The following is a 121,436-nucleotide window of genomic DNA, read 5'->3' as shown; positions in this document are numbered from 1 at the left end:
CTGTTACACTGTTACATACTTTACCATTGCGCTCTCGCTGTTCTATAGCAAGCGGTTGCATTTGGAGGGCACCTTTGCCTCTGAACACAGCAATGAGCAAAATGTATCAGCTCTGCAGCGCCATCTAGTGACAACAAAGTCTGGTTTTCTTGCTGATTTTGTCTGACTTTTATGTGGTTAGAAGCCAATCAGCAAAAATTGTGGTTCAGTGTCATGCTTAGAGCTGGTTCCAGCTGAAGCACATCTCTTTCCAGCTACCAAGTGCCATCAGAGGACAGGAAAGTACAACCAGCAGCTCCTCCTTAGTAGCCAGACCAAGTTCTAGTGAAGATATATTGAACTTCCCATTGAGTGAGAAACTGGGCAGCCAGATCAGCTTTGTCTAAGACTGGTTGCCAGATTAGGCTTTGACATTAGCCTGTCATTGGCTGGTATGGCTTTTCACGGATCAAGTATTTGCTGCTTGCTTGATCTCTCCCCTCCGCGCAGAAGCAGCAAAACTAGCTGTGTATGCCATTCCCTCCACTCATACTAGGTTCCTTTTACTTGGGGGTTCTTCCTTCTTTTTTGGTTACATGGTTGATGGCCAAACTCCCCAGAAGAAGGATTTTCACCTTTCTCTGGCCACACCCAGACTGATTACCTACAACCAGAGGAACAACAGAAACACCTTACATCCCATTCAGCTGGTCCAAAGGTGTTCCCCAATTTTATACCCTTCGGTATTTTTCTTCCACTACACCACAAGTCCCCCCCCGCCCTTATTCCTTTATCCCTGCCCTGTCTTTGTGGCTTGCTGTAGCTAATTTCCCAGAGACAAAGCCACTGACCAGAAGCGACCATCAGAGCAAGTTAGTCACAGTAAGTGATATATGTGTATTTGTACACATGCTGTGTGTTTTGAGTTCGCTGAGCTATAGATTTCCTTGTTGCGTGGTTTGGCTCACTTTTTTGAGTCATCTGTTACTTTGTGTGAATTCTCGACTATGGATATGATGATTAGCTTTTTAACTCTCAGTCTTTCCAATCTGTGAAATGGATCAATTGGATTCTGGAAGGTGCTCTAAACGCTTAACTATAAGTTGTGTATATATAATACATATGCTAGAGTGCTCTTGCCTGCCTTTTTTGTTTGTGCTTGCGGCAGAATAGGGAAGCGGAATGGGGTAGATTTGTCTGCATTGGCCTGTAACTGTGTATGACTCTTTTGATTGTGAGCACATGAAACAGCTGTGATCCTTAGAGGAATAGAGCAATTTCTTGCCAGATTTTGTGCTTTCCAAGGGTTGGCAATGCTGGCCTTGCTCCCTCCAGCCTCCAACTGCCATTGCTAAGACTAGTGAAGGCAGGGCTTTTTTTCTGGGAAAAGAGGTGGTGGAACTCAGTGGGTTGCCCTCAGAGAAAATCATCTCATGGCCGGTGGCCCCGCCCCCTGATCTCCAGATAGAGGGGAGTTTAGATTGCCAATCTAAACTCCCCTCTGTCTGGAGATCAGGGGGCGGAGCCACCGGCCATGTGACCATTTTCAAGAGGTTCCAGAACTCCGTCCCACCGCATTCCTGCTGAAAAAAAGCCCTGAGTGAAGGAAAAGGGGCAACAGCCAGGGACTCTCTATGCCTGAGTTCTACTCCAGAGAAGAGCTCATCTGCTTTGTGTGTTTTTGTGAAATGGACCAATGTCAATCCCTTTAAAAGGCTGTATATATATACACCAGATATGCACAGGCAATCGATAAAACAAAACGAATACCGATTTGTATGGTTAGAGGAGGATAAAATCTCTTGTTTTGGATGGCATTGCCTTGAATGGCTTTTGTGGCATTGTAAAACAGAGAAGAAGTAAACAAAGCATTCATTTTATTGACATATTACACAATGGTTTCTTTTTTTTTACTAATAAATAGGTAACTAAACTTTTTTTGTTTTTGTTTTTAGGGAGCAGAGCTCATTTAATACATCTCTGTACTATCTGATAGTCAGGGCTTTTTTTCTGGGAAAAGAGGTGGTGGAACTCAGTGGTGGAACTCAAGACCTCACAATGACGTCACTTTGGGTCAGCTGGAACAAGGGGGGAGTTTTTTAAAGTTTAAATTGCCCTCGGCAAAAATGGTCACATGGCTGGCGGCCCCGCCCCCTGATCTCCAGACAGAGGGGAGTTTAGATTGCCCTCTGCACCGCTCAGCAGCGCGGAGGGCCATCTAAGCTCCCCTCTGTCTGGAGGTCAGGGGGCGGGGCCGCCAGCCATGTGACCATTTTCAAGAGGTTCCGGAACTCCGTTCCCCCACGTTCCCGCTGAAAAAAAGCCCTGCTTATAGTAACCTGAGGGGCAGACATTGTAGCTTGTTAGGCAGTTTGAGCTAAATGTTTTATTTCTGCAATATATATAATACATACACTCCAGCAAAAACAAGTACCGCTTCAGATAGGCCCTGGATATGCTCTACCCAGGACAAGAAGGGGAACTGAGCCCGTTCTTTGCCCATGTGTCCACACTCAGATCAAGCACACAGGACTTTGTGTGTGGCTAAACACTCACTTAAATCAGTCAAACTGAAGTGTATGATCAAATGTTTTTAAGTTGCACTGACTTCAGCGAGATGCAAGAGCAACTGAGGCTGTGTAGGGACAAAACATTTTCAGGCTATTGTAGTACAATAGCACTTTTTTTTCTGTCCTGCTGTAATCTATGTTCAAACAAGCTTTCTATGCACTTCAGTCTGTACCCAGGAAAACTGGACACCTCCCAGAAGAAATGTAGGAAAATGACACAAGTGTTGGAGGGACTGGTTTGTGCACATTCACCACCAAGATGAAAGATGACTGTTTAAGCACATAAAAAGTATACGTAGTACTTTTAAGAACACAGCTTCGGGTACTTCTTAAAATATTGCCCTGCAATTTCGAAACAACTTTACTTTTTTAAAGTTTAGAGTGTATCCACTCCGCCTATAGAATTAAAATCTTAGGGGTTATATATAAGAGAGCAGAAACAACATATACCACGAAAGAGCAGAAATGGTATATACCATGAAACAAGAATCTGCTTTTTAAAGTCTGTCTGATCATCCAGCTGCTAAAGCAGAACCAAAGGTACGATAGTAGTAAAGTAGAAATTGTTCCAAAAATGTTACATGTGTATTCTGTACACAGCCTCACAGCTTCTCAGTCAGGACTAATGCTTGTCTTGTAGCTTACAAGTAAGACTTAATACATCTATGGGATATTGCTATGTTCCAGTTTTTCTACTATGTGCAGTACATGCCATAAAAAGCATATCTTTCAAATATATAAAAAATTATATGCATACAAATACATTCTTCATTGTGTACAATTCCTCTTAAAATACAGAATATTCTTATCTTGTAATAAAGATATTAAAATAAATACTCTAGAGACATTTCAGTTAAACTGAAAAATGGAAGCATATAAAAGAAGATCTCATCACAAAAGTCTTTTATCCTTTTGCAACAGGAACTACAATTTCTAAAAAGGAACTGTGCTGGCACCAATACCTGTCGTTACTCTTAATCTTGAGTAATTCTTAGGCTGGCTTCTCTCCTATTCCTAATCTGTTCTCTACCTATATGTTGGGGCATATGACCAAGTCAGGTAGGATTTCATCTGAAATGTCAAAGATTTCACTATCTACTTTAACTGCCTCGAAGTGACGGAGGTGAGCCAGATGTCCTCACATTATGATGTACAAGTTCTGAACCTTGAACTCTTGGAACAGGTTATTGTGCTGCCCGATCCCATTGATGGGCATGAATCATTGTGAAAATGTTGCTCTTCTTAACTTCAGCCTCTTTCCAGTGAGTAATGTAAGCCCTGATCAGCATTCTAACCTGAGCATACACGTGCTTAAATTCCGATGATTTCAGGCCTAGCAGGACATGTGGCCATGTATAAAGCTTATTCTTTTAAACCTGTGCATAAAAGAAATGGAAATATTGCGGGGGAGGGGGCGGTTCACGTCAATGTTCCTTCCTATTTGCTTGCATGTTCATGTTCTCAAATGTTTAAAATCTATTGAAATGTATCTGCTTCAGCTGTTGCTATTTTTCCAAACAAGCATACATACTACTTGGAGTTTATAACAAAGTTTCACACATCCGTTTCCCACTAAACAGACCCATTTGCGCTACTGCCTTTATAACGGCTTAACTTTTATTTCGCATCAGTGTTTCTCTCTCTCTCTCTGTCTCTCTAGAACACCAAGGAAGATCACCTAATTAAAAACTTCAGTGCCCAGAATTTCCCAGGGCTGGTAGCTGTGGGCAAAACCATGTTCTGTAACATGGAAAATAAATGTCCAAGCTGTTTGACATAGGTAAGATATTTATAATTTGTGCAGCAATAAACACAGTTCATGACCTATTCATGCCTGCTTTTAGCTCAATAAACAGGCTTGAAATCAATGTGTTCAATTAGAGGGACACAGATTTAATTTTAAGAGACTGATAATGCCATCCTAAGAAGACTTTCCTGGGAATAAGTCCCACTGAGTAGACTGCAGTAAGATTCCGAGTAGCCCTGCTTAGGACTGCACTTTGAGAGTAGGTTCAGATATATTCATTGTGTTGTGGATATGGAAATTCTAAAACAGATTTTTAAAATCACCTGTCTTTCTCCACTTTGATTTCGATCTTCCTACTAATATGTGTGAGTGAACAGCAGAAAATAATTTCTGTAGAAGTCAGGTTAAGCATGCTAATCCTGGTAACCAATTTGACCCTTGGAGTGAAGCTTCTTACACTGAGTAATTTCTTACTCAATATATCTGTTAGAATAATTCTTATTCTTACATTGATATATAGAATAATTTAAATTCTTGTTCTGTGCCTGTTTTTGCACTTTTTAGAAGCATTTTTCAGTGTTGCTCTTTTCCAGTGTTCCTCAGAAAGCTAAAACTCTAATGGCACAGCTCATTCATTCATCTTCACAACCGAGTCTCTTGCACTTCTTCTTCAGTCTCTTCTTGCAGGGCAGAGATTTTAGGTCTGGACCGACGCTTGCTTGAGTTTCTGGGGTGTATTGGGAATAACCTGGCTCGGTCCCAGTGGCTGATGGCTTGCCTAAAGGAATTCTTCTCACTTAGTAGCTTCTGGATGGATTCATACTGCCTGACTTTGTTGTCTTCTATCACCTAGTAAAAAAAGATAGCTACATTAGACTTTTCAAGAGAAGCTCTGCTTGTGAATAACAATATAATTGTGGCGCATGTTGTTAGGGAACTACTACCATTTTAATGAATGCAAACTGTTGTATTGTTTACAGCACTTTGTATTCCACTTTTTGTCCAATGACATTTAAAATGAAATGTGTTACGTTTATTTTTGTTCAAGACCAAACTGGCTTCACTCCTCTGTCATTGTCAGATTATTTCTACGGCCCTGGTACATTATTATTTTTTTGATCATTTGTTTTTATTTTAATGATTTTCAGATCCATGAAATACATAGTGTCAGGGTCTAGGTATCACCTGCCATACAACAACAACATTTGATTTATATACCGCCCTTCAGGATGACTTAACACCCACTCAGAGCAGTTTACAAAATATGTTGTTATTATCCCCACAACAAAACACCCTGTGAGGTGGGCGGGGCTGAGAGAGCTAGAAGCTGTGACTGACCCAAGGTCACCCAGCTGGCTTCAAGTGGAGGAGTGGGGAATCAAACCCAGTTCTCCAAATTAGAGTCCCACTCAGGGCCGGCGCCAGAGGTTTTAGCGCCTGCGGCAGCGTGCCGTGCGCCTCTGCGCGGCGTGATGACGTCATCGCAGACGTCATCACGTGCCGCAGGGGGGCTGGGCGGCGCGTGGACCACCGAGCGCAGAAGCTGCGGGCTGCTGCTGGAGCGGCGCGCGGAGGCTGCTCCGTGCGCCACCCCAGCAGCAGCTCATGGTTTCTGCGCCCAGCTGGGGCGGAGGAGCGCGCAGCAGAGCTGGCGTGGGCTGGCTACAGCTGCTGCTGCAGCCATCCAGCCAGCTCCATGCCGCCACCGCCGCCGCGCGCCACAGCTGGGCGTAGAAGCCACGAGCCGCTGCTCGAGCGGCGCACAGAGGCTGTGCCCGGCTGGGGTGTGTGGCGGCGGCGGCAGTAGCAAGGGGCTGGCTGGCTGGCTGCAGCAGTAGCTGAAGGCAGCCCAGTCATGCCAGCTGCGCTGCGCGCGCCTCCACCCCCAACACCCCCTCCAGCGCCCCTCCAGTGCCCACGCGCCCGAGGCCACCACCTACCTGGCCTCCATGGGCACGCCGGCCCTGGTCCCACTGCTCTTAACCACTACACCAAACTGGCTCTTGACAGCCCCTGACCTGCTTGGTAAGAGCCTGGGGAGCCTAAGCTAAAGACTGGACTCTAATGGACATTCCCCCTATGCCTTTTCCCCTGTTAGAACTCTGTTAGGAGCTGTGGCTGTCTCCCCTGCAGAGGAGGGGGCCCCTCCTGAGCTTATCTGCTTTCAGCCTGAGAAGAAGAACCGTTGTCATGGATACATAACCTTGGAACTCCTGAACTTTCTAAAACATCCTCTCCACTTCATTGCTAACCGCTTTGCTGTGCTTTTTGCTTTACATATACACTGTGGCTATTGGGGGATGGGTAGTGGGAACCTAGGCTAGGTTGGCAGCTAAGGGGGTGGGAACTGGGCTGTACTTAAAACTCTGTATAAGCTTGGGGGCTTGGCGCAGAACTTCATTCCTGGCAATGAACCTGTACTGGATTGCTGAACTCGTAGATTATCAATAAAGCTTTAACTCATGCAGTTTTGGACTCATGCAGTGAAGTTATTGGGATCTACCTGACAGAACCTGACACATACTTAAGGCTGTAAACAATCGAAAAATCTCAAATTCTGATGCTCAATGAACAAATTCCATTTCTTCATAATATTGGTACAATATTACAGTTCTACCTGTTTAATAACTCTAACATTATATATTAATACAATAAGTCAAACATGAAAATCGTTTTCTTTGAATGTTTAGCTTACTTTGACCTTGTACATTCAGGAAAGATAATTATAGCCACAAAAAATCCTCCCCAAACCCCTAAAAATTCAAATCTTAGAAATAAGAGGTTGGGTCCAGCCAGTTCTTTTGTTCATTCTCAGTTCATTTCTCAGCTCCCACTGCACAAGCTTTTCATTCATACAGTTTTCTTGACTCTCAGCATAGCCATCTTGTTGGTCAAAGGGGAGGGGGCACCTTTCTCCTTATTTTTTACCTGCTGAAAAGCTGGCTTGATCCAACTGAAGGTGGTCACGGTTGCGGGGGAGGGGCGTTGCGCACACTTTCATAAAACAAGCTGGGGAAATGCTCTTGGAAGTTGGAATACATGAACAATGAAACCTGAGGTCTCACAGATGTGCAGCTGTTTTACTTACCTAGTTGATCTGCTTAGAGAAAAATTCTATCACAGCTGGTAATAATATTGCTATCAAACAAACTCGTGAAACAGTTAATGCTGTCCTTGACTGATTGTACTATGTTCTTGGTACCAGAATTGTACAGAACAACTGTATGTTATGAAATAGAAAACTGTGACCAGGACAATTAGTACCTGGACAGGGAACTCGGTGTGTCATACTACATCTTTCCTTTTTATATAAAAGAAGTACATTGAAGGATGTCATTTTCAAACTGTTAGTAGTCAAGTGACTAGCGGTCACATCTTGTGGATGCATAACTGCAGTTCTTAGGAAGCCCTTTTTAAAAAATGTTTTTTTCAAAATAGGATATACACTAGTTTTGTTTGTAACTATGCTGCACAGGAATAAAAAAAGTCTGGATTTTCACTGGTTTCTCTGTGAGAGACTTGTATGGAAATGGAACTTCCCATGGTCAGCAGGATGTATAAAAGCTGGAGTTATAATCCTATTTCCTGCTATGCATGTGCAGTGTGTGAGGAACGAACAGAGATACGAGGTCTGGTTTTTGAAGGATACTCACCAAAAATCTCTGGCATTCTAGTAGAGCTTCTAGTCTGTGTTCTGACAGTATTACTGTACAGTTTGCAAAAGCTTGCTTGAGAGTTTTTTTAATCACTTGGAAGGTCCTGAAAGATAAGCCATTTTTAATAGGTGAACAATGCAACAGACATTCTTTACAATGTGTGCAAGGTTTTTGCAGCATTGTAATAGGGCAGCTAGCAGCCTGAGTATCCCAAGCTTGTAAGAGCTTGAAAATGAAGCAAAGACAGCCATGGTCAATCCTTAGATGGGAGACCACAAGAAAGACCAGGGTTGCTATTCAGAGGAATGCGATTACTTTTGCTCATCTCTTGCCTTGAAAACCCATCAGGTGTCAGACAAGATGTCAACTCTTAAGTGCTTTAAAATGCAATGACAGGGAAACACTTTGCCTGCTGTATTTCTGTGTGTCACCCAGTTGTTAAAAATACAATACTGTTGCCTGTTACCCAGTTGTTAAAAACATAATAGTCCTGCCACTTTTTAAAACCTCAGCAGTAGGTACTCTGCTATAATGATTTTCAGCGGATGGAAGATCCACCATTATGCCTTCTCATCTTTCTCCTCCATTCAAAACCCCCATGATACAATATTAAACCCAAACAATGGGTTGTAGTTTAAGCTGTAAAAATACCTTAAGCTTTTAAGGCCTAGCTTGTAGTTCTTCTGTGCAGCGGCTGCATTCAAACCTCATGATAAGCTGTAGTTTAACTCTCATCAAGCATGACCCAAGCTTATTGCTGGACTTTTGCCCTCTACTTATTCCTTCTTATGCCAAGCGTGATTGAAAATTTCCTAGTTTGATCATGCTTCAGTTGCTGAGCTGTCCGGGTACAAGCAACTCAAGATGAACATAGCCTAACTCAAACAGGACACAGTATCCTATTCCAGGACACTAAAATACTGGACAACTACTTCATCAGATTGCACAGGGAAGCCATTGAAATTCATAAGCATAAGCACAATTTCAACAGGAAAGAAGAGACTTTAAGAATGAATACAGCATGGTTTCCAGTCCTGAAAAACATCAGGCTAACAAAAGACTCTATACCCTACAATAGTCCTGCAGAGAAGATGAGCATATCAAGCACCAATCCATATGCAAAAGAACCTCCTCAGGATACAGTGAAGCCTCCCTCCATTAGCATTCCACACCCTGGGAAACTCTTACAGGTTGACTCAGCCCAACCCCACCTTCCTGAGTAGATATAAATTACCTGCCAACATCTTTTCCACACTGTGACACTGAGAGATCTCTGTCTTTTGGTGCTACACCTCTGAAGATGCCAGTCACAGCTGCTGGCGAAACGTCAGGAACTACAATGCCAGGACCACGGCAATACAGCCCGGAAAATCAACAACCACCATCGTTCTCCGGCCATGAAAGCCTTCGACAATACAACTCAAGATGTTTGTTTACTCCCTGCAAACCAGGTTTCTAAACTGGGATGTAACTGAGATTTTGAACCCCCAGACTGTGGGAATTCTGCATAATTCACTGAGAACCAAGCTACAAGTGATGAATTACACTTGCCTGGCAAGTGAACAGAGTCACGTGTATTCCTCCCTGTTCACCTGTGCTCCACTTGATCAAGTGGAGCGCAAGTGAATGGCAAGTGAATAGGGAGGAATACACATGAGTCTGTTCACTTGCCAGGCAAGTGTCATTCATCACTTGTAGCTTGGCTCTGAAGCAGCTGCTTCTCAGCAACCAAGTTACACACTCAACAGGAGGGAGTAGGAGGAGTCAAGCACAACAGCAAGCTGTGTTTGTGCCTCTCTGCATGTTAATCACAGGTTTCTGTGACATCTGAATGCACCCTGTTTCGTAGCGAATGTTCCTTCCTGCCCCAAACCGGAAAAAAATGGTTGAAAGTGCCGCCAGAAATGAAGCACTCCTAGAAACAAAATATTTTCCGAAGTGTAGTTACAATGTTGCATCACTACAAGCTCAATGACGCTGCTCGTGTTATAAAAGAGATGATTTGAAACCTCACTACAATAACCATAAAAGATAATTATGTTAGTAGAGTGAACAGAATCAATAAGATCATTGGCTTTGAATGCTTTGACTCTGGGATATTTCTTCAATACTTACTTAGGATCAAGATGAGCACTTGGTTCATCAAGTAGGAGAATTTTAGCTTTACTGAGGATGGATCTGGCAAGACATATCAACTGTTTGTGACCATGGCTGAGAACACACCCACCATCCAGAAGGACAAAGTCTAGCTCCCCTGGAAATTGTTCTATTACAGATTTCAGTCCAACCTGTGAATAAAAGAGTGAAACACAATCGGGGAAAATGTTCTGTGCCATGCAGATCGGAGGTTGACCAGAAGGGTACTGTTTTGAACCATGGAATTAGTTCTGTATGCTGAACAGCACGATAGACCTTTTTCTTCTTTGACTAACAGCTTTCCCTGACACATGCATGAAAAGGTGTTTTAGGAACTGACTGGCGTTCCAGCATCAGGGTATGGGAAAATGTAGAATCCCATTGGGGGTTGCAAACTCCTGAAATTATGGAAGTTGCCTAGCTCCAGGCCTTGGCTTTGACCTGTGAAAATTACAAAATACAGCCTGTGAAAGTGAATAATTTTGACAGAATTAGATGAAACAAAAGCTGCAGGACTCGCAGAATTATAGTTTGTGCAACAGTGTACTTTGTTTTTATTCTGTTTTCCTTGCAAACACGCTGTGAGATGGTTTCCCCATTATTCTCATTTTACAGATAGGGAAGTGAGGGCTGGAGAATGACTTGTCCATGATGCACAGTGGATCTGTGGAATTTCCAGGTGTGGCCTGTTGGCCTTTGCCAGCACTGGCAGTGAAACCCGACAGAGAATATTACACTCTGTTCAGTACTGCCAAGAGTGCTTTTCTGCGGAGTTTCCGGCTTCGTTTTTCTCTGAGAAGAAGTCTGCTTATGCCATTTCAGAAACTGCTTTTGAAATGTCCGTGAATGTCAAAAGTGGTTTGTTGTGTAGCATGGGTTAGGAAACTGCTCTATAAGAAAAACCAAGTCAAAGCTCTGTTTAGAGCATGGGATTATCAGTACAGGTTTTTAAAAACACCCTAATCGATTCTTTTCAATAGAAAACGGATGCTTAGGTTGCCATGAGCAAAATACAGATGGCCAGAATGAACAGAACACAGCAGAGGCTGATTCCGCACACGTTGGATAATGCACTTCCAATCCTCTTTATAGATCATTTGGAACGGATTTTTTCATGTGCGGAACAAAAAATCCACCTCAGACGATTGATAAAGTGCATTGAAAGTGCATTATCCAACGTGTGCGGAATCAGCCAGAGTGACACCACAGCTGGAATGCCTAAAGAAGTGTCTGCCCCTTCTTCCTGTGACAGAACGGTAATACTATAATTCTGCTGAGTTCAGAATATGCATTATAATGCTAAGTGTTTCCTTTTGCCCAAATTTCTGTCCAGTACAATTAATTTACACTGCAGATACTCCATGTACAGTAGCAACAATGGAGAAACAACTTCCCCCAGTACTGTTTGTGCATGGCGGGAGGCAGAAGCCCTTACTTCCCCCATGGTGGTGTTCTGAGCCCAAATGGGCTCTCCTTTATTTTTTAAAAACTGTTCCCTACAGCTGTGTGACTATAGGGACCTGGACCTTGCACTTTAAAAACAAACATTTCTAGTTTGGCTCTTATTTGCACCAGATTTTTCAGTTATCATTCTAGCAATGAACCTCTCTTGAACTTGCAGTCCTAAACTTTATCTAGCCACTGGACTCTGACATTTCTGGTTAACTCCTGTTTAGTAACATCTAAGTTTTGAGCCTGCCAGGAGTAGTCATTTATTGTTGTCCTTGGCAGGGCTTTTTTCCAGCTGGAACGTAGTGGAACAGAGTTCCGGAACCTCTTGAAAATGGTCACATGACTGGTGGCCCCACCCCCTGATCTCCAGACAGAGGGGAGTTTAGCGGCACGGAGGGTGATCTAAACTCCCCTCTGTCTGGAGATCAGGGGACAGGGCCACCAGCCATGTGACCATTTTCTCCGAGGGCAACACACTGAGTTCCACCACTTCTTTTCCCAGAAAAAAAAAGCCCTGGTCCTTGGTCTGTTGTATGGCTGCAGAAGGAAGCAAATGTAATTTGGAAACAGAACAGTCAGGCAATATGAACAGCCATACAAAATACATATTAAAGTTGTTTGCTTACATTTTATGCTATGTTTTTTGGATCTGTTCTGCTTAACCAGCAGTGCTTTAATCTAGTGTAAGGAGGGAGCTTTCCTCGGATGCTAGAGAGGCTCTTCCATTGCCATCAAGGGAACGTTCCTTACATGGAGGGAAATTATTGCCGTTTGATGAATGGAAGTGTAGGATCCAACCCCTTCATACACGTGCAATGAATTTATTGAAGCAATTTCTAACATGCAACACCACACTTCTTAATTATCCAGAAATTAAACTGATCATACTTTAAATTTAAATAACAAATATGGTCATCCCTACCTCCTCAGTGACTTTCCATAATTCTTCATCATTCCATTGGCCATAAGGATCCAAGTTTTTCCGAAAAGATCCAGAAAATATGAATACTTTCTGTGGAATAAAGAAAACTTTTTAAAACAACACGTAGTAAACCAGAAAGAAAGCTACATTGCACAATCTTGATATATTCTGTCAATGCACTTTACAGTATATTTAGCAATTTCTGCCTGCCCCAACCATAATCTAGTTGACAAATTATACCAAAGGGAGTTCTGCAGCCACCATAGCAACATCTTATCCACACTGTGTGATTGGATTGTGTCCTGTATTTCTACTAGCACTACTAGATGGAGTTCTTCCACCAGGCATATGGCTGAAGCCAGTCTTTGACTTTCTGATTGCTTAGGAGCCTCCCTACCAGTCTTCTGCCTGGGGAGGGGGGGACAACAAAGTCATCTGCCCCCTATAAGCGCCGTCACCAGGATATTATCAAACAACGGCCCCCATCCCTCCTCTTGGTTTGTTTATGTTCAGATTGGGAAACTGGAGGGGGCCGCCATCTGATATGCTGTTTTAGGTATTTATGTATGTATGCTTTCTGCATTTTAAAATCTATTGATATATGTATATATATTTTCAATGCTCATTGAGTATTTTATTGTACCCCGCCCTGAGACCATTCACGGGGAGGGTGGGCTAAAAATCAAATAAATAAATAAATAGTATATGAATTAATTACAGCTTTTAAATCTGGACAGAATTTCTGCTGAAGAACTGAGGCTATGCTAGCTGAGATAGGCCTATTCCTCAGCAGAAACTCTGCTTATATTATTTGACAGAATTGCATCAAGCAACAGTGCCAATCGGGCTGATGTCTTTCAGCTGTAATTTTGCACTCTCGGGTCTCCTTTTGGCCCATTGTTTTCACAGTCCCTGTGACCGCCTGGCGCTTCACAAACATCAGCTGCTACTCACAAATGGCCAAAACTAACTCAGTATGTAAGAGAACCAAGACCGTCTTTCAACCCTTGTGTGGCAGCAAGTACATGACTAGTCGATGGAAGTAGTAACTATAATGCATTTATGCGGAAGTCCTGCACAATTGAAGCTACGGTATGCATTCTTTCTTTTGTTCTGTCCATGTTCTGTAATATGGGAGTGGAGGAGGCGGATTTAGATTCCTGAACTCCAAGCTAGATGTTTGCCTTCTTTCCTTCCAACCTGCACCGGAGCCAGCAAGACTGCTGCCCTTGGTTCGAAAGGGGATAGAAAACTATACTTTCCGCACTTTTCTTCCTAAAAGTGCCAGTCATACACATGAGACTGTAGCTTATGAAAGAAAGAATCACACTCGGGAGGGGAGAAAAGGGGGAAAACAAGTTTGTATCGGATGTATGGATAGGTAAATTTATTCTATATGCATATGTACATGAAGTATAGATTGTATGTGGAGGTAATATAAGGCACACATCAGTACAATAAAAAATTTGAATAAGAAAAAAAAGAATCACACAGCCAAAATTCAATATTTGCTTAATGTGTTTGAGCATTGGATGAATATGAGAGACCATGTATCACTCTGACTGGAGTGATGTGCTCTGCTTGAAGTGACAGTAACTCTTTCATAACTATCCTAAGAAGGTGAAACAAGTGTGTCATTTGCTACGTCAACAGGGCTCTTGTTAAGATTTTTTTCATTCAAATCATGCGAGTTCCTTGATGGCCCTCCTTCCATTGTTCACATTGAACAAACACTAGCTATAACGGAAGGCACCCAGCCAGTGATTTTACCTCTTCTATATCCGTTTTTACTTTTCTAATGGAAACCAAGACATATGATCTTGTATTGTTTCACAATAAGTTTGATCATGCCTGCTATTTCCAGCACTGACTGCTACAATGACTGCTTGTCCTGAAAAAAAAAAATGCCAGACCTGGCTCAGGGCAACTTTACATGTGTACTTGCCATACCAAAGCCTGCAATTTTTGGTATGTGGGATACTCCCAATCAAGCATACTAAATATATATCTGTGAAGTATCTAATAACCAAGTAGCCCTGATCTGTGGATACTTAAATCCAGAGACTAGAGCCATAAATGGACAAGACAGATCTTCTTACATGCCTGAAAAATGCCCCACGTTTACAGAAAAATCTGAAACCAAAAAAACCCCAAACCTATGAGGGGGCTAAAAAAACCCAAAATGGTAAAAGGAACATCTGTAGCTTTAACCAGACGCCCTCAGTGGCTGTTGCTAGGTAACCATAATCATTAAGAAAGTATTCCAGGCTTGGATTCTGTCAGGAAAAGGCAGGGGGAGTGGGGAGTGCCTTTTCCAGGACTGTTTTGGCCTTTGAAGGAGGACTCATTGGGGTTAGGCCCAGAAGAAACCCTCAAATGACTTAATATCACATGACTTGCATGACTTATCCGGGTCTGGCTGCTTGCTGCCTCCAAGCCAGTGTACTGTAGAGGTTAGAGTTTCAGAATAGGATGTGGGAGACCCAGGTTTGAATCACCACTCTGCTCTGGAAGCTCACTGGGTGACTTTGAGCCAGTCACACACTCTCAGCCTAACCTACCTCTTAGGGTTGTTGTGAGGATAATATAGAATCAAGGAGAATGATGTAAGCTGTTTTGGGCCCCTATTGTTGACAAAGGCAGTATATAAATGAAGTTACTTAATAAATATAGATGAAGATGGGTGCAGATAAAATATATTTAGTGAGTTTGAAAGTGATAAGGACTTAGGGAAAGGTGAGCATTTGGAGGCTACCAGGAGGAGGGAAGAGGAAATAGTGAGGGAAAGGCGATATAGGAAAAAGTGAAGTCCCCCCGCCGCCCGCCCTGCAAGTCCTTACGGGTTCCCCACCGTGCAACTGAGCCCAGCTCAGCCAGCATCATGCAACTGAGTCGTTGGGAAGAGCTTGCTGGAGGGAAGAGGAAAGGTGGGACAAACAAAAGTGGGTGGACAACTGGGGGACAAACAAAAGTGGGGGACAAACAAAAGTGGGTGGGAAAGAGATAATGAAGCAGGAAAAGGGAGAGAGGCTATGGCAGGCCAGGGAAGGAAAAGAAGGCATGTGTGTGGGGTGGGGGGAGAAATGAGATGCCCCTTGCAAATCCTTGTGGGTCCCCAGTTGTTTGCTTTGCATCCTCTGACCTTATTCGAAGTATTCAGAGGGATGGATGCCCACATGGCTTTTTTTCTGGGAAAAGAGGTGGTAGAACTCAGGACTGCACAATGACGTCACTTTGGATCAGCTGGAACAAGGGGGGAGTTTTTTAAAGTTTAAATCATCCTTGGCGAAAATGGTCACATGGCTGGTGGCCCCGCCCCCTAATCTCCAGACAGAGGAGGCATGGAGGGCAATCTAAACTCCCCTCTGTCTGGAGATCAGGGGGCAGAGCCACCGGCCATGTGACCATTTTCAAGAGGTGCCAGAACTCCGTTCCCCCACGTTCCCGCTGAAAAAAAGCCCTGGATGCCCAAGAAGAGGTGAAAGTGACTGCAGTCTTATATTAATCCTCCACTCCAAAAAACCTGCCAGTGAAGAGGCTGAAATTATATCCACAAACTGCAGAAGATATTGGAGAAGATGTATTCAACAATAAAATAAAAATGCCTTGCTGCTTCTTTAGCAGATATGTATGGTGAATTATTTGTCTCTGACAACATACAAAAATAACTTTCTTGAGACAGGCAGGTATGCTGTGATAGCTTTCCCCTCTCATGCTCATTTCTGGTTTCTGGTGGTCATGGGTACTAGCAATGTTCTTTGCCTCAAGATTACCTTCTGCACATTACTGGGTGTGGTAGCACTAATACAACACAGGGAACTAGGTCTGGCATACCTCTGTTTACACCTGGGTTGCTGTATATTAAGGTAATGAAGTACATATTTTAAAGATCAGAGACAGCAAAGAGAATTTAACTGAACAAACCAGTTTTTAGAAAATAAATGGGCACTTGAATAACACTTGCATAATACCTGCAATATCTCTTACCAGGTGGACATAAGGAATTTTGTGCTTTTGAGTTCTGAATCAGCTGGGCTTCCCGCTAATCCTGCTCCCATATTCCTTTTCAAAAGGCTAATTCCCTGTTCTGAATCCAGAACGTAATTTCCTAATTTCAGCTACTTAATCTGGCTGTGTGCTTAACAGACGTCACAACTGCGAATTAAAATTAATTGCATAGGTATGTGAATGCTGAATACGTAATGCTTTGAAATTAAACAAGAGCTTATGAAATGCTGAAATTTCCCTTGCTTTTACAGTGTCTAAGAAAACAAGGTAAATATGAAACAGGGAGAGTCCAGTCACCCACCACGGCCTTTCCACTTCTTCAAAGTAGAATCTTTAGGGCAGTCTCCAAGAAGGGATTAGTTTTGAAGCTTCTGTTCTAGAATTTGTCACTTGTCTAAAATTGCTGTATTACTGATAACAGCAGATTAGTTCTATGATGTAGGTGCAGGTAAAGAAATACCAAATAAAGAGTTCCTTGCATGTGCTCAAGCTGTACTTCAGAGAAAGAATTATGCCTTTCTTTTGTAAGTTTACCTGTATGTAGCAATGAAAAAATCAGAAGAAGACTGAGACTTGGAAGAGCAGCTGTGAGGGAGTTAGATAAGATCCTTAAAGATAAAGATGTCTCTCTGGGAACCAAGATCAAGATAATCCAAACTATGATATTCCCCATTGCCATGTATGGATGTGAAAGCTGGACAGTAAAGAAAGCTGCCAGGAAGAAATTGATTCATTTGAAATGTGGTGCTGGAGGAGAGTTTTGCAGATACCATGGACAGCCAAAAAGACAAATAAGTGGGTACTAGATCAAATCAAGCTGGAATTCTCCTTAGAAGCTAAAATGACAAAACAGAGGCTATTGTACTTTGGTCACATCATGAGAAGATAAGAGTCTCTGGAAAAGTCAATAATGCTAGGAAAAGTGGAAGGCAGCAGGAAAAGAGGAAGACCTAAAATGAGATGGCTTGGCTCAATAAAAGAAGCCATGTCGTCCAGTTTGCAGGATCTGAGCAAGTCTGTTAAAAATAGGACATTTTGGAGGTCTTTCATTTATAGGGTCGCCATAGGTTAGAGATGACTTGACGGAACATAGCAAAGGAAACTTTTTACATGATGTCCCAAAGTTTTAAAGGGCATCATCTCTATATACAAAGACCTGGCAGCGTGAACCAATAATGTTCTCATTCATTTACACATTTTAACAGTCTGCTGAATGCAACAGAGCCTGGATGTATCAGTCATCAAGCAATGCTGTCATTTAGTTATAAAATATTTATAACAGTAAGCTGGAACACAACATAGCTGGGAATCATTTGGCTCTCCCTGAGGCCTCTTGTAGTTCTCATTCTGGTATGGGCCAAGCAATCTGAGGGCACTCTGAAATGCCATGGGCATCAATGAAAGCTTATAATGAAAAGCACATTATAGGATCCTTCTGGGATACAGCCCATACACCACTCTCTTGCTCAACATTTAAAATGATTATTGATCTCCCTGTGAGTTCTGCCATGAATAAAGGGCAGCAGATGGCCCTGTACATTCAATGCTACTGTTATTTTGCTCCCTGCTAGACTTCCTACATTGCAATGACATCAGCGTAGCATTCAGGATACTTTATAACTGAAACTGCAAGCACTGAAAATACTGCTTTGGAGTCCTACTTGTGACAGTAAAACCCACTTTTTACTGTCTTCAGTGGATTCACTCTCTTCCGTGGATTTACTATTCAGTGATCATAAACAGGATTGTATCATAACAGGTGAAAAATAGTAGACTGACTGAAAAGAATAAAAATATACACCACGTCTTCAGCCCTCTTAAATGAGGATGGAACAAGGGGTTATAATTCCTAAAGAATCCTGAAACCTTATTTTTGAAGTCTGTACAAATCCCAACCTGTGTTTCTCCTTAAATAGTTTTAAGGATGTGTTTTCTTAAATTTTAAAAGAATCAATACAGACTAAACACCCCAAAAGAACTAAAGTTTACTAGGTATATGCTAATTTGAGTCATTTTGTCAGTAAAAATAAAATATAGACCCAAAGCACTCTTAGATCATCAGTTGGGTTTGGTCGAGACTGTGTGTAAAGGAGGGGCTGTGGCTCAGTGATAGAACATCAACCCTGGAATCTCCAGTTAAGGGGATCAGGAAGCGGGTAATGTGAAAGACCTCCACTTGAGACCCTGAAGATAAGGCTTTCAGGTGCCTGCTGGTGGCGAGCAAACTCCCAGTAGCTTGCAGCCCCCGCCCCTTGCCTGCTGATCACTGGTGATTGGTGGGAGGTGGCAAGCTGCCTGGCCATCACCTGCCCCCAGCAGGCAACCTGGGTAAATGCATGGTGTTCACGCTTCCCCCTAGGTGCAGTGATGTCACTTCCGGAAGTGATGACGACATCACTTCTGGAAGTGATGTTATTGCATGCGGGCTGGGAGCGCATGTGTGGTTCGCATGCACATGAAGGAAAAGAAGACTGGTAAGCCCTGGGGGAGGCACTTCTGCCAGTTGCCAGGGAAATCTGGCAACCCTACTTGGAGAGGCACTGCCAGTCTGAGTAGACAATGGTGGTGGAGAGCACCCTCAAGTCATCACTGATTTTTGGAGACCCCTGGTGGGGGTTTTGTGGCAAGAGACTAACAGAGGTGGTTTGCCATTGCCTGCCTCTGCACCCCTGGTCTTCATTGGAGGTCTCCCATCCAGTAACTAACCCAGGCTGACCCAGCTTAGCTTCTGAGATCTGACAAGATCAGGCTCACCTGGGCTAGCCAGGTCAGGATGAAGTAGACAATACTGACATTGATATACCAACGGTCTGACCCAGTATAAGGCAGCTTCGTGTGTGTAATATACACAATAAATGCTGAGGTTTCTTAAGAGACACTCCATGACCCCTTAAAAATCTTGAGGGTTATGAGCTTTGATACTATAGATCAATTAGTGTATAATGTGCCACATTAGTTTTGTGGTCTACTGTTGTTATCTAGTACAGTCAGGCGGCAGGAATTTCTTCACAAGGAAAAAAGCAAAGGATTGTAATGCGTGGACATTGTAGGTAGGCCTCAGCCTTCAGCTCTCAAATCATGCCTGAATTCTAACACACTCTGATGCATCTGTCTCTGATTTATACCAACTATAGGCAACTTGAAATGCTACTGAAAAATCTCTTTGCTGAATACTGAATCTCAGTACAGCCAGTTCTATTATAGCATGGCATTTGCATTCCTGAAGATTGCTATGAGTACCGAAAAGTGTGCTATGGCAATGAAACTGGTCCATAAGAAATAATGGAATAAGAGTGGGCCCAACCTAGTCCAGATATTTTGACTCGCTCTGCTAGATTAATGCTGTCCGTGTTCATTGTATCAACGTGTTAATATCAATCACAGTGTAAGAAAACAAGAAATGTTAAATCAAGGTACCTTCATGATACAGTACCAAGATGAAGGTAGCATCAATAGAGGAGAAAGTGTGTTTAATGTAAAGCTCCATGACAAGCTGGAAGGAAGACTGCTTGTTACAAGTGGCAGAGGAGAGAGAGACCGGAGTGGCAGTGACGGAAGTGAAGGAGAGAGCTGAGGCCACTCGAACACTGTCATCACTTGCCCTGTGCTTTAGTGTTAAACTGCATGTCTATGGTGGAATCCCTTTGAGGCTCACCACAAGATGCATATAAAACTCAGCTTCTGCCTTTTGTGCCACTTGGTTTTTTGACATAAATCATGTTCTATCCACTGCATTATCGCAATTGTTTCCCTATCGATCCATTGTGGTCTAACCAATCCGTATTCTGCACCAGCTGAAGCAGGTGTGTGCAATTTGATAGCTACACTTCTAGAACAATGGTTAACCTTTTCGGTCGAGTGACTCACAAGTGAAAATTTGCTTGATATGATTACCCACTTAAAACAACAGAGCACATACAGATCCATACAACTGCGAAGCCTCTGAAAGAGGGACCCTGGCTTTTGCAGCTTTATTGATTTGGGACAGGACTTGCAGGTTGGGGAATTCTTTTCAGAAGAAAGGAGCTTTGACTCTCAGAACCTCATACCCTGAAAATCTTGTTGGTCTCTAAGGTGCTGCTGGACTCAAATCCTGCTGTTTTAGAGGACCACTGTGGTCACAAAATCAGTGTGGGGCGTTTGCAAATTCTTTGGCCCTAGGCCTTGCCAGCTGCTTTTCTTGGTGTTCCCTGTCCAATTACACATTTTTCCAAGAGGAGCAAAACTAGTATTAGGGAGTATGTAGTCGCCAGTTTTTCCCCTGACATAGGCTTTGTGTCTTCTGCAGCTATACAGCAGGAGAAAGAGGGAAGAACAGTGTACACCATCCTGAGCTCTTTGGGGGAAGAGAAGGATAGAATTGTGAAAGTAGATGTTAGGTAGAAACACAACAGGAATAATAATAGCAGTAACAACAACATGTTGATTTTGCAGTAGCCAATCTGTCTGATGGCGCCTGAATTTTAATGTGTTAATGTGTTAATGAGGTTTTATTGTATTTTAACAGTGTATTTGTTGGAAGCTGCCCTGAGCCCACTTGCGGGAAGGGCGGGGTATAAGTTGAATAAAATAAAATAAACAACATTTGATTTATATACCACCCTTCAGGATGACTTAACACCCACTCAGAGCAGTTTACAAAGTATGTTATTATTATCCCCACAACAAAACATCCTGTGAGGTGGATGGGGCTGAAAGAGTTCCGAGAAGCTGTGACTGACCCAAGGTCACCCAGCTGGCTTCAAGTGGAGGAGTGGGGAATCAAATCCAGATTAGAGCCCTGCGCTCTTAACCACGACACCAAACTGAAATCAATGGGCTTAGACTGGAGTAACTCTCCTTACGACTGCATCGAAATTCATGGAGGATAGGTACACTAGTGGCTACTAGCTACGATGATTAAAGGGGGAACTTACATACTCAGAGGCAGTAAACCTCTGAATAGCAGCGCCAGGAGGCAACGTCAAGGAAGGCCTTGGTCCATATGCTCTGGTTTTGGCCCTCTATAGCAACTGGTTGGCCACCGTGTGAGACAGGATGCTGGACTAGTTGGACCACTGGTCTGACCTTGCAAGGCTCTTCTTATGTTCTTACCACCCCTGCCAGATTTATGTGACTTGACCAATGAGTAGAGGCCGCGTGGCCCTTTGCTTATCAAAACCTTGCAAGCAACCTATTATCACCTGGTGGATGCAAAGTTCAACAGTTGCTGCAGAAAGAAAAACCTGTCAAACTTTGTTGTTGGCTCTTCGCAGCAAGAGACTTTTCTGGGACTGACTGTTAATGATCTACAAAAACCAGCCCAAAATTTATGGTTGGATCCTATGACTTCCTGCTGCTAAGTGGATTCTGTCTCTGGATAAAGAAGGTTTGCTATGGACCATGGAAGGTGTCATTGCTTTAGCAGAAAGGAAGTATCAACCTTAAGAATGTGTAGAAAAAACATAAAACCCAAATCTGTCCATGCTCAGCTTGATTTCAGACACAGCCTTCTCAAGAGTTTCTGCAAACGCCTGCAAACTGATTGAAACTGAAGGTCTGGTCTCCTCTCTGTCTCTCTGCTGACTCAGAATTTGGCACCTTCTGCAAAGCTCCCACAAAACAAATACTGACATTGCCACAAGCCTAGAAGACTAAAGGTAATGGTTGGTACTTAAAATTTTCTTTGAGATGCCAAGAAGAAAGGTGAACTTATAAATTAATATTTTTAATACATAAATAATACATTCTCATTGTTAACAGAGAATAATGTGGATATCCCATAAAAGAGAGTCAGGTTATAGAATTTTATAATGTAAATCTATCATTGAGATGTCAAGGCATTTTCAGTGAGCTTGTAGGGGCATCCTTTGGTATATCACATCTTTATAGTTTCATTGGTATGGAATGGAACTACCGATTTTTAGGTATACGATTTTGACAGACTATAACAGGACACAGATCCAGAGGAGTTAACCATGTTAGTCTGTAGTAGCAAAATAGTAAAGAGTCCAATAGCACCTTTAAGACTAACCAACTTTACTGTAGCATAAGCTTTCGAGAACCACAGCGCTCTTCATCAGATGCATGTGATAAAGAGACCACAGTTCTCGAAAATTTATGCCACAATAAAGTTGGTTAGTCTTAAAGGTGCTACTGGACTCTTTATTATATAACTGGACAGGTAGGCATACACATGTTCTGTCCTATCTGGAAGTTTTGTAGTTTGGCCTTATTTTGCACATTTGCCATTTAAAGCAACTCATTTAAAGCTGAAAGAGTGGATTTGGTGTTGGTGCATGGGCAAAGTGATTTAAATGAGACAAACATTTTCTTTGGCCATTTGTAAATTTACCTGTGGTATTACTCCGAACGCTTTTCTCCACTGCTGAACAGAGACTGTGTTCCAAGAGACGTTATCAATTTGAATATCCCCTTCCGTATTCATCAGTCTTAACAAAGCAAAGAGCAACGTGCTCTTTCCTGAGCCAGTTCTTCCCAACAGGCCCACCTGCAATATTTATGAACATAAATTAATGAAGAAACTGCAGCTCATAATTTAATTATATACAAGTTAGTCAGTAATGATGCAAGGGATTGCAGGAAATGTGTTGCAGAGCCATAAATATCAGGGCTTTAGGAGCATTAATGCACAGTGCTTGGGATGAATTCTGCTGATACGAAGCACTGCTTTTGTTAACCAGTAACAGAATCTGCTCTTCTGTCAGAATGCACATCTGTTTATATCCTCTGCCAAATGATACTCCTTTTTACAACTCGAACAATCACACTATATTATAGTCTAGTTTCCAAGTGTCACAGCAGTCAGAAGTAGGGCACGAACTGGGAAAAAACTGAACCATGTGGTTCGTGGTTTGTCAAATTTCATGAACCACGAACCACGAACTTTCACAAACCTGCCCCTGGTTCGCGAACCGGTTCATTTGGTGCATGAACACGTCACACCCAGGTGAGAAAATCATCACTTCCGGGTCAGCAGAAGGTCTGCAGGAAGTCCATCCCCTGTTGCCTAGGAAACCAATTGATTGGCACCAGGCTGTCTGCAGTGACGAACCAAAAAACAAACCAAAACTAACCAGCCTAAAGTTCATGGCAGTTTGTTAGAAATGGGATCTGACAAACCGTGCTTCGCGAACCACGAACCAGCCTGGTTTGTGCTTAATTTTGGTTCGTATTTCGGTTCATGCCCATCTCTAGTCAGAAAGTGCATGCTTAAATGATGTGACTGTCAGAGCAATCCTAAGCAGAACTATTTAAAAATAAGACCCATTTTATTTATTGCGGCTCACTCCCAGGAAAATGTTCTTAGGGTTGTAGCCTGTATCTTCAGTACCAGATTCCATTAAAACCATTCACAGTACTTTTAGAGTTTTAAATATTTTTAATGATGGTAACATGGTTGTGGACCTGGGAATTTTTTTTCCACGAGAGGCTCTTGAGCTCAGCTTTCTATGCAGTTCTGAAATTCAGGTTACGTGAACTGGGTTGCCAACTGCCTGGAGGAAAAAAAGTGACCTATGCCTTTAATAGAGAGGCTTAATGGGATGTTGTTTATCTCACAGTAAGCCTCTATGAAAGGGGCAGGACATTTTTCTCCAGGTCTGTTGGCAGCCCTATGCACAGCCTCTTAATAACCTTTGCCTGCATTAGAGGAAGAATCCAAAAGGAGTCACAGTTGCTTGAGACCCTGTGGAATTGCTGTTATAACCTTGCTATAAGAGAGTGCTAGAAACTCTCAAGCAATAGTAACCTCTTCTTATGTCTCAATCAAACCCCCTCCCTTTGTTCAAAAGAAAGAAAAGAGAATAAATAGAAAAGTTGTATATGCAGAGCCCATTAATGCACGAACTGATCCCAAGAGCCTGACAACACACCACACAACTACACACCACAAGACACCACACTACACACCACAAAACAGCAACCAGAAGCAGAGCCTTGTCAAAGCTGTCTTACTGGGCTAGTGCTGTTTCCTAGCCTTTGTGTGTTGGGACTTTGCTTGAGTAGATGCTTTCTCGAATATGGGGGGTTATAAAGCAGCTAGATGTTTATTCAGCACTTTACCTCAGGAGGAGTACAGAGAGTTGGCTTCCACAACATTAACTTTCCCTCAAACTGATTGAAAGTACTTTTAGCCTGTTGGCCCTTCAAAGTTTATGGAGCTTTAAACACAGTAGCTAGTGATGCGTTACTAGCACACCACCCTGCATTCTTCTTTTCTAATTGGGTCAGTCTGCCCCAAACCTACGTTTATTAGTAAAGCTTTCTACCACACAAGGAAAATATAAACATGGATAATGAAGCCAAGTATAGTTGTAGTTATGGGAAATGAGAATTATTGCCTGGGTATTTAATCTGCATGCCAGGCTTTCACAGTAATCGGGTGGTACGTAATTCTAGCACTTCTAATAATTTTAGATTGATTTTAAATTTAGGTTATTTTTAATTTAGGTTGAAACCAAGAGAATAAATTCTTCGGAACTCTCAGCATATTCATACCACATGAAGTTGCTTTATACTGAGCTGTCAAGATCAATATTGTCTACCCTGACTGGTAGCAGCACTCAGGCAGGGCTCTTTCACACCACCTACAACTCTGTTTTAGCTGGAGACACTGAGGATTGATCCTGGGATCTTATAAATGCATAGCAGATCTTCCACCACTGAGCCATGCCCCCCCCCCCATATTAAAATTTAGAACTTAATTGTAGTTAGTGGTTAGAAATCACTTTGTTCTTTGGTTTAGTAGCAGCACTGCCGCTTTTTTAAGGTACTGTATACAAAAACGTGTTTAAGCAAAAGTATTCTCACCCTTTGTCCTGGACTTATTGAAAAGGAAATATTTTCTAGTACAGCCAATCCGCCATCTACGTACTTGGCCGTGAGGTCTTTCACCATCATTTGTCCACCGGATGGCCAGTTGTTCTCATTCTGTGCGTGCTCATTCTCAATTATCAGGACGTTAGAAAGCTGCTCATTTGAGGGCAGTGCGTTATTGGATTTGGTTTCCTCTGTCGGCATATCAATGAACTTAAATATTCGGCTTACAGACCGCATCTAAAAACCAGCACAAATATCACCAAGCTGTTCTTTTAAAAATACACCAAGAACATTCCCTTGCATGGAGTTTGCCCCAGACAAACTCCACCCTCTTGAGTGCCATCCTAAGCAAATGTGCACCCTTTCTAAATCTATTGACTTCAACGGAGAAGGGGTGAATGTTGTATGCCAATTCACATCCCCATTGGGAGAAAAGTGGGGTGAAATGAAGTAAATAAAAATAAGTATATACTCTGCTTAGGATTGCACTGCAAGTCGAATTGAAAATGGAATCCTAATGACATTAAATTCATTTAAGGCAAAAATGACACAAATCATTGGATCCTCTAGCATATTTATATGTTTCATTTATAAATTTATAGCATATTTATGCTATAAATTTATAAATGAAACACGTTGCCATGTTTAAGTTCTAATCTGGTGTTTATGCGGGAGGGGAGGGTGGATTGAATGATCAGCCTGATTTTCACACATATTCCCTGTATCCTTCGGAACATACACTGTAAATCATATAGTGCTAAAATGCATAAGATCTGATAACGTTTCCTACCCCAGTTGATTCTGTAGCAAGACTAATGACACTTCTTTAAACATAGGTATTAGTTAATGCTATCCTTACTGTTCCGAGAATAATAATGTGACCATGAGAAAGCAAACTTTATGGAAGAGCATATTTGTATCTTAGTCATGGGAAAATATAGCAAGACGTTTGTTTACTTAGCCAAGTTTTATTTCTGCTGGTGTGTCATGCAATCAGTTCTGAAAACTGCATTTGTTTATTTTCTAAAATATTAGGCCTTGGCTGGCGCTGTTGATTCATTTTGGCTTTAATCAGAAAGCTCAACACTACTAGGAAATATAATTGCAGGGTCACTCTTTGCTGGTGCTCTATACAGAAAGAGATGAGGCCATTGTTCGATTTTCTTGACTCCTATGTCTTTGCTGCTGCTTTTAATATTTGTTGCCAACCTATTTATTGTTATAAAGTTTTAAGATGTCATTTATCTTGAACATTATTAATGGCAAAAGCAGGCTGGGAGTATTATAAATCAATTTTTAAAATATTTATATTATAGGATTTCAGGGTGGAGGTTTTGGGGGGGATGTTCACTTTGGCCCTCATCCCAGTTATAGGCCTTCTAAAATGCAGCAAATGGAGAAACCTGAATTATTAGCAAAATAGATCACTGATTTAAATGTACATTTCACAGCCAAGGTCTGAAAGTTCATGCACACAAATGTGTGAAATTAACAACCAAATATGAAAATAAAAGTTTTGTCTTCCAAGAAATTCCTGCCATCTTACCAGACTGTCTACATCTATGCTTGAGTTTACTGCCCATTGTAAAGTTCCCATAATATTCATGGCTAATGTAAGAACAATGCCAACTCTTCCTTCCCCATTGCCTGCAAATGAAAATACATGTTTTAAATCTCCATGTACAACAAAAAAGTCAGCTCTCAGATTGTAGCTTTAAATGGGTATGGCAGAGCACCCCCCCTGCTCCGATTCTGTTCTTTTTTTACTGAAACAGGAACTAAGAGCCAAGCTACAAGTGACGCCTGACACAGGTTGGACACTTGTCAGCTTCCCTCAAGTTTTGATGGGAAATGTAGGCATCCTGGTCTTGCAGCTGTAATGGAGAACCAAGCTGTAAAACCAGGACACCTACATTTCCCATCAAAACTTGAGGGAAGCTGACAAGTGTCCAACCTGTGTCAGGCGTCACTTGTAGCTTGGCTCTAAGAGAGCAATATCCAGCTGTTCAATGTACTTGGTCAACTGATATGTAGACTAGTGACAATAGAGCTATGCCTTGCAATGTTGTTCATTGGCCATCAGTTCAGTTTTGCCCAGTCTATCACTTAACGTAAAGCAAAGACTTTGTGCTATCTCTGTGCTACCTCCAATTTTCTGTCATTTAGTGTTCATTAAGTGCTGGAGTCGTTTTAGTGATTCTGGGGTCCTGCCAGCTCCCTCCCTGCAGCTGTGAGAGGTGGGCAGGAGCCAGTGCTGCTGCCAGAAGCCAGAGGCCAACTGCCCACGCCCTGGACAGGGCTGGTGTGATGGGCAGCAGATGCCTGCTATTTTCTTCTTTGTTCCCCTCCTTCAGGAGGGCAGGCTATATATGTCTAAGGCTACCCCCCATTAAGAGGCGCTCACCTTCTAAATAAATGCCTCCTGATGTCTCTCGTCTTGACTAAGGTGTCATTCGTCTATTTAATTTATTCATTGAGGAGATTTTTATGCCCTCTCTCTAGAATCCTGCTTGAGGTGGCTTACAATTAAAATAATCAATCATCAGAGCCATTTCATTATTTTTAAAAATGTCAGCTGATTTTGTGCAAATCTACCTATCCGCCAATGACACCACACTAGTAATTTCTTCGGCAGCTGTTTTTTGGGGGAGTGGGAATGCAGAGGTTTGTTTCAGATCTTCTGTAACCCAAGCTAACTTTATGAGCCTAAGGAGATGCCTTTTTGAACACTGATCAAATCTGGGCTGGCACGGACAGTTGTATTAAACCACGTTTGGTACTATTTTTAATTGTAAGAGGAGGAAACTCTGTAAGTACACACTTCGTACTCGTGTATCCATATCTGAGTACAGAATATAAGATGTCTGCAGAGATTAGTAGTGAACTAATATGGGACAAATTGAACCGAGCAGCAACTTGAGTAAGGGCACTGCTGCAGATAAATCTAAGAGCAGAACCACAAGTGACAAAAGGCACAGATTGGACACTTGTCAGCTTCCCTCAAGTTTTGATGGGAAATGTAGGCAGCTTGGCGGAATGTTGGACAAGTGACAGTTGAAAAGTCCATTGGACAGCAGTCAGAGAGCAAAGCTGCAAGACCAGGATGCCTACATTTCCCATCAAAACTTGAGGGAAGCTGACAAGTGTCCAATCTGTGCCTTTTGTCACTTGTGGTTCTGCTCTAGCCAAATGCAATCCACTAAGCTTTAGAATTCTATGACACACTCCAGGAAATACCACATAACTTTCAGATGTACCCATTTGTTAATACCAGGAAGAAAGATAATGGATTAGATTAAAAAATAGCCTGCCCCAACTTGGATGGCCCAGGCTAGCCCAATCTCATAAGCTAAACAGGGTCAGGCCCGGTAAGTACTTGGATGGGAGACCATCAGGAAGTCTAAGGTTGCTATGCAGAGGCAGGCAATGGCAAGCCACCTCTGTTTGTCTCTTGCCTCGAAAACCCTATGAGATCACCCTAAGTTGGCTGTGACTCAACGGCAAACAAAGAAAGAAAATGGAAGTGGCTGTGCTAAAGAATTTCGCATTTCTCAATCCTGTATCACCTTCAGCATCGAGAAGCATTGCCATTCAAGGCCAAACTACACTTTACACTGGGAAGCTATGATCCCTTCAAGATGTAATGGCAAGAAATATGTTTATGCCATCCCACTGCTACCTGTATGAAGAATTTACACAGGAATGTGGCTTTCAAATAATTCCTCATCTTCTTTTCCTTGTCGTAAGACCACATTCACTCACTCACAGTCAAATCGGACAGGAATGGACAGGGCAGGTTCTTTGTACAGTGACAGCAAGGGCTTCTTGGGAGGGGAAGCCTTCAGGGGCATCATCTGGAGCAAGCCCAGTTGCTCCTGTTTCCTTCCCCCTCCTGATGGGACTGGGCATTCTGATCAGCTGCAGGACTCCTCTACACCTGTTCTCTACCTGCTCCTCCCTCCCACTGTCCCCTACCCTTTTCACTACAGCCAAAGCCAACAATGTTACTTCTTATGCCATTTCCAGGTAGAAATCTCTACCAGGTGCAATTATATTTCCAGTAGGGGAAAATGATGGTTATGGTTACAAGTTGGATGCCTGGCTTTTTTCCCTACCAGGATTAATGGCAGCTTGCGGCCAGGGGCGGACATGGATTCTACCAGGAAAAAGCACAGGAGAAAGGGTTAAAAAAAACCTCTGCCAAAACTGCAGCTCCAGTCCAAATTGGTTCTTACACCGTTTAAGCAGCTGCTTTTTACCACAAATGGACATAATGTTTTGTTTGGACTGCGCTTTTTGACTATGGCACATAGCCTTGGATCCTAAGCCTTGCTTAGGAGAAAGAAGTCCTTTGCTATGTAGTGCTTTCCTCTGGTGGTAGGTAATTTTGGCTCACTGGTCTTGCATGAGCAGAAGTTCCTAGCACTGGAGGAATTCATTCCTCAGCTGATGATCTCCTCCACAACAGAACAAGGTAAGTGAAAGCGAGACTAAAGATCCAAGTCTCAATGACTTAAAAGGGACTTAAGAACTATCGTTAGTATGCAACAATGCCTTCTGTAACATGGCTGAAGATGCTGAATGAAACAAGTTTACATCCTCTTGTAGTAATAAACAATGACAATTAAGTACTTTTTACTTGGTAGAACAGTGTAGCTATGTACCTGTAGTTGCAATGGAAACAAATGTCACAATGATGAAGAAGACCACAAAAATCATTTCCATTCTCATTTGGAACCACCGTAATGTGGACAAATAGAGGAACCAGTTTGCGGTGTGCAAATTCAAAGCTTTATGGAATAACGTCTCAAAATATGGTTGCCGTCCAAAAGCTCTCAGCGTCCAAAGTCCCTTTAAGCTTGTAACCAGATGTGTAAAAATTGGACTTCTGGCTGAAAAGATACAATATTTCGAGTACCCTTCACAATTAAACATATACCCACATATAACAATGCTTTTCAGTTATTTCATTTTGACATTGTTGGCTGTCCTATACTCAGTTTTGTGCATATTGTTTTACTAAGATCAAGGATTTTAAGTACTGGCCATAGAACTGGAGTTTCTGGGAATTAATAGTAAATAGAGGATCTATTTAAAATGGTGTGATCCAAGTGTTGGCTGTGCACACACACACACACACAAAAGTCCCATGAAAAACAGTGCAATCCTATGGAGAGTTACTCCAGTCTAAGCCCATTGAAGTCAATGGGCTTAGACTGGAGTAACTCTCCATAGGATTGCACTGAAAGTCTGCAAGTCTTCCAAAACCAACATACTAAGTTTGAAAGGACCCTATAGTAAATACTCCACAATCAGAATTTAATAAATACTCTAGTAAATTTTAGGGAATTTTGGATTTATAATAGTGACAAGTAAAAGGCTTGGATTTGTGTGTGCTCCTCGGCCATATATCATCTGTTCCCTAACAAAATAAAGTGCATTTGCTTTCTATAAATGTGCATATTTCAAATTACTTATTTCCTGATGTGCTCTATACCTATCTTTTAACTCTTTCTTTCCATCACCAAAGCAGAGCACACTTTTTTCTCTGCTCCTGGACTAGTATTGAATATGTTCATAGGACAGTGTTCTACTTTCAAAGATAATGAAATCTTGCAAGGGGGATATTGAAAGAAATTTTTAAAGGTTCAATTTAACGTTTTATATTTTTGGAGTCTACTGATTTTGTTGGTTGTACCTTCAGATTCCAGTTGTTTCAGCTGCTGGGACGTATGCAGGAAGTATGCTCTTAGCAGAATAAATGCTCCAATCACAGGCACAGATGCCAGGAAGATGTAGGGCTCTATAAGGGAGACGACCACTATAGCGCCAATCACAATAAATACTAGCTGCAGAAAGAAAGCAAAGGACAATTCAATGGCTTTGGCAGCAATAGTACGCAGGCATCTTTCGGGTTGGAACAACCAACAGGATTTGATGCACCCAGTACAATTGCCATATGGGGTCATGCCAGTAAATATGGTTCTACAAGTATGTGGGTCCCAAGTTGTTAGGGATTTAAGTAGTTTTATCTTCATATCCAATTGCACTAGTATTCTGAACAATATGCTGAACAATTAGCCTGGCTCATGTTTTAGTTCTCAAACCAACTCACCCAATAGAACTGGAAAAAAGCAAACATCATAAAATTATTTTCACCAGAACAGACCTATTGATTTTATTTATTTATTTATTCAATTTATATACTGCCCATCCCCAGGGGCTCTGGGCGGTGAACAGTTAAAATCGATAAAAACAAAAACTAAAATCAATATACAAATAATAAAACAAATTAACAAGGTGCAGTGGTGGGGAGGATTTAGAAGGATCATAGTGGCGAAGGTGGTTTGGGAAATGCAACCAAACCATGGCAAACAGAGATCTGAAACACAAGTCCAGTGGTACCTGTTTTATTTGCTTCTCTTTTATATTGCTACAGTAGACTCACCCAGGATGCAGTAGTCAGAAAGGCGGAGAGGGGAAATAACAACAACCAATACTTAAAGGCAAGGCTTTTTTTCTGGGAAAGAGGTGGTGGAACTCAGTGGTGGAACTCAGGACCGCACAATGACATCACTTTGGGTCAGCTGGAACAAGGGGGGAGTTTTTTAAAGTTTAAATCACCCTCGGCGAAAATGGTCACATGGCCAACGGCCCCGCCCCCTGATCTCCAGACGGAGGGGAGTTTAGATTACCTTCCGCGTCACCGGCCATGTGACCATTTTCAAGAGGTGCCAGAACTCCATTCCACCACGTTCCCGCTGAAAAAAAGCCCTGCTTAAAGGGAAAGGCAAACTCAATTGTTCATTCTTTGTCTCAATAAAGTACGAGGAACGACTGTCCTGGAATTCTCCTTTCCTGAAGTTTTACATTGTTTATGTATAGGATTATTCTTTGCAATTCAACCACAACAACCAACTGGGAACAAATACTTTGTGCTAAGTGTATAATTATGAGTGTGTGTGTATAGCTGAGGGGGGGGGGAAGAATAATGGCAGATATAGCCTCTGAGTTTTGGTGACAGCCTTTCTGTAGAGGAACGTACAGTAAACTTTGTTGATGCTTCTTATTTAATCATATTCGTTCTTCACAACTTCTGTCAAAAAAGAAAACAAAACATTTCTGCACCATACTACAACTCTCCCCACCACAAATTCTGTGTTTTTTAAAACAAACCTGAATAAAGTCGAATATTGTAAGGGGCAGTAGGTCATCCAGTATTGCCGTGTCCTTTGAGAATCTGTTGAGTATTCCACCTACATGGTGAAGGAAAAAATAATGTAGTAATGGATTGTCTAAAAATGAAAATTCTATTCATACTGCTTTATATATTTAGCCTTTCTGAGCAGTGAACATGCCTGTGTATGTTACATATGGCGGTGTACAGTTTGTACGAAGATCGACATGTAATATTTTTACATAGAATCAGTTTACACACTAGAAAATCCAGCAATTCTATAGGCAACATGGGCTCCTTCATGTACTTGCTACATCTTATATGCTCCATGGGTATATGTGCCATGGTTATATATATGATCATGCTGACATGCGAGTACATGCCAATCTATTTCATTACCTAGCAATAGCCAGGGGCAGATAAGCAAATCCACATAACTGGAACAGCCATAGCTATTAATGGATTCAGCAAATATGGGAGAACAACCAGGTTTGCGACAAAAGAAGAAGAAGAAAAAGAACTTTAGAAAAATCTTTCTGCAGATAAAAATAATAACAATAATAAAGCGCCACTGACTCATGACTGACTTGCGGCAATCCCTTGTGGGGTTTTCGAGGCAAGAGATGCACAGAGGTAGTTTGTCATTGCCTTCCTCAGACCCTGGTTTTCATTAGTGGTCTCCTATCCAAGTACTAACCATGGCCAACTCTGCTTATCTTCCAAGGACTGGCAAGCTTAGGCTATTCGGGTTGCTATGTGGATAAAATTTCCATCCCCAAAATTTGGTACCACTATTTGTGCACGTACTGATATTATCTCCTCCAAAAGCTAGCTTGGCCACATTTAGTTTGTCATAGCGACTCTAAGTGGTGTGTAAACACTGGTAGCAATGAGGAGAAGGAAGGGAGGAGAGGTAAACTGAGCCACAGGGGGGGCAGGGAACTGGCAAGGAATACAGGTAAATTGGATTTTCTCTCCCAAAGAATCCTTATGGGTTCCTAAGTGGCACTGTATCACTACACATGTAGGTCTGTGTCCTGCTATATGCATTAACATGAAACCCAACCTAACTCTAAGAAAATGCACATGGGTTAGTTTAATAGGGGAGCAAAAAGGCAAAAACACAAAAGGGGGGGGGAGCTCACGGTATACTTACAGCTGCGTTATTGGTACATTTGTTATGTATTTTGGAATGGTTTGAAAAGAACCATGGTAAGGTAGAGAGAGCCCTGTGGATGGCCCAAGTGAGCTTGATCTTGTCAGATCTCAGAAGCTAAGCAGCGTCAGCCTCGGTTAGTAACTGGATGGGAGACCTCCAGTGAAGACCAGGGTTGCAGAGGCAGGCGATGGCAAACCACCTCTGTTGGCCTCTTGACATGAAAACCCCACCAGGGGTCCCATAAATCAGCTATGACTTGAGGGCACAAAGGTAGAAAGAAGCAGCTCATTTGGTAAACCATAAAAAGGGGGACTAACAGTGCAATCCTAAACCGAATTATTCTCTTCTAAATACATTGAAGTTACTGAGTTTATAAGGGTATAAATGTGTTTGAATTTGTTTAAAATTGTACTGTGTGATTCTACAGCCACTTTCTTGGCCATTCAATGAGAATTCGATGGAATGTACTATTAAGTAAATATGTGTAGACGAAGCTGCACATCAGATTGTGATGGGACAAATCTCAGGGATGCAGGAGATAATATTATAAGGCAACAAAGTTCTTAAACACTTCATAAAGCAATTAAATTGGGAGAATTAAATTTAAAGCAAATTCCATTCTTGTCCTGAACATGCTTACTCAGAGGTAATTTTTAAAAACAAATCAACTGAGGCTGACTTCTATTTAGGGTCACTGTTTGAAACAGGCTAAATCATCTCTATTCCAGTTGTTCTAGACTAACTGGTTTGTGAATGGATCCAGAGGAGTGAGCCGTGTTAGTCTGTAGTTGCAAAATAGTAAAGAGTCCAGTAGCACCTTTAAGACTATCCAACTTTATTGCATAAAGCATAAGCTTTCGAGAACCACAGCTCTCTTTGTCAGATGCATCTGACGAAGAGAGCTGTGGTTCTCGAAAGCTTATGCTACAATAAAGTTGGTTAGTCTTAAAGGCGCTACTGGACTCTTTACTAGTTTGTGAATGAAGCTAAAATGAGGGCTAAAACTCTGAAGTACAGCTTATAAAAAGAGTGCACTCTTCTTCAATACAATCAAGAGAAAATGGAACAGGTTGATCTGGGTCTACCTGCTCTCAGTGTATTGAAGGAAGACATGGGTGCCTGAAGGACAGCGTGCAACATCTTGCGGTGAAGAGTTTTAGAAACTGTTATCAGAGTATGCACCAAGGGTAAGCCTCTGAAGATTCCCAAGGCCAGCAAAGTATCTGCCACGCCCACATAAATGTAGAAGATGTAATAGGAACTTGTCTCTGTAACAATAACTGCATAGTTGTCAGGTTCTTCTAAAGTAGCGTTCAGTGGCTGGGTTGTATTTGTACTAGACGAAATAGCAGAGCTGTGAAAAACAATAATTGCACATTTTAGTTAAATTCTTTTCCTATTACAATATATTAAGCTGGAGAAGAAATCTCAACTTGTATAATAAAGAAAAGTTTCCTTTTTGGTAAAATTTCATTTGAAGTTACAGAAATGGATTAAAATTTTTAAAATCAAGATTCTGTTTGTTCTACTAATTATTTGACACGGCCATTCTAAGCAAATTTACACCCTTCTAAGCCCACTGGCATCAATGAGTTTGAAGGAACTGACTCTAATTAGGATGGTATCATTAGTTATTTTTCTTTCTACCCTAACCAAAGTGCTAGGGAATATTACTTATGCAATGACTTCTCTGTTCGCTTCAGTGAATATATAAGAAGCACATATTAGTGCCCAGAACTGTTCATACTACTAAAGTGAAAAGGAATGCTGCTAGAATTCCATGAGTGCACTGATGGCCACATGGTACTCTAGACTAGAGATGGGCACAAACAGAAAAAAACACAAACATGATGTTCGTTATTCGTTGCCATCCATGAACAGGGACTCACGAACCACCACAAACATGGCCCTGTTCACGAACATGTTTGTGGTTGGCTGTTTGTGGGGGCCAGCAGGCTCTCCTCCAGCCATCATCCAAGTCAAGATCCCCACTGCACCACTCCCAGAAATCTTACCTGAGCAGGCAGCAGAAAAGGTACCAATAATAAATAACAGCTTGGCCCAGAGCCTGGCAGCAGCCCTGGAACTGCTGTGTGGTGGGATAGGGGTAGATCCCTATCCCACTACACACAAAGAAAATTCAAGCTCCAATGCACTCTCTCTATCAAAATGCCAACAGCAACTGTTTCTCCCTCTCCACTGTCTGCAAACTAAGCCAGAGCTGGGAGCCCCCTCCTCTTTGCTCTTTGCTCCCTTGTAACAAATTTGGAGCTCCACACTTGAAAGGAAGACCTGCCTATCAAGCTAAATTGGGCTTAGATTGGGGTTTCCTGGGCAACAGCAGGAGTTCAGACAGAGTTCAGACAATCCCTGCCTAAGTTGCCAAGGGAATTGATTGCAGGTGCCAGACTGTCTGGCTTGATGAACAGCAACAAACAGCAATGAACGAGACTTGCAACGACCACCTGTTCGTTTAGAATGGGGCCTCCTGAACAGCTTGTTCGCGAACAGCAGATTGGGCTGTTCATGGCTTTTTTTGTTCGTATTGCTGTTTGTACCCATTTCTACTCTAGACTGGAGCACCTACACAGAAACAAAATGTACACTGAAATGCATATTTAATTTTACATAAGACAGAGACACCTTGCATTCCTTGTAAAATGGTTGCCTTGAACAAGTTCCCATAGTCTGTGCTGAGACAACTAGCTTAATGGTAAAAAATTGCTAAAATTTACTTCATTTGTACCCTGCCTTTCTCATCAGTGGGGACCCAAAGTTGTTTATATTGTTCTCCTTTCTTCCATTTTGTAAGGCAGATAAGCCTGAGCGTGTGTGACTGGATCAAGGTCACCCAGTGGGCTTCCATGGAAGAGTGGGGATTCACTGAGAGATCCTAGTTTGATGCTATAACTACTATAGCATACAGACTCTCAATAAAATTACCTTTCAGAATGAAATGCATATATAAGAAAGTTGAATAGAACTACAGTGTATTTAATAAAGGTGTTGTTCGTTTGGTTAAACCACTATGCTGTGTTCCAAAATGTCACCCTAAGTGAAGTTACATCCTTGTTAATTTCACTTATGGTTGATTGCATTGGCTTCTAATTTTGTAATCCTAATCCTATAATTTTATTGAGTGGATGTGTTATACTTTATAATTGCATTAGGTTCCCCCCCCCCCTGTGATTTGCTTTGAGTCTCAGTGAGAAAGGTGGGCCATAAATAAAGGAAAATAAATAAATAAACTTTGTATGGAATGGCTCTGTTAGTGGTACTGTATAGTACCATCTGTATAGTACCGCACTGTTCAACAAATTTTAAAGCCTTCCTCCAAAATAATTGGCTTTTCTGTTGGGAGGAGAGCCACTGAAGTTGGAGGAAGAAGGAGCAGTAGAATACAGGCCTTAGTAAATAAGCAAGGCTAGCAAACAACACTTACTTGGGAATTAACCCACTGAACATACTGGAACTTACTCCAAGTAAAGCATCTTAGAATTGGCTGCACACATGAAAAAAATGCACCATGCATGTCTAAATAGAAGAATAAAAAATCTGTATGATTGATATATATATCATTTATCATCTCAGTTTGCTATTTCTCCTATCAAAGCCATCCCTGAAATATCAATTAGCTTTTAAAAACATAGAATAGAACTTAATACTCACTGACTGATAAACCATAGCCCAACCAGAGCTGCAACCACCTGGGAGTAGGAAACATGCAGTTAATTTTCTTTAGTGCTGTCTTTAGTTGTTTCTAAGCCTCTTCGCAATTACTTGCTCATATGCCATTATTTATTAAGAGATTATTTAGAAAAGACAAGTGCAGGATCTGCAGGGACTTGAGAGTACCTCTCATTTTCCCCTCCCCCACCATGTCCTCTTTCCCTTTGCTGCCCCCATAGCCTCTCCCGCATTTCCTACTGCCTTCTTCCCTTCCCACCCACCTTCGCCTGTCCCCCTGCCTTCACCTTTTTCCCTCACCCCCCAGCCTCTCCTCTATGGCTGGCCAAGTTATGTGGTGCTGGTTGAGCCAGGCCCAATTGCCTGGAGCAGAATCTACAAGGACTTGCCGGTGGTACTTCATTTTCCCCTGTATACCTTTCCTCACACTATTTCCCCTTTCCCTCCTCCTGGCAGTCTCCATATGTTCAACTTTCCCTATAAACTTTCTCCTCACAACCCACTAAACAACTTACCTTGTATCTGCCCGCCCCCCATCTTCATCTATATTGCTTCATTTATATACTGTCTCCACAATGGGGATCCCAAGTAACTTATATATTCTTCTTGCCTCCATATTATCCTTATAACAACCCTAGTAGGTCATTTAGGCTGAGAGCATGCGACTGGATCAAAGTAGTCCAGTTAGTTTTCATGGCAGAGTGGTCATTTGAACCTGGGTCTCTCAGATCCTGCTCTGAAATTCTAAGTGCTACACCGCACTGGCTTGGGGGGAGCTGCTGCTGATCTGTAGCAAGCAGCTGGGCCTGGATAATTCATGTATAGTTTTTTTCTGGACCTGACCTCAATGAGTCCTCCCTGAATAGCCAAAACAATCCTGGAAAGGGCCCTCTCCCTCCCCTGGCCTTTTACTGACAGAAACCAAGCCTGGAATTTTAGCTAAAATGTTATGGTTGCCTAGCAACAACCACTGAGGGCATCTGTTTAAAGCTATAGGCACTCCTTTTACTATTTTGGGTTTTAACCCCCAATGTTTAGATTTCAGATTTTTCTGCAAATCTGCGGCATTTTTCAGGTGTGTAGGAAGATCTGTCTTGTCTTTCATGGCTCCAGTCTCTAGATTTAAGTATCCACAGATCAGGGCCTCTTGGCTATTAACATATAAAATGGAATTCAAACTGATGGGAGGGCATGATGGGGCATGATATAAAGTGATAGTGCAGTGCAGATAAATGCAAATTCTTTGGGCATATATTAATTTGCTACATCCTATGAATGTTTAGTAGCCTCTATCAGCTGAATTTGGTTACAATTAGTAATTCATCAGTTTAGTATTGTTATCACATTGGTAGATTATTCCTATAAGATTGTTTAGCTTATTTTTTCCAATTTTAGCATTATATTCTATAGATTACTATCTTGCTTAGTCTCATTCACAACAATGTTGTGAACCATTGCTCAGAATATTGACCTTTCCCCTCTGCCTAAAACTTAAGAATTGAATAGCCTCATTTACTAATTTAGTTAATGTGTAACATTTGGCTTTATAATTACTGTCTTATGGCACAGCTCATAACACCATAAAATATGGCAAACGTGATGCCAAATAGGCGTCCTAATACAAATGCTGAGATATGAAATTACAATAATTGTAACTGAGAAAAACCATGGCCCTAAGGGAGTATTATTACCCTTGTGGAATTGTGAAGCTACAGCTGTGAAAATAGCCATATTGGTGTTTCTTTCATTACAGCTGCTATATAGACTGTTAACTTTAAAATAAATGTAACAAACACAATATTCTTACCTCTATTGAAAAAATAACCACGCACATAACTAATACAAAAATCAACCATATTGGTGCTTCTTTCATTACAGCTGCTATATAGACTGTTAACTTTAAAATAAATGTAACAAACACAATATTCTTACCTCTATTGAAAAAATAACCACGCACATAACTAATACAAAGATCAACTTTTTGTGGACAGTAACATATCTGAAATATGTATTCCATGTAGTAACAGTAGTCATGGTCTCGGCATCATCGCAGAAACATTCCTAGCAATAAAATTAACAAGAACATCATTAAAACAACTAACTGAAAAACTACCTATTCTAGCATAATCATAATAGGTCAGTGTCATTCGCTCTTAATTCATATGAATAAGAGCTGACTGTATCAATCAGATGTACATGAAATTGGATTATTATTTCCCAGATTTCTTATACAATGTTATGCGCTCATAGGTTTCTAACATTTGCTCATTGTAGTTTATTTCCATTGGTCCTGCAACTAACCAAGTGGATTTGGCTCTCAAAAGATTATGCCACAATAATTTGCTAATATTTAAGATGCCATGAGGAAGTTTGTTAGGATTCTTTTTAGAGCAACTTAGGGGGGTTTTTAAAGCAAACATTGCCAGTCAGGCAAGTTGTTGAAATTTCCCCTCGATACTTCCTTGTCTAGAATTCTAATGACTTGGAATTTATTTCATATCTCTGCTGAATATTTCATTCACTAGTCCATTTGAGGTGCTAACACTTCGGCTTAATGAGATGGTGGAACACAACGAAGGCTCCACCTATACACTGAGCTAATCAGATGATTGGAGAAACTATTTTATATCTGAGGGAAGCCAGGCGAGCTAGAAACCAGGGCTGGATCGAGGGGGCGCAGGGGGGAAGCCTTCCCCCGGCACCACCAAAGGGGGGTGCCAGGCGCAGCTGCCAGCCGCCCGGGAGCCTGAGTGCAGGGTTGGGAGACCCTTGCCAGCCCCGTCAATGAGGCGGCTGGCTTGCTGCACGTGCAGGACCTCCCAGCCCTGCGATCAGCCACCAGCGCGGCAAGCCAGCTGCCCCAGTGCATGCCCTTGCCGCCACCAGCTCCGCGGCTCACCATGTGCTGGGGCGGCCGGTTGGCTGTGTGGGTGGCACAGGGCAGTGGGGCACATGAACTGCGCAGAGGGCCTCCTAGCCCTGTGCTCAGCCGCCCACGCGGCAAGCTGGCCACCCCAGCACCTGGTGAGCCGTGGAACTGGCGGCGGTGCGTGCGCTGGGGCAGCTGGCTTGCCGTGTGGGTGGCTGAGTGCAGGGATGGGAGGTCCTGCGCATGCAGCAAGCCCCAGTCAGCTGCCCCAGCGCACGCCTGTGCCGCTGCCAGTTCCACGGCTCACTGGGCACTGGAGCGGGCGGCTTGCTGTGCAGGCGGGCATGCCTCCCACCCCTGCGTGATGACAGCACGAAAGTGGTGTCATCACACAGTGCTGGGAGCGTGCGCACACTGTGCATGTGCATGGAGCCCCCAAGCAAAGTTTGCCCTGGGCGCCCGCGTGCCTAGATCCGGCACTGCTAGAAGCCTAGGGAGATCGTGTATTTATGCCTTGTCCACCTAGCTGATCTCCTGATCCATCCTTCTATGCTATGCTTCCTCTGCTTGCTGGGATGAAAGAGGGTGAACGCCAGAGAGGCTTGCCCTTCGATGGCCTTTGTCTGGGCTGTCCTTGATGCCATGCATACAGCATATCATGTCAGTTCTGCTGGGCTCTTCCTTTCCGCCAGCTGTGGTCAAATCCCACCCCTCCCCCACACTTTGGTGAATGGTGTGTATATCAGAACAGCTTTTGCTTAATTCGTGAATCACCATAAATATTATCATGGAGTCACTCCATGCAAAGTAACAATTTTGGATTGTGCCCAAGTATTGTTATCTGAAGCACAATCCAACCAAACAACAATATGTCATATACAGAGGTAACTGTTTCAACATATTAAGTAAAAAATAGTTATGTGCAGGGCTTTTTTCCAGCAGGAATGTGGTGGAACGGAGTTCCGGAACCTCTTGAAAATGGTTGCATGGTTGGTGGCCCCGCCCCCTGATCTCCAGACAGAGGAGAATTTAGATTGCCCTCCACGAGCAGCGCGGAGGGGAATCTAAACTCCCCTCTGTCTGGAGATCAGGGGGCGGGGCCACCAGCCATGTGACCAATTTCTCCGAGGACAACCCACTGAATTCCACCACCTCTTTTCCCAGAAAAAAAGCCCTGGTTATGTGTAATATTTATACCCTCTTTTCAAGCCAGTTACATTTAAATTCAAAATGCAAAATTTAAATTTAAAATTTAAATACAAAATTCAAGGGAGATATAATAGAAGAATTCGTTGCTAGCTAGGTATAAAGAGGACCCTGTTACAAAGAAATTTGTTACCAAACGTTTCCAAAACACATCTCGCCATAGTACTAGGAAACACGTACCTTTAGATCATCCTCGTTAAGTTCTTCAGTTATTTCCACCACACTGTCAAGAGACAAGCGCCTGGCATAGATGTCTATCTCAGAAGACTGGTGGACTAGTGACATTTTACGAACTGATACACTGCTCTTTTTGTAAAAGCTCTGAGCTGGGTGAACTGAGGTCCGGGTCATCAAGTTAAGCACAGACTGCCTTCTCTGTCCTCTGAACGTGGGGCCTGCATTAAACACATTGCTGCGTGGCAGAATTGCCTCCCCTTGTTCAGAGTCGGGCACCAAAGACAGTCTTCTTTCTGTTGGTTCAACATGACCCTCTTCAATACCATTGACCTGTAGAGGTGTTTTTTGCAAAAGAGAGAACTTCCTGCTGGAATTCAGTGCATTCATAATGACAGAGTTCTTTCTCTTTTCAGTAAAATCTGATGTTTGTTTAAAGGAAGTTTTTTTATTTTGATTTTGTGAACCCATTCCATCTTGGTCAATAGAAATTCGTCTTAGAGTTTCAGTAAGAATAGAGTTTCTTCTTTCGGCACTGAACAGATCAAAAGAATCAAATCCCATCAATTCAGAACTAAAATTGGGTCTCTGACCCTGAAGTTCAGGAAATGTTCCGTAGAAATAGCAGCTTCCTTCATGCAAAATTAGTATCTTGTCTGCTATCTTTAAGTGTTCCAGCTTTGAAGTGACAAGTATTCTAGTTTTGTTGACAATAAGCTTACAAACACAGCTTCAAAAAACAAAACAGAAAATTATGAACAGCTTTTAAGAACTAGTGCCGTCATTGTTCCTTTCCTCTCCCTGAAATCCAATTTCACTCATTCCCTTTGTAAGTTTTTTTTAACAACTTGCTAGCTCAGACTCAGCTGAAATTACAATCTCATAAATTCAAGGAGTGTGAGAAAATGCCAGTACATTTCGGCACCAGGAACTGGAGCAAGATATTTGATCATTATAATCTGCAGCATAAAATTCCTATGCTCATTTACTAAGACACCATCATAGTAACTTATCTGTTCCTTCACTAAATTATCTGGAGCAAAGTCACTCTTAAGTAGACATGGGCACGAACAGCAATACGAACAAAAAAACCCCACGAACAGCCCGTTCATCTGTTCGCAAATGGGCCGTTTGTGAGTCCCCATTCCAAACGAACAGGTGGTCATCGCAATCCTCGTTCATTGAGTTTGGCCGCTGTTCGGGAAGCCAGACACTCAGGCGGCTTCAATCGATTCCCCAGGCAACGGCAAGGACTGAACTCTGTCTGAACTCCTTCTGGCTTTAACCCTTCAGCTTCCAGCAGACAATCCAGTTTTTGCCACTCAGAAGAGAAATAGACAGCAAAGGGGAGGACCCATGGATCGTACCTTTCCCAGGCTGCAATCTCCCTGAAACTTGGGGGATCTTCAGAGGATAGTGAGGACTATGGCCCCTGCAAATTTGGTGGGTATTGGACATTGGGAAGGTCAGTTTTGTAACCCCTCAAAGTAGCTTTCAACAGGCAATACAGTTTTTGCCACTGTGAAGAGAAAATGACAGCAAGGGGGGCGGCGCCAGCTCTCCCAGTGTGAGAGGGATGAAGAGAATCCCTCCATCCTGCTGGCACCGGAAAGGAGCAGCCCCACAGAGCTGGCTCTGCCCACTGTCAGAGGGACAAGGAGATTCTCCTTGTCTCTCTGAGAGCGGGCAGAAGCGGCCCTGTGGTGGCACCAGCTCTGGCCGCTGTCAGAAGGACCAGAGGAGTCTCTCCTCCTTCCTCTGACATCAGGCAGAAGTGGCCCGCGGCACCGGCTCTGCCCACTTTTAGAGGGACGGAGAGAATCTCTCCATCCCTCTCGCACCCGGCAGCAGCAGCTCGGCGGCACTGGGGTGGGGCAGGAGTGTGGGTGCTGGGGGTTGTGGGGTGTTTAAAGGGCCTTGCCCCTTGCATATGACAGGAAAGGGCCCTCTAAACTATCAGCTGGGAATCCCCCCACCATCTGCTAGCTGATAGTTTAAAAGGATCTTTAAAGGGACACGAACTCTGAACATGTTCATTAAGGGGACATGTTCGGTTCTGTTTGTTGTTTGTGGACAGCAACGAACAATGAATAGGGTGTTCGGAATTTTTCCCCCATTTGTGCCCATGTCTACTCTTAAGTGTCAAAATATTCCAGTCTATTAAGGTGGTTTATAGGTTCATCTTTTATAGCATGACTCTCACATGTAACACATTATCTGTGGTTATGTACTTTTTTCTAAGCTTCCTTTGTGAAGACTGCTAATAACAAAAGCAGACTGCAGAAAGTTCTATTATGGCAAATGAGATTTAATATAAATTCCTCAGAGATATTAAAATTTCTTTCCATTAATAGTTTGTTTTTCCTGCTTTTTTCTCTATGATTTTCAGATCAATACCTAATATTGTTTCCATCCATTAAAAGATTCAAATGCATGCCCGATTTGTGTGATTTTAAATTAATTGTTTGTGTGTTTTAAGGTTTTTTAAATCAAAGTGCTATATCCTGATACTTCTGAAGTTGTTTGTGCACTATAGAGGATGTGCATAATTTTGCACTGTAGGAGATGTGCATAATTTTATTTTTAATGCATGAATTGAGGATTTGGATTTTTCTCAGTATTTGAATGTAGAAGTGGTGAATACTTTTGCACAATGGCACTGTAAAATATGAAATTCACAAGCTAAGAACAATCATAGAGAATTTTAACTTCCCATCCAATAATCTACTACTATAAACAAAGAACCAGGAAGCAGCAATGAAATGTTACAGCACTACAGGGAGAAATCGTAGAATGAACATAATCACTTCATAGGGAAAGTGCAACAGAAACCACAGAATATCACAAAACCAGCCAGAGTAATCTTTTTTGCAGCACTTGAACACGTGAGCAAACTTCCTCATGTTTCCCACAGGGTAAGCTATACAATCAAAGATCAATCTTATTCTCTTTTCAATTCCATAAAGGAGTTGATAACGTTTAAGATTAAGTTTACATCAAACAAATAAAAGTTTACAGAGCATTGTGAGATGACCAGTAAAAAAATAGAGAAGCGGAAATTGATTTAAAAGAACTGATTATTGTTGGAGTTGAATACAATTACTACAATTACTACGGCATTTCACAATAAGCATTTATACAAATGTGCAATGTCTATATCTGAAAATATATTTCTTAACTTCTGGAACTGCTTTATATAAACTCTTTTATCTCCAGTTGGGAGAAACACCCTCTCTCAAGGAAATAAGCAAATAGTTCAAAACATACCATACCTTTCAAATATTTCTTTTTCTGTTAACATGTCTAAATAACCAAAAGGGGAATCCAAGAGATACAGATCAGCATCTTTATACACTGCTCTAAATGAAAGACACAAAATTAAAATTTCCCATTAAACTTAAGTACCTAAAGTTAAAATGTTCTATAAATTGATGGCTTAGAATATTTTCTCAGAAAATCTTTTGATTATCTGTAATAGGATTATATTTAAATGTCACATCACTGACATTAAGATGGGATGTGCACAAACCATCTTCACAGCAGACTCTTGAGAGTGATGCCTCTTTCCTTTCTCCAGCCTTCTTACCTGAAGAAGCCCAGTAAGAAACTGGCTACCTGTGATGTATGAATGCATGTGCATGTATGAAGATGTTAGCGTTAACAGAAATTCGTTTCTAACTGGGACTCTCCATGTGAAAAAGGAAGGGATAAGGTGAAAGTCCAAGGCCAGCACGAAGGAAGATTCACACACACCCTTGCTTATAGTTGGTTAAAAGGGACCTATAAATGCAAAGTATGTTTATTATTACAATCACACAGACTAACATCTGCTATTAAACTTTAGCCGTAATAGTAAAGATTAGAGATGGGCATGAACCGAAATACGAACCAAAATTAAGCACGAACCAGGCCGGTTTGTGGTTTACAAACCACGGTTCATCAGATCCCATTTCTGACAAACTGCCACGAACTTTAGGCTGGTTCATTTTGGTTCGTTTTTTGGTTCATCACTGCAGACAGCCTGGTGCCAATCAATCAGTTTCCTAAGCAACAGGGGATGGACTTCCTGCAGACCTTCTGCTGGTCCGGAAGTGAACTTCTGCTGGTCTGGAAGTGATTATTTTCTGACCTGGATGTGACATTTTCACGAACCAAATGAACTAGTTCGCAAACCTGGGGCAGGTTTGTGAAAGTTCATGGTTCGTGAAATTTGACGAACCACGAACCACATGGTTTGGTTTTTTTCCGGTTCGTGCCCATCTCTAGTAAAGATCAGTAACCTCCAAGTAACTGTAACTTCAACTGTAACTTAGCTGGTAAAATCAAAACATTCTACTATGCTTGAAGATCACTTCCTCAACAACTAATTCCTTTTAACTTGCCCTTTGTTTCTGGGTGTTGTAGCATTTCATACTGCTATACTCTAAATGTGAACAAACTATACATTTGCAGAGGGTGTGATAGCTTTGTAGGTTGATGTTTTAGCATGTGGGCAAAGTAGTCCCTTGATAAATAAATCTGCAGTCCTGAGCAGAGGTCTATTTTTCTAAGCCCATTGACTTCAATGGACTTTGACGGGTGTAACTCTGTTTAGGATTGTATGCAGAGAGCTTAAATTTGCTGAGGAACAGCATGAGGACTTTCTATCACAAGCGTGATGGAAGTTTTGTGCCTCCCAGATGTATGCCAGCTCTTTTCTGTTTGTGACCTCAACATGCAGGGAGAAGAGTATGAAGTCTCTCCCTCGACACCCAACCTGTTTCTGCATCTTCAAACCATGCCGTGGAGCTGCTATTGGATCCATTGTGAAACTTACGTGTAGCCATGTATGTAATGTGATTTTTACAGTGCAGCGAATAGTGGCTCCATCAGACTCCATCAGGATTTTCTAATGTGTAAATAAATCCTGAACTGCCATGTCTTAGATCAGAAAAAATTAGAACAACGTTGCAAGCATCACATCTGCCTACACTGCTGCAACTTCTGGCTGCTCGGCTTGTTGTGAATATGAGTGTGATAGGTGGGTCAGCTGTATGCTACACTTTTGTCAACAATATATCAAGCACATCAGCTTATATTAAAAATTGCAGACTTTTTAATGTATTAAGGCAAGATAGTAACCTTGTAGTTAGTAATAAAATAGAAAAATGAACTGCAGGATTATTTCTGATGTCTGTCTTTAAATAGCAGCAGTTAGAAAATTCTGCATTTTTATACCATAAAAGTCCTATTTACACTTTTTTTTCAACTTAGCAGGGAACGAGTGAGGCAAGGATAATTTTTTAGATTAATTGTAAGAAAACACTCAAGGCATTGAATTGACAAACCAAGTTTCTCCTCTTATATGTGAATGCAACATTTCCATTGAATTCAATAAGAGATTGTATTCTGATATCAAAATCCTATGGGCCACATTTATTGAAAACATCATAGGTTTATTTCTACTCACCTGGCTAGGGAGATTCTTGCTCGCTGACCTCCACTGAGGGTGATTCCACCTTCACCCAAAACTGTGTCATCTTTCTCTAGAAACTTTGAAATGTCCTATTAAAATGTTTTAAAAGGAAATATACATTTTCTGTTTTCAAAATCCACCAGGACTTCTTAAATTCTACTATAGTGAGCATCCATACATCAGGAAAGTCGTAGCTAAGAATCAGTTCCCATAGCCATTTCAGCGTGTCAGGATTTTTTTGTTTGTATTGATGTGCTTGTTGAAAGTGAAGACCGACTGACAGCACATTTTGAGCCAAACTTAAGAGTGGGACACAAAGACACATGGATAATTGTGCAAACTTACTACCAGATCAATTGAGAAATATCATTTAGAGGACAATGATCACTCATTTTCTACATCTCTAAATCATAAGGATTCTGTATTGCAATTACCCAACCCAGTATCAAAGCACCAACTGTAGTTTTCTGTAGGCATGACCCAACTTCAAGTTAGAAAGTAAGCTGAATATTGTGATAATGAGTGAAAGCTTAATATTCCAATATCCTAAATATATTCGTGAGCCTCGTTTGTTCTATTGTAGTCATATCATTTGGTTAACTGCTTTCTCTTCTATAGCCAACTTTCTGCCTCCATCCTCTTTCACCATGTCTAAGCCATAGATGACTCATCATAGCACCTTGGATGTTGTCTTAACATTTTGGGGGGGTTTTTTATGTCAAATTGATTTTTTTTTTAACTTAGCTTTATCTCATATAAATTCAAAAGTGTTATACTATATCTGCTTTCAGAGGAGTGTCTAATCATGAAGTCAGAAAGTTTCTGCCAACAATCACTTGGAACAAGAAACAGCTACAAGTCCCCCTTAATGAGGCCAAAGTGGTACAGTAGTTGGAAAGATAAGAATCTGAGAGCTAAACTACAAGAGACAAATTACACGAGGACACACACATGAAGGGAGTCGCAATGTTAGCTGGGAAGCTCAGTTTTGAAAGACAGATCAGAAGGCTCTGTCAATTTCCCTCTCTACAGAGCCAGCAAAGAGTGCTCCTCAGAGGGTTTGTTAATTTCCTTTTTGCCTCCCTAAGGCTCTGCCAGTTTCACCTCCCCTTCTAGGAGGCAAAGAAGAAATAAACAAACCCTCTGAGGAGCGATCTTTGTGGCTCTGTAGAGAGGGGAATTGACAGAGCCTTCCAATCTGTCTTAAAACTTAGCTTCCTGGCTAACTTTGTAACTCCCTTCACGTGCGCATCCTTGTGTAATTCGTCTCTTATAGTTTAGCTCTGAGAGACCCAGATTAAAATCCCCGTTTCTGCCGTGGAAGCTTTCTGGGTACCCTTGGGTCAGTCACTCTCTCTCTCAGGCTTCTTGCTAGGCTAGGATAATGCTGTTGCATGCAACCTAATAGTTGATCCCTATGTTTCCTCTTCTAGAGCTTCTTTATGCCCCTGTCAATCAACACAATCAAAGAGAAAGCAGCTTCTGGCATGCCTCCAGCCTCTGCAACAAATCAGTATCTTTCTTATTTCAACTTACAGCTCAGGTACTTTCTAAGTGCAATGTTAAATATTTATCTTGTTGGCAGTCAACAGCTCTCAAATCAGGTAATGTTTACTTTAGGGGTGTCACAAGGGATAGCAGCCTGAATTCTCTCAGATACTGGCTTTATGAGAATTATTTTGCATGACCAAAAATGTCTTGAATAAAAGCAATATTTATGGGATTACATAATTTAAAAATAAACATCTGAAGAATGAACATAGGTGGCCCAAGGGAGGTACCTAATGTGCTCATAGGAATATTGGCCTTGAAAACGTGCTAGGCATGTGTGCAGCAACAGTCCTCTACTGTTTCTTTCCTCTATCCAATATTACACCAGACCGTTCTTAACAAATAAGAGTCTTGAGGGCCAAACTGCAAGTGACAGCAGCCATGGATCCATCCCATGGCCATTAATGCCATTTGAAAAGCAGTTGTAATTCTTTAAAAATTGCTGCAAGGCCCTGATCTCCTGTCCCCCCCTCCCCATGACATTTCAGGTGCCAAAACATCTCTCCCCCCCCCATTGTTGTCACTTGTAGTTTGGGCCTGAGTAACCCCAGTATTTTCATCAGCCCTCCCACCACAGCTCACTGAAACCATCCAGCAATCTTTACAGTTGAACTATTTGCTGAAAATGTGTAAAAATACCCTCAACACACTGAACATAAATAATGTGGTTTATATGGGTTGATGAAATAGGTATATAGGTGACACTTATCAAGTATTTAAATTTTCCTTCAACCATACTATGATTACTGCAAAAATCCCAAATGATGGGTATAGGTTGCAGCACCGTCCTAAGCAGAGTTGAACTCAGTGAGCTTAGAAAGGTGTCACTGCTGAGGATGCTAGCTGACTGACTCCTGTTCAAAGCTGGTGGTTCCAGTAGGTGAGACTTAAATACAACTATTTATGAATCCCTTTATTAAATGTTTAGTAACTATTCAAATTGGGCACTATCTTTACCCATATATAATCTATCTCATGTTAGAACCTCCTTTCTCCTGGGTGCTCAGAGTATAGTATATGGCTCTCCACTCTTAATTTTATCAAGAGTGCTGTGAGGTGTGGGGTTCATCATGACCTTAAGGGCCATGGGATCAGTTTGTCTCAGCCCACCTTACCCCAGCTGTGGCACGAGGCATCACTGGTGGGTAGCTATGAGGGTCAGCTGATCTGAGAGGAGACAGCAGGAGCTACTTACCACGCTGTGCCATCCCCTTGGCATGCATTTTTCTGCTGCACTTGACAGAGAAGGAGATAACTCCCTTTTGTGGCAGGCTTAGGGTGGGCTGCTCAGGATAGGTAGGGTTAATCGGCAAACACCCAGAAGCATCATGGTGATGGGGAGCATGTCCAGAACAGGCCATCACAGGCCATGCAGCTGGGTGGTGCTGTGAAGGAGGGCCCTTGGTGCTGAGCATCATCTCTTGAACCTCGTAGGTGCCTTGCAGCCCATCAGGGGAGGCAGATGGCGCTGGGCATCTCTCAGCACAGATCGGCTGTGCAGGCTGGGATAAACAAGGCTGGCGAAAACACTACCCGCGTTTGGAGCCAAGGTGGACTTGCCTGGTGGGCACCCAAGGAGGTTGCCTAGTGCAGCCTGCCCTCCAAATAGTCACCTTATGTTCAAATATAAGAAGTGATGTAGATCAGCCATTTAAATAATTAAATATATGAACATAAATAAACAACTAGCTGACCCCACATAATCGTGTATTTATCCTGGCATGTCACATATGGGGGTACTGGGGCAAAAGTCAAGATGAGAGAAATGGTGATTGGCCGAAGGTCATCCTTAGAGCTTCTTTGCTAGCAGTGAGTGTACTCAGGTCTCCCTAGTGCTAATAACACTTACTAATTGTTTCACAGCACTGAATCTACAAATAAGCTCCAAACATGGTTGATAAGCATTTGGCCATTAATTCTGGTAAAGCTAAAATGTGATCAACAGCTTTAATAAACTGCACTTAAGGGTGATGGGCAATTATGCATATTATTGCAATGATAAGCATTTGGAAAAACTAAGGAAAGCACATATTGGTACTGCAAATGATTCTTGAATGACATTTGCAGATGCCTTTGTGCTAAATTTTAAGTAAAAAGGGTCCACAGATGTGTCAGGCTTCCCTAAATGCAAGACTCACATGCGGATATAACAAGTACCCCCCCAAAAAATCACACCTTGACTTAGCTGATCTAATTGTTTTTGATATTTATTATATAAGAAAAGAGTGTATTGATTATATTGTTCTGGAATACAGCATATGACAACCGTATCTATTTTTTTAATCTGTGCTACCAAAACAAGTCTGTGAATGCCTTAAAAATGTATTATTGTTACAAGAGTGGAACGTTATGCAAAAGCTTTCTGTAATACACTTTTCCACACACGTGACTGACTCCTGATATTCTCAGCAGTCAGTCCCCAAGCATTGGAATCAGTTTGGATATGGTTCTTCTGCACATCTGCTCTCCCTTTGCACGCACATCTTTTTTATTTTTTGCACATACTTATAATGTTATATCAGTATAAGGGTTGAATTTTTAAAAGATTGAAAATGGACACATGGGGAAATCTTTGCATGGGGAAGCTTAAAAGGAAAGCAGCTCTGCCACCTATACCTAAGCCCCTGCCCCCGCCTCACAGTCCAAAACGGAAAACCTTACCCAGGTTGGCCCAGAGCTATGAGCCGAAGGCCAGCACCATCAAGGCAAACCAGTCTCTGTTGGTATGGATCCTGGAGCAACAATGGCTATGTACTTTTCAAACTACACTGCTTTTTCTGGCACAAGAAGTGGCTATTCCCCCTCCATGGGGCCCTTAGGGCTTTTGCATTTTTTTTAAAAAAAATCATTTTTAACAACAATACATGCAGCAATTTCTCTGAATCCCCATCTTTCATTTTTTTTAAAAAAGCAACTCTCTAGCCCCTTCTCTTGCAGAGATATAAAGAAAAAGGCATATCTCCACAATGGATTTTTTTTAAAAAAAATGAAAACTGGGAATTCAGAGAATCTGCATGTATTGTTCCAATGGCAGGTCAATATAATGCTATTAACATGACAATTAAAAGAGAGAGAAAACAAACTAGGAGGGAGGGGAAGCAAGGTGGGAGAGGAATGATTCGATGGTGATGAATATCCAGTTATGGAAAAGTGAGTTGGAGGTGGGTAGGAGAAGGCAGGATAAACAAAACCAAAACAGACATTGTGCATGAGGGGGGAAAAATCTACTCAAAATCAGGTTCCAGAAAAAGACCAGGGCAAGAGTGGTCTGAAAAGAACCGGGGGGAAAAAACTGGGGGGGGAGGGGGGCAAAAACTAAAGGCAAAAAAATGTGCGTGGAAATCAGGGGATAAATCAAAGCACGATGGGACCAGAACCAACAGGGAAAAACTGAGCAGAAAACTCCATTATATCTGACAGTAAAAGAACAGGCAGCTTGATTCTCCAAGCAATGTCCAACACTGTATGTTACCTAAAAGTGCATACTTCAGCAGGGCTGCTGAAGAGAAAAAAACCTAAAATAATATGATCTGATAGTGCCTTCCTAAGCAGAGCTTCCCCTTCTCCCTTGAAGTCAACGGGCTTAGAAGGTTGTAACTCCGCTTTGGATGGCACTATAAATTATTTCAGCGCAATCTTAAGAAGAGTTACTCTTCTTAGTATTGCACTGTTTGTCTACTAAATACCACAGTATACAAATGAGAGTGTTAGTTACACTCCATTTACTTGGTCAATCGTATCTAAAAGACAAAAACGAAACAATATAAAATTTAAATGCAAAAAATGCTAAATGGTTAATATTCTATCACGACAGTCAAGGTCCTGATATTTCATTTTTCAATCAAAGATTATCATTACTAAGTTATAGCTTATATGCTAAAGGCAGGGATATCGATATTTTAAATAAAATAAATAATAATTAATGAACAATGAAACTGAAGCTAAAGTTTCCAGTTCTAAGCTTTGAGAGGCTACCTGTCCAATTGCATAGAAGGGAAATATCCCACCTTGTGCTGTTTCTCCCATCTTTACAACTCCATTATTTTACAGCAGACAAGTGTAGTAGCAGATTGTAAAGAATATACAGAACTAAATGAAAAGAAACCATATATTAGATAGCAGTAACTGAAAATGCTTGACCTCAGGTCATTGGGAATATGAGGGCTTTATTTTAATCTCATCATTTAATCTCCTATTCATAGTGCAAGCCTAAACAGAGCCACACCCTTCTAGTTTCTTTGTAGTCAATGGGCTTAGAATAGTTTCTGTTTAGGAAGGCACTGTAACGTCAGTTAAATTGGCTCACTGGGGATTAATGCCGCCACTTTCAAAAGAGCACCCAGAACTTTACCAAAAAAACCCTCCCTAGATAATTGTCTCCAGTAACTCCCTACAACGGAAATAATGCTTGAACTTTGGAAATCATTCAGAAAATAATTTAAACAATATTTTAAGCATGGCCAGGAAGAGTGGAAGAGGTAACCCATGATTGTTTAGCTTACTAATAAGACAATCAGTTTTTCGTCACGGTGTATAAATTGCTGGCTGCACATTCCTCTTATTAAGGGGTTGTCTAATCATACACAGCAAAGTATGAGTTCCACAACTGAATGATAAAGCAACACAAATTCAGGTAAGAAAAAGAAGAGCAGAAAACCTCTGAAGTTATTAACTCAGAGACATTCAAGGTTTATTCAAGTATGTAGTCGAGTTTTCTGCACTTTGAATCACAATTTCTGAAATCTGTTTTGAAAGGCGCACAAATTCCAACTAATATTTTGAGGGTGACTCAGAATATATTTGGGTATTTGTATGCGATTCTATCTACAAAGATTCAAACCTGTAAGTCAGTCCTTGTCGTGCAAATTTTATATAACTCTCACTTTTAAAATGTGATGGTCTCAGAATCATGCAATAGTCATCACAGATTGGAACTTCAATCAACAAATCATTTAAACTAGTATAATTTCACTTAAATAATCTTTGCCACATTTCAGATGTTTACGCTATGGTAGTATACTAGACTCAGTATACTAGGAGACTTATGTGGCTTGAAAGAGGTCCTTTGAATGACAAAACTACACACTGCGCAGACTATAGTGATGAATTGCACAGAAGCCCAGATTGTGTGATGTGTTTCCACACTTTGTGCAGATGCTCGTGTAGAGAGCCCAGTTCCAAATGAGGGACTATCTGCATGATGGAGGCCACCCTGGAGTGCATCAATGAACTGGCATTTAAAGTCAGTGAAGTTGTAGTACATTGACCTTCCCAGCTTGTCATTCTAGGAGGCACTGAAATTCAGCAAAAAAACTTCTACTGGAAAGCCATGTGCTACAACATGTGTTCTGGATGAAGGAGCGTATACATGGGTCATTACCTTCCTCTGCCTTTTGCTAGTCATGCTACAGCATTATGGAGTGCTAAACCAGAAGCTGCCCAGCACCCAGCCAAGAACATAGAAACGCTGACCCTGGGCTCTCTTCCAGCTCTGTGTTTCTATGTTCTTGTCCAACCATCTGCACAATGCATGAAATTCACACTACCTCCTCACTCCCCCAGTGACCCCTGCTCAATGCCCAAAAGAAGGCAAAGAATCTTCCCTGGCCAATATGGCATGCAAGAAAATTCCTTCCTGACCCCAAAGTGGTGATCAGCATTTCTAGGCACATAAGAAAGGACCACAAGCATAGGTTCATCCCTTCCTCTCAGGATGTGCGTAAGTTCATACTGAGATGGCCATCTAGCCTCTGCTTAAAAACCTCCATAGATGGTTGACATGAAGGCTGAGACAGACAAAAAAGAGCCAGAGCCTACTGTGGCATCAACCCCAATGCATGATCAGGATCAGCCACCTCATACAAGGGACAGTCCCCAATATCTTCAAGACTGGGTAAGCAAGGGATGAAGGGTGCAGTGTATTGCAGTGTATCGGTCCTCTTAGCTTGGCATACTAAGGAACCTTTAATTGCTTATGACAAAGATTATTCTTAAAGACTTTATTCATTGTGGATGTCAATAGGATCCCAGATGAAATCCTACAGCTACCTCAAAAATCTATTTATTTATTTATTTGCATCATTTATTTATTTATTTACGTCATTTATAGTCCGCCTTTCTCACTGAGACTCAAGGCAGATTACACAGTATGAGGTTAATACAATCAGTATCAAGTAAGTACATTTCACTACAATACCATAAGGTAAACATATACAAGTTTAAAGACATAGCATTAGCAAGGATCCAAGACATAGGCTGCTTCCACACACATTGGATAATCCTCTTTCAATACTCTTTAGTGAACATTTGGAACTGCTTTTCCATGTGTGGAACAAAAAATCCACTTCCAAAGGATTGCTAAAGTGCATTGAAAGTGCATTATTCAACATGTGTGGAAATGGCCATAGTAGAGATACTGAAGCAAAACATAATCAATTCTAGGACTGACATTAGACAGCATGGAGCGCTGGTTGTACATAGGAGTACATATTTAAAGCAGCAGATAATATATGAGACAAAAATGGTGATAAAGTCTATGATACCCAACTTGTTAGTGAAGCACCTGAGACCCCATCCCTACAGTGCAGCCCTCCCATTTGAGTAAAAAGCCTTTTTGAATAGTTTGGTTTTGCATTTATTGAGAAGAAAACAGCACAATTTTGACACATTCCTGGTTCCACCCAAAATATTTTTGGGGATGAGTAGTACTACTAGGGAGGTTTTTCTACACACTAAATCAGACTCTAACAAGCAAAATGTTCCACCCTGTAGAATGTGCTGTTTGATACTGTCCTACAGAGTCAAATTCTGATATCTCAAACCCAGAAAGTTATGTCAGCTATTTGCCTGCTCTTTCCATCTAAGCATATTTGCATTAGATAAAGCTACCTCACACACCTCCTGTAATTCCTCAAGTGAGTTTTAAAGATTAATGTTTTGGAAATGAATTACATACCGTTCAAAAGAGACAGGAGGACCTATTAACAAACAAGCTTCTTAACCCAAAGTTGTCCAGCCATGGCTTAAATGGGAAAAGGGAATCGTTTTTTAATTTCCCATGGAAATGATGGCCTTTGTAAAAAGACCCGGTACTACGTATTCTGCTGACTCCCACAAATCATGATTCCTCAAGTACCAGACCCCTGTACAAGTAACAAAATTCTCAAAACAGGCCCACAACGACTAATAATGAAAGTTCTGCAAACAAAGGAAAACCTCCAGGTTCACAGGAAAAATCTAAATTTATAAAAAGAAAAGCAATTTTGATGTAAGAAAACCCCCTCCAACAACTGACCAATAACATTTGTAGTTCCTTGTGCACAATCTATAGGTATGCAGATGAAAAATGGGCCAGAAGAAAATAATTGTTCACATGACTGGGTTCTCACATGAGCAGGTTGGCATTAGAAGTGGAAAATCACAGAAGACTACAGTACTAGAGATGGGCACGATCCGAATTACGATCCAAAAAACCCCACGATAATGGTGATCATGCGATCGTGACTCAGCGGATCATGATCAGCCACGGCCAACAATCCAGCGATCGGGAGGGGGGCTGGATCAGGGCTGGATCGTGCTCGGATCGGGAAGCCAGACATTCAGGCGCCAGTAATCTATTCCCAGGGCAACGGAGCCAGGGGAATGCCTGAGCTGTGTTTCCCCTCCTTCTGTTGCCCAGGAAACCCGAATAGAAGCCCAGCTTTCCTTGATCAGCAGGGCTTCCTTCCAACCACGGAGCAGCAAAGCAGTCACCAGTTGGGAGAAGACACCCAGGGGAGGGAAGGGGAAGGGGGTGTTCTGTAGCCATGGGCACTCCAATTTCATCCCTGCAAACCCTGATAGGCAGCTCTGATGGCCAAACACAGAAGGCCAAACACAAACACAGATGCCGCCGGCATCACCCACTGTTCTTTTCTCACCAGCGCGCTCCCTTTTGGCCTGGCGGGCGGGCACATGGGGGTGCTGCCGGCGAGCAGCCAGACCCCCTGCCCCCTGAGGGGAGGCAGCTCGTCGCCGTCTCCCCGTGGCCGGTGGCCACCGCCAACACTCACCTTCCCACATAGCTGGGAATAGCAGCGCACCCCACTTTGGCCTCCACGATCCACGATCCACAGATCAGGAACAGGAGATGATCAGTGTGGATCGTTTAGTCAGGATTGTCACTGGCACCGATCCACGATCAGCTGGATCGGCAATTTTTTTGGGATTGTGCCCATCTCTATACAGTACAGCTTCTATGAGAAAGGATTTCCAGTTCTGACTTGTATGCACATAAAGAAGTTGATCTCAAATTTTCCATGAGTTCCATCCTCTGTTGTTACATAATAATGACAACCAAGCTTCTTTTCTCAGCCAAATCATTACCCATGCATATACGATCCCTGTCTTTATGACCCATAAGCCAATTAATGTTTAGAGCTTCCTCTAATGTTTAGAGTTTATCAATATGGGTTGGCCTTTGCTCTAAAAAATTTGAACCAATCAAAAAAATTACAAATGGCAATGAGAATGCAGCAGGAAAGTAAAAAATATTTAAAACTAACCTCTTCTAATTGACAGGCTTTGATGACACTCTTGTATCGGAATTCATCGTAGGAAACCCCAAATATGATGTTTTCTTTAATTGTTCCAGGCATAATCCAGGATACTTGAGGACAAAAGGAAATCCTTCCACTGTGCTTAATTTTACCTTCCAAAGGCTCCAGTTCTCCCATGATCAACATCAGCAGAGAAGTCTGTTCATTCAATGAGTAAAATTAATTAACATTATCTGTACAATGCCTGCAACAGGCCTATCGGCCATGATTATTCTCTGATTCCTATTACATTCAATGAACATGGCTGAACCAAAGTTAAGCACTTTTAAGTCTAATAAACAGATATAAGAAGGTATTCAGAAATCTCCATTGGAATCAGTGAGCCTTAAAATTGCTTCTCAGACTGGAACGCAGGCCCAGTAAATGTTCACAGCACAGAACTGCAAAGGACGGATATCACCTAATACTTTGTATTCCTAATTGTGACACAATTTATACAATCTTTTACCTATTAAATAGGCATTAGGTACTGGATTTAAAGTACATCACTGGGTTTAAAATAATATTCCTCTACCATCTCATATTAACCCCCAAATCATTTCATAATAGCAGGAACTGTAACCAACCTAGAACTCTTCATACTTCATCAGCCCTTCTTATTACACCAGAATAATACCACAAGTATCTATCAACATCAGTTCTGGAGTAGCAAAATCTTCCCAAAACTATCAGGTAAGCTGCACCTTATGTTTGCTGTAATGGGATCCCCCTAAAATAGGTGGCTGTTATCCTATAACGATAAATGTGCCTAAGAGAAATAGTTAGGAGGGGACCAGATGAGGTTTGCCAATATCAGGACTAATTTACCCCTTAATCAGAAATATAAATAAGATCCCTTTAGAGTATTTTGGAACTTAGGAGCTTTATTTTCTATATACCTGCAGTATAATATGGAACGAGAAAATATAAAAGATTTAAAACAAATGTCATAAGCTCCTGATGTCGTATGAAAAAATAATATCAACAAATGAGAAAATGTAAAAGATTTTTAAAAGTGCCATGAACTCCTATCAATCAGTTTGACAGCAGAAACTGATAGGGCACAGTAGCACATTCCTACCGATACAGGTCAAAATTCGTAATGATGAAACACAAAGCATGAGAAGCCTTTGCTAGTTGATGCTAGACCCAGCCCAGATACTGGCTTATTCATAATGTGTCTTATGTGAAACTCTTGACACCTAGAAGGCCTAGTTAGACACTGGAGGTAAATGAATTATAACCACAGAGCTATGACTATCTGTGCGTCTGACAAAGAGAACTGTGGTTCTTGAAAGCTTATGCTTCAATAAAGTTGGTTAGTCTTAAAGGTGCTACTAGACTTTTTACTATTTTGCAACTACAGACTAACATGGCTAACTCCTCTGGATGTGTAGCCTTGAAAACTGTAATTTATTTGGGTATTTGTTTAATCAATCTTATTAACAACTTGGTTAGATCTGATATTTCCCTCTGTAAACCTTTGGACAAAAGCAGGGCCAGTAATTCATGCTTGGCCTTTCGGAAAGCTACTGATTGAAACTTCTGTTCTCCCTCACCATAATTTCAAAATTAATCAGTAACTAGCAAGTAACTGTATGGCATTTATTGGTCATTGAAAAGTTGAGTAATATCAGGAAGTATCATACAGGTTGTCAACTCAAAAGTACTGTAAATCAGCTTCTCACTACGTCCTTTTTCAATGCCGAGAAGGCCTTGAGAGATAGTAATACATTTATATAAATATCTTTCATTTGCTGCTTCCCAAGAAAGATACTATCAGGGACTCTAGTGATACAGCTGGGAATGTTTGGAGCAGAGGTTGAGCCCTAGACTGATGAGCTAACTAGAAGTCTGTGTCTTTAAGACTCCACGGGTATATAGAATGTCTACATTTACATTTTGGTCAAGCAAAAGGCTTTTTGGTTGCTACATTCCCAAACCTGGTTCTAGGAAAAATCAGGGCTCATTTCGAGAGGGAACGTGCAAGAACGCAGTCACATGTCAGGTGGCCCCACCCACCTGACTCTCGGCCATTTTGGGCCCATTTCAGCCTGGATTAGGGCTGAAACAGCCCAGATCGGGCCTCTGACAGGTGGTGGATCACTCTCCCGTTCAGCAGCAGCCCGATCCTGACCATTTTGGGCCCCTTTTTGGCCAGTTTCAGCCCCTTTTTGCCATTTTGGGCCCTATTTCGGCCCTGAATAGCCAGGATTGGGTCCAAAACAGCCAGGATAGGTGATGTCAGGGGGCATGGCATATGCAAATCAGTTATGCTAATGACACACTTCCAATGATGGCAAGGGGCGTGGCATATGCTGATGAGTTATGCTAATGAGTTCCTCCAGCTCTTTTTCCACGAAATGACCCCTGGGAAAAATATACCTGTGGCCTTGTCATGAGCAACTATTACTGAAATCTCAGATTCTGTTGAAAGAAGGGCCACATTTTGGCTTGGTGGGTTCCATAAATGGAGTTTGCCCCCCTCTGCACGACAATCATGGTCCTTCTGAGCACAACTCAAAGGGCTCCTGGGCCTTTCCCCTTTATGATGGAGCAAAAACCTTCTTTTCAACATCAAGTGGAAACAGCACAGCGGCTTGCAGGCATAGCCTCCGTATGAAAGCTCTGTCCACAGTCATTTGGAGAGGGGAGCTAAGCTCTGCTTTCAGAATGGAGGAGATAAGTTTAATTCCTCCTTCCCACTTTCAACACTTTAATTGGCGTTTTTCTTTTGTTGTTAGTTCACACAGCTGAGCGATGGTGTCTTTTAACTGCAGTTCAGCTCTGAAGAGGGAAAGATGGGATTACCCAGTGTGTGTGGGGTTGTGGTAGTGTCAGGATTGTTGTTGCCTTGGCATTTCTGCATCAACACAACCAATTACAAATGGGGTCATGGGGGTGGGGGGGCAAGGACAGCAGCCACCATTCCCCTCACCACCATCTGATTTTTACTCTTCCACAGTGAGAGTTCTATTCCCGTTTCGCACCTCTGTGTGGAATGCCCCTTGTTTCACAGTGAAAAACACTAAACTTATTTAAATAGTAGGGTCCACAAAATGATTTTTGTGAACAGCAATTTATATACCTTCTGGCCTTCAAGAACGGAAAATGCCATTTCCTAAAAAACATGGAATCTTTAAAGGCATTAAAAATGGGCTGTTCGGAGAAGCTGAACTCATCCCGGGTCTTGAGGATGAATCGAACAACAATTTTCTGCCACATTTGTAAGCCAGCCCAGAATTCAAGCTTGGCAACTTTTCAAAACAATGCTTATCTCTAACATAAAAAACTTCAGAACACTTACTCCCTTGGTGAGATACTTCTCCAAGAATCAGTATGTATTGTAAATATTTTTATCTGGGGCTCTTCCTGTATTTTAAAAACCCAGTTCTTGTTACAAATGAAATTTTTATTATTTCCATATGCCATTTAGTAAGGAGCTGAATTAATATTCTGAATCTTAGGAGAAATCTCATATATATGAAAAGGAATATAGAGCAGCGAGCCAAAAATCTCACCTGTTAATAGCTGTTACAAATGACAGTAGCTCTTAAACAGAGAATAAAATCAGAAACTTCTACATTTTTTTTTAAATTGTGAAAAGTTTTTGCTAGTTCCTCAGAAATGAAGTGGGGCTGCACATATGTTGTGAAGGCACTATCATTTGTTTAATGTTGGGAATATGAAATTTGTATTAGCAACAGTCAGGGCTTTTCTTCAGGGAAAAGAGGTAGTGGAACTCAGAGCAGAACCACAAGTGACAAAAGGCACAGATTGGACACTTGTCTGCTTCCCTCAAGTTTTGATGGGAAATGTAGGCAACTTGGCGGAATGTTGGACAAGTGACAGTTGAAAAGTCCATTGGACAGCAGTCAGAGAGCGAAGCTGCGAGACCAGGATGCCTACATTTCCCATCAAAACTTGAGGGAAGCAGACAAGTGTCCAATCTGTGCCTTTTGTCACTTGTGGTTCTGCTCTCAGTGGGTTGCCCTCGGAGAAAATGGTCACATGGCTGGTGGCCCCGCCCCCTGATCTCCAGACAGAGGGGAGTTTAGATTGCCCTCTGCGCCGCCAAGCAGCATGGAGGACAATCTAAACGCCCCTCTGTCGGGAGATCAGGGAACGGGGCCACCAGCCATGTGACCATTTTCAAGAGGTTCCGGAACTCCGTTTCACTGCATTCCAGCTGAAAAAAAGCCCTGGCAACAGTTCAGTGGTAGAGCATATGCTTTGCATGTCGAAGATCCCTGACTTCTCTATTTCCAAGATCTTGGGCAGAAAAGGTGGGAAATCCCTCTGTTTAAAACTCTAGATAACAACAGTCAGAACAGACAGTATTGGACTAGACAGTCAAATGGGCTCAGGTTGTATAAGACAAATTCATATAGTCATACATAAAGAGTTGAAACGGATGGGAACCCAGCTGGCATTTTCACATGGAATGTATAGAGAAGCTTGTCAAGTGGTGAAGGGTGGGGGGAGAATGCATCTGCCAAGCTAGCTATGCAGATCTCTGAACAATGCCTTTAAGAATTACTGACATTTTTTCTTTTCCAATTTCTCTGTCTACCTCAACCCATCATTTTAACCTGTGAATTCTGTTTCGCATACACACAAAATACCACACCCAATTGCTTTACTATCAGAAATATATCTATGGCTGGAGCTAGATACATCTCTTCCGTGACCTTACCACCTCTAGCAATACAAAGCACATGACATGAGGATGGGCTGTATCCATGTATTATTGGATATTATTGGATTGTTACCGTATAGCTATCATTTTGCAATTGAGAAGAGTCCAGAAGCATCTTTAAGACTAACCAACTTCACTGTAGCATAAGCTTTCGAGAATCACAGTTCTTTCGTCAGATGCATGACGAAGAGAACTGTGATTCGTTTCGTCAGATGCATCTGACAAAGAGAACTATGATTCTCGAAAGCTTCTGCTACAGTAAAGTTGGTTAGTCTTAAAGGTGCTACTGGACTCTTTTCTATTTTGCTACTACAGACTAACACGGCTAACTCCTCTGGATCTGTTTTGCAATTGGATTGTCTTGTCCACACAGAAAAGCCAGTTGAAAATGACTGGTATAGAATAAGTGTAATGCAATATCCAATGAGCCAGGAATGCAGTCATGGCCACTTGTGAGTTTTCCCATGGTAGCTGTGTTATGAGTTTCTCCACTTCTGCTCCACTTCAGAGGCTGCCACTCGGAAAGGCACGATAACTACCAATGCAATGATGTTATATCACCATGGTTTGAATTGCTGGACATAGTGGGAGAGAGGCAGATAGCACATAAGGCTGCTCCTGTCTCCTGTGGTATCTAAGTGTGACCTATCTTTCTGAAGGTAAAAAGAACATCAGCGACTACGTTAATAGTGCTGCATGATAGTATTTTATATATTAGCAATCTAGCATCTATTTTACTACCTTGCCTGCTCCAGTAGAACCAGCAACAGCTAATAGCTCTCCTTTTTCAATTTTGAAGTTGATATCTTTAAGGACGGGAGTAAAATGAAGCGGGAAGTTACTGAAGAAGAGACCATCATCACCGCTGGATACATTTCCATTATGGTTTTCCTGTTTTGCTTTCACAAAGAGCTCTCCAGTTCCCTACAAAACAACACACTTCCCCAATTAAAAAGCAACAATAAGTAGACCTACTACATATACATTATTATGAAATGCCAAAGATCATATTGAAAAAAGCAACATTTGTTTCCATATACATGTATACATATTATTAACACATTAAACGTAAGTGTTGCTACTTTTTATTTTTATTATTGCTTTTGTTTTGATGCTAATATTTTGAGATGGATTTCTAGTTTACAATTACTGTATGTTCACCAAGAGATGTTTTTGTGCTCCTCTTAAAAACATTTCTCAGTTGGATAAAGTGCAACTAGATAAAATGAGTTTCTGTGTATTACGGGGTAGAATATATTGTACACTGTATTTTTGAACTATATAGTTGAATAACTGAACTCCAATTTAATGATTAATTTATACATTATGTGAAAAAAACATATTGATAGAGAGTATTTGATCAATTTATGAGTTTTATTTTTGAACAGTGTAATGTTTACAAGGGTAAGATTTTTAATGTTATTTAAGCTGCTGAGTTTAAGGGGATTATTTTGCATAGAATAGTATTCAGTTAGTTCTGTATTAAGATATTTTGAAATGTTGTAATGCTCCATTTGAATATTTGCATGGAAACTTGATAAAGAAGACAAGCTGTCGGCAGAGTCATACAACGACACAAGTAAATGTTGTTCGGTACAAGCAACAAGCACATTTCGAAAAGTGACAATTTAGATTTAATATACTTTTGGAGTATTAGCAGGGATACATGGGATGTTGCTTACTATAGTTTACCCTATGAAAAGGGTTCTTTTACCTGAAACACATGCATTAATAGATCACACATAATAAAAACTTTTTTTCTGTAATACTCTGCATTACTGCTATATAGTCACTAACTATATAGTCAAACTGACTCAATGGGGATTGTATTGTAGCAATAAAATTAAAACATGGAATTCATCATTGCTTCCATTTCCTATGGGATAACATGCTTTCGTCTACCAGACATTATTTGTTTCCTGCTATCGAAAACAGTTTCCGCTATAAAGAGAATCCTACTGACCCATAGATGGTTTAGAATCGACTATGTTAATGTGGGTTTAAAGGCTATTTAAACATTCAATGTTGCAAAAGGGGGGAGGGGTAAATTCTCCTTTACACCTATTTCGTTTCCTGCAGGACATGGATGCTGATCTATTACTAGGAATTAGGATTGCCGACAACCAGCAATCCACACTTCCCACTGTCAGCCGGAGGGAGAGAAGTGGAGATGCCTGATACAGGCATCTGACGAAGAGAACTTGATTCTCGAAAGCTTATGCTAAAATAAAATTGGTTAGTCTTAAAGGTGCTACTGGACTCTTTTTGATTTTGCCATTCAAGTGTGACTCATCACTTCTGCTTGGCCCATAGTCTCCGTCTGGGGGACTGGATAAGAGAATTATTTAAGTAAACTCCACCAGGTTTGCTGGGAACCTACTCCTGACTGTCCACTAAAGACTCCCTCAAATTTCAGAAGACTTGGAGCCCGGGGTCCAATTCTATGGGCCTCCAAACAAGCTGCCCCCATCAACTTTTCATTGTTTTTTCAATGGAAAACATATTTCCAAGGCTTTTAAACACTGTAGCTTGCCCCCCCCCGGTCTTGGGATTCTCTGATTCAATATTAAACATCCCTTACAAGCTTAACGAACAGAACCAAAGTGCAGCAAGAGAACCACTGTCAAACCAGAGAATCCCAATGTCAAACCACAGACTCCTAAGCAAGGTGAAGGGACAAGCTGCGGAGTTTAAAAGGTGGCCAGTAGCAGAGGCTTGAAGGGCTCTTTTGAAGACTGGTCAGGGGTGGAGGGGCGGGATGGGGTTCCACTCTGCCTGCTTCCTCCTCCCCCACCACAGCCTCATACCACTCTTCTACTGAGGTGCAGAGCTCGGCTTGGCTCTGTTCACACCACATCCCGTTCGCTCACTGCCTGTGGCTGCCTGCAATGGCTCCTTGTGGCTGCTTGCTACAGCCAAATAATCCATCCCAATAGAGTCCTGAGGGCCAGATTGGATCGGGGGTTCTTCTATGTGAACTGGCAAAGCCACAGTATGCCAGATTGGCATAAATCCAGCCATTTTGTCGGTTCACTAATCCAGATTGCACACCTCTAATGACTTCTAAATATTGTTGCCATATTCTGTAGTGTTGCAAGGGAGGAGAATGGAGGAAAATTAGAATAAGTTGGCTCTGCCTGTGTTTAAATCTGGCTCTACCTACCACTGATTGGTTGTCCTCTGCCCCAGCAGCCCCAGAAGGTACGAGCCACCAGCCCCAGTAGGTACAAACCACAAAAACAACTAGAAAATCCTGAAAAATCCCATTAGCATCTTGAGAGTCTTTAGAATAGCCACAACTAGGGGTGTGTAATTCAGGTTTCCAATTCTGGTAAAATACATGAATCAGACCTGATCTGGAAAATTCCTGAATAGGACCCAATCATCCTGCCCATCAAATGGTCATGGAGGCCATTTGAGGGGCAGGAAGGGTCGGAGGAGGCCGTTCTGGCCTTCCCCACCACCTTGCGAGCCTCTGAGGGCCCGGAGGCGGCAGCAGCAGCGGAGGAAGCGGCTCTTGCCTTCCCCACCTGGCCAGGTCAGTGGGGTGGAGAGGACGGGGGGACTAAGTGGGGGAGTAATGGGGTAGGGGTCACTTTGGAATGCTCTGAATCTTTACGGAGCATTCCGAAGTGATTCAAATACCTGAATCCGAAGCAGCTTGCCACTTCGAGTTTTGGGTATTTCCGAATTTTTTTCCTGCTTCGAGTAAACCTGAAGTGGGAAACCCAAATATTTTGGGGGTGCACACCCCTAGGCACAACCTCTTTTCTCCTTTCTGTACTTTTACCATAGGTAACTTCTTGCCTTCATCTTTGTATTGTGTATTAGGTTGCCATTATCCTTACCTTGAATGGCTGTGAGAGACAAAAGGATTCAGCATGTGAATCTTCATCTAGCTTTAAAATAAGCAATTAGAAAAGTTTTATCTATTGAACTGAGGTTTGTAATGGAGCTCTGCAGAAGAAGAATTTGGCAATTTCTGTAGGTCTAACTACAGGAAACTGTCCAAGTGTACAACCAGGAACAAATTAAAATCAAACCAAATTACACTATTACCTCATCCCAGAAGGCTGTCACATTCTCCAGTTCAAGCCCTGTAGTTGTTAAATTATATTCCAGTGTTTTATATTCTTCTTTTTGCAAGAAATCCTGTGAATTCAATTACAATAGGTTTTATACACACAAATATAACACAGCAAGCTGAACTCTGGGCATGAAACAACTTTAATGCTCTTAAAAAGTTGGCCCAAATTAATGTCAGGCATTTTAAGGTAAAGAAATTTTTAATGGATGTCAGTGAAAGTGCATCTTGAAAACTAGCCTTCTCTCTGATACAGTAAATGCTGCCATTTTCCTGTGGGAGCAATTTCTCAGATGAAGGCTTCCTATATGACAGCGAGGTGGCAAAGTAATCGCATGAGGACATCAACTATCTTATACCAGTACATATGAATCAGCCCTAACACAGCCTCTCTCAATTTTCCTTCACACGAGATTATTAAAAACCACCATCCAAAAATTTAAGCTTCTGAACCTAAGTCTAACTGCATGGAACCTGATATCAATAGAAATGTACAGAAGTTAACAAGGTACAGTGATTTTACTGCCAGAGATGGGCACGAAATGGGAAAAAAGAAATGAGAGTTTCATGTTTTGTTGCATTTCATGAATCACGAACTTTCACGAAATTGTCCCATTTCACGAAATGATTTGTTAGTTTCGTGATTCGTCGGAACCCAGGGCACTTCAATGGCCCCCTTCATACCCAGAGATGCCAAACTCGCAGGGAGACTTCAGCAGGCTCTTGTCCACCCACTCTCACCCAACAAGCCAGCAAGAACAAATGCTCTAAATAAGAATATAAGCAAAAATTTTAAAAAGGTAGGTCTCAGTCAAGCTAGGCCCCAGAGCCAGGCAATGCCCTGAGACTGGGGTTGGGTGGGATGGAGGAAAGAAGGCACCCTCACCCAATGGCCTTCCAAGCAAGGACAAGAGCTGAAAATAAGAAAGAGGCTTTTCAGTCTCTTTTAAAACAGCAGCAAATTCAGCCAAAAGCTCCCAATTCCACTCTCTCATTCCAAATCCCAGCAACAGGTCCTCCCTCTCCCTCTGTCTACTGGAACTGAAAAGCACGAAGCAGAGAGCTGTGCCTTATATACGAAATGGTCACATAGAGCAGAACAGGACACCCAAAAAGTCATGAATTTTGTGAAAACTGTGGCCCCACAAAACGTGTTTCATGAAACACGAATTGGCCCAATTCTCATGAAATTAGATTCGTATTTCAATTTGTGCCCATGTTTATTTACTACCTCTGAATCCAAGTTGTTTGCATGGAAGCTTCCGTATGTCAAACTTTAGCCCTATATATTAAGCTTACGTAAAAGTTTCAGGCTAGAAAATTCATCCTTGAATGTTCCACATTACAGAAACATTGATGGAGAGAAGCATAAATCAAACTATTCCCCTATGCTTACGATGGTACAACGTCATGAAGATTGCGCTGCCTGTTTCCCTGCACACTTTATGGGATGTTTACATTTTTTCAGCAAATTACCTTAAGCAGATATGTTTGGGGTAATAAATGCTTAAAACTTGATAGTCAGCAATTAAATGTTTCAGATCTGGTATACTGACGTAGCAACATTGCAAAGTCATTATGACAAATCACAGACTTACACATTCATCACTCACTTCCTTATACCACATTATCTCGAAACAATAATTACTTGAATAGTAATGCAACATTCCAGTTTAGGGCCACGTTTACTTACATGTTTGTAATTGTTGTTATGGTGTAATTCATACTGAAATAGTAAGCTTCCAGGTGACCATAGTAGACTTGCAGGGCAAACCTATGCAGAGTTACTCTTGTTGAAGTCTCTGAAATCACTGGAATTAGACTGTAGTAGTTCTGCATAAGACTGCATGCAAGTGTATGGGCAGAGCAATCCTAAGCCAGTCTAAGCCCATTGATTTCAATGGGTTTGGCCTGGAGAAACTCTGTTTAGAATTGCACTAGAATCAGGGCTTTTTTTCAGCTGGAACGCAGTGGAACGGAGTTCCGGAACCTCTTGAAAATGGTCACATGGCTGGTGGCCCCGCCCCCTGATCTCCAGACAGAGGAGAGTTTAGATTGCCCTCTGCACTGTGCAGAGGGCAATCTAAACTCCCCTCTGTCTGGAGATCAGGGGGCGTGGCCACCAGCCATGTGACCATTTTCTCCGAGGGCAACCCACTGAGTTCCACCACCTCTTTTCCCAGAAAAAAACCCTGACTAGAATTATGTTTGCCAAGGTACTACTGGGCATTGCCCTATTTTCTGTCAGTAAAATAAAATTACAGCTGAATAAGATAAAATAAATCTTCAATATTTAACCAACTTAGAGAACTCTACATTCTGAAACCACATTATACATTTTTAGTCACAAATGCCAAGATTCGCTTTTTCTTTTTGCACCCCAGAGCAGCAATTTATACAAACCCAGTCTTTGAACACACACACAAGAACTTTTTCTAACAAAAAAGGAAAGAATGAAAGAAAAAGGGACAGGAAAAAGAAGGAAATAAAAATAACAAAGCAGACCTGATTCATTTTTCTTTTCTTTTTTAATGAAGTTTTAAAGGGGGAAAAACTAGCTATTTATTAAACCTCATATTCTCAACTGCAAAAAAAAAATGACTACTAAAAAAATCTTCTTATTGTACGAACTACATTAGAATAAATTATGCCACAGTTAGGGTAAGTAAAGAAATCACTATGATTTAAAAGTGCTTAATTGTGGCTGTGTTATGGCCTATATTCAAATTTTGTTGAGTGAGCTCCAGCAAATAATAGTGTTAAATTAAGATGTAGTTTTGGCCCAGACAACATGGTTTAAATACAGGTTGTTGTCTCCCACAAACACTTGTACAAAAGTAAATTCGATTTCATGTCAACAGGCTGTCCAAACAAACATTTGGAGAATTGCATCTGAAGACCACCATGTCCTCAGAAAACTGGCATATCCTTTTCCTCGTAACAACAGCAAAGTGATACATCAAAACTGGTTCTACAAATACCATTTAATGAAGTGCAATAAAACCGTGTTGTGTATTTGCATAGATAAACTGGCAAGATAATCCACTGCAAAGGATTACTTTATGTTTCTGTAAGGCACTAGGTTGATGTATTGTACCTGTATTTTGTTTATTGCTCCAAGGGAATCATACCATGTCTGCACAGCCCAAGGAAACTGTCTAGTGACTGTCATTCGAAGAACAATGCAGAAGGAGATGGTGGTAAATATTTTTCTAAGGATAATTCCATGGATCAGTGCATATGGAAGAACAGCCAAAAACACCACAAAAAATCCGGAGAAGAAGAATGCTGAGCTATTGAAATATCTCACATAAGCAGCCTTTCGGGTCAGCTTTAGTTCAGTTCTGTCAAAAAGAAAAACAAAAACTAGAAGTCATTAGTTGTGATCCTAAAATGACAAGCCAATTTCTATTATCATCAGACAATATTTTCTCAGGAGAGTAGAAAGGACCAGTTTTGTTCGTCCATTGCCCACGGCAGCAACAGCTTTCCTGCATCACCTCTCTGAAACTCTTGTTGGTCTAAGGTATCAATGGACTAAAATCCTGCTGCATTACCACTGATAAGGTATATTGGTAAACAACTATTGGTTAACCTTAAAGATATTTAGAGTTAATATAGCATAGTAGTTAGAGACCCAAGGTCAAATTCTCAAGAATTTGCACCACTGAGGCAAACATACAAGTCCTGATCTGCACCTGTGTCTGTGTGTCTGTGTATCTGTGTGTGTGTCTGTAAGATTGACACATTTACCTCAATAAGGCAAGAAACAACTCCATGGAGTCTAACGTCTTGTGTAATGTGGACTGTAGCTCACTGGGTGACCTTGGGACAGTCACCTTCTTTCACATCATCTTGTTGAAGGGACGGAAGCCAGAAATTCACGTCTGCATCTTCTCCGCTAGTGCATATAATTCAGAGACAGTAGGATATCCTTTAAAATGCTGTGTACCTAAAGCTTGACTGCATGGAGACTAAGAAAGGCCTTGTTCCTGTTTCCTTAACACAAAAGCTTGAAACGGCTGAATGCCAGGGACCGATTTACTTTTGCCAGTGAATGAACTGTTCACCAGGAAGATTATTTTAAAGAGGAGCATAGTCAGGAAAAATATGGCAAGTGTAAATGTTGGCAAACCCTCCATGCTCTTAACAATATCAAACATTACCCATAACTGATACATCTTTTCAGAAGTACTGTAAACATGGTTGTTTAGCAGAACATATTTGGATTAGACTGGCAGAGCCTTCTAGACCCATCTGCAGGCTACAGTAATCATGAGAAGTCATAGCACAGATGACAAGACCAATAGTATAAAGGGCTGCCAACTTCTAGGTATAGCCTGGAGCTCCCCCAGAATTACAACTGAACTCAAAGATCAGTTGCACTGGAGAAAATGGCTGCTTAGGAGGGTGGCTTCTATGGCATTATACCCTGCTGAAGTCTCTCCCTTCTCCCCGAACTGTTCACTTTCTAGCCTCCACCCCCAAATCTCCAGGAATTTCCCAACCCAAAGTTGGCAACCCTAATAGAGCTACATTGTCTGAGAAAAGGAAGATCCCTAAAACTATGAAGTGTCTGGCACACTTAGATGGCAAACCTAGGACAACATTGTTATTGCATATGATATAGCACGCGGTTAGGCATCTTTTAAAAAAAATAATACAGTGGCATTGTATGCAATGATGCAGCTCACATATTCTTGTATACATGGTGAGTTTAGGGGGGGAAATTAAGTGCTCCCTTCCCTGCCTCACCACCAAAGCACACCTGCACTGGATATCAGGGCATAACGTTTCATGTGTTGACCCGGACTATGTGGTTGATTTCCCAGATACAGTTCCGGATTCAACTGCATGTCAATACTCATTGGCCATTCACTCATGTACCTAAACTCGGATTGAAAGTTACATCCCACCTGTGGATGTTTTCACAGAGCAAGAATGTTCAGTTGGCAGAGATGGAAGGCATGGTGTTGCTTCCACTTTCTACTCTGCATAGGAAGCAATCAGAGGAAGCAATCATTAGATCACTTTCTAGCCTCCACCCCCAAATCTCCAGGAATTTCCCAACCCAAAGTTGGCAACCCCAATAGAGCTACATTGTCTGGGAAAAGGAAGATCCCTAAAACTATGAAGCAATCATTAGATAGGAAGCAATCATTAGATCCATTCACGTTCTTGTGGACTGAATAGACATTTTTCTCCCTAAGAGCAAATAACTGTGTAGGCAGGGCTTTTTTTCAGCAGGAACGCAGTGGAACGGAGTTCCAGCACCTCTTGAAAATGGCCGGTGGCCCCGCCCCCTGATCTCCAGATAGAGGGGAGTTTAGATTGCCCTCCACGCAGCGGTGTGGAGGGCAATCTAAACTCCCCTCTGTCTGGAGATCAGGGGGTGAGGCCACTGGCCATGTGACCATTTTCGCCAAGGGCGATTTAAACTTGTTTCAGCTGACCCAAAGTGACATCATTGTGTGGTCCTGAGTTCCACCACCTCTTTTCCCTGAAAAAAGCCCTGTGTGTAGGCAAAGAAACCCAAAACCTTACACTTTATGAAGACAGACTAGGATGAATGCTGGGGGGAGGGGTCTCTATACTTCTGGTTTGTTCTCCTGCAACTGATAGCACTTTATTGTCATGCGGTTTTGAAATAAAACGACAGAAATCAGACCAAAAATTGTCCAAATAAACCAAGATAAGTGTTGTTATTCGCTGAGTCTTCAGGTTGCATCTTTAGGCAAGTCATCCGAATGACCAAAAATACATAAATTATACAAGGGGAAGGAGAAGATGATAGTAACTATATGTTTAAAAAGTTAACATCTAAAGGAACACATAGGTGAGGAGATGGCCAAAAAAAATAGAAGCCCTCACACCTGTAAAATCATGTTTCATAACAAAAAGCAAATATTATCCACAACACTTGGGGATCTTGTGAAGCTCCTTATCAGTTTATTACATCAGACTGAAAGAAATCTGCCAGAAGAGTAATAAAGCAATTGAAGTTGTTTCAGAGCACCCTTTACCCCAGTGCAACATGGCAGCTAAAAGAAGTTAATCATTCAGGGAACCTGCATCATCAGGGGTATATTGGGAAGAGGAAATGTGTCTCCAGAGAACCTCTTGGCCTTTGTATTGTGTGGGATGAGACTGGATGAGATCTTTAATGCCAAATCAGACTTTAAGGAATTACAGAAGGATCGGGCAGAACTCAGCGCCTGGGCAATAAAACAGTAAAGCAAACTTAGTTTGACAGACGGATCATAACGCTCATGGGCAGGGCTTTATTTCAGCTGGAACGCAGTGCAGTGGGTTCCAAATCAGCAATTCCTTGTCAGAAATTTATATATGCATTGATGAAGATTTGTTGGCTATAATTAGATGCGTTTTTTTCTACAAGTATCTAAAATCCCTAACAGAACAATTCTAAGTAGAGTTGTACCCTCCTAATTCCCTTAAGTCAAGAGGTTTAGAATGGTATAACTCTGCTTACAGATTGTTAGCCTGGCTTTCCATTCAAATTGTTTAAAATCATGGCGGTCATGAAGGAAGAAATTACTAACTGAGGTGAGATACGAAATCATAAATAATAATGACTCTAACATACTTTCTCACAGTACAAAATATAAGTAGCAGGCTCAAAAATTCATTACTGATAGTTCAATAATGGCTGTAAAATAGCAAAAAAGTACCGTGGGTATGAAATTATGTCCCCAAGCCTATAAAAAAACAGAACTGGTTATCGATAAATCAAGATTCTGCTGCCCTTTCCCCTCTTTAAATGATGTGAAGAACATGTTAACTGCTACGCTAATGGGGAAATTAGTGCAACTGAATATGATACTTTATCTTACTTCTGGTCTATCATAGAGAAGAGGAAGAGTCCGGTAGTACCTATCAGACTAACAGAATTTGTGGTAGGGTATCTGAAGAAGTGAATTGTGACTCACGAAAGCTAATATCCTATCACCAATTTTGTTAGTCTTATAGGTGCTACTGGACTCTTGCTCTTTTCCACTGCTATGGACAGACTAACACGGCTTACCCATCTTGAGCTGGTCTATCATAATAATTATATTAGGCTCTTCAAAATTATGCTTCAAAGGAATATAGAAATTCTAGCTGAATTTCCTTTGCTACATTATTTTCTATGAGTGGAATCCAACATTTTACTTATTTTATCTGTTTATCTTCTACAAATTCTCACCCAAATTTGGCTCTTCAGACACTTAAAAATATGAGTAAAATATGAAATACAGATATAGATAGTAAGGTTCAAGTCCATAGCACCTTAAGATTTTCAGGGTATAAGCTTTTAAGAGTCAAACCTCCCTTCATCAGCTCTGACTCCTGAAAGCTCATACCCTGAAAATCTTGTTAGTCTTTAAGGTACTACTGGACTCAAATCTTGCTCTTATGTTGCAGACTAACAGGGATACCCACCCGAAACCAGACATAGATAGTATGTTTCTTTGTAACACATATTAAATCCTAACTAAATTCTAACTGTAATGGTGTCAGAGTGAATACTATTATTACTCCTATTTATCACTTATACACAATCTGGGCACAAAGCTCCAAACTGTATTTTGTAAAAACAGAGTTAAGGTGACACACCCAATATAGTTCTGTATTCCAAACAAGATGATATTTATTAAGAAAAACTTACAGGAAAACAAGGTCGCACTTATCTGTAATTGTTGTTCGTTGAGCGGTCTTCTGTACAGGAACACAGGGGAACTCTGTAGGTGCAGGACAGCCCCGCATGTTTTGGTGCTCCTAAGAGAGCAAGATGCTTGCTTATCCTTTTCATGTGCTTTCCCCCTCAGTATGCCTGTAAAAGGGCAGAAAAGTGACAACAGGGTTGGAGGAAGGGATGTGTACCTGCACAGAAGACCACTCAATGAACAACAGTTAAAGGTAAGCACAACCTTGTTTTCATCATTGTGGCTTCTGTGCAGTCCCACATGGGAGATTGGCAAGCTAACTTACCCTAGCAAAGGATGTGAAGGTCTTCAGGACTCTTTAAGACAGCTCTACCCACTTCTGCATCCCATCTGGAGCCAACATCAGTGGCATAATGTTTGATGAAGATCAAAGGAGTTGGCCACATGGCTGCTTTACAGATGTCAACTAGTGTAATACCTTGCCTGAAGGAAAATGTAGACTGGGCTCGTATGGAGCGTGCCCAGAGATGTAGTAGGTAAGGCTAGTAAGATTGGACATAGCAAGTCTTGATGAGCTGTATGATCCATTTTGAAAGAGTTTCTGATCCTTTAAAAGTCACAAAGAGGCCTTGCAAAATGGTGTTCTGTCTAAATATAAGGCATGCTTAAAGTCCAGCGTGTGGAGTCGTCTCTCTTTACTGTCCAGCGGTGTTGGGAAGAAGTATAATGTCCTGGTTATGGTGGAAAGTGGGAACCACCTTGAGCAGAAAAGGAATGCTGGGACGGAGAATGGTCCATAGGGACCATTTGTAGCTTTGTTGATGGGAGTGACCCAAAGCATCCGCCAGAACATTGTCCTTTCCTGCTATGTGGATGGCTTGCCATTTCACTTGGTGGAGAATCGCCACTCCCATATGAGAGAAAATTTGAGACAAACAGCTAAGGAGACTGTGCCCTCTTGTCTGTTCAAAAAGCATAGCAGTTGTATTGTCTGTGTAAATTTGTTTTATACATGCCATTGAGCTTTTTTTGATATAGCTGGTGTTGAAGCTGGCCTGGCCTGGACAGCATTTGTCCCACTAAGCATGCTTTGCATAATTGGAAATGCTACAGACCCCACAGTTTCAGAACGGAGGACTAGAAACACTGGGTATGAAGAAATCAGAGCAGAACATTTGACCTCTATCTCTAGCAACCTTGTTGTTCAATGTACATGCAAAAGTCCTTACTGGTTGAGACAGCAGACTCCTCAGTGGAGATGGTACTGATGTTAACTTGGAACAGATGTTGGAGACATAATGGCCAGAAGGTTCCAGAGGAGGGTCATGGATGGCGACAGCCTCAGGTGCAGAAGGCAGAACCATTGAGAACTTTGATCTGTGTCTCAGTTCCAAGAGGGAAGGCATATACGGATCTTCTTCATTATAGTGATGAGGAGGTGGATAGAGGGTATGGGGAACCTTCATATCCATAAGAATAGTAATGGTGATAAAGAGAAGCATATGGAGAGTACTGGAACCGGTAATGGTATTTATGAGGGTGCAACAATTCTAGTTGGTTATTGGTGTTGTCTAACCCTTTCTGGGCCTTTTCTGGACACCCAAGATAAGACTTGGAGACAGGAGTAACAGGGAAATGGCTGTAGTCATCTCTATGACCTTGAGAATCTCACCTTCGGATGGAGGTTGGTGATGCAGACCTTGGCCTCAGAGTTGGGGATGGTGATCTCAGAACCATGGTGGGATCTGAAGGACTTGCTGGACCCGGCACCAAAGAAGAAGATCGCTTTTTTTCTGCACCATACTAGAGGCTGCAGATGAATGGAGCTTTGTGAGATGTTTATTCTTCATCTTTGTCTTTTTTGCAGGTGGCTCCAATTGACTCCGAGATGGAACTGGCAACAATGCTGATGGAGCTACAGCATCTGTGGAACTGGTCTCAGACAATGGAACCATAGGAGGGATCAAAGAAGTGTGTTCACAGACCACGGTCTCTTGTCGGTGGCTGCTGGATCGGATGGGGTGGAACCTTTAAGGGATGACTCCCAAAGTGCAGCTTTAAGCTGGGATGCCCTTTTATGGTGTGCTTTCAGTGTGAATTGCTCATGTTGTTGTGTGCATCACCCAAACACATCAGGCACTTCTCATGACCATTGGACTGGGCTACCTTTGTCCCACAACAGGAGCATTTTTTGAAAAGGCCCTTTGATGCCATGGAGTTAAAGGCCATAGCTGGCATTCAACAGAAGACTGGATCCAAAGAATGGAGAGAGAGAGAGAGAGAGAGAGAGAGAGAGAGAGAGAGAGAGAGAGAGCTGTCCTTCTTCAGCTGTGACAAAGGGAGAACTGAGGGAAGAAGTTGCTTGCCCACTCTTTTATAGATGCACCCAGGGAAAAAACGTGCAAAAAATATGAGTGGGCATCTTGCGCTTTTAGGAGCTACAGAACATCCTCAGCTGGCCTGTGTGTGCACATTTACTATGTGGGACTGCGCAGAAGCCACGACAACAAACCATAAGGATATGAGGAAATAAATTGTAAACACTCTTAACATTATGTAAGCTTTACTCTGGTTTTGTTCTTACCTAGAGTGTAGATTCCAGAAGGTGGTCCTATAGTGTATCTGAGATCTATGTGAAACCATTAAAAGAGGTCATCCAGAGGTTTGGGCTGAGATGCCATCAATACACTAATGATTACCTACTCTTTCATATAGGATGAGTCCATCAATGGCTACTAACCATAATGAGTAGAGGGAACCTCCACATTTCAAGGTAGTAAACCTCTGAATACCCGTGATAGGAGGTAGTATCAGGAGTAGACCTTGCCTCTATGCCCTATTTGTTGGCCCTTCAGACAATTGGTTGGCCACATAATGTTGGACTTGATGGACCACTGGTCTGCTGACTTTTACCAAGTTTCAGAGTCCAAAAGGGAGCTTTAGCTCTTAAGTCCAGAGGTCCCAAAGACAAAAGCACAAAAGTTGCTAGCACAGGAATCCACCAGTTGTGTAGCATTCAGGAACAGGAACAAAGCAGGAACAGGCCCGTTTCTCTTCCCTGATTCCCCTTGATCTTCCCTGATCTTCCCTGATCAAAGAGACTGAAAGAACAACTCTTTTTCCAAAGCCAGCCACCTGCAGCTGGCCAAAACTCTTAGCCAATCAGATGGGCCGACGATCTCTGATGACAGGCTCAGCCATGGCCTGTCTTCACAGGTAAGGGAGGGGGAAAAGAACTCATCCACCCCTCATAAGGCTACATGCTAACAAGCCAGGAGGCAGGTACAGCCTCTGTGAAGTTTATCCTTGAGAGCTGTATCAAATTTGCACCTGTGGCTCAAGCCCTCTTATCTAGCCAGAATAAAAGCAGACTTGCCCTTGTTTTGGAGCCTACTCTGTGGTTGTGAGGGTGTTACCACTGCATCTCATATCCACTCCAACTTAGACATGATGTTTAACAGTGCCATCCTAAGCAGCGTTACATCCTTTCGAACTGGCCTTCGAACAGTGTAACTCTGCTTAGGATGGCACTGTTAGACCACTGTATGTTCTCAGGATCGTTGTCTGTCCCATTCTATTGGATGCTTTTCAGCTTGCATAACCTGAGGGCCAGTTTTAGCAAAGAGAGGTCTACTGTTTGCACACTTGTCCGGTGCTCTTCCAATTACTTTCACTGGCCAAAGAAGCATTGAGAAAGGAGAAACAATTACTCATTAGAAGATGGTTGACCGTCATGCTTTTTGAAGGAGCTGTGGCAAGGCTAGTCATTAGAAACAGTCTCTTGAGGCCACCATTCTGAACAGCTCTTGACCAGTGTTCAATATACCATTCTTGGGAAAGCACTCAAGAACTTTATGGCAACTCAGCTCCAGAGCTTATTAGATGCAATAACCTAGATGTGTTCTCTTCCCACATTGAAGCCAGGATCCCTGCCCTGTATCCTGCGTAAGGATCACACGCAACTTGTATGTTCTCCTCAGTTCTCATGGATGAGGTGCCCAATTCAGATTAGGAGTTCAGTGTTGTGAAAAATGGTCCTTAGCCTCACCCCCCACACACACCATTTTCCTGACCTAAAACAATCTGGTGCGGGATGTTATTTGGCTGTTGAGAAAACCCCCAAGTATATATGAAGTGCACATGAAGGGCAGAGGAGAACCCAGTTTCTCCATGCCTTTTGCCTAAGTAGCAGAAGTGTTATAATAACCACCAAATAAACACAAGCATAAAGATTAGCTACAAGATCTTGGAAAAACAAACACGTATACTCACTGTCGCAGACCTTCAATCATATTTTCCATTGCATTCTCCCAACAGTAGGCTTTGACAGACTGTATATTATCAATCATTTCTGATGTGATCACAAGCCTCTCGTTGATCTTTCCTGCTCTCTGATCTCTGCAAAACAAAGAATCCTGGTTACATTTAGTACTTATCTCATTGGAACACCACTGAACACTCCACTACCAATGAATGCTACACTGCCAATAAGAATGATCTAATTGCAGCATTAAAAACAGCAAGAGAGCTCTACAAAAGGCTACACTGGAAATAGCACTATGGTCCTCCACACTTGCAAGCCAGCATTTGAACAGGACCTCAGGCATCAGTAACAGCCTGTTCAAATACCCTATTATTCCAACATGCACAATTTATGAAGATGCATACCTGAAGAGTGTGATATCATGAAAAAAGCACTTTCCATTTGCATGATTTTAGTAGGAGTTAAGCATGTATTTAACCTGCATAACACTACAGCCGGAAGTATCTTACTCTGCAGCGCACTCTCAAGAGTCTATCAGTTCTGAAACCTACTTTCCATTAATGTGGACCTGGGAACTCCCATTTGGAGCTGCATGTGGTAGAGCAAGGGTAGGCCACAGTGTAGAGCAGGTAAAAACTGGCGGATTCCACACACGTTGGATAATGCACTTCCAATCCTCTTTATAGATCATTTGGAACGGATTTTTTTGTGTGTGGAAGAAAAAATCCACCTCAAACGATTGTTAAAGTGCATTGAAAGTGCATTATCCAACGTGTGTGGAATCAGCCACTAACTGTGTAACAGTATTGAGTTCAGTTCTACTCCTCATTCAGAGAGCATCTGTATTGCACATCTATTGTGAAATGAAGCCTCTTCAACTGATGGTTATGACAGATCATAAAGTTCAGTTGCTGAGAAAATTAAATACTTTGCAGCCCTGATTATGGCCTTTTCTGCACACTCAGCATGTTCCTAATTCTCTTGGTAGTCGATCCATAAGAACTGGATTGGTTTGGGTACAGTTCTTCCACATGACTGCTCTCCCTCTGCATTTTAACAATTGTGGAGTTGGTTTATTTCTTCCTCACGAGTCCAATGTAATCAAGATTTTCAAACAAGGGTGCTGTTGTCATCAGCAGCATCATTGGTGGTGTCACAGTACTCCTCCATTTTTTATTTTTAGTGCTTGCTTAAGTCCCCCCCCCCCACAGGACTTTCACAATCTTTTTTTTAAAAAAAAACATTTTCATAACAATATTACAACCTAATATTATAATAATAGATGCAGCTTTCATTTTATAAGGAAGTTTCTAGCCCCTTCCATTCTGAAGATCTGCTTTCCCCCCCTTATATCTCCACAATATAAAAGACTAGAGACTTACTTTTTTAAAAAATGGAAGTTGGGAATTCAGAGAATCTTCTGCATTTATTATTACGACGTTAGGTCATTATAATGTTATGAGATTGATGATTTTAAAAAAATTGAAAGCAAAATCAGGAGGGGAAAGGAAGGGAGAGGGAGGGATGAGTGGTTTGACTATGACGGACAACCAATCATCAGAAAGTGGGTTAGAGGTGGGTGGGAGTGGGCAGGACAGTCTAAAGTGAAAGAAACATTCAGCATAAGCAGGGCTTTTTTCCTGGAGTTCCGGCACCTCTTAAAAATGGTCACATGGCCAGTGGCCCCACCCTCTGATCTCCAGACAGAGGGGAGTTTAGATTGCCTTCCACACCGCTGAGCGGCGCAGAGGGCAATCTAAACTCCTCTCTGTCTGGAGATCAGAAGGCAGAGCCACCGGCCATGTGACCATTTACGCCGAGGGCAATTTAAACTTTAAAAACTCCCCCCTTGTTCCAGCTGACCCCAAGTGACATCATTGTGCAGTCTTGAGTTCCACCACTGAGTTCCACCACCTCTCTTCCCAGAAAAAAAGCCCTGAGCATAAGGAACAAAGGCAACTCAGAATCAGTTTTTTAAAAAAGATTGGGTTTTGTTAAAAAAGATTGAGGTAAAAGTGGTCTCAACAGAACCGGGGGGAAAATGGAGGAGGGAGCAAAGTGAAATCTAAAGGCAAAAAAAAAATGTGCAGGGGATAAATCAGCTGTATGAAATGAAGAAAAAACACTGTTACTGGACATTCAATCTGGTTCCACTTGAGAGAAAGGTAGGAGAGCGAAGCCTAGCTGAGATGAACTACCAATCAGCCCCTCCCTTCCCAGAATCATCTCCTGAAATGGCCGTTCCACCAGGTCACTGTATCTTTCATCAGTCCTTTTCAGTACGTGTTACAGTAACGCATACCAGGAGCCTACCAACTGTGTCCAATGGGAGCACGCATCATGTTCTGTAAACAGGGACAACACATGTATGACTTGGAATGTATTAACACAATCTGTGAAAAATCCACTGGTTCATTTTTATGTACGAAAGATATATGTGCATGGCAAATACGGAAGTTCCCATTGTTCACAGAACATGACAGTACATGCTCTTGTTATGCACAGCTGGTAGGCTACTAGTACATGTTATTGTAATGCCTGAAAAGGTCATTGGTGTCTATTAGATTACAGTACCTTATTTTATGTGGCAAACCCCTTGAGTGAATTGGCAGAATGGTGATATATAAATCTAATAAATGCACAGAATATGAAGACTTAGGATTCTCCAGGAACTGGAAGTATGCATGCCCTCAAACTACATTCAGAAGCATGGTGGCAAAACCTGAGTCTCCCAGAAGATTTCATGTTTTCCAAGAGTTCAAGAACTAAAAACACACCCAAGATTAACAGCGCAATCCTAAAGAGAGTTACTCCAGGCTAAGCCCATTGATTTCAATGGGCTTAGACTGGAGTAACTCTCCTTAGGATTGCTCTGTAATAATAACTAATAACTAATAACTACCTTTGGCTAATAACTACCTTTGGCTAATAACTAATAACTAATAACTACCTTTGGCTTAGTAGCCCAACAACACTACAGTACAGGGCTGCACAATCCAATAATGTGTTCTGCTTGCAGGCTGTGTAATTTGTCATTCTCAGGCAATATATAGAAGTCCGTTCTTCAGGCAATATGGAAGACTATTATAGCGGGTTGTTTGCCCTCATTACTCAGAACCCGGAATCAACAAGCACGGTAAAGCCTTAATATTTAAAGGAAATACCCGTAATGGCTTTGTTACCTGTATTTCATCATCTTCCGTCCTAGCCAGGATTGGAAAAGGGCAACGAGAACTAGAAAGCCAAGTGCACAAAATGCTGACGCCTGCAACATGTCCCAGAGGAGCCCCATCAGCAGCACCACTTGCAGAGGCGCAATCCACACAAAATGAGCCAAGGCTAAACCCTGAAAGAAAAGTCCCAACAACTGAACACTAAAGCTGTGCTCAGGAAACAACATGAAAGGATGAGAAAACCAGTCATTAAGGCAATTCCTTGGAGGAGTTATATATACAAACAGCATAATAATAATAATAACAGCAACAACAACATTCAATTTATGTACCACACTTCATGCCACATTCAGAGTGGTTTACAAAGTGTGTGGTTATTATCCTCACAACAATCTCCCTGTGAGGTAGGTGGGGCTGAGAGAGCTCTGAGAAAGCTGCAACTGACCCAAGGTCACCCAGCTGGCTTCAAGGGGAGGAATAGGGAATCAACCCCGGTTCTCCAGATTAGAGTCCCACTGCTCTTAACTGCTATACCAATCTGGCTTTCATATGGAACGGGATACAAAAAAGAAAATTTTAGATTTTGGCTGTAGAGATTAAAGCGTACCATTGCAACAACAGTAAACAAATAAGGAAAATCCCAACCACAGTTTTTGGGACAGTTCCCACTTCCAAGGATGGCTGCAGAGGTGAGACTGATCCCATACGGCCAGCCCTCCTAGGAGGTTATCCAATGCATCAACCCTAGCTCGGGGGGGGGGCATTCTGTGAGACACGCTGGTGCTGCTGTCTTTTCTCCATGAACATAACAATGTTACGTAAGTAGGCACACATGCAGTAGTAAATCAGCAGTCACAGCCACTGCAGACACATTCTTGGAATTATGATGGAATGTAGAGAAAAAGGTACGATTTGAGCATTACACACAGGTAACAAGGGTGTACCATCGCCACTGGAAGGGAGAGTATACTCAGGATCTGGGTATGTAATTGAGAACCTGCACCAAATGCTGGGAACTGGCTATTGCATGTACTTCTGTCAGATGTTCTTAATTGTTTTATAAGCCATGTACAACGGCAGGAGTGGTCAGATATAAATATTTTAAGCAAATAAACAGACAAGATAGAGGCTGAGGAAGCCGGATATTGGGCTGAAAAAGAGATCAATAATTTCTGTTAGCAGATTTAATACTGCAAGAAGAGTTGAATGGGGAGGGGAGTAATTAGCTCAAATCACAAAATTCCAGAACTAGACACTGCAGCCAGTTAACTTTTGTTCTGAGAATGCTAAGCACTTTTGAGCATGATGATACCAGTCCTATTTTTAAAAATGCAATAAACATATGTGATTAAATTAGCACCAACATACTTCATCAAATTTGTTCAGATTGTTCGAAAGGAGGCTAACAAGCTGTCCAGTGCTTATTTTATCTAGGACTCTGCTTGACAATTTTAAGGTCTGTAAAAGAGAACACAAAGCCATGTAAAGTAATCAAATGGAAGAAATTAAAACGTTAAGAGATTTATCGTCAGATAAATGCTGTGAGATGCCAACTGATTAATAATGTTAATTGTTTTAAGTTATACTTCATACACACACACACACACATGCTCAAACCATTAACTCTGTTGTAGTCTATTTTATTACATTCACTAGCCACTTTGTAAATAATGACTCTTTCACTCTATCCACTGCTATTTCCTATAATCAGGGCTTTTTTTTCAGCTGGAACGTGGTGGAATGGAGTTCCGGAACCTCTTGAAAATGGTCACATGGCTGGTGGCCCCGCCCCCTGATCTCCGGACAGAGGGGAGTTTAGATTGCCCCGCAGAGGGCAATCTAAACTCCCCTCTGTCTGGAGATCACGGGGTGGGGCCACCAGCCATGTGACCATTTTCTCCAAGGGCAACCCAACTGAGTTCCATCACCTCTTTTCCCAGAAAAAAAGCTCTGCCTATAATATATTAACAGTGCAATCCTAAGCAGAGTTAAACTCTTTTAAATTCATTGTGTTTAGAAGGTTGTAATTGTGCTTAGGATCGCACTGTAAACTTAAAGCAAGATGTCACATTATTCACATATATTCTACTTTGCTATACAGAACAATGTCAGCATACAAAAGAATTCTTAATAAATGTAACAAATTGTGAAAATCCTTTGAAATAGATATATGAAAATCTTATGTAAGAATCGTATAATCATATTCCACCAAATAAGTGTGATGAATTGGCATTTGATTTACCATAACACTGCTCTAATTCAATGGTGAAAGTGAGAAGGCGCTTACATTTAATGACAAAATCTTGCAAGACAAGTGTGTAATTTTTCTAACATTATAAAGTAGCCTTTAAGAGAAAGCAGGGCTTTTTTTCAGTGGGAACGCAGTGGAACGGAGTTCCGGCACGTCTTAAAAATGGTCACATGGCCAGTGGCCCCGCCCCCTGATCTCTAGATAGAGGGGAGTTTAGATTGACCTCTGCACCACTGCACAGAGGGCAATCTAAACTCCCCTCTGTCTGGAGATCAGGGGACAGGGCCACCGGCCATGTGACAATTTTCACTGAGGGTGATTTAAACTTTTAAAAACTCCCCCCTTGTTCCAGCTGACCCAAAGTGACGTCATTGTGCAGTCTTGAGTCCCACCACTGAGTTCCACCACCTCTTTTCCCAGAACAAAAGCCCTGAGAGAAAGAATTTCTGCCAAATAACCTCCATCAAGCATGAACTTAATTCATCCTATTTAAAAAATTGTACAATACTTTTATGGTAAAACTCTGCCAAGCAGAATATAACACAATAAATTAAAACAAACTACAAATCTTTAAACTAAAACCTTTTTTAAAAAAGTAAAATCTTAAAGGGCAAAAAACACCTTTCTCACATCTTAAGACTAAATGAAAACGGATCACATCCACAATAGCAATCTACTTCTCCCATGCAGTTGTGGTTAGATGAAACAAAATTCGAAAAACCTACCTTTTTATAAATTAAACTAAACATGGCTATCCTAATTTGCATTCCAATGTGATGGAGGCCAAATATAGCTGGATGAAGAAGCAACATTCGGACTATGAAGAGAAGGCAGAGTCCTATGGCTAAGTAGTAAGCGATTGATCGTTCAAGTGAATTGGAGGGGTCATAGGAGGCTATTATTCTTCCCAGTAAAAGAGGCTGCACAGCTTTAGTAACCTCCTGTATGGAGAGAAAAAGTGAAAAGCTGATCACCGTTTTCAATAACATTTTACTCCAGTGACAGTCTATTTTCTGACTATATTTTTGTTGAACGCATAAAACTTTCATCCACTATTTTAGTATATGGAGATTACATCTTGTTATAGTACTTTATACAAAGCCTTTGCATCAGATTGGCAGATGAATGGAATTCCAGGACCCAAATCACAACCCTTGCCAAACCTGTTCAACTAAACAATAGCAATAACTATGAGTTAATTCTCCCATGGGTTTAGGTTTTTTTAACATTCATTTTTATTTACTGTCAGATAGCAAATATATGCGGATATATGCTTCCGGTCTAGCCATGTTTATTTGTTTATTTCACTGAACAGCTGGTCTTGTTGGTATGCACATTCAGCTGGCCTGAGTAATAAAGGTTCAGTCATCCTTCACAAAGGTTGTTTCCATTCTCCCTGAATCCATTCCAGCAGTGTAAAGCATTTTTATTTCAACAGGTTTTCGGCTGATCGAGAAATGATGTATTACTGCTATGTTAAGACTAGAGATGGGCACGAACAGAAAAAACAAACAAACATGATGTTTGTTGTTCATTGCCATCCACAAACAGGGACTCACGAACAACCACGAACATGGCCCTGTTCACAAACATGTTCGTGGTTGGCTGTTCATGCGGGCCAGCAGGCTCTCCTCCAGCCATCATCCAAGTTTGATCAAGATCCCTACTGCACCACTCCCAGAAACCTGACCTGAGCAGGCACCAGGAAAGATACCGATAATAAATAATAGCTTGGTCCACAGCCTGGCAGCAGCTCTGGAACTTGAAGAGGTAGATACCTATCCCACCACACACAAAGAAAATTCAAGCTCCAATGCACTCTCTCTATCAAAATGCCAACAGCAACTGTCTCTCCCTCTTCACTGTCTGCAAACTAAGCCAGAGCTGGGAGCCCCCTCCCCTCTGCTCTTTGCTCCCTTGTAACAAATTTGGAGCTCCACATTTGAAAGGAAGACCTGCCTATCAAGCTAAATTGGGCTTAGATTGGGGTTTCTAGTGTCAGACTGAGGCTTGAATAAAAGTTGCAATCCAGACTACCCCTTGCAATGAGACAAGAGTTCATTGATTCCAAAAGGCTTTTACTGAAAATAACAACAGTTATAAGTCCACATTCCCAGATCCAAGGATCAGGGCTGAGCTTAGAAATTGTTACGAATGACAGGCAAAAGCTGAGGTACAGAATAGCAGTTCCCTGTGGGCCCCATCCTCCCCCTTAGTTCTCAAAACAATCAGCTGGAGGGTGAGAAAGCGAAAGTTTCCCAAGGGCGTCGGAAAGGCAGATATCTGTAGACATAACATTCTTCTTCTCCCTGTGAGCTTCCAGTGGAAGGCTTGTCACCTGCAAAGGAAACGCTTAATATACAGACAGAATCAAAATGGAGTTTCTTTGGTTTGAACACAGTCAGAACCTGACATCTAGGGCAACAGCAGGAGTTCAGACAGAGTTCAGACAATCCCTGCCTAAGTTGCCAAGGGAATTGATTGCAGGTGCCAGAATGTCTGGCTTGATTAACAGCAATGAACAGCAATGAATGAGGCTTGCAATGACCGCCTGTTCGTTTAGAATGGGGCCTCATGAATAGCTTGTTCGCGAACAGCAGATTCGACTGTTCGTGGCTTTTTTTTGTTCGTAGTGCTGTTCATGCCCATCTCTAGTTAGGACTTGATTGGTACCTTTACTATGTTTTTAGGGATTTTATAAATATATTGCAAACAAATGCAGGTCCTTTCCTCACAGGGTTTTTTCATCGGTTTTGGCCCCATTCTGCATTGATTTCTCTTGAGACTTCTGCACACATGGTCAATATGCCCCAATTCAGTCTCCAAACTGCTTCCCAGACTTTTTAACATCCTGCATGGAGAAAGGCTGCTGCTGCCAGTGAATCAATCTTTCCCTGGCTTTTCTGCAGCTTTTCTCCCTGCATACCCTGATGCTTCCCCGCCCAGCAAAGATAAAATGGGGCTTTTATGAAATGCAGAATACTTTCTTTTCTCTGCTCTGTTCTGCTCTGCTCTGTTCCTGACCTTTGCCTTCTCCTTTATTCCCCTGCATCCTGATTGGTTGAACAGCAACCAATCATTTTTTCCTGATTTTTAAAAATTAAATGGCAATGTGGCAACATTGGTGGCATTAAAGAAAGACAAAAAAAATGCTTTGTAAGTTTTCTCAGCTATCGAGGAAACTGACCAGTCCTCAAGGCCTGCAGCAGAATCAGGGCATTTTTCTAGCACAGAAATAAAAAACAGACATCACCACTTCGGTTCAACTCCCTCAAAGTGTAGAATTAACTAATCAAAGCAGTATAGAATTAAGGAATAAAGCAGATCCAATCATTATGGATTGAATACGGAGAAAGTTCACCATGCAGAAGAGGCCACAGAGAAAAGCCAAGAAAACTTGAAGTGTAATATATCGGACTTCCAGTATTAATACTCAATCACACTGATAGCCAGTTTGGTGTAGCGGTTAAGAGTGACAGGACTCTAACCTGGAGAACCAGGTTTGATTCCCCACTCCTCCGCTTGAAGCCAGCTGGGTGACCCTGGGTCAGTCGCAGCTCTCTCAGAGCTCTCTCTTAGCTCCATGCACCATACAGGGTGATTGTTGTGGGGATAATAATAACATACTTTGTAATCCACTCTGAGTAGGCATTGAGTTGTCCTGAAGGGCAGTGTATAAATCAAATGTTATTATGTTGTTATTATTACACAACATCAACTGTGATTTAGGGTTGACTCGTTCTCCATTTTACATTGCTATTATAAGTGACCTCAAGCTTGCAGACAAGCAGTGCAAAAGTTTTGTAAATAATAAAACAGTTCCATACCCAAACATTCAATTAGTTTCTTTTGTGGGCTGTTTTCTATTCTGACTTGCTTAGTGGCGGTAATTATGGTGGTTTGCATTACTACATTCTATAGCTTATGGTTCCAGGGCAAATTACAAGAACATTTGGGGGTTACAGGCTATAGGCTTGAATTCCAACTACATTTTCTGCTGCTGGAAAGGGAATGATTTATGCCAATGTCCCTGTCATGGTGCAAACTCGATGAGCTTTCATGCTCTTCTTGGGGGTTCCTTGTCCCCCAAGAACAGCATTTCAGAGGATTGCAGCACAGAGAGGAATCCGGAAAAGCTCTGCTCCGCTGACCACAGTGCCTACCACCAGTGGGAAATTTATGCAGCAGTCCTAAGAAGGGTCGTTTCCCCACATTCTAAAAAGAGCGTGACATTCTCTAAATGCTGGCAGTCTCTTCGCGTGATTTCTGATATCATCCGTTTACAAAATGGATGCAAGCAGTTATGATTCTGTTTTCATTCTGGACTCATAACTTCCTGCATCCGTATTGTAAATGGGTGACGTCAGAAATTGCACAAAGAAGCCACCAGCATTCAGTAAGTGTCGCGCTATTTTTAGAATCCACCCTATTCAATGCAGAAATCTCATAGGATTCCCTATTCAGGTCCCCTTTAGTTAAAACTACTTACGCAGGTCCTTTAACAAGTCTTGCAAATGAAAAGAGGGTCAAACTAACAACACCCCAATTCTTATACCAAGGATCACTGCCCAAGACACCCCCTTCCCATGTTACATTATGCTAAAGGCTCTACTCTACCTGCTGCATTTACTCTACAGGCTGTCCTTCACTGATTTAAAAACCTAAATTTCTACAGAGTCTAGGGTTTTGAGTTTAAAGATATGCTACAATATCTTCAGAATCTTAGGCTTGCACAGTGCATGTGGACAGGAACTTAAAATAATAACATAAAAACATTTGATTTATATATCGCCCTTCTGGACAACTTAACACCCATTCAGAGTGGTTTACAAAGCGTGTTATTATTATCCTGTGAGGTGAGTGGGGCTGAGAGAGCTCTGGAAGAGCTGTGACTGACCCAAGGTCACCGAGCTGGCTTCAAGCAGAGGAGTGGGGAATCACACCCGGCTCTCCAGATTAGAGTCTTGCCGCTCTTAACCACTACACCAAGCTGGCTCTGAAAACGCTGGCAACTTGTACTGAAAAATTTAGTGTTTCCTAAAGGCAGGGCTTTTTTTCAGCAGGAACACGGTGGAACGGAGTTCCGGCACCTCTTGAAAATGGTCACATGGCCAGTGGCCCCACCCCCTGATCTCCAGACAAAGGGGAGTTTAGATTGCCCTCTGAGCCAGTGGCACGGAGGGCAATCTAAACTCCCCTCTGTCTGGAGATCAGGGGGTGGCGCCACTGGCCATGTGACCATTTTTGCCGAGGGCGATTTAAACTTTAAAAAACTCCCCCCTTGTTCCAGCTGTCAGGTCCAGTATGTATCTAAACTGTACTGACTCCATTTTCTAATGCTTCTAGTGTTTAAGTGCTTTCTCCCCAGGTGCACCAGTTCCCAGGCAGCATTCCCACCAGAGGAGATTGTTGTGTCTAACACCGTTCCACCAAGCATTGGCCTTGAAGGAGAGCAGCTTCCCAGGACTGAAAGATGTTGTTTTGAGAACTGTGGGGGGAGGCTGTTCCAGATGGGTATTGTTACTCTGTATCCTATGCTTGCTCTTCATTGGTAACAATGATCATGTACCATCCTGAGTCTCCTATTCAGGACAGTGGACTATAATGGACCTTTTCTGCAATAAAACTTCCTTTGCCAGACACTGGACTTATTCTTGCTTCTAAAGGGAACCTTGCAGAGAGTGCCTTATCTAGCCACAGTCTGACACCAGCTAACCCAAAGTGACATCATTGTGCAGTCCTGAGTTCCACCACTGAGTTCCACCACCTCTGTTCCCAGAAAAAAAACCCTGCCTAAAGGAAAATGGGTGTGTGTGTGGAATGGGAGCAGTCGTTTACCAAGGACAAAGGATAGAAAGCAGGGGGCTGTTCCTCTTAAGGTCCATTGGCTTTTATGGTTCCATGGGCTAGACAGTTACTTTTTCCTCTAATGAAAGCTGACTCCATGTAACTCTGAATTGCCAGAAAGACTATAATACTGAGACTGGAAAAGTAAACTAAGTAGACCCTCAGATCAACAATTTTGATAATTCTCTGAAGCTGACTTCCCAGCTTCATGTAAACAAAAATTAATCCCTAGTGAGACTGCATTTCCTCACTCTTGAAAGTGGAAAACAGAATCTCAGGGAAGCATTCCTAAGCATACCTCTTCAGAAAGCAGTCCAGTTGTATTCAGTGGGGTTTTCTCCCTAAGGGGACTGCATCACAAATTACTTAGATTGCACTTTTATACTCCAGAATATCCTCCTTAAATACAACCAGCATCATTGATTTAGGTTGCCACTCCACCGAAAAATGTGCATTGAAAGAGTGGGAAAGTTCCACCCTTTGGCTATGCTTTAATTACTCTTACAACATACAAAAGAGAGCTAATCCATATTAATCCCCATTAAGTGATTTTGATGTTCCCTTCGGGAAAATTTGGGTATTTTGTATGAAATAATCACATCATACATGATTTACCATAACACAAGACCAATTCAGTAGTGAAAGTAGCGTGTCATTTTCTTTTAATGAAAAAGAACTGCTACCCTCCAGACAAGAACATCACTTTTGTGAAACTGTAATTAAGCCAGTTAGACTTTTTTCCCACTGTCGTGGAGTGCTTTTCAAAAGTTGAAGGAAGAAAGGGATGGAGAACCCAAGAATGTCAATATTACCCAGTGGTTTGTTCTGGGTTTTACATATACAGTCAACATGCAAGTTCACATGTGATTGCTGTTTTGCAGTGATCTCTTCTGAGATAATTTCGGAACGGATCTCAGATTTACTAAAAGTCCAGCAAATTTTAAAAGAATCTTTTTAAATGTATGCTTTAAGCTCTATCTCCTCTATAACCTTTAAATCTGCAACCCCCAGGTTTGCAGAAAACTATGAATGTTTAAAATAGGAATTGAGATAGGCCCCACAACCGTACCAGCAATGTAAACAGAACCTTGGGTGGCATTTTAGAATGGCAGAACAACTCCAAATGGTGTCCCACAATGGGTGACGGGAACAGGAAGATATTAGTTTGGGGCGGGGGAGCAGGAGCAGAGAGAGTACAGGGGAAGGAGGCACCACGGGAGCTGCAGGGGGGGAGAGAAGGTGAAGCATCAGGGGAAGGGAAAGGAAGGTCGGGGGGGGAATCAAGCAGATGGACAATGATGGAAGGGAAAGAACAAGCATGTGGAGGTGAACCAGAGCCGGTTCAAAAGAAGGGAGGGGTGAGCTGGCAAGTAAAGACAAAGCAAGGAGAAGGGGAGGGGTATCTCTCTTTTCATTGTTTTAAATTTAAATTTTGAGTCTCTCATTCTTGCGAATTTTAACTTAATCTTATACTTTAAAAGCCAAGGTGCTATATAGACTTTTTGACTAAATGAAATGGTGTGTGCCATTGTCTTCATATCTAATTCCAACAGCTTGTCACAAAGCCTACTGCTGCAATCCTTAAACTCTTTAAATAACTTGTACTAACTCAGTTTATTCTCATTTACTTCAATAGGACTAAGTATTAGTATAAAATGTCTAGAAATTAGGAATATTGGTGGTTATGGTGGTTATGTATACTTTCCCGAAGAGTGTACAGAAACAATAGTTCCCAGAAGCTAGGCTCTTCTATTATACTATTGTGTATACTGCAATTTTTCTTTTGCTGCTGCTCTTTTTGTATTTTTATGTCTTCATTTTCTTTATTAAAGTCACATTTTTTTTCCATTTCTATCAGTGAAACACACCTTATTTACATGTGAACTGACAGATTCATATCACAAGGATCCCTCCATCATGTCTAATTTAATTTAGTTTAATTAAACTGCAGGACAGCTCATTTGCCCCTGAGTTTAATTTAATACGACAGTTTGCGTGCCTTTTGCACCAACTGTGGATAACAACAGCTGGGTAAGGATCTTTATTGGGAAACAGCTACAGAAACAGACCAGAAAGATTCATACACACCCAAGAATCAGGCTTTCTCACAGTTGCTTTTTAATTAACATTACAGGTATATCAGATCACCATCTTTGATCTCTCGTATCTCATCACGCTTCCTCTAAGACTTTGTCTGTCTTTCTTATCTATTCTTAATTGCATTTCTTATCTATTATTAATTGCATTGTAGACATATTAGGATGGCACAAAGACACAAAGACATCCAGGAGGGTAAGCATATGTAATATTTGCTTCCATTTCCCTCTGAATTACTACCTGCCTGTATGCCAGTCTGTACCAACAAATCACATGCTTCTACTTTTCCACCTCTGCAGCACTGCCTATAACTGGAGTGGGGGAGGGGAGTACAGCATCCATCTTATTTCTTCCCACTATCTGTTGTACCATCTGTCAGTGTTTAAGCATTTGCAAATAATGTATCTTGTGCTGTTCTTAACAGGATGGGGCAAGCAAGAGGGCAGGATGGGGCAAGCAAGGAATCACTCTTCATGCCAGTGAGCCAGCACCATGGTTAGTATAAACCAACACTTTGGGAAAATAGAGCTATCATCAGTATCCTCTTTGGTGGCAAGATCTGTATGTAATTCTGCTGATAGGCAAACTTCCCTTTCAGTTACTTATCTGCTAAGTTGCTCTTTTCTCACTTCCCCCTCACAAATTATCTCAACAATTTATATAATTGCATGTGCTAAGAACTGTGTGAACATTCTTGCTTCTTCTATCAGGTGTCTGCAACAAAGAGGCTTTGAAAGACGTACGTAAAACAAAACAAATCTTTGCTACAACATATACAAATACATGATGTACGATGTGTCCCGTATAGTGATAGTGACAGAGAGAACGAACGTAAACAAGATGATAGAAGAAAGCATTTTCCAAGATGAAAGACGTAATAGTTCACTAAGAGCCAAAGTAGACATGATGCCAGAGATGAGTGATTAGAATATCTTGCAGTTAATTAAAAGCTAATTAGCAGCACACTACTGATTTAAAGATGAGGAAATGGCTGTTAAAGGAGGGTGTATTTAACCTTTTCCTCCCATGCCTCTTGAATAATTTAAATAGCTACTCTGAAGATGCCTTTTCCTTAGCAGGCTGGAAAAAGTTACAGCAGTTACACTTATCTTTTTATTTCTATGGAAGCTATTTAAATTATTCAAGAGGCATGGGTGGAAAGGGTTAAACACCACGTTCACCACAGATCATTCCCTATAATGTCCAAAGTATCTTTGCGGGTCTACGAATTAGATGTTTTTAAAAAGAAAGAGCCTAATCATGTATCCTATCTTTGGTCCAAACTTCCTTTTTTAAAAAAAATTAATATAAAGAAAACAAAACGAAAAGCACCTAACTAAAAGAAAAAAGAATAAAAGAACAAGAAAAGCAAATCTAAAGAATAAAAAGAATTAGGCATAAACACAATTTTTTTAATCCAGGCTGGGGGAAAGGGGGGGCGGGCATTGCCTCCTGCTTTGCACCTGATTCCAGCTGGGCAAAGAGGGGGAGGGCATTGTCACCTGCTCCACTCCTGATCCCAGCCAGGTGAAGGGGCGGGCATTGCCACCTGCTCTGTGCCTGATCCCGGCCAGGTGAAGCTGGGATGGGCATTGCCATCTTCTCTGCTCCTAATCCCAGCTGGGCGAAGAACAGGCGGGCATTGCTTCCTGCTCTGTGCCTGATTCTGACCGGGTGAAGGGGGGTAGGCATTGCCTCCTGCTTCGCGCCTGATCCCTGTTGGGTGAAGTCAGGGGGGCAGGCATTGCCACCTGCTAAGCACCTGATCCCAGAAGGGTGAAGGGGGCAGGCATTATCTCCTGCTCTGCGCCTGATCCAGGCCAGGTGAAGAGGGTGGGCATTGCCACTTGCTCCACTCCTGATCCTGGCTGGGTGAAGGGGGAGTGGACATTCCTCCTGCTCCACAGCTGATCCCAGCTGGGTGAAGAGAGGGTGAGCATTGCTGCCTGCTGCACAGCTAATCCCAACCATGTGAAATGGGGCAGACATTGCTGCCTGCTCTGTGCCTGTTCCTGGCTGGGTGAAGGGTGGGTGGGCATTGCCTCCTGCTCTGCACCTGATCTCAGCCAAGTGAAGGCAGGGGGTGTGCATTGCTGCCTGCTCTGCTCCTGATCCCAGACAGGTGGAAGAAGGACGGGCATTGTCTCCTTCTCCATGCCCAATTCCAGCCAGGTGAACAGGGGCGGACATTGCCAATTACTTTGCACCTGATCCCAGCTGAGTGAAGGGGTCGGGCATTGCCACCTGCTCCACTCCTGATCCTGGTTGGGTGAAGGGGGAAGTGGGCATTTCCTCCTGCTCCACTCTTGATCCCAGCTGGGTGAAGAGAGGGATGGGCATTGGCACCAACTCCACTTTGAATCCCAGCTTCTTGAAGGGGGGCTTCTCTGCTCCTTCTCTGCTCCTGATCCTGGCCAGGTGAAGGTGGGGGGGCAGGCATTCTCACCTGCTCCACTCTTGATCCCAGCTGGTTGAAGGAGGGGCAGACATTTCCACCTGCTCTGCTCCTGATCCCAGCTGGTTGAAGTTGGGGGGGCGGACATTGCTACCTCCTTCGTGCCTGATCCCGGTTGGATGAAGGCAGGGGCAGGTATTGCCACCTACTTCGCTGCTGATCTTGGCCGGTGAAGGGGGGAGCAGGCATTGCCACCTCCTTTGCTCCTGATCTGAACTTGGTGAAGGGGGATGGGCATTGCCACCTGATCTGCTCATGATTCCAGCTAGGTGATGATGGAGGTGGGCATTGCCACCTACTCCACTCTTGATCCTAGCTGGGAGAAGGCTTAGGGTGGGTATTGCCCCTTGCTCCGCACCTGATCCCGTCCGGGTAAAGGGTTGGCAGGCATTGCCACCTGCTCCATGCCTGATCGCAGCTGGGTGAAGGTGACAGGTGGGCATTGCCACCTGCTCCACTCCTGATCCCAGATGGGTGAAGGTGGAGGGTGGGTATTGCCCCCTACTTTGCCCCTGACCCTAGCTGGGTAAAGGGTGGGCGAGCATTGCAACCTGCTCTGCATCTGATCTCAGCTGGGTGGTGGCAGGTGGGCATTGCCACTTGCTCTGCTCCTGATCCCAGCTGGGTTAAGTGGGGCCAGGCATTCCCACCTGCTCCACTCTTGATCCCAGCTGGGTGAAGCCGGGGGGGGGGGCATTGCCACCTGCTTTGCTCCTGATCCCAGGAAAAGCAAAAGAGGGGAAATGCTGCAGAAAACACAGGAAAGGGAAGAGATCAAAAGATCTTCCGCAGCCAAGACTTGCAACCTTCTCAACAATTAAAGTGCACCATGCAAAAAGCAATTAATATTCAATATTTTATATTTGATTACAAAGTGCAAGGTGCGTTCTGTGCAATGAAAAACAATAAATAATACTTAAATATTATGTAACAGTATACAGTTCACATCCAATAATTACATCAATCAATTACAACGACTGCTCATAATAATTTCCACAGATCATGTAGTCAGAGAGTACTCTTCTACTGCCCGACCATAAATGCTGATGATATAAACTAGAGACTTGGTGTCCTAAGGTATATTGTATATTTGTATATTAATGAAATTTCTATGACATAATCTGTTCTTCTTCTTCCTTTGTAGGTGCAAATTCCACACTTAGAGACAGTGAAGCTCCCGGGCGGGAGAATGCCAAAGGGCAGCGAAGTCAAGGAGGAGGAGGACAAGGTCCAAGGCCACTGAGAATCGTTCAAATGGGGGCTAGCTGTTCTCCCATTTCAACAAGCTTTTTCAAGAACATTCTAAGGAAGCAGATATCTGGGTACTTATTATGGTTGCTTACTGCTAAATGTGCTATATTTGACCAACTGGAGATGGAAAATATTGCTGTCTTAGACGGCTTCACTGTCTCCAAGTGAAGGTAGGGGGCAGGCATTTCCCCCTCTCTGCTCCTGATCTCAGCTGGGTGAAGGCAGATGGTAGGCATTGCCACCTGCTCCACTCCTGATCCCAACTGGGTGAAGGCACATGGCAGGCACTGTCACCCACTCCACTCCTGATTCCAGCTGGGTCAAGGTGGGGGGTAGGCATTGCCTCCTGCTCCACGCCTGATCCCAGCTGGGTGAAGGCACTTGGTGGGCATTGTCACCTGCTCCGCTCTTGATCCCAGCTGGGTGAAGCTGGAGGACGGGCATTGCCGCCTGCTCCACGCCTGATCCCAGCCTGGGCTTCCTGCCATAGCATGCTCTCTGGAGGTTTAGCTGCCTCATCTGGACTTCCCTCCACAGCAGCACCCTCTGGAGGTGCACCAGGGTAGGAAGTGAGTTGTCTTGAATACACTTAGCCTTTTATATAGTAGGATATATATTACATATTATACCCTAACTCCAAATTAACCCTAAACAACTACATTTTCTTTTCCTCTAATACATTTTTCTCAACCTCCTAATCTTTAAAAGCACAAACCATCAGTCCATTTCTCTCTGTTTCCCATAAAAAGTCTATAAGAGTCTTCCGGATAACAATATATTTATAAACAAATATATTTATCCAATATATTTATTTATATTTGGTCCTAATTTTCTGATAATGAACCACATTCATTTATCAAAAGGCAGCTGTTTGAGCATCTCAAAAAGATTATTCAATAGCTTCTCTAGGCTTCTCATTGGTACTAACAGGAAGTGCAGGAGCTACTGTCTCAAAAAAAAGCTGCAATAAAAATCAGTGCTTCCCTCTCTCCCTTCCCTTGCACGTGGACTGCACCACTCATGCACAGCCAGGGATTCCTTCCCTCCTCCTCCGCAGCACAGGCTGGTACAAGGTAAAGAGAACCCCAGAGGAACTCTATGGCCTGTGAGACTCATACACATATAGTATGCTTTAAAAGACATGGGAAAGTTACTAACTCTGGGTTAGGGGATGGAATCTGGGCCAGGTGGAGTTTGAGGAGGGACCTCAGTAGGGCTGCCAGGTACCAATACCCTCCCAGTAGGAGTGGGGATCCGGCACTTACCTCATGTCAGTCATGTGCTCCATCTTCTCCCACATACAAAGCGCACACATGCTCCAGTGCTTGTGCAATGACATCACTTCTGGATATGATGTCATCGCGCCAGCCACGGGAATACTCCTGCACTCCATGCGGGGCTGATTAGGCCCATTTCCAGGCAAAATTGGCCCCAAATGAAGCACAGGAGCACTCCCATGGCTGGCGAGACAATGTCACTTATGGAAGTGACATCGTCATGCCTCTTGGGAGCGTACAGTCACGCGTGTTCCCAGGGTGCCTGCCAGTGGTGGGCAACCTCCGGGGAGGGCTTGCTGCCTCCTGCTGATCACTGTCAGATCAATGGGCAATAAATAACAACAACAACAATAACAACAACATTGAATTTATATACCACCCTTCAGGATGACTTAACACCCGCTCAGAGTGGTTTACGAAGTATGTTATTATTATCCAGTTTGGTGTAGTAGTTAAGAGCACAGGACTCTAATCTGGAGAGCCGGGTTTGATTCCCCACTCCTCCACAAAGCCAGCTGGGTGACCTTGGGCGAGTCACAGTTCTCTTGAGCTCTCTTAGCCCCACCCACCTCACAGGGTGATTGTTGTGGGGTAATAATAACACTTTGTAAACCACTCTGAGTGGGCATTAAGTTGTCCTGAAGGGCGGTATATAAATCGAATGTTATTATTATTATTATTATTATTATTATCCCCACAACAAAACACCCTGTGAGGTGAGTGGGGCTGAGAGCACTTCGGAGACCTGTGACTGACCCAAGGTCACCCAGCTGGCTTCAAGTGGAGGACTGGGGAATCAAACCTGGTTCTCCAGATTAGAGTCCCATGCTGTTAACCACTACACAAAACTGGCTGTCCCACGGGAGTTTGCCCACTACTGGCAGGCACCTAGGAACCGTAGACCTCAGCAGAATATAACTGAGTTTGCCATCCAAAACAGCCATTTTCTTGAGGGGAACTGTTCTCTGTTGCCTGGAGAGCATTTGTAATTCTAGGAGCTCTCTGGACTCCACCTGAAGGTTGATAACTTTCAACAATCCCTTGGAAAGAACTAAACTTGCAGAAAACTCTGCATGGCAGAGAAGCGAGGAAAAGCCTTTAGGGCAAATCCAAAGAGCTTTCCCCTTAATTCTCACAATCCCCTTCCTTACTCCAGCCCCCTTGCACATGCCTTTTCTGTAAAGAGGTCACATGATTCCCAGCATAACCTTCTCGCTGTTCTTCCTTTTTCATCAATTGAAAAGCTGGTCTTGGTCTTCTTTGGCAATCTGTTTGACCAATCGCGTGAGAAGGAATTACAGAGCTTCATTAAGGAACAAACCAAATCTGATGCAGGATCTCCATGATCAGATCAATTGACTTTTTAGGTGTAGGATACTCCAAATTTTATCGGAGTGATAGCACTACTTCATTTAACCTTTCCCTAACACTGTTTACCCAATGATACTTTTCTTTCAGAGTAGCTATTAGCTCATTTTCCCCCTCTGCAGAGCAATTCTACCATATTTTTATTCCACTCTTCTGACTAGGAGTTCAGGGTCCATACATGGTCCATACAGGAGTTCTCCTAGGAGTTCAGGGTCCATACATGGTTCTTCTTCTCTTCCATTTTATCTTCACAATAGCCCTATGGGGTAGGTTAGGCTGAGAGAGAGCATAACTGTCCTGATCTGTTTCATGGTAGCTTAGGCTTTGAACCTCCACATCGTACTCCAGCACTATAACCACACATTATGGCCTACTAGGAAAACTCACAAGCACCATGCATGTTGGAGACGAAGAGAAACCACAACCCACATTTGACAATTACATAGAACATGGTGAGGAGACCCCAGACCCACTCCGAGATCTGTAAAGAGGATCCCAGAAAGGTGGGCAAGAGTTAAACACCAAGCTCTGCTCTTCCTATAATTTGGTGCTTCTTGCGCAACTTTATAGTTAAAAAAAAGTTGGCTAATTTAAAAGTTGGATCTCCAACATCATAGTTAGTTTGGGCCCGAAACATATTGGATCATGACAGTCCTTTGTCTTCTGTCCTTTAAATGACCTCAGGACAGCAATACCAAAGGCTCTTTCATTCTTTTGTGTAATCACTTCCTAATAGGCCAATTGGTGAATTTACTCTTCATACACCATTTTCACAAATGATCTAAACCTTCACACACTGAATTGTATAGTTCCTGTTTTAAGTACTCACATCTTTTACATGATTACATATAATTTTATAAAAATGCAAACACAAAAGGCTCTTGTTTGACCAACACAACTGTGTTTTTAGTACACAGGGAGTAATATTTATAGACGAATAATTAAAAAGAGAATTGAGCAGGTGTGTTGAGTCCATCCACTTCCCGGATCAAGCAGTGAAGCAGAAGCACGGGAGTTGCTCTGCTCTTCTTGTGAGGTTCAAGGGCAAGGGTAAGATGGTGCTTCACAAGTCTTAAGACGCTGATATTTACACATTATGCTAGCGCAGTAGAGGGAATGCTACTTTTTGCTTCTGTTTGTTGTGTATACCGTACGGAGATACAAAATATGTTTTCAGATGATTGCAGCAAAGTGATTTATAGCATTTACAGGAATATACAAGGAACGACTACTCTTTACTTACCAACTCGAAAAGAAAAAAAGGAAGTGAAATCCCATATTGCTTTAAAAAAAGATATGCCTACAGGTTCAAATATAGCAATTTATTTGCTTCTCTTATACTGAGAAGGGAGAAGGACCATACTACCAGAAAAATGGACAAGCAATAGCACTTAGATAGCACTGGAACAGACCTGTCTAGAGCCCTTTACAGAAGATATACTTGTGTACACAGCCAATGCGTATAAATACAGAGGAGAGAAAATACTTGTAGGATGGATGCGAATTTATTGTATGTGGCCATAGGCCTTCACAATCTAAAATCATTCATTAACAAACAGCTAAAAGATACAAGGATATAGATATAGTTACATAGATATAAATAAAATGACTATAAAATGCTTTTTACCTAAAATATAAACATTAAACAACATTAAAACCGAACGGTTTCTAATCTATGTCAGGTGTTTACTCTCCTGGCTACCACATTTGCCCTTATTTTCCTAGCAGCCAGGGCATAGAGGGCCATCCTATTCGAAATAAAAGGGTCTGTATCTGAAAGAATAAAATTTAATTTATCAAAGTCAGACAGAAGATGGAGACCAGATAAAATATTTGCAAGAAATTTTCCCCTTGGTTCCTGGTATAAGGGACAATTTAAAACATAATGTGGTAAGTCCTCAATTGAGGTTCCACAGATACATATACGGTGACCGATGGGTTTTTTTTAGAATCGCCTGAGTAGCATCTCAGTTGGCATGGACTGGAAGCATAACGACGTAAATGCTACCCTAGGCTTATAGACTGTGATATCAGTCAGATAACGTGCTCTTATGTGGTCTTTTTTGATGGTTTTGTACCATGGGGCAAATTTTGTTTTACTGATTACTGTCAATTAGGGCATCCTCTTTGTATACCCATTCCCTTAAATCAACATTGCTTCCCAAAGGTTGCAGTAATTCGTCTGGGATGGTATATCGAGATGCAATGCCATTAAGGAAGGCCGACTGGTTTTTATCCTTGTTTTGCAGCTGGTGATAGCTCAAATAACTCAAATTACTGAAGGAACCAGGGTTCGTTAGTTGGCATACTTGTACTGTCATAATCCACTACTAAGCCCCCCAGCCTACTTCTCTCAATGCATGTTCACCGAGCCACACTCTATGCATGTTGGCCTTGTACACCAATATGGCCTGTTTACAGGGCTCAGCTGACTGTACTCTCCATCATAACCAACAACTGCTACCATCAGATAGAGGCTTTTGGCCAAGTAGACTGTAAATAAAATGTGTATAGCAATAGAAGGGCACATGCTCCTTTACAGAATTCCCTGGCATTGTTTGTCTTTGTTCCCATAAACATAGGTTGATGATAGTTATGACAATTATACTATTTAGAGAACTATGATCATTTATGTTATGTACTAACAAAGCTATTGATGAAACTGAATCACAACCACCAACTTATGGGAAGAGTTTCTACCCATCTACCAGGGTGTGTTTGTAGTATATGGAGTAAAAGGCGGATGCAGAAGGAACTGAAGTGTATATTGTTTTAAAGTGTGTTTGCAGGCAAAGAAGGGGAGCAAGAACTAAGCAAGGTTTCTTCTTGTGCCTTCTGAAGCGAGAAAATTTCCCTCGGCTTCAGCAGACCAAAGCCTGGAGAAAAATGAACCACCAGTTTCCAGAATGAGCTGAGGGATGCTTGACATGACTGCTGCTGCTGCAGAGCACAGCATGCTGAAGAATATGCCTACAATGAGACTTGTTTTATACTGTGACTTCTTAAGCAAATAAGATTGTGGAAAGGACATACTTAACGACTGCAATCACTGCTTTATGACCAAATTAGTTATTTCCACTGTCTGTGCTTCATTTAAAATTACATTTCATAGTGACCTGTTCTTAAGCCGGTAACATTATCAAGCCTCTGGTGCCAATTCCTCTGTTAGTAGTAGGTCAGGTTGTCTCTGGACTTGGAGATAGTCCCAGAAGACGAGCGCAAAGAACTAACAATCTTGTTATGCCGCTTAATCAAGGACTAAAGGTCTGGATCTGATGGAACTTCTGCCTACCTGCGCCTAAGCAGCAGGACAGCAAACACACACCTTCCTGCCCTGTTTCTCATCAGTATCTCCTGATGGTCTGAGAGTTCTTGATGTTCACAGTCCAATATGACATTTGAATAGGATGTATATGTCCCCAATCAAATGTGCATTAGCAGCCCATCACTGGATTTTGGATGGGAAGTCAACTATGCAATCTGGGCTTATGTGAGTTGCATTTTAAGTGTATACTCCTTATTCAAGTGTTACTCCCATATATAGATATCTGGTAGACTCGAAGCCCTGACCTGGATAGCCCAGGCAAGTCCGATTTCATCAAATCTGGGAAGTTAAGCAAGGTCAGATTTGGTTAGTAATTGGATGGGAGACCTCCAAGACCAGGCAATGGCAAGCCACCTCGGTTAGTCTCTTGAAAACAGCAGAGGTTGCCGTAAACCAGCTATAATGGCACGCTCCACTACTGCCACCAGACTTGGAGGCAGGATATGTGTGTAATGGGTTGAGTGGGAAGATAACACAGTATTTGAAATACTGTGATTTCTTTGCTTAAGAAGTCAAAGTATATCCATTAAAACAAGGTGCCTGGAATGTGCATAAGGAAAATGTATTATCAAAATATCAAAACACTGTATGATCTGTTTATAAACGTTATTCTGCTTCCTTGAAGTCCAATAATGGTACAAGATATAACATAGTAGTAAGTTTACTGAAAATTAGAGCAAATCTTACCCCTAAATATAGTATTATTCCATAGAACATAAATCTCCAGAAGAAACATCTTTTAAGAGCACTGATGAGTCTGGGTCTTTTTTTCGAAGCCAATTCTCTATCCCATTCTCTGGGGAGATAAAAAGACCAGCGTGACCAAATACAAAGCTCTGAAGCTCCAGCATAGTTCTGTTCACTCAAAGATATCCAAGGAGATTTAGCTAAGGTGACTAATGAAATAAAGGCTTTGCAAAGACCCCAAATATCTGATTCTCAATGACTTGATAGCTCAATAAAAGTTCAAGTTTAGTTCAGCTGCATATTTGGCAGATTTAAATACCTAGCCGTATATCACTCTTCAGGGAGTTAATTCATTAAAAAGGTCACACTGTATGTTTTAAAGAAACCTGCTGTACTTCTTAAGACCAATACACAAATAATAGGCAAATAAAGGTTTTGGAGCGCCTCCAGTCCTAAGCAAGAATAAAACAAAGACAAACTATTCTAAACTATTCTATTTTGTGACTTTTTCAATGTACTGAATACACCATGTCAGCTACTCCTGAACACACTTTTGGATGGTATGATTTAAGAACCCGGGGAAAATGTCAACCCAGTTTTAACACATACACATAAAAATCTTTAATCAAATTACTCTTGGCTTGATATAATTAAATAGTATATGATATAAATGGCTCTGACCTGCAAACTTTGCATACAGTAAAGATAACACAAATTCTGCTGAAATCAATCCTATGCAGAATTACTTGAGAGTAAGCCCCATTGAAGAATGAGATATTTATTTCAGTGGAGAAGATTGGGCAGAAAGTTTCAGAAAAAAAACTAATATCCCCAGATGAAACACAAGGATTACAATCAGTCTTTTATTAAGCCATTTGTTATAACCATTAAACTGAAATTCTGCTTTTGTTCATCTTACAAAATATGGCATAATACTAGTACGTACCTTTCCAATTTTTCCGAAAGATTATCAGCAGAGTCTGCAGCAGGGATCTGATAAATGTCTGACAATTCCAGGCGTTGTCTATAACCCTTTCTCAAAATCGGTTTTGTCCACCTAATAAACAATAAGGATTTTTTAAAAAATTGAAATAAATTTGAGCAGAAGTACATACAGAACTAAAAATCCAAGAAGATCCTAAAGAGCCATGCAACAAGTTCTACTCACACAAGAAGATCTTTGGCCTTCTAAACAGTAGACCCGTGCCAGAAGTAAACCATTTTTGAGAATGATGTATTTATATGAATGTATTTAAATCAATAATTTAGATAAAGGGTCACTGTGTGTGAGAGAGGGTGTATTTGTGAATTTCCTACATTGTGCAAGGGGTTGGACTAGATGAGCCTAAAGGTCCCTAAAGGTCATCCAAAGAGATTCTATGATTCTATGAAATGATGTATTTATTTGAATGTATTTGGCTGCTTTCACACGCCCATAACCTCCAGAAAATCGCACAAAACTCACAGCATGAAGCATCTTCCTAGCACAATTTCCTGTCATGATCCTGTTTAATGGTGCGATTTCTGACGTCATTGTGCTAGGAAGATGCTTCATGCCGTGAGTTTTGCACGATTTTCCAGAGCATGTGTGAAAACAGCCTGTATTTAAATTATTTATGTCTTGGGTGTGTGTGAAAACAGCCTGTATTTAAATTATTTATGTCATGTGTGCCTTTTAGGACTCAAGGTGGCTTACATAAACAGCAAGAAATTGCGATTTTTAAAAATATACAGTAAATTACCACATCATGAAATCACCAAAACCACATATTAAGACGACATCACAACAAAACCTTCCCCAAATCCACTAGCTTGTACAAGAAGCTCTCAGAAACAGAACAATTTATATGACCTCTAAAAAGCCAGGAGTGGTGCTCTATGCGCCCATTGGAGTAGCAGGCAATTCTACAACATGGCCCCCACTACTGAATGTGCCCTAGTTGTGTCTGCAACAGAACAAAATGATCTAAGGGAAGGTACAATAAGGAGAAGGTCATCTGAGCAGTAGGTCATCCAAAGAGAGCAAGTGACGCATAGGAGTGGTTTCTGAAGCAGTTTGTAATATGGCATGGGAGTTTTAAAAAACCCAAACTTCCAACATCTTGAGCATATCTAATGCCATTCTTGAAGCCATAGAAGTGCAATAAATCTGCATTTTATATACCATAAAGGTTGCTTATCACATGGATAACAAGGATAATATATCTGAAACTATCTTGCAAGCCTTCTCAATGATTTGGCCTGACCTCATATGTGATGCAGTGTGCAAAAATATTTAAATGATTATCAGTGGACGTTCCATGAACAACAGATTGCCATGGAATTGTGGTTTATTTCACAACACTTATTATGGCTGTGATCCAGAGAGCTACTTTAGGTGCACCCAAGATCTTAGACGTAGCCAGTGGGATTTCTGACCTCCCCCCCACTTTTTCAATAACAGACTATTTGGCATTTCATAAATTGCTTTAGAAAGTCTTCTCAGTTTCAAAAGTGCTTCAGTATGTGGCATAGAAGCATACAGTTCAACAAACATTATGTCCAAGCACACATGGGTTACTAAAGCAAAGAAATATAGTTCTCTAGTATCAGGTCTGAACGAAAGAATGGTTACATTATTTCACGGAAACGAAATTGCACTGTAATTTCTCAAAACTAAATTTGAAACCATCTCAGTCTTTTCTCCCCTTTGCAGGCCATAAAGTGGAGCACTGTTTCATATTATAACCTGCCTTTATTAGATGTATGTATGGAAATACAAATTAAGTAGCTACACTTTTAGGATTGCTAGGTAAATCTCCTTGTCTTCAATAGAATCTCTGCATGAGTCCCTGGGGGAAGCACTGTAGTCTTAAGAAAATAATGTTGGATGGATGGCAATTGAGGGAATACCGTCAGTTTAGGCAGTTGAGGTGTCTCAGTAGAAATGAAAAAAATGTTTGTCTTGTACCATTGTCTCGTCATAACTCCCAGTTGATTTCTGGAAATTTTGAAGCCATGAAGAAAAAGCTTCTTTTGGAAAAAAAATATTTGGAGAAGGATTGAAATATATGCCATGCTTACTTTCCTATCAAACTTGAATTTCTCTGTCTTATTTAGCAACACAAAATTCATCATTATCATACCAAATTGTACTATTTGGCATATTTATGCAGTTTATAAGTATACATGTCTTCATCTATGGCTTCCGGAAATCTTGCATTTCTACTCTCCCTTAACATTAGAACTCAGTTTCATCCAATGAAGTTGACTCAAGACACACAAAGTGAAATATTTCTTTATACAACAAAGAGTTAAGATGGAATTCAATGCCACATGAGTTCACTATACCATGATATGGGACAATCACTATTTTGAATGGCTTTAAAAGGTGACTTATAAAGAGCCCCGTGGTGCACAGTAGTAAGCTGCAGTATTGCAGTCCAAGCTCTGCTCACGACCTGAGTTCAATCCTGGCGGAAGCCAGGTTCAGAAAGCCGGTTCAAGGTTGACTCAGCCTTCCATCCTTCCAAGGTCAGTAAAATGAGTACCCAGTTTCCTGGGGGGTAAAGTGTAGATGACTGGTGGGCTTAGTAGTAGATTATGACAGTACTAGTATTTTCTCTCCTCCGTATTTATACGCATTGGCTGTGTACACCAGTATATCTTCTGTAAAGACCTCTAGACTGGTCTGTTCCAGTGCTATCTAAGTGCTATTGCTTGTTCATTTTTCTGTTAGTATGATCCTTCTTCCTTCTCAATATAAGAGAAGCAAAGAAATTGCCCAGTGGCACAGAGTGGTAAGCTGCAGTACTGCAGCCCAAGCTCTGATCATGACCTGAGTTTGATCCCGGCGGAAGCCAGGTTCAGTTAGCCAACTCAAGGTTGACTCAGCCTTCCATCCTTCCGAGATCGGTAAAATGCGTACCCAGTTTCCTGGGGGGTAAAGTGTAGATGACTGGGGAAGGCAATGGCAAACCACCCCGTTAAAAGTCTGCCAAGAAAACATCGTGATGCAATGACCCCCATGGGTCAGTAATGACTCGGTGCTTGCACAGGGGACTACCTTTACCTACCTACCTAAAAGGTGACTTGAATTCATGGAAGATAGACCCATCAAGGGTTATTTGCCATTATGAGTTAAATGAAGTCTTCATGCAGTTACAGATGGACAACAGTGGGGAAAGGCAGTCCTTTCATTTAGTGATGGTTGGTTTCCCAGAGGTATCCATCTGGCCACTCTGAGAAATAAGATTCTTACAGTGCAATCTTAAGCAGAGTTACTCCAGTCTAAACCTATTGGGATCATTGCTTTGCCTGTCTCCTCACAAGGAGAAAGGCAGAGGATGGGAAGTAGGCTACGTGGGGTTGCCCTTTGCTCACCTTCAACTGAGCTGCAAATGGCATCTTGCACAAAAATGTCTAAATTGAGATCAATGGGCTTAGACTGAAGTAACTCTGCTTAGGATTGCACTGTTTTTCTGCTTAGTGAAAGTCAACATTGTATAGTGGTTACTGTCAGACAAAGATGTGGATGGCCCAGATATGAATCTTCACTCTGCCATGGAACCTTGGGATTGTCACACACTCTCAGCCTGATCTACCACACAGTGTGAGGATGTTGTGAGGATAAAACAGAGGAGTGGAGAATGATGTAAGCCACTTTGGGTACCATTGGGGACAAAGGCAAGGTATAAATGGAATGCTTGTGTTTTAATACCTTAGATTTTAATGGCTTAGGTTTTAATATTGTGGTTTTTGATTGTAAGCCACCTCAAGCAAGAGCTTCTACACAAGACATCTATCACACGAAGAACATGTGTTGGAAGATGCAATATTAACGGAAAGAGTAGTTTAAAAACACAGAGCTGGCGGCAGGGAAAGGTTTTGCTATACACGGGAGCTATAGCAACATCTCCAGGTCCAAGCCCGGCTCTCAAAGGGAGCTCCAGCCCATTTCCTTTCCTTGCTACCTTCTCCTTGAGATCCCACACAGTTTTAGACTGAAGAGGTGAAATTGACAGTCTTTGAGGCGGCAACGATGAAATTAACAAACTCTCTGAGGAGCTCTCTCCACTGGCTCTGTCTTTTTTAAACTATGCTTCCTGGCTAACCTTGTGTCTCCCTAAACTTAATGAACATGTGCCAAGGCGTCTCATGTGGAGTGACTCTCTGAAAAGGTGGCATAGAACTATTCTAAGTAAGTAAGTATTATGACAATAAAGCATGAATGGCCGGTTATCTTCAAGACACCATGTGTATCTATGTCTTCCAGAATGTTTTAGTTATAAGTTAGTGATTATATACAACAAACTATTCTTATTTACCTTTACATTTTGAACAATCCAAAATGTGTTTTCTAAAATTCCTGGGTTGTCATTTAAAATGATGGTTTAGTTCATAGGGAGGATAAAGAATTTGGTATCTGTTGACACTGCACATCCTTACATAAACAGCATTAATCCCATGTCCTTCGGAAATGGAAACACTCTTCAGTGTAATTTGTGTACGAAACTACTGCATACTCAAATAATTTGCAATTTATAACATGAACATTCAGTTATTTCTGTAACCAGTGCAAGAAAAATGAAACATTTGACTTTAATCTAAAAATTGTAATCCAGGATGTGTAGCTGGATAATTCTGATTTTTGTTCATGGAAAATCATATGACTAATACTTCCCATACTTTAAAAGTGACATAAACTATCCATACCTGTTTTGTACCATCTATATTTTAAGCAAAACAAATCTCCAGTGCATTGTTACTTCTATACTTTTGTTTGTCATTCCAATGTAACAGTATTTTGTCAGTCTGAAGAAAAACCAAAATGAACACTCTGACTCTTGCCTCATCCTAGTAAAGCATTTCATGCGCTGTGTGAATCCCAGAGGATGTTTCTGACATCACTGCAACTCTGCTCTAAAATGGTGTTGTACAGGAAGTTTGCCATTGATACGTACTCACAGGGCTTTTTTCCAGCAGGAACACGGTGGAACGGAGTTCCGGCATCTCTTGAAAATGGTCACATGGCCGGTGGCTCTGCCCCCTGATCTACAGACAGAGGGGAGTTTAGATTGCGCTCCGCGTCTCTGTCTGGAGATCAGGGGGCAGGGCCACCAGCCATGTGGCCATTTTCGCCGAGGGCAATTTAAACTTTAAAAAACTCCCCCCTTGTTCCAGCTGACCCAAAGTGACATCATTGTGCGGTCTTGAGTTCCACCACCTCTTTTCCCAGAAAAAAGCCCTGCGTACACAAATCTAACTTATAGGCTCTACACGGAAATGCTTCTTTCCTGCACTATCCCAATAATACATATTCAGTAATCTGTTCAGGAATAGTTACAAACATGTTGTTAGCACCAAGTTAATTTCTGTGCCAAACTGAATTTGATTAAAGAAATGTAGGTTTCCCTGGTGAAGGGCAATCGTTCACATCCAAAATGATACTCTCTGTAAATTCTTTGTATAAGTTATTCAGTGAAAATATTAAAGAAGGATAAAACCAATTAGGATCTCAAGAGAAGACTGTGGCATATGATTACAAGATACTAAACACCAAGAGGGGCCTGTAGATCATGCCACATCTCTGACATTCCACTTATTTAAGAATTTTCTTAAAGTATCTCTCTAGCATTGGGTCTGATTAAACTCTGTGATCATAATCAGGTATCTTAGTAAGAATTCTTGCTTTCCTCCCGGAGTTCTAGAAAGTGTGCATTGCTAAAGGGCAGCCAGCTTGGTACAATGTAATTAGTGAAGGATAGTTACTCAACAGATGTCCTAAGCTAGTGGTACTGATGGCTGTGATCTTTCCCTTTTTCTGCCCACTATGCAATTTTCTCAGTTGGAGTTAAGTATATAGTAATAATATAATCTATAGTATAAGGATAATAAGGGTCAAAATAGGCATGATAGAGATAATGGATCTCCATCAGTCTGTTAAAGGTAAATTATACAGGCATACAGCTACCATTTGGATTGGGACTGCGTGAGAAGAAGAGATTTAATCCTTCAACCCCTGCTCAGTTTCACTAATCAAAACTGGGCTCCCCAGGTTATTATTAGAAGTTTTAAAGGGGGGGGAGCATGTCCTTTTAAAACCTCTCCTCTTCCCCTTGGTCTGCTTTAAGAGCTATTGTGAAAGTACTTCAAGCATCTAGAAAAAGCACTATATAAATGTCAAGTATTATAAGCAAGTTCTAGTGCTGTTCTCCTTTAGGTGTTATTTGGCACCTACAGTTCCGACTTCAAAAGAAGAATCAGTTGGCCTTTTTGTTGTTGTTGTTATAGAGCAAGTGCACTGTAAATACGTGAATAAGCCACAATAAAATCATATAAAAGGGAGAGTCATTGATGCACCCTGAGTGTTTTGTAATATGATGATGTAAATCAGTCATAAATCTGGTTTACAGATGGGTTAGATTAGGATATTGGATAACTTACTCTGGTGACAGAGAACAAAACTATCTTCTTGCTTTCTTCACTGTGAGCAGGGCTTTTTTTCAGCTGGAACGCGGTGGAACGGAGTTCCGGAACCTCTTGAAAATGGTCACATGGTTGGTGCCCCCCCTGATCTCCAGACAGAGGGGAGTTTAGATTGCCCTCCGCGCCGCTCCAGCGGCATGGAGGGCAATCTAAACTCCCCTCTGTCTGGAGATCAGGGGGTGGGGCCACCAACCATGTGACCATTTTCACCAAGGGCAACTGAAACTTTTAAAAACACCCCGCTTGTTCCAGCTGACCCAAAGTGACATCATTGGCCCTGGGAGCATGTGTGCACTTTGCACACACACATGTGGTATGAGGGGTACCACCTCCCGCCAAGAGTTGCCCCCTGTGCTGGCAACCCACTGAGTTCCGCCACCTCTTTTCCCAGAATAAAAGCCCTGACTGTGAGAATTACAAGTATCAGTAGCGCAGTTGCTAATTTCAAGTTCTCAACTGTTATAGTACAGGCAAATACATTTTTAAACAAAAAAATGAAGGAATGGGAAACTCGTGGTCTTTAATGCCTTAAATTAAAGATGACTGAGATGACTCCCTAGCCTTTTAGAGAAACCTTTCATAGAGGAAACTTAGTACTGTCTTGCTTCTGCCTAGGGATGTCATTATAGACGCAACTCAGAGAACTTAGCAGGGAGTAAGGCTGTTATATAGGAAAAAGAAGGAAAACAGGTTCCTCCTCTTCTTTTCATTGCCTGGTAACAAAATATATCCCGTAAGAATGATACAAGGCTCACGTACATGGGATATTGTCTTAACTTTGCTTTTCTTTGTTTTATAGGTATGTTTTTTTCTTTGAACCATTTCCTCCCTTTACCACTGTCTGAAGGAATGTCTTATCAGAGCTACTTGCTTCATGTTTCCTCAGCTTCCATCCTACATACACAAACTGATCCATGTTTTAAGCCTTGAGCTCTTTCTGTAGGTTTGTATCTTACTTTTTGCAGTTGTGATTCTTTTGTTTTATCAGCAACAATTCTTTCCTCATGCTACTGTGTGTTAAAAAGCTACTGAGAAGACTGTGAGCCCTGAGAGGATGGCCAGAGAGGTCATGCCCTAAATAAGAGAGACCAAAAAAAGGGGGGGGGAATTCAATCAAGACGCTTTCTCTTAAGCCTCTGAACGTTGTGCATTCTGAGGGAGAAATAAAAAAGACAATCCCAGGCCACGGAACTCATGACATCAACTCCTGAAGAGACCTCAAATGGACCGAGAAAATTCAGTTTGAACAGCCCCTTACAAATCTTCCCTCAAACTACTCATAGACCTATGTAACCTGAATGAAAGACTAGAGAAGTGCTGGTCACGATTAGGAGCTCATGCCATCAGCATCAACTACCGAAAGGAATTCAGTGGCGGTTACCCATCTGAGCCATCTTCCACCTTCTGAGAGACCTGCAGGCCTCGAATGCAAGAAAAAACCTGGAAGTGCTCAGTGCTCCAAAAGAGAGCGCTCCTAAAGAGAGTGCCAATGCCATGAGACAAATCCTACTTGTTATATTGCTTTCTTATATTTTAAAGGTAAAGCACACCAAGTGCCATGACAGAAAGATTGTTTATAAATACAATCAATTGATAAGCAGAGCTTTTTTTAAAAAAACTTCATACAATGTGCATAAATAGCTGTCAGAAGAAGCGTACCAAAAACGAAAATAACTGGGTAGGTAACATAGCCAGTGTTCTAGCTTACCCTTTCTTTGGCTGATTCCGAACATGTTGGATAATGCACTTTCAATGCACTTTATCAATCGTTTGAGGTGGATTTTTTGTTCCACACACAAAAAAATCCGTTCCAAATGATCTATAAAGAGGATTGTAAGTGCATTATCTAACGTGTGTGGAATCACTCATCAAGATGATCCTGTGCCTAGTACAGAAACAAAATATAACGAAACTGTTATTGTGTCCCATCTTGATTTGAAACTTGATTCTAGGTGAGTACTGTAAAAAGTTTGAGGACAGTGTTATGAAAACTGCTAAGAAATTCCAATCATCTGGAATTTAAAAAGATGAAAATTCTCTCATCTGAGTTCTAAATTATGAGTTAGATCCAGCACGAAATTTCCACTTGACCTGGAGCTCTTGCACAAGGGGAAACATAAAACTCTACTTGCAAGGTTTTGTGCAATCAGTTTCTCCGCACTGTAATAATATAGGGAGGAAAGCACTAGGCATTGCCCACGACCTTGCAAAAGCAGAACTGCACTGAGTTCCACTTGTGCATCTCTGGATCCAAGCCTATGAGTGGTGAGAGGGAAGGTTTGCTGGCTACTTTCTCATTCTAAGCTGCCTGACCTACTAACTTTTTTTGAACACGTAAGATCCAACCCAGAATTGCATATAGAGATATAACACTGGGGCAGGGCTTTTTTTCTGAGAAAATAGGTGGTGGAACTCAGTGGGTTGCCCTCGGCGAAAATGGTTACATGGCTGGTGGCCCTGCCCCCTGATCTCCAGACAGAAGGAGTTTAGATTGCCCTCTGTGCCGCTTGCAGAGGGCAATCTCAACTCCTCTCTCTCTGGAGATCAGGGGGCGGGGCCACCAGCCATGTGACCATTTTCAAGAGGTTCCGGAATTCCGTTCCACTGCGTTCCAGTGGGAAAAAAGCCCTGCACTGGGGGAATCTGTGACTGGATACCCAGACACATTTTTTAACTGCAAAAAGCAGCACAGGAGCCAATTCCCACATTACACCTTTGTACCTCACATGACAGCCCTGGGCCCTATCAATCAGACATACTCTAGAAGTTCTGGGCTCAAAGCTTAATTGCCAAGCATACTTAGGTCCAGTTTATATTGGGACCACAGTCATTCAGGATTGGGACATATGCCTTTCCCCTCCCCCCCACCAGACAATTTCCCCAATTTTTAAATAAACAGTGTCAACTGAGAGCCAAGCTACAAGTGACTTTTTTCACGTGGACAACACTTGATCGTTTTTGCAAGTTTTCCTGGGAACTGAAGTCCCAGTGTCCTTCCCCTCTCTGTTAGAATTGCTGCCTAAAGAGCCAGAGAAAGCCAGCTGCAGCAGCAGCTTTTACAAATCGTTCCTCCAGTCACAAGCCTGCTCTCGTTTGGGGGCAGGCAGCTGCTACTTTCTCCCTAGGCGTCCTGCTCCCGTGGGCGTCCTGCGTGGAGGGCAATCTAAACTTCCCTCTGCCTGGAGATCAGGGGGCGGGGCCACCAGCCATGTGACCATTTTCACCAAGGGCAATTTAAACTTTTTACAACTCCCCCCTTGTTCCAGCTGACCCAAAGTGACATCATTGGCCTTGGGAACGTGCACTCACTTTGCGCGCGCACATGTGGTACCAGGGGCACCATCTCCCACCAAGAGTTGCCCCTTGGGCTGGCAACCCCGAGTTCCACCACCTCTTTTCCCAGAAAAAAAGCCCTACTATAGGTTATGGCAACATGCTTCATCAAAGCACTTTTTCAATGGCAATCTTGCCAAAGTCTATAGGTTTGAACCAGGACAGCTGTTATCTTTGCTCATATTCAGTCAACATATGCTGATTGAAGAGTGGTAAGTGAAGCTATTGATCTTTCTGCCTTGGTAATATTTGCATTATCTCCATTTCATGGAGCATTTTATGATGGCAAATTGTACCCCCTTGCCATAAGTAAGTGAAAAAATTAGTTCCCCATGAGCCTTGTGAGCACCTCTTGCAGTTCACCATTTGTCTCCTTGTGACACTATAGTCTGGATTTGCAGGATGCTCTATGACAGAGTGGTGGATGATGGACCAAACAAGATAGCATTATGATCCTTTTCATATGAATGGTTACATGAAAGAGACACTGTCTATTTTGTTTCAGGTAGGTAGCTATGTTGGTCTGCAGTAGAACAGCAGAATTTGAGTCCAGTGGCACCTTAGAGACCAACAAGATTTTCAGAGTATAAACTTTTGAGAGTCAAAGCTCCCTTCTGCAGATACAGGCAAATCCTGCTGTTCTCTACTTCTGCATAGATAAGCAAAAGCTATCACTTTGAATCCTAGTGTCTTTAATGTAACGTTAAAGTAGTTTCCATGAGAATCTCAAAAGTAATAGTTACTGAATCTGATTTTAACACTTGTTTAAACCAAACTGGGTTCAGGCAAACTGTGCAATAAGCCAGTAGTAAAGAGCTAAGGTAAAAGCAAATACAGATAACATTTTTCCTTTCTCTGTCTGTCTCTCTCTCTCGATACATATCCATGCTTTCTGTCGAGTGCTATTTGACAATGAAAAGCTTTAGCTGTGATAGCTCAGGCTATGCCCTTTATAGAAAGGAATAATCAATGTTCCACTTGAAACTCCAGGATCCTAACAGCTAATCTTAATGAGAATTATTCAACAGAAAAACCTGGATCGCATTTGTGATTTTTTTTCTCCTCCTTTGAAAATGTAACATTTATATTAGTTAATTTTTAATTATGAATGTTATCTAAATATTTTGCAGGCTATACTTTTCTCCTAAAATAATGTTAATGACCCTAACCTGTTGTAATGAAAAATATGTACGTGAAGAGATCTCTCTAACCAAACAAATGTTTATGATGCATGTTATTACTACAAAATATTAAATGAAGTTTACTTTATTTGACCTCTAAAATGCTCTAAGTAGGGGGGGGGTCCTTACAATGCAATCCAGCCCACTGACTTCAAAGGACATTGAAGGGTGTAACTCTCTTTAGGATTCCACTGCTAAACTTTTATGTGTTGTATTTCATATCATTTACCCCTAGGTATTCTTTTTTTACCTTGGAATAGTTCTCATTTGGCTAGATAGTATTCTAGGACTGCATTCCAAACACTGGGAGATCCTCCTATATCTCTGCCTATCTAATGATTTAGATATAATATAATCTATCACTCAGATGGTTTAGATTGAAAGTTACACTATTTTAAGCGTAATAAACTTTGTTCTCCTTAGCTTTCTTGATAATTTTCTAGCATAGCTCAGAGTATCTCTACACAATACTTTTGACGTGTTTTTCACATATCGGGAGACGCAATGTTAGCTGGGAAGCATAGATTGCTCGGGAGGGAGGGATTCTCTCACAGCCCTCCTCCACTTCTGGCATCTCCCCTTCTGGAGCTTTTGCCCTGTCAAGGCTCGGTTAATTAAAAGTTTAAAGCAGTGAGGGCAGAAGGGTAAAAGCTCTGGAAGGGGAGACAATCTGGCATGCCAGAGGTGGCGAAAGGCTGTGAGAGAATCCATCACCTTTGAAGTGATCTCCGTTGGCTCTGTCTTTCAAAACTATGCTTCCTGGCTAACACTGCATCTCCTGACACGTGACAGATATGCGCCCCAGTAGCTTGTGCAGAGAGACTCTCAGTGGGTACTGAATGGCAATGCACATATTCCCAAATGCCTGACATTTCCAATTTAAAAAATCTCAGCTAGCCAAACAGAAATGGACTTCCACTGGGGTCCTTATAAAGCCATTGGTAAGTGAAATAGACAAACTTGGACCTGATAAATCAGTTTGGGATGTTGGATACGTAACAGCATGGAATGGACCCAACTAACGTTTTTCCCGTGGTGAAAAAGAGAAGGGATGGTCCCCTATGGCCACCAAAACCGTTATGCTGGGCATCATGGGACCCGAATGGATAACAGCCATGTCAGATGGGGATGAAGTAAGTAGGGCAATTAGGTAAGATTGCATGAAAAAGCTGGATGGATCCAACCCCATGATTTTAAATTATGAAAAAAAAAATGGAAACACATTGCCTACACTATCTAGCTATGAGAAACATTCTCTGTTGGTTTTAGTGAAAACCATGCATGCAAAGAATTCCGTCCACAAATCTGCAAGCAAAAGTATTGCTGTCATCAGCTAGCTGAAAAGTATGATAATGACTAATACACTTATCACTAGAAATCTTCTGATTAGAATCTTACCTTCAAATTTTGGCACAATTGTTTCAAACAGTTCATGAATGACCTTCAGCATATTACACTATGACACTTTTTAAGTTTCATTCTATACTAACAGAGACTACATAACTGCCTATTTTCCTCACAAGAATGAATGATAATCCCTGTCATTTCTAGAAAAAAACAGCCTTTTCTTACATGCTTTTTAATCAAAGGGAAAATTGATACATAAACAATCTGAAACTTCTCCTATACATTCCCCTATAGTAGAGCAAACCGTGGTTTGCTGACAGATGTGGAATAAGTAGAGTCAACAACATTAGGTGGGACAATAAAAGAGCCAAATTTATTTTAATTTTACATTCAACAAGGGATCCGCAGTGTCCATGTGTTAAGCCCTTCTGTAATTAGTTGCAATGCCGGCTGCAGAAGAGTCAGCCCCACCCCTGACTGCACATCCCAGACTTTATGGGTAAGGACACCCTGGCTCCAAGCCTTGAGGCATCAACCATGTACATCTCAGTCTCCTCCTAGCTAAGCATTTCATTGCTTAAGGGAGGTATGCTATGTCCTTTTCCTCTATGCATGAGTTCCATGGGTCAAGGATAATGGCATCCCTCAAGGAATACTGCCCCAGGCTGTGAGCCCTCAGCTCTCTGGTCTGAGGATTGCCCCTTCACCATACTAATTGATGTCTCAGGTGGACCACTCAATCAACTTTACCTGCACTGCTCCAGAGAGGAGCTCATGTCAACGACAGAATAAAGGTGCCACACTAGGGGACAGGTGCAGCTGAGGCGCCTCTTACAAGCTTAGTTTGCCTCAAGGGAGCACACCCCAGAGGCAGAATAAGACTGCCATGCTAGGGGACAGAGGCAGGAGAGGCACCTCTGAGAAATGCTGCTTGCCTCACTTGCCCTGTGATGCCTTCTGGAGGGGAAAGTGTGACAGAAGTAGAATGAGGCTGCTGCAATAGGGACAGGAGGCCAATGGCCAAAGTTCCTCCTAGAAGCCATGCTAATCCTGTACGGAGAGCATGCTGGCAGCAGGAGGCTGCTAGAGGGCCAGTGGGTGAGGCCTTGGAGGATTACAGGGGCTCTAGAGAAGAGAGTTTTGCTGGTGGTGTACTAGAGGACAGGGTTATTTGGGATCACTTAGACCGGCTGCTTCAATGAAGGTCCAAGGATCTTTTTGTGAACTCCTCCGCAAAAAACGGATTCTTCCAAGAGACCCGTGGGCTGCTCCCTGTCCATGCTGCCTCTGTCCACTGACTCTTAAATGTGTTTCCTCCACCCCACTCCCAACTCTGCATGCCAAGGACTGCCCCGTCAGACTGGGTGGCTCTTCCTTTGGACATGCTGCAGCAAACTTGCCCTTTCCACTTTCATTTCTGCAAGGGAGTGGGTCTGGAGCAGCCTTGTACCACAACGACTGCAGCAGATCCTTTACCAAATAAGAACCCTCCTAGCAGCCGTCAGGGCAAATACCCATCTCATCCCCATCCATCCCATTAGCAGCTGCACAATTGCACCGAGCACTAGTTATCAGCAGTGTTGCTAGATCTGTCCTTTATGTATTGCTGCTTTCACCCCAACGCCAGCACTGACAACCTGCATCAAAACTATCAAGATGAAACAGAATGTGATCCATTGAGGCTTCCCACTATTAGATGAGTTCTTAAATTTAAGTGGGATTGTTGTGGGTCATGGGGCAAGATCACAAATGTAATTCATCTGCCATATAACCTTACAGTAAAGCAAACTATCAGACTAGTTACTTATTCGTGATTACTATAATCACTGCAATAGAGCCTTATCTGATCTCACATGAACTTGTCCAGGCTCTGAAATCTTCTTAGGTCCTGGTCTGGATGTCCTGGCTGTTAGCGGAGATTTGGGTATCTCTGCCTTCTTTGTGGTGGAGTCAGTAAAATAATCTCCAAAAAGACATCAGATCTGTTTTCCTTCAAGCACAATGTTACATCATTTTTATTCTGCCAGATTTAATGTTGTTTTAGAACTTTTACCATGCTTACAGTATAAGAAAAGTTACACCCTTCTAAGTCCATTGAAGTCCCTAAACGGTATAACGCTGGTTAGGATAGCATTGCTAGTATGTTTTATTCAGTGTTCTTGTATTTTATTCTTTTTATGATGGTCTGTTGTGATGTTATTTTATTATCCTTTCTGTTAGCTGTCTTGAAGATGCTTTCTAAGTGCAGACAGACAGACAGACAGACAGATGTCATTTGTAATATTGCATCCAGCAAGGGTTATGCATGTTTGAGAATGACAAGTTCAACCAACAAACAAATTAATGTGGGAATCATAAGTTAAGAGAAATTCTTTCAGTGTCTGGCTTAGAAAAAAGGAAAGTGAGAAGCATATTTGATAGCTTTTACAGGGTAGCGTTATGGGAAAGTTTTTCAAAGGTTATGTATGCCCATTATTAATAAAATATTAATCACTGAGTGCTGTAATAATAATGATTAAGAATTAAAATTATATCTGTGAATTGCCAATAGTACATATTAAACTTCTAATATATTTTAAATAAAAATGTGTTTAATGATCAAAGGAACAAAATTTTAGAACAAGTTCCTAAAACAAGATCAGAAAGACACCTTCAAATAGCAATTTGGAGTCAAGGAGTTCTCCTTCCACTTCCTCCTTTCAAATGAAGCTTCCTTGGATACTGGGAATTTGGGATATGTTTGTAGACTGAGCTCTGGCTGCTTCAAGTGTTTTTGTTAACATGGATGTAATGCCAATAAAGGTTGCTGCTGCTGAATTTGGGATACAGAAAGAGATGCTCCAGCTATCATCCCTTGTGCAGCCTGAAATCGATACCTGCATGGAGTCAGACTGGTTTTAAGATGGTTTTTAATCATCAGACTGGTTTTATCCAGCCACACCTCAGCCCACCCATGATGGACTGAAAACTTGTTTAATATAAACAAAAAAGGCTGAAAAGAGAATGGGCATGCTGTCTTGTCCACTCTTAATGTTTTAAGGTTTGAGAGTAATGACTAGAAAATATCTGAGGCTACTGTTATTATCTGAAACCAAAGTCATAATTTCTTAGGACTGTGGTTACTTCCACATAGTGGTTTTACTCTTGTTTGACATCCAAAACAGAGCAGCATTTTTGGAGTACTTATTTATTTAAAATACTTAAAAGTTATATACCTTTTTTACAAGCATTTCAGAACCCAAGACGGGTACATCACATTGGCTCTGTTGATGCTAGTTTCCCCTGAGCCACTAGAATGCTTTTCTTTAAAAAATGGTAACTGTAAGATTGCTATAGCATTACATTATGATGTTCCATTGCCACAATGTACCAGTTCCTGAGTTCTCAATTTTTTTTTAAAGTCCCTATCTTTTTTTTCATTCTGGTGATAACACCTTTCCCCTTATTTCTCTGCCACAACAAGTGCTAGATTTTAATGAAAGCTAGGGAACCCTGGCAGTTACCAGGTTTTTTTTAAAAGCCAGAAAAATCCCTTCAGTGGCAGGGTGGTAGAAGAATGTAGGGGAAATGGCCACGAATGGAGGAAAGGGCGTACAAAACTCCCATGTGGATTCTCTATTACCAGTGGAAATGCTTCTAAATTTGTGATAACAGGGAAATGTGAGAGAGATATAACTGCAGCCTGCTGAAGAAATTAAATGAAGTATAGAATGACGAAAGCCACTTTTGATCACTGTGGAGAAAGGTGGGGTATATGTGAAGTTAATAAATGTCTTTAAAAAGGATATAGTACTTTTTACATCCTGTCACTGTCTTAAGAAACTGATAAAGTACAGTCATTGACAAATTGAGTTTTTATTTCTTAATGTTTATTATGTGAATTCATTATAGCTTGGTATAATGATAAAAAATCATGCTGTAGCCTGCAAGTAATCTTTTTTTAACCTCCTTTTCTTGTGTTGGAAATATGTGGGGTACTTGACTTAGAACGATGTTTCGTAACAGTAATGTTCATTCTCTACAGTGTCTTCCCTGTTTTAGGACTTTGTATCTATATGTTCTAAAATAAATACCATTTATTAGACTGAGTTTCAACTCTGAGGATGAAAGGAGAAAAGTTTCTTACACTGGTAATTCCAGTGGGCAATTAACACTGTAATCCTAAACAGAGTTACTCCAGCCTAAACCTATTGAAATCAATGGGTTTAGACTTGAGCAACTCTATTTAGGATTCCACAGCAAAGATATGAACTTTCATGATAATGGAGAGGACAACCCTTGTGCAGGGTTTGCCTCAGATTATCACAGGGTCACTCCTAAAAATAGGAATAGAGAATCCCCACCTTCTTCCCTCTATACTCGCAGACATAAGGAAACCCAAATGTCTGCATAAGCAGCCACATTCCTAGGTTTTTTTTTTCTTGGTGTTGTATCCCTTGCCATCAAGTATTAACAGCGAATACATCTACACTTTCCATCAAGAAGATTGGGGAGGAGTCTGAATACTCTCCAATTGAGATCATAACACATTGTAGACATCCCTGTATTATGCAAGTGTGGTAGTACATTAAAGATATTTTCCCTTTTTCTTCAATACATGTTTATGTAAGGAGTAGTGATTTTAATCTGTAATTGTGTGAGTACAGAACTGGGGATGATAGCTGTTTTGAGTTCATCAAGATTGTTATCATATAAATGTGCCCTCTAGAAACATGCTGTACCTTGGCATTATCCTGCCATTAGGTCGCCACCCTTCATAAGCAGTGCAAAATGAGCAGGACATCAAGAAGTAACTTTTCCCCTGTATTCTCCCACCCCAGATCATGCAATTTTGAACCGAAAATAACTGACAAAGGGAGTCAAGCAGCATCTTTCTGCACTTCACCCCCTCCCCCAGTGAGGTGGGATCTTTATGATGTCTGTTTGCATACTTCTGAAAGGCAATGGGGGGGCGGGGAGTCAGGCAAATGGAATAAGGATTACACAGTCCCAGTCCAATAGGAGGTTCTGTAGCTTCTGCTTGTTTAAATGTACACACAGGGGGTAAAAAACTGATCAGATCTCCAATTGCAAAATTTGCTTTGGCCCTGAGCTGGAGTTTCTGTCAACTGCTTTGGGGGTTTCCCCACCACCAACAAAGGAAATGACCATGGGATTTACTTTGCGCTTGCTCATTTACCAAATTCAGGAGCGCTTACTTTCATGTAGGCAGGCAATGGCAAACCACCTCCCTTAGTCTCTTGCCATGAAAACTCCCGCCAGGGTTACCATAAGCCAGCTATGACTTGAGAGCACGCTCTGCTGCTACTCTTTTCATGTAAACCTTGCATAGAATTGAGCGGTTTAGGTCTACGAGCCTTGCGCGGGAGGGTTTGGACGAGGTGTTTGCTGTGCTCAGCGATAGGAAGGGAAGGGTGAATTTGTCGGAATATACCTGCCGCCCCAGCGATGCATTCTCAGGATTATCTATCGGGCAGCCTGTCCTGGAATGTGCAACCAGCAGATTCCGCAAACGAGCGAAAAGCAATCTGCCTGCCAAAGGTTACTCGGATGATGAACTGTTCCCAATTCGTTTGTCGGGTTTGAAGGCGAAACTTATGCGCCCCGCGCCTGAGGTGGGCTGGAGCTCTTTGCGGAGGAGCGATCGGGGGCGGCGAGCGGTCCTCCCCCTGGAACAAGCCTCCATCGCCCTCTCCCTTTGCCAGCGGTTGTCAGGACTCATTACTGGCGCCTCAGGGGGCAGCGCGATGCTATTTGCCAAGGAGGCATTCTCGGCTGAGCTTCCCTGCCTGCTAAGCAGAGGGGCGAGCCCCGCGCTCCAAACCTCCCCGCTCGCTTGGAGCCGGTCCCCCGCCACTTCAGGCTTCGAGCGGGGGAACCCAACCGCCTCCCTCCAGAGAAGCAGAGCCAGCGCCCTGGGGCTCGCCGGCCCTCCAGGGCACCCAGGGGCGAAGGCGGCCCCTTCGGAGCACGCGCTGCCCAAAGGCCGCGCGCGGCTTTCCCGCCCGAACTTCAAGCGCATCCCTCCCCGCCCTCGCCGGCGCGCGCGCTCTCCTCCCTCTCGCCCACCCGGCCCGGCAGCACGTGCCCGCTCCGACGGCGGCCGCTTACCTGAAGAAAAGTTTGGAGAAGACGTTCGCTTTCTCCAGAGGCGACCTCTGCATGATTTCTGCGGCCGGGGCGCAGGCGGGGAAAGGGGCGGGTGGGGGGAAACCAAACCAAAGGCAGGCGCTTGCCTCGCCCGGACCGCGCCGTTTAAACTCTGCTTGCCCCCAAGTGAAGTCCGCGCTGTTTGTACCTTCTGCGCTCTGATGTCACCGCCTCCCTCCTTCCCCTGCCACCTCTCCCCGCCTCTGCAAATTTGCCCTGCTTCATAAACCTGCCTTCGGCTACCCGCCCTGAACTCCGCCTCACGGGGATCCGCATTCTCCCGTAAGGAGCCAGGCTGCGGCTGCGGCTGCCGGAGCAGCGCCTCGCCTCGCCTCGCCTCAGCGGCCTCTCCAGCGGCGCCCCTTCCGTGCG

The 121,436-nt window shown here is 42.0% G+C and overlaps 1 protein-coding gene across 1 annotated transcript; it reads right to left on the bottom strand.

Annotated features, from left to right (window-relative positions):
* Window positions 1-2,249: 2,249 nt before the first annotated feature.
* CFTR (CF transmembrane conductance regulator) lies at window positions 2,250-121,079 on the bottom strand. Its single transcript, XM_054988978.1, has 27 exons — window positions 121,026-121,079; window positions 102,533-102,643; window positions 101,587-101,695; window positions 84,005-84,220; window positions 82,397-82,486; window positions 81,038-81,201; window positions 77,864-77,989; window positions 69,025-69,271; window positions 65,903-65,995; window positions 62,585-62,767; window positions 57,112-57,303; window positions 47,012-47,106; window positions 44,835-44,921; window positions 41,569-42,292; window positions 39,246-39,374; window positions 37,296-37,333; window positions 34,712-34,980; window positions 32,467-32,546; window positions 30,989-31,139; window positions 29,955-30,182; window positions 26,837-26,937; window positions 25,282-25,527; window positions 22,805-22,960; window positions 12,463-12,552; window positions 10,068-10,240; window positions 7,950-8,055; window positions 2,250-5,145 (listed from the first exon to the last, which is right to left on the bottom strand). Exons 1-27 carry the CDS (start codon window positions 121,076-121,078, stop codon window positions 4,939-4,941), a joined length of 4,464 nt encoding a protein of 1,487 aa, XP_054844953.1. The 5' UTR covers window position 121,079; the 3' UTR covers window positions 2,250-4,938.
* Window positions 121,080-121,436: the final 357 nt, after the last annotated feature.

This window comes from Eublepharis macularius, chromosome 9 (genome assembly GCF_028583425.1).
Source record: "Eublepharis macularius isolate TG4126 chromosome 9, MPM_Emac_v1.0, whole genome shotgun sequence".
Classification (NCBI taxonomy): Eukaryota; Metazoa; Chordata; class Lepidosauria; order Squamata; family Eublepharidae; genus Eublepharis; species Eublepharis macularius.
This window is presented reverse-complemented; position numbering and strand designations above follow the sequence as displayed.

Coding starts and splice junctions, on each gene's coding strand:
- CFTR (XM_054988978.1), bottom strand. CDS start 121,078: ATGCAGAGGTCGCCTCTGGAGAAAGCGAACGTCTTCTCCAAACTTTTC. Junction 77,990..81,037: donor CGGAAGATGATGAAATACAG/GTAACAAAGCCA, acceptor TTTGTTTTGCAG/AGATCAGAGAGCAGGAAAGA. Junction 8,056..10,067: donor AGTGCTCATCTTGATCCTAA/GTAAGTATTGAA, acceptor CTTATCTTTCAG/GACCTTCCAAGTGATTAAAA.